The sequence below is a fragment of the Lagenorhynchus albirostris genome, chromosome 11 (genome assembly GCF_949774975.1).
Source record: "Lagenorhynchus albirostris chromosome 11, mLagAlb1.1, whole genome shotgun sequence".
NCBI lineage: Eukaryota > Metazoa > Chordata > Mammalia > Artiodactyla > Delphinidae > Lagenorhynchus > Lagenorhynchus albirostris.
In genome coordinates this window covers 9,444,617-9,584,171 of record NC_083105.1, presented here as the reverse complement: position 1 = coordinate 9,584,171, position 139,555 = coordinate 9,444,617, and the positions used below count along the sequence as shown (strand labels likewise).

The 139,555-nt window shown below is 52.5% G+C and overlaps 3 protein-coding genes, 1 long non-coding RNA gene and 5 other non-coding genes across 16 annotated transcripts; 2 read left to right on the top strand and 7 right to left on the bottom strand.

Annotated features, from left to right (window-relative positions):
• Positions 1 to 24,371: 24,371 nt before the first annotated feature.
• On the bottom strand, positions 24,372 to 24,501 carry LOC132530107 (small nucleolar RNA SNORA2/SNORA34 family). The gene has a single exon (XR_009543665.1). It is a non-coding gene; the product is annotated as a small nucleolar RNA SNORA2/SNORA34 family (small nucleolar RNA).
• Positions 24,502 to 27,129: 2,628 nt separating this feature from the next.
• RPL3 (ribosomal protein L3) lies at positions 27,130 to 34,362 on the bottom strand. 2 transcript variants are annotated; one of them, XM_060164906.1, is made up of 10 exons: positions 34,295 to 34,362; positions 32,617 to 32,809; positions 31,646 to 31,814; positions 30,950 to 31,085; positions 29,720 to 29,906; positions 29,056 to 29,216; positions 28,421 to 28,522; positions 27,909 to 28,004; positions 27,451 to 27,570; positions 27,130 to 27,230 (listed from the first exon to the last, which is right to left on the bottom strand). In XM_060164906.1, the coding sequence occupies exons 1-10, from the start codon at positions 34,295 to 34,297 to the stop codon at positions 27,186 to 27,188; spliced, it is 1,212 nt and encodes a 403-aa protein (XP_060020889.1). In that variant the 5' UTR covers positions 34,298 to 34,362; the 3' UTR covers positions 27,130 to 27,185. The 2 variants fall into 2 exon arrangements, with proteins under 2 accessions (XP_060020889.1, XP_060020890.1); XM_060164907.1 differs by lacking the exon at positions 34,295 to 34,362 and adding an exon at positions 34,155 to 34,280.
• LOC132530118 (small nucleolar RNA U83B) lies at positions 28,127 to 28,220 on the bottom strand. Its single transcript, XR_009543677.1, has one exon. It is a non-coding gene; the product is annotated as a small nucleolar RNA U83B (small nucleolar RNA).
• LOC132530120 (small nucleolar RNA U83B) lies at positions 29,567 to 29,660 on the bottom strand. Its single transcript, XR_009543678.1, has one exon. It is a non-coding gene; the product is annotated as a small nucleolar RNA U83B (small nucleolar RNA).
• Positions 31,086 to 31,140, bottom strand: LOC132530126 (small nucleolar RNA U82P). Its single transcript, XR_009543683.1, has one exon. It is a non-coding gene; the product is annotated as a small nucleolar RNA U82P (small nucleolar RNA).
• Positions 33,747 to 33,811, bottom strand: LOC132530099 (small nucleolar RNA SNORD43). Its single transcript, XR_009543657.1, has one exon. It is a non-coding gene; the product is annotated as a small nucleolar RNA SNORD43 (small nucleolar RNA).
• A 24,791-nt stretch (positions 34,363 to 59,153) lies between the features above and the next one.
• On the top strand, positions 59,154 to 88,263 carry SYNGR1 (synaptogyrin 1). Of its 4 annotated transcripts, none has more exons than XM_060166558.1 (4): positions 59,154 to 59,323; positions 78,377 to 78,614; positions 80,073 to 80,162; positions 84,209 to 88,263. In XM_060166558.1, the coding sequence occupies exons 1-4, from the start codon at positions 59,225 to 59,227 to the stop codon at positions 84,391 to 84,393; spliced, it is 612 nt and encodes a 203-aa protein (XP_060022541.1). In that variant the 5' UTR covers positions 59,154 to 59,224; the 3' UTR covers positions 84,394 to 88,263. The 4 variants fall into 4 exon arrangements, with proteins under 4 accessions (XP_060022541.1, XP_060022539.1, XP_060022538.1 ...); XM_060166556.1 differs by having other exon boundaries at positions 59,159 to 59,323; positions 80,023 to 80,162; positions 84,209 to 85,856; XM_060166555.1 differs by lacking the exon at positions 84,209 to 88,263 and adding an exon at positions 81,395 to 82,148 and having other exon boundaries at positions 59,163 to 59,323.
• A 10,231-nt stretch (positions 88,264 to 98,494) lies between these two features.
• LOC132529702 (uncharacterized) lies at positions 98,495 to 113,060 on the bottom strand. The gene is made up of 3 exons (XR_009543545.1): positions 112,977 to 113,060; positions 103,854 to 103,967; positions 98,495 to 99,646 (listed from the first exon to the last, which is right to left on the bottom strand). It is a non-coding gene; the product is annotated as an uncharacterized LOC132529702 (long non-coding RNA).
• Positions 113,061 to 113,209: 149 nt separating this feature from the next.
• TAB1 (TGF-beta activated kinase 1 (MAP3K7) binding protein 1) lies at positions 113,210 to 139,259 on the top strand. 4 transcript variants are annotated; one of them, XM_060166550.1, is made up of 11 exons: positions 113,210 to 113,281; positions 126,703 to 126,839; positions 127,211 to 127,364; positions 128,462 to 128,548; positions 129,047 to 129,185; positions 130,146 to 130,259; positions 130,886 to 130,997; positions 132,765 to 132,909; positions 134,444 to 134,666; positions 135,680 to 135,842; positions 137,423 to 139,259. In XM_060166550.1, exons 1-11 carry the CDS (start codon positions 113,249 to 113,251, stop codon positions 137,628 to 137,630), a joined length of 1,515 nt encoding a protein of 504 aa, XP_060022533.1. In that variant the 5' UTR covers positions 113,210 to 113,248; the 3' UTR covers positions 137,631 to 139,259. The 4 variants fall into 4 exon arrangements, with proteins under 4 accessions (XP_060022533.1, XP_060022536.1, XP_060022535.1 ...); XM_060166553.1 differs by having other exon boundaries at positions 137,427 to 137,576; XM_060166552.1 differs by having other exon boundaries at positions 137,319 to 137,566.
• Positions 139,260 to 139,555: the final 296 nt, after the last annotated feature.

The window sequence follows — 139,555 nt, the reverse complement described above, 5'->3', positions numbered from 1 at the left end:
CGGCACTTCCGCTTCCCTTCTGGTAGGGGAGACCCTCTGGAGCCTCTTGTTCAAGGCCCAGGTCCCCAGGCCTGGATTACTCACAGCTCTGGCTACCGAGTCCCAGACATCCCGAGAACCTGGCAAGAGGGTAAGGCTGAGCCTGCGCCGGGCACTGAGGACCGTGCCCTTGGGGAATTCCCAAAGCCCCCATTATGTCTGCATGACTCTAACCCCAGCATCAGAGACCCTCCCGTGGGTCAGATGGAGAGTTAGTGAGCGAAGCAGGACGGCGGGTCCTGCGGCTGAGTGGAGCTCCCTCGCCCTGTCCCAAGGGCGCAGCTGCTACTTGGCTGCAGGCGGCTGTTACCAGCCATTTTGTTTTTTTAAGAGAAGCCAGAAATCTGGATTTTCATGTGAAATCTGCAGATGTGGGGAAAATCGGGAGAGCAAAACACATCCATAAACAGAGACAGCCTGTGGGCCACCAGTTAGCGATGCTACCTCGTTGACGGAAGCAACCACCACCTTACAGGTGACGAAACCGAGGCTGAGGGAGAGGAAGTGAGACGTGCAAAGCCTCCACGTGGTGCAAAGCAGAGCTCAGGCCCAAACCCAGGTCTCCTGTTCCTGACTCGAGGGAGGACGCTTCCATTCCGCTGTACCCTTGCTGAAAGAAAGAAGGAAAGAAAGAAAGAAAGAAGGAAGGAAGGAAGCTTCTGTCTGTGGTCTGGTTAAACAAACAAGGGAACACCTGCAGGCCAGCCATAGAAAAGAACGAGGAAGCTCTGCAGGGACTGATAGGGGCCACTCTCCAAGGTGAGAAGGAGAGAGAGAGAGCTCTTCCATTTATGAGTATGTGTTTAAGGAGAGGAAAGAATATAAACTTTTCTTTGCATGTGTCTGCCTAGGCCACCCCTGGGAGAAGACTGGAGAAATGGACTAGGGGATGGGGTCGGAGCTTTTCACTCCACACCCTTTGATGTATTTTTCCCCCCTTTGGTGTATTTTGATTGTTGGACCTGTGAGCAACAATCTTCAACAAGTGTATTGCTTTTGGTTTGTTTTCATTGCCCCCTCTTCTTCCCCTCGTGTCAGTCTCTGAGCCTGGGACATGAAGGGGGATTTGCAGGTGTCCTGGGGTCTGGGGCCAGCTCCCTGGGAGCTAGAGAGGGTCGGGGAGGGGAGCTACCCCCATGAGGCCTGCTATGTGCCAAGGTCCTGTGCACTCGAGCCATTCAGTCCTCACAACTCTGGGAGGTGAGGCAGTTATGACCCCATTTTACAGAAGAGGAAACTGAGCCGCATGACCAGATGTTATGGAAGCTGGCTCAGAGTTCAGGGCCCAGGTTCCCAGGGTGTCCCTGCTCCTCCCTAGGCCTTTCCCTTTCTCCGCTGGAGATCCACAGCCTGAGGTCTGTCATGGCCCAGCCCAGGCCCCAGGCTCCTTCTTCAGACTCCTTCCTGAGAGTTAGTAGGGCAGTTCCTGGCCCCCCAGCCACACCCTCACGCTCCTGCCCATCAAGCTGGGCTCAGAGCAGCTAGTTTCCTTCCGAAATGGCTCAACCCCAGGTCTGGAGACCATCTGGGTTCCAGCCAGAAGCATTTCCAGCCCTGAACCTCCGGTCCAGCTGGGGGCTACACAGCCCCCAATGGAGCCTGTGTCTGGGATCCCCCATTACATCCTGCCCAGGGTGGGATTTGCAGGCAGGATACCTCAAGAACTCATGGTGTCCCTTAGACAAGACACAGGATCGCCAGGAGATTAGCGCCCCATTGATTCCTCTGATAAAGAGACCAGAGAGGTTAGGCCATTTAGCCTAAAGTCACACAGCAAATGGGGACTTTGGGCCAGTCACATCCTAGCCAGGTCTCGGCTTCCTATCCTGTAGAGGAGGATAGAATGACACCTCGTAGGCTGTGACGGGGAAGAAGTGAGGGTCCACATGTGAACACAGAGATGGAAAAGATATGCTTCCCTGCCCTTAGAAGCTCAGGTTCCAGAGACAAATAAACAGGTTTGACTTCGAGAAAGGGAGCCTGAGCCCAGAGGACACCCCAGGCCAGCCTGAGAGTCAGCGAGGACTTCCTGAGGAAGGGGCATATGGAAGGCCCGGGGACAGTGCAGTTAAACTGGGAAGCGTCCTTCTGCGGGGTGGGTGTAAGCCCTCAGGAGGCCAAGTGGATGACCAGACCAGGGCAGGAAGCCCCCAAGTGGGGCTTTCTGGGCGGAAGTGGAGGTGGGGTTCCTCAAGGTGGAGAATGAGGTCAGGGCTTGGCGATGCCAGCAGGTGATTCCTTCTGGCCAGTTCCTGCCCTGTCCAGGGAGGCCAGCCCCCCCCCCAGGGCCTTCCCCACCACCAGCAAGTGGTCAGGCCTGGGCTGCCCAATGCCCCCTGTGCTGACTCATGTCCGCCCGGTTGGCCCCGGCTGGAGGGAGGGGGCGGACCCCACTCCATGCTTGACCTTATCGGGCCTTGCTTGTGTCCAGCGCCTGGATGTGGGCAGGGCCTCGGCACCTCCCCACCCCCTCCCTGGCCTGGCTGAGCAGAGCCTGCATGAGCTCATGGGAGACCGAGGCGGGGACGGGCAGGCAGGGCAGTGGCCCAAGAAGGGAGGAGGGCAGTAAGCTGGCTGGGGTGCCCTGTGGGGCTGCCCGTCAGCCCCCTGCCTGCTGGGACAGGGTTGGGCACGGGCTATTTTTAGTTCCCAAATGAGGAACGGTGAGACCTGGATGAAGCAGCTGCTACAGGGAGGATTTTCACTGCCACAACCTGCCCCGGGAGCACGCGCATGCACACACACACGGACACACCCATACGCTCGGCACTCATGCAGATCCATGAGCACATGCGTACAAACATGCTCATGCACAGAGGTGTGCGCACGGGACGCGCCCACACGCATGCACAGAGACACACCCACGTATAAGTACAGACATGCGCACACGTATCCTCACGAGCACAGGTCTGCCAGAATGCAGAGGGCTGCGCCCAAGACCCCCCCCAGTGCACACTCGGGGTGCCCAGGCTGGCTGAGCCTCACACAGCTGTGCAATCACCCCCAGGGCCCCCACCTGTGTGCACACATGCCTTGTCCTCGCTCGGGACACCTCAACCCCTTGCCGGCCCATCTAGGCCATGACCACACAGTGGGACCCACATAGTGGCAGGGGGAAAGTAGGGGGCTGTAGGTGCACAAAGGAGGTGGCATCTCAGCCGGGGGTGGCCAGGGAAGGCTTCCTGGAGGAGGAGGCTCCTAAAGGAATGATCAGTGAAGGATTTGCCTGTTTTAATGAAGTCTGGAGAGGGTGATTTTCTGGTACCTATGAAAATAATAGCAACAGTCAACAGCCACGGCAGGCGCCAGGTGCCGTGGCTCTCCATGCCAGCCCCTCCACCCTCATCTCATTCCACCCTCTCAGCGCCTCGCGGGACAAGCGCTGTTATAAACACTATTTGCAGAGGAAGAAAGAGGCCGAGAGAGGTCTCGGCATACGGCTGGTGGGACTCACCCCAAAGCCCATGTTCAGGCCCTGGTGGTGACTTTCTTGGCCATCAGGGTGTCCAGTTATCTATCACCGTGTAACAAGGGACCCCAAAAGTTGGTGGCTTAAAACAAGAGCAAGCATTTGTCTTGCTCACAGATCTGCAAGTTAAGCAGAGCTCAGCGGGGAAGGCACATCCCTGCTCCAGATGGCATCAGCTGGGGCAACTCGACTGGGGGCTAGAGGACCCACTGGCTCTGTTGGGGTAGAGGCTGGGGGCCTCTGTTCCCCTCAACGTGGCCTTTGCATTGAGCTCTCGGGCTTCCTCACAGCATGGTGCCTGAGTTCTAAGAGTGAGCATCCTGGGAGATGGACCGTGGAAGCTGCTGTTCCTTACAGCCTGGGTCTGACACAGCATCACTTCCAGCATTTTGCCCAAGCACCCACAGAGCCCAGATTCAAGGGAAGGGGACCCAGACCTCCACCCTCTGTAAGAAGACTGTCAACTAGCAGGGGGCAGGGAATATTCTAAAACCACCAAAGTAAAGATGGAGGTGGCCCCAAAGCAGGCAACCTCTGTCTAGCCCAGATGCCCCTGCCCTGCTCCAGACCTCAGCCCTCCAGCCAGGGCTAGCAGATCAGTCCTAGAGCAGATGGTGTCGTTCCCTCCATCCTCACCCTGCCCTCTCCGTTCATGCCTCCTTTCGTGCCATGAACAGAGGGACCATTGTGGGTGGCTGCAGAGGCCCAACTGGCCTGGCACCTTGGCTGGAATGGGGCGGCCTCAGTGGCGCAGAGGAGCTGGGTGCCCAGGTTGGGGAGGTGCCTCTCTCCTGCCAGAGCTCTCCCAGGGCCCCGCAGGGTTCCCCCAGTTCTAGCTCCTCTGCTTTCTCCTTGCCCACCCCAGGGGGACACAGGGTTTGGGAGTGGTTGCTCCTGGGTCACCCCAAGGGAGACTCCAGTAGAGATGTCCTTTCCAAGGACCCCTCTCCCTATGCCCTAAAATTTCATGATTCTGGGGTTGGAAGTATTCAACACTATAACCCCCAAAAGTCTATTTCCATGCTTCTCTCCTTCTCAGGAATCTAAGTTTCTAATACATTTCGACTCAGTTTGATAAAACCAATTGAATTGTAAAGGAGCTCACACTCTGACCCAGTAATTCTCCTTCTAAGGAATCTTCTGTGCTCCAGAAATCCTTACGCATATGCAAAAGAGACAGTGCAAAGATGTTCATAGTAGCGTTGCATATCATCGCGAAAAGCTGGAAACTTCCTGCACGTCCATCCACGAGAGCTTGTTAAATAAGGGATATAGAGTCACACGGCGGACTACCTGCAACCACTAGAAAGGGTGAAGTCGCTGTAGGAGTAAAAACCTGGAGCCCTCTCCCAGCTACAGTGGGCAGGCAGTGATAGCCATTTACAGAACATTACGTGCGGTGCGTGCCTATTTAAGTTTGAAGGACTTCCCCGGTGGCGCAGTGGTTAAGAATCTGCCTGCCAATGCAGGTGACACGGGTGTGAGCCCTGGTCCGGGAAGATCCCACATGCCGCGGAGCAACTAAGCCCGTGCGCCACAACTACTGAGCCTGCGCTCTAGAGTCTGTGCTCCGCAACAAGAGAAGCCCCCGCAATGAGAAGCCCGCGCGCCACAACAAAGAGTAGCCCCCGCTCGTCACAACTAGAGAAAGCACGCACGCAGCAACGAAGACCCAATGCAGCCAAAAATTAATTAGTTAATTAATTTTAAAAAGTTTGTAAAGCACAGTCTCTTGTATATAAGAGAGTTCTGTGTGGGGGAATGGAGAGAAGCCGTGGAGGGACAGACAGGGAACTGGGAAGGGCCCTGCAATTGGAGTGTGTGTTGGTTTCCTGGGGCTGCTCTAACAAACAACCACAAACTGGGTGGCTAAAAGCAACAGACATCTATTCTCATAGTTCTGGAGGCCAGAAGTTGGAAGCTAGGTGTCAGGCTAGCTTCCAGGCTCCCTCCGAAGGCTTAGGGGAGAACCCTTCTCAGCCTCTTACAGCTTCCGGGGCTCCTGCCACCCTGGGCTTGTGACAACATCCCTCCTGCCTCTGCTCCGTCTCACGCTGTCTCTCTGCTTCCTGCCTCCATGTTTCCATTTTCAAATCCTTCTCCTTTCTCTTATAAGGACATTGTCCTTGGATTTAGGACCCACCCAATTCCAGGATGATCTTATTTTGAAATCCTTATTTTAATTACATCTGCCAAAGAAAAAAACAAAAAAAACCTTATTCCAAATAAGGTCACAGTTTGAGATTCTGGGTAGACATGAATTTGGGGGACACTATTCAACCCACTCAGGGGGACAGGTGAATGTGCTTTCCTATGATGAAGGTGTGTTTATGGACTTAGATTTTATGTGTGTTATTTCATTTTAATTAAAAAAATTCTAAAATCCCAGAAGACCAGATGTCTTCCAACATCCCCTGTCTCCCAGGGCCAGCATCTCAGGTTTCCTGGGAGGCCCAGTCCCCCCAGCAATGAGGTAAAAATGGTCACCGTGGACAGAACTGTGCTCTCCCACATCGGCCCCGGCTGACCAGGCTGGCAGTGGCCGGGGGTCCTCAGACCTCCAGACCATGAGCCTCCCGTGTTCCTGGAGAGATGGCCGCTGGTGTTCACAGCCCAGCACCTCCCGAGGGGATGAGCTGAGCACCCAGGGTGTGGTGGTGGCGGGGAGGGGAGTGGTGGGCTGGGGGCTCCGCATGGCACAAACAACCCACTCACCCATTGAAAGTCTCCCCAGGGTCATGGGCATTCATTGATCCCAGCCCCTCATTTTATACATGGGGAAACTGAGGCTGGAAAAGAAGGAAGGATTTGGCCAAGGTCATCTCCTGAACTAGAAGCCATGTGTCCCATCCCACTGCTTCTCAGCAAGGACCTGCCCCCAACTCTCCACGCCCGGCAGCTGCAGCCCCCAGGGTTTCCACTGCAGATTCATTCTTCCCAGTTGATCCTGTGAGGCAAGCAGGACAGTGAGGTAGGTGAGGGAATCCGAAGCTCAGACCAGTGAGGGGCAGAGGGAGAACCAGCTGGGCCCATCCTGTCCGGTCAGCAGACACTGACCGGGCTCACAGGGCCCTCGGAGCCAGCGCGGAGCTGGGCGCCAATGACACCCATCTCCCAGGGTGCACTGGGGCTCAAACAGACCCACACAGCAGAGGCCGGAAGGAGGCCCCAGCAGCCCTCTTCACCCTGCCTGGCCTCGTGGTCTGTCCTCCTTCCTCTGACAGCCCCTGCCGTGCCCCTTGCCCTGTCCCCTGCCGACTGCAGGCTGTGTGATGGCCAGGGCCCAGGACAGAGCAGGGTTTGCCAACAGTAAAGACAGTTACACCCCTACCTGTGTCTGGGACTCTGGCGGGCCCTGCCTGTGTGTCCCCCTGCTCACACTGGGGGCTGGGGTGCAAGGGCCGAGGAGACAGCTCCCCAGTCACAGGCTCCTGGTGCACTCGACCGAGCCCCTCTGAGTCTCGGTAGTTAATTAACCATCAGGCTGTTTAAAAGTTAACGACAGCAGAACGGGGTAGGGGGGGAAAGGCTTAACCCGTGATGGGAGCACAGAGGAGGATGTCACCCCTTCCCAGGAGACCCCTGGACCCTGTGATGCAGGTAGGGATGTGAAGGAGGCTGGCTCTGTACCCCCACCCCTCCCAGCCTCCCCTGGTCTCTAAGGAAGGGGGGCTGCACTCACAGGGAGGGCTGGGGGTGTAAGATGGGGTGAGAGGTTTCCTCCAAGGACAAGAGTCCCAGGCCTAGGCACTTCCCTGGCGGTCCAGTGGTTAAGACTCCGCACTTCCACTGCAGGGGCGTGGGTTCAACCCCTAGTTGGGGAGCTAAGATCCCGCATGCCTCACAGTGTGGCCAAAAAAAAAAAGAAGCCCGGGCTTAGGTCAGACCTCCACCCACAAGCACTTACCTGGGCAGTGTGACCTTAGGTGAGTCACCCCCCTGACCAGCCTCAGTTTCCTCATCTGCAAAACGAGGGCATGAACAGCAGGTTGGTTTGCAGATTCTCTGGGATGATGTGTGTCAAGTGGATGCCACGAGCTGGGCACCTAGTAGGTGCTCACGACATCCTCCTGGAGACCCGACACCCTAAGGCCTGGCACTGAGTCTCTCCACCCCCCACGGCAGGGTCGCTCTCTTCATAACAGTCAAGTTCGATTCCAACCCCCAGGGAAGAGAAAGTGGCCCTTCCTCTAGGGCCAGGTGGGGAAGGTGAATCAGCTCCCTCACCTGGGCTGATTCACACCTGTGCGGGGTGGGGAGGAGACAGGCAGACAGACAGACAGACAGGGACATATTCCTTCCTTCCTTCGCGCTGGTGCGGCCACATCCACGGTCCTAAACTGGCTGGTTCCGGCCTGCGCAGGCAGGAAGGGGGAATTCTCGATGACCCCCGCAGAGGGGATGGTGCATTCCCGAGCCCGGCGGCACTCTACCCTCTTTCTTCTATCTCCCCCTGCACCGTTAGGTAACAGAGCCCCGCCCTGCCCGCCAGCCCAGCCAGCCGCCTCCTCTCCCTCCAAAGGTGCCCAGGAGGCCAGTGAGTGAGGTGTGGGTGACTCAGGGGTGGGAAAGGCCCATGAAGTCATCCAGCAGTCCCGGCCACCTGCAGAGTTCAGGAGCCTGTCTGGCCCCTGGACTCACCGGCCAGCCGGGGACTTGCCCTGGGAGGGGGCTGTCTGCACCCCAGCCCTGCCCCCCACCCCGGCTGCAGGATGGAGACGGCCCTTACTACAAGCCTCTTCGCCCACCCAGCCTCCTTTCTTCACAGCCCCGCCAGGGAGAGGAGAGAAAAGGACTCTTCTAATGGGCCCAGGGCCCGGGGCTGTGCCGGAGAGTCAGGGAACAGGACTCTGATTCCTTTTATTAATTGCTGGGCATTCCACCTGAGCATTCTAAGCTTTTAGTCCTGTGATCATCAGAAAAGCTAAATAGAGTGTTGCCTGGGGCCAAAGTCCCAGACACTGGAGTAAGAGAGATGTGGGTTTAAATCCTGGCATGCCCTGGCCACAAGGCTTGGAGTCATTCATAGACCCTCTCTGGGCCTCAGTTTTCTCATCTGTAAAATGGGAGTCATGAAGCTACCTGGCCTGGTGGCTGGGAGGATAAAACGAGTGGACGTGTCAGAGTCCTGGCAAGAAACAGACATCAGGGATTTTAGAAGAAATCTTGGGGAAGGGACCACTCTGAGCTGTGGGCTGATGAGGTGTGAAGCACATGGAGAGAGATATCCAAGGAGCTATGAGCATCCCCAGAGCCGAGGAGGGGCAAGGAGGCGTAAGGGTCTGCAAGCCAGTGAAAGGAGAGGCAGGGCAGAAGGCCACACACAGAGGGGCTCCGGTGTGGCGGGCCCAGCAGGGACCAAGGAGGGAGCAGGGGACAAATACACCCTCCTCCCTCCTCCCACCCTCCCATCTGCCCGTGCCTCCCACTGGATGAAACCCACTGGAAGCTGCTGAGAACCCACTGCCCCGAGAACCCACTGGAGGGGGCAGCCGACGGGCAAGCCGAGATGAGCAGAGAGAGGGCCTGGGGGCAACAAGTAGAGAATAATCCAAATAATGTGAACATGGCTTCATTCAGCAAATGTTTACTGAGCACAGCCATGGCCAGGCTTAGTTCTGGGCCTGGGGGACAGAGTGGTGACCAAGACAGACCAAGTCCCCACTCCACGGAGGGGAGTGAGGCAGAGTAAGGGAGGTGATTGGACCACAGGAGATGTTTTAACCCAAGGAAGTCCCTACAGGGCAGTCAGAGACCATCAGCACAGATGGGGAAATGAGGCCTGGAGGGAGGCAAGGGCTTGCCCAAGGTCACCCAGCAAGTCAGTGGCACAGGGAAGCTCCCCCTCCCCGCCCCCATTCTTCCAAGGCCCAGGAGGTTGCGCCAGGGATTCCCAGGCTGCCAGCGCCTTGCCTGGCCTTCTGCTCCCTCTGGTCATTCTGGGCTCTAAACTGAGTGTAGCAGGGTGGGCACGGCCAGTGAGGGAGCCCCCCATTGGGGAGTGGGCCGTGTAGGGAGTGACGTGCTTGCATTCCCAGACAGGCCGGCACATTCCTGCTGAGGGACCACTGTGCCACCCACCCTGCCCTGCCCGCTCCTCCGCACACAGAACCATTGTCTGTCTGCCACAGACACTTTGAGCAGCCGCTGCCCCCAGCCTCCAACACCGCCCCACGCCCGCCGGTTGCCAGGTGAGGCTCCGCAAGCCGGAGCACCCCTGTCCTGGTCCCGGGCCCCAAAGGGCAGCCACATAATCTATCTTGGAACCAAGCAAGGATCAGAGAGGGGAGAATACTTGCCCCAAGTCACAGAGGCCAAAATCCAAATCCCTGGACCCCCAGTTAATTACACTTCCTTAAGAATTCTTCCCCCCTGGGCTTCCCTAGTGGCGCAGTGGTTGGGAGTCTGCCTGCCAATGCAGGGGACATGGGTTCGAGCCCTGGTCCGGGAAGATCCCACACACCATGGAGCAACTGAGCCTGTGTGCCACAACTGCTGAGCCTGCGCTCTAGAGCCCACGAGCCACAGCTACTGAGCCTGCGAGCCACAACTACTGAGGCCCAGGCGCCTGGAGCCCGTGCTCTGCAACAAGAGAAGCCACCGCAATGAGAAGCCCACGCGCCACCACAAAGAGTAGCCCCCACTCGCCACAACTAGAGAAAACCCGTGTGCAGCAGCGAAGACCCAATGCAGCTAAAAAATTAAATAAATGAATAAATAAAATTAAAAGAAAAAAAGGATTCCTCCCCTGGGACTTCCCTGGTGGCACAGTGATTAAGAATCTGCCTGCCAATGCAGGGGACATGGGTTCGAGCCCTGGTCCAGGAAGATCCCACGTGCCGCAGAGCAGCTAAGCCCGTGGACCACAGCTACTGAGCCTGAGCTCTAGAGCCCACGAGCCACAACTACTGAGACCATATGCCACAACTACTGAAGCCCACGTACCTACAGCCCATGCTCCACAAGAGAAGCCACTGCAAATGAGAAGTCCCTGCACCGCAACGACACTTGCCACGACTAGAGAAAAGCCCGCGTGCAGCAACAAAGACCCAACGCAGCCAAATAAATTAATTAATTAAAAAAAGAAAAAAAAAAGAATTCCTCCCTTTCTTAACCCCTGCACTGCTGGGCCACTGGACACCGCAGCTCACAGCTCCTCCCGTGGGCCAGGCCCGTGCTAGCTCTTGACGACTCCGGCTCACCTCACCCTCCAGAGTGTGAATATCCCCATTTTATAGTCCAGGAAGCCGACGCAGGGAGGAAGGAGCTTGCCAAGGCCATCCAGTGAGGAGTACCCGAGATGAGATCTAGCCCAGGTCGTGAGGCCCAACCCACGCTCTCCTCCTGCAGAAATAGCTCCGAGCCCCACCCAGGGGGAAAATGTTCACACACATCCTCACTGCGAGGATGTGTGCCTGTTACACAAAGGCAGGGCAGCCTATCAGAGATTGTTCACTCATCTGTCACATGTGTTCCCAGTCTACGTCCCAGGCAAGGCGCAGCTGGGAGCTGGGATGCAGGGTGAGGACTCAGGGCAGTCCTGGCCCTGGGGGAGATGGGAGCCCCTTGGAGAGAAAACAATGGATGCAGGGCTTCCCTGGTGGCGCGGTGGTTAAGAATCCGCCTGCCAATACAGGGCGCATGGGTTCGAGTCCTCTTCCAGGAAGATTCCACATGCCGCAGAGCAACTAAGCCCGTGTGCCACAACTACTGAATCTGCTCTCTGGAGCCCACGAGCCACAACTACTGAAGCCCGCGCACCTAGAGCCTGTGCTGCGCAACAAGAGAAGCCACCGCAATAAGAAGTCAGCTCACTGCAACGAAGAGTAGCCCCCACTCGCCGCAACTCGAGAAAGCCTGCGTGCAGCAACGAAGACCCAACGCAGCCAAAAGTAAAAATAAATAAATTTATAAAAAGAAAACAATAGATGCAGATGGGGGGGTCAGATAATAAATGTTCTATGGGCAGTAGGACTACCCTGTCTAAAATATCAACCCCTAGGGACTTCCCTGGTGGTCCACTGGTTAACACTCCGAGCTTCCACTGCAGGGGGCACAGGTTCGATCCCTGGTTTGGGAACTAAGAACCTGCATGCCTCGCAGCGTGGCCAAAAAGAAAAATCAATCCCTAAAATGACAACCTCCAATCCCCCTCCCCTGGTTTCTATTCCTCCTCAGCACTCAGAACGACCTCTTCTAACCCCTGCAGTGTCGATCAGGACACGTGTCCTTATTTCCCTCCTAAGAGGCTTTGCACGCGCTATCCTCCCGGGACCCCTCACAGAAGCCTCCAGCCCCTTTCCTCACTTCCTTCAGGGCTCATCTCCCCGACCCTGCGTCCATGGCTTCCCAGCTCTTCCCTTTCTGATTTATCACACATTTACTTCTCTTTCTTGTTTAATGGCTGCCCGCCCCTGCTAGACTGGAAGGTGTATGAGAGTTGGGATTTCACCTCCCGCTGTAATGAAGCAAATCAAAACCGACAATTAGATTTTTTAGCTCAACATACCCTCAAAACCGGCTCCGAGGTCAGGACACAGGTCACTTCCGGCCCCCAGGAGCATCCTTCTTCTCCCTCTGGTCAGTATGCAGTCCCTGCCCGAGGGCGACCATCCGCCTGCTCTTGACCGTCGCACGCGTGGAGCCGCAGCGTGTGCTCCCTCCACGCCCTGGCTTTTTGCCCGCCGAGTGAGATGCGTCCGTGTAGCTGTCTGTGGGCAGTAAGGGGGACCAGTGGGTTTTGGCTTAAGCAACTGGGTGGGCAATGGTGCCATTTGCTGAGCTGGAGATGGCTGGGGAGGAGCAGGTCTGGGGGTCCCAAGCTCTGTTTCGGGCCATGGGAGTAGAGGAGGCAGCCCGGCATGGGACTGGGTCAGACAACATCGGCTCATCGATGCCGTTAAAGCCTGAGAGTAGGGAATGTGCGAGTTGGCCCTGCTACTGAGGGAATCATCTCTTTCTGCCACACATTCAGGACCACCTGCTCTGGGTCGGGCCTTCGCAACCGCTCCCCACTGGGAGGCCCCCGAAGGACCCAGTTTGGAAACTGACTCCTATTTCAGGAGAGGAGTTGGGGCCCAGCAAGGGAGAGTGGCTCGCCCAAGATCGCACGGCTGGTTAGGGTTCAGCCGGAACTCCTTGCTCTGCCCTGCAGACCCCTGCCCAGCCTTCTACGTGTGCCGGATCGACTGGGAGCAGCCCGACTGGCACCAGGTGAGGGTCTAGCCCACAATGAGGGTCTGGGTTAGCTGGGAGGTATTCAGAGTAGCAGAGTAACCCATGAAGACTCCCTGTAGGAAGCAGGCCTGGTGCAGGGCCAGAGGAGCCGGGGGCAGGGTAACCCTCACCTGAGGTCATTTCTCCCCAGCACTGACATCGCAGCTCTGGGCCACACAGCTGGAGGACTAGGCAAGCCGAGGCGGAGCCAGGTAGGCGGCTGGAAATAGGTCACCAGCCCCAAGGCCAACCGCCTCCAGCAGCCAAAGGCCCCTGGAAAATGATTGGCTCCCGTGTGCCTTGGACACCGGAGTGAGAAGCCATCAGGGTGGGGAAGGTGACCATTGCTGACGGTCCAAGTGCCTCATTTTACAGATAGGGAAACTGAGGCCTGGAGAGGGCAACACCTCCCCCCAAGCTTACATAGCAGGTGAGGGGCAGATCCTGGGAGGAGCCCAGCCCTCTGAGTGTGTTCCCTGGGACACTATGCCCAGCCGAGGGCCACGGTCCCCAGTCCCCTGTCAGGTTATGGTGGTAAGGGAGGCATGAGGGATGGAGGAGGGCTGGGTTCAAGAGAGGGACCTGGAGGCTGCAAGGCCAGGCAGTCCAGGCTCCCAGGAACTCACAGTCTGGTGGGGGGTGGGGGTTGAGGGAGTACAACTCAGATTGTATCTGCATTTCTCATCTGTCCTCACACAGGATGTAAGCCCCCCGTGGGCAGGGTTTCACTTACGGCTGGAGCCCAGCACCTAGTACAATGTCTGGCACATAGTAGGTGCTCAGTAAATACTTGAATCAGTGACTGAATCCATAGAAGGGCAGAGCAGGACTCTAAAACTGTCCTCCTCTGTACACATGATGGCATTGAAGACCAGGGATGAGGGACTTGGTCAGAATCCACTCCCCATTCTTCTCCTACCCCCATCAGCCTGCCCTGCTTTGGGTGTCCCCAGACCAAGGCCCCTCCCAACTCAGTGCTGACTTCCAGCCTGTTCTCTGCCTCTTCCCACAGCTCTTCCTTCCCCGGGGGCTTTTTGGGAGCAAGCGGGAGGAATTCCTGGCCACAAGTCAGGGGAGGTGCGCCAGCAGGCGGAAGGCAGCGAGCACACGCCAGGGACCGCTCCAAATTCCAGCTCCCACGAGCCTCTGGGAGTGAGCTGAGCGGGGCTACGGCGGGGAGGCGGGGAGGCCCTCCCTACAGGAGACAGGAGGGCATAGGGGAGTCTGGGGGCTGCAGAAGCAGACGGTCAGAGTGAACGTGGTCAGGGTCCCACAGGAGGATAGCTCACCGCCTCCAATACCCTGATGGGAAGACTGAGGCTCCCTTTTATCAAACTCTGAGGTCCTGACCCAGGATGCTGTGGGGCAGGGGGTGGGGGAGATAGTCTATGACCAGACACCAAGCATCTGGGGGAGAAGAGGGGTGTCTAAGGGGCTGGATAACATGAGACCCCGTGGAAAGATCCGTGGACCGGGAAGCTGTGGGTGAAGTGTTCTTGGACTGCCCCTGTCCTCAGTGGGTCCAGGAAAGCCCTCCCTCCCTGGCTGCGCCCAGAGGCCCCACTTGTTCATGGGGCGGGGGGGTTGCCCTTGGTGGGCCCAGCAATGTCAGCCGCTGTGAGTTCCGTGGGCAACGGGGCATCCCAGGGAGGGAAGGGGGTGGCAGATTTTGTGGAAGGCTCTTAGCCTGGACTCTTCCGGGTCCCCCTCGCAGTCCCGGGTCAGAACCAGGTGCCATGAACTCAGACAGCGGCCCCTGCCCATCTGTCAGCACCAGAGCTGCCACCAACACACACACCAGCACACCCGGCCTGCTACCTGCTACGGCACTGCCCCCCCCCCAAGTGGCTCATCCTGCCCCACTCCCGGCTCCTGTGGCATCCTCAACACAAGGTGTGGCATCAGACCTACAGGCAACTGGATCCAGACTTCCAGGAACACAGCATCTTGGAACTAGAAAATTCTAGAACCATGGGTTCTTACAATCAGAAAGTTCCAGGACCATCAAATATCGGAACATTTTCATTCCAGGCCCCCAGGGCTCTTAGAACCAAATAATTTCAGAGATGCAGTATCTTGTAACCAAAGATCAGAACCACAGAATCTTGGATTTCCATGGTTTGGAGTTCTGGGAGCACGGGCTCTTAGAAGCAGAAAATTCCCAAACAACAATCTCATTATCCCAGAGGACACGAGCCCTGGGTTCTTCCCACCACCCAGACTAACAGACATCCAGGAACCAGCCAGGCCTTGGTGGGGTCGTTCCACAGTCCCCTGCCTTGGGGAGGTCTCTCTGCTCCTGGAACAGCAAAGGCAGGAAGGGAGACGGGGAAGAGAGGGGGCGCTTCTGAGCAAACCGAAGGAGAGAGGGTCTCTCCTCCAGGCCCTGGGTGGCTTCCTTTGCCAAGAGAGAAGCAGAAGAGAAAGAAAGCCCTTGATGCCACGGGTCTGGGCGGCGGGTGTGTGGTCACAGGGGGTGGCAGGATCTACCCCCTCCCTGGCTGCAGGAGCTTGGAATTTTCTCCTGGCAGGAAGGGCCCACCCTCCTAGGAATGGAAAACAATCCTTGGCATCTGGCCCCCGAGGCATACAAGATTTTGACAATCAAGCATTATTATCCTCCCTGCCTCACCCCAGCCCGGTGCAGAGGGGAAACCGAGGCAGGCGGGGTCTCTGTCTAAACCAAGAACCTGAATCTGCCCCTGGCAGATTCCAGCTGTCCCCTTTCCTGACCGTGGAATGTCAGAGCTGAGACAGCCACTGTGGAGAGGCCTGGGTCAGGGCACATGGGATCTGAGACCAGAGAGGGCAGCCATTTACCCAAAGTCACCCAACATGGTGCAGCAGAGTCCCTTATTGCTTCCACTAAGGCTCACTTCTAGGGCCTCCTCCTCCAGGAAGTCTTCCCAGATCATGTTCCCCTGGGCCTCTTTGCCCCTTGAGACTTTACTGTTCCACCAAGCAGAGTGCTCTTAATTACTCAGGCTTTGTTTTCTAAGTATTTTGTGCAAAAATGTCTCGTCTTCCCAGCCTATGCTGTGATGGTGTCTCCCCACTGGCCTGGAACCAGAAGCCTTGAGCTGAGGCCTCCACGGCCCCACTCAAACACCTCCATGGCTCCCCACTGCCCAGGGACAAAGTCTAAGGCAGGCTGGCACTCAGTTAGAGCTTTGTGGCTACACTCCAGCCTCATCCCTTGATCCCACCAGGCATGGGTCTCACTGAGCTCCAGGCAGCCCCCGCCAGGCCATCTCTCTGCAGCCCACTCCCCTCCCCACTCCGTCCCCAGCCAGAGCATCCTCATCTCTAAGGCTTCAGCAAGGCCACCTGCCTGGGGCCAGTGCCTCCTCTGTGCCACCTTGGGTTTCCCCTCTGCAGCTTCACTGCACTGCCAGTGGCAGCCTCTTCCCAGACACCCACTCCCCGAGGCTGGGGAGACTGGGCTGGGTCTCACCCAGTCTGGGTCTCAGGCCGACACCAATAGTGAGTCGTTACTGAGGGCCCACCGCTGGTCTCGGCCCCTCACATGCCTTTCCTCATCAAATCCCAGCAAGAGCCTAGGAATAGATTCTGGTCTGATCATGCCCATTTTTCAGATGGTGAGACCAAGGCACAGTGTGCCTGAATTGCTTCCTCAGAGTCACACAGTCAGTGGCAGAGCTGGGATAGGTGCCCTGAAAGCCCAGCTCCAGAGCCCACGCGCTGTCCCGTTAGGTTGCATTGTCCAGGGAGAGGGAAAGACAGAAGCGCTGGGTGCACAGCACTGGGGGGTCTCGGGGCACCCTGGAGCCAGAGACCACCTAGCTTGACCGCCTAAAGCTCCGAGAGGGCATGGCCCTCGATTCAGGATGCCCTCAGCCCACATAATTGTACACAGAGAGACACACAGAAAGTCACACATACGCACACAGACTTGGACGCAAGCCCCCGGCCCCTGGGACCGGCTGCAGGAAGTCCTCAGCTGCCCAAGCCTTTTTCACTTCAGCTTTTCCTAAATTTGCTTTGAGGAAGTTGCTGCTGCCTTGGAGTTCTCCCCTCTCTCTCACGCACTCCAGACCACATCCCTTCCCACCCTGACTTCTCTGGAAGCCAGGAGAACAGGGAGTGGAGAAAACAAACAGTAAATATGATGAATAATTCCATTCTACAGATGGCGGCAGGGAATAGGCAGTGGAGGAGAGAAAGTTGAGCCCAGAGGGGCATCAGGAGTGCTGGGGGAGCAGGTTGCAGGGGCAGTTAGGATGATCTCCTCACTGAGAAAGCGGCATCTCTGCAGATTTCTAGGCGAGGGGCATTCCAGGAAGAGGGGAGAGCCAGTGCAAAGGTCCTGAGGCAGGAGTGAGCCCGCCATGTTAGAGGAACAGAGAGGAAGCCAGTGTGGCTGTGGATGAGTATGAGTGAGGGAGCGGACGTTGGGGAGGTGAAGGGCCTGGCCCACTGTGGTGGCCTGGGCTTTCCCTCTGGTGACTGGGTATCTGATGGGAGCTATGCAGGGTTTGGAGCAGAGGAGGGATGCTGTGTGTGTGTGTGTGTGTGTGTGTGTGTGTGTGTGTGTGTGTGTGTATACATGTAACAGGGCTACCCTGGTGGTGCAGTGGTCAAGAATCCGCCTGCCAATGCAGGGGACATGGGTTCGATCCCTGGTCCGGGAAGATCCCACATGCCGCAGAGCAGCTAAGCCTGTGTGCCACAACTACCGAGCCTGCGCTCTAGAGCCCGCGAGCCACAACTACTGAGCCCACGTGCCGCAACTACTGAAGCCTGCGTGACTAGAGCCCATGCTCCACAACAAGAGAAGCCACCACAATGAGAAGCCCGCACACTGCAACCAAGAGTAGCCCTTGCTTGCCGCAACTAGAGAAAGCCTGCACACAGCAACGAAGACCCAACACAACCAAAAATAAATAAAATAAATAAATTAAAAATACATGTAAATACCAGCTTAACCTTTTGGGGTTTTTTTGGCTGCACCGCGCTGGATCTTAGTTCACCAACCGGGGATCGAGCCCTCCTCCCCTGCAGTAGAACTGTGGAGTCTTAACCACTGGGCCACCAGGGAAGTCCAACTTAACCTTTTTTTTTTTTTCAACTTAACCATTTTAAAGTACACAGTTCAGTGGTATGAAATACATTCACCTTGTCACGCAGCCATCACCACCATCCATCCCTGTCACTCATCTTGTAAAACTGAAACTCCATATGGAGGGATGCAGCCTGACTTGAGTTCTAACAGGGTCACTCTGGTTGCTGGGTGGAGACTAGACAAGGGCACCCAGACAGAAGCAGGGGAACCAGACAGAAGGCAAGAGGCAGGAGCCCTGGTTTCCACCAGGGCCACGCTTCACTGACCACCTGGATGACCTTGGGCAAATCACTTCACTCATTCTGAAGTTTGTTTTTTTTGTGTGTGTGTGGTACGCGGGCCTCTTATGGCCTCTCCCGTTGCGGAGCACAGGCTCCGGACGCGCAGGCTCAGCGGCCATGGCTCACGGGCCCAGCCGCTCCGCGGCATGTGGGATCTTCCCGGACCGGGGCACGAACCCGCGTCCCCTGCATCGGCAGGCGGACTCTCAACCACTGCACCACCAGGGAAGCCCCTGAAGTTTGTTTATTCATACCTTCGGTCAATTAGTCTTTCAACAAATATTTATTGAACATCTACTTCGTGTTCAGCACCGCGCTGGGTGCAGAGGGCACAAAATGAGCAGAGCAGACCCAGCCCCTGCCTCGAGGAGGGGCCGTGTGGCTGGGAAGATGGACAGCAGCAAAAATAATAATGCAGTGATAGTCCTGGTGGGGGTGGTGAGGGAGCAGCAGAGACAGCGAGCCTCAGAGGGAAAAGCATTCCCAGCAGGGGAAACGGCCTAGGCAGACGCTCTCAAGGGATCAGCCTACTGCTTCTAGGAAAGGCTTCCTCTCCTTTCCCTCCTCTAGACAAAAGAGGCCCAGAGGAGCCTGGGGGTCAAGCCCAGATCCCTCTTCTGTGAAATGGGGGTCCTCGTCGTACCTGCCGGCCCTAGATGTGAGGAGTAAATGAGCCAATGCACGGCAGGCTCCAGACACAGGGCACGGACAGGCCAAGAAGCCAACTGCCCCGCTCCCACCCACCCCACCCCGGTGTGGAGAAGCGGGTCCCCTGTGATGAGGTGTGATGGAGGGTCTCAGGGAAGACCTCCCACAACCCACCCCCAAATCTCTCCTCAATTTGCTTCCTGCTGTGCCTGAAATCCCTCTATTACAAACTCATTCCTTTGCACTGTGCTTTCCCACCCTTCCAGAGCCATCCATTCCTATTTGCCCCGGGCTGGGTGTTGCTCAGCCTTCACAGTTCAGGTCAAGCCTCCCTCTTTCAGAAAGTCTTCCCCGAGGGGCTTCCGTGGTGGCGCAGTGGTTGGGAGTCTGCCTGCCAATGCAGGGGACACGGGTTCAGGCCCTGGTCTGGGGGGATCCCACATGCCGCGGAGCGGCTGGGCCCATGAGCCGCAACTGCTGAGCCTGCACGTCGGGAGCTTGTGCTCCGCAACGGGAGAGGCCGTGACAGTGGGAGGCCTACGCACTGTGATGAAGAGTGGACCCCACTCGCCGCAACTAGAGAAAGCCCATGCACAGAAACGAAGACCTAACACAGCCAAAAATAAATAAATAAAATTTTAAAAAAAAAAAAAAAAAAAGAAAGTCTTCCCCGATTGCTGCTGCCCATGGAATTCTCTATCTTTCCCTCCTTTCCTTTCTCTCTCCCCTCACTCTGCACTGGCCTTTGGCTTTCACAGTCCCAGCCTCGGAGCTGAAAGGGCCCTGAGAAATTGCCCAACCCAGACCTCCCTGAGCCCCCATGCTTCAGATGAGGAAACTGAGGCCCATATACTGTGTTCTCAGGGCAGCTGGGATGAGGGCCAGGCCAACAGCACAGATCGGACTTACTTGTTTTTCAATGAAATGTAAAATATTTCACACGTACCAAAGGAACTGTGGAGGCCGCCGCAGCGTGCAGGGTCCCTCACGGAGGTTCACGTGCAGCTGGGGCTGCTTCGTCCGCCCGCCGAGAGGCACTCCCCAGGCTGTGGGAACCACTCTCCCTCAGCAGCTCTCAGATCATGGCTTCCGGGTCTGTGCTATTGATCAGGTTTTAAAGATAAAAGCCAAGCTATGAAGCTCGCTCTGAGGACCAGACTGAACATATCTGTGGGCTGATTTGGCCCTTGGGCTGCCAACTGCCACTTCTGTGGGCTCTGTGGACCTTGGTCAGCACCATGGGCTGGCTGTGCGAGCCTCGGCGAGGCAGCGGCCTTCTCTGAGCCCTGGTTTTGCCATCTGTGAAATGGAAGTAAAATACTGCCTCTTCAGGGGGCCGTCCACACATTCAGTATTTACTGATGGAGAGTGTGTGCTGGACATTGAGTGAAGACTACAGGGCAGGGGCACATCCCATGCAGGACCCCACTGAATCCTCCCTCCGGCCTCCAAGGGCTGTCGTGGTGCTGGGAAGAGACCGGGCCAGGATCCAGCCGTACTCAACACGCGGGTCATCGCAGCAGACCCAGGAGGCCTGGGCAGAATGACTCTGGTGGTCCCACGTGACCGAGGCACAGCAGCTTGTGACGAGCCGGTAGGTAGACTAGGGCTAAACTGCCACGCGTCTTGAACGTCACACCAAGGTGCCTGATGCGTAGGAGGTGCTCAGTACCTGTTTCCATTATATGAATGAATGAACGTGCAGCGGGGAGCCATGGGAAGCTCTTGAGCAGGGGAGGGCCCTGACTTTGATGGGATGTATCTGTGCAGTGCTTAGCTTAGTGGCTGGCCCTGACGAAGCAAGAGGGACTGGTGTCTCCATGGGCCTTCGTGTAGCCGTGCTGGGGAGTTCACAGGCCCCGGCCTGATGGAAACGGTGTGGCTGTGTCAGTGTGGAGGTGTGTTCATGGGCACTGCTGTGTGAATGGGAGCTGCTGCCCCCTTCTGCTTGGGCTCCCTGCCTATAAAACAGGGGTGAGGACGTCCTGGTGGCACACTGGTTAAGAATCCGCCTGCCAACGCAGGGGACACGGGTTCGAGCCCTGGTCCGGGAAGATCCCACATGCCGCAGAGTAGCTAAGCCCGTGCGCCACAACTACTGAAGCCCGCGTGCCTAGAGCTCGTGCTCCGCAACAAGAGAAGCCACCGCAATGAGAAGCCCAGGAAGAGCCCACATGCCGTGGAGCAACTAAGCCCGCGAGCCACAACTACTGAAGCCCGCGCGCGGAGCTCGTGCCCCACAAGAGAAGCCACCGCAATGAGAAGCCCGCGCACCCCAACGAAGAGTAGCCCCCGCTCGCCACAACTAGAGAAATCCGCGCACAGCAATAAAGACCCAATGCAGCCAAAAATAAATAAATAAATAAATAATGGGTGATAAAAATAAACAAATAAATAAATTTATTAAAAATAATAATAATAACAGGGGTGATAATAATGCTCCTTTCCTGTCGGGGGGTACTTCGAGAGTGGACGAGGCACATCCCTGCCCGGCCCGGTGCCCGGAGGGTGGGTAATCTTCACCTCAGGACCATTGCCTGGGTCCCTGTGTGGTGCCCCAGGCTGGGCAACCAGGCTCTGAGGAGTGGCTGCCATGGGGTGGGGACCCCCTGGAGGAGCCCACGGGGGACGAGGTGATGGCCAGTGAGGATGGGGAAGTCGGCGAGTCGGCTATCTTTAGCTCCTTCCCTCACCGCCCTTTTCCTCCGCCTGGCGGCGTGGGGCGGGGGCAGGCGCAGGCAGCGGCCGGGAGGGGCTACTTCTCCATAGTCACATGAGGCCCGGTGGCCCAGAGGCCAGCTGCGGGGCTGGGACAGGAGGAGGTGGGGCCGGCTGTGGTACCTGGCTCCCCCACCCCGACCTGTCCCCTGGTGCCCCCATCTCTCAAGCAAGCAGGGGCCCAGGGTGTGCGCCTACAAGAGGCGGCAGGCGAAGGAACATTGGTGCCGCGGTGGCTGCTGGGATGAGGTGTCCCTCCTGCTCCTCATTGGGAGCCTCCAGGCCCCAACTCGGTGGGGGAAGTGCGGTGCAGTGGTTAGCGCTGAGCTGCTGGTGCCTGGATTTGACTCTCTGCTTCAGCACTCCTGAGTGAGAGGCCGTTGCTTGGTCTCTCCATGCCTCCGTGTCCTCATTGTGCAAACAGGAGCGTCAGCAGGAACCTGGACTCACGACTCACAGGGCTGTCATGACCACTCAGTGAGACACAGCACCTAAGATGCCTGGCAGAGTATATTCTAGCTCTCTGACCTGGGAGGATTCTCTGTATCTCTCTGGGCCCCCATTTTCCCCATCTGTGAAATGGGAATAGTGATTGCAAGGATTAAATAAGATGGCTTTGAAAGGGTCCAACACAATGCTTGGCACACAGTAGGTACTCAACAAATAAGCACCCTTGGGGACTTTCCTGGCAGTCCTGTGATTAAGACCCCATACTTGCTCTGCAGGGGGCATGGGTTCAATCCCTGGTCGGCGAGCTAAGATCGCGCACGCTGCACACGCGGCCGAAGAAACCAAGACCAAATAAGCACCCGACTCTCTCCCTTGAGCCAAAATATCCTTTCCTGGCCCCTAGTACCATAGGTTCAGGGTGAAGTAACGCCCGGGCTCAACTCCCAGCCCTGCCAGTTATCACTGTGTGCCCTTGGGCAAGTGGCTCACTCTCTCTGAGCCTCAGTTTCTTGTTTATAAAATGGGGTAATAGTAGAAGCTGCCTCAAGGGGTGATCCTGAGTATTGAGTTTATATATATAAAGTACTTAGGACAGTACCCAATAGGTATAAGGTATTCACAATTACTACTACCTGTCAGCCTGGGCACCACCCTCCAGAGGCATTCAAAGTCAACATGAGCGCTTGTTATCAAGGGCCAGGGGCAGGTGAAGTTGGGCCCTGGGCAGCGTTGTGAGTCCAGGGGGCCGATGGATGCCAAGGACACAGGTCATTCAGACATTTAATAGTTCTGATGTATTAATAGGCCCTGGAAGTTTCCTGGATGCCACCTCTCTCATTCCTGGGCTCATGGATGTTGCTTTCTTGCCTCCAAGAGTTCGGGTCAGGCCCCTCTCCTCTCAGGGGTCCAGACCTGGCTTCAGAGCCTCTGCTGAAAGGACAGGGAGAGCTATTTGGGCTCCTGGGAGCAGCTCAGGAGTCCGGACCCCAGGAGGCACACGATACTTGGGAGGTCGGCAGGTCCCGAGCGCCAGCCTGAGTGCCAGAATGTCGCATGCAGGGCAGGGGCACCACAGAAGCTTCAGACAAGCAGCTTCCTGCCAAGAGCTGATGGGAGGAGGGTGAGGCCGCCGGAAGCCAGGGCTGGGCCCCCCCGCCGGGGTGGGGGGACAGGGCTGGAGGCTTTGGGGGATGAGGACTGAGGGGCGAACACGCAGCCCCCACTGGCAAGGCTGTCAGTGAGGATCGGGGGAGAGCACTTTGGGCTGAGCCCTCGAGGTGGCAGCAGCCTGTCCACCCCTCCATCCCCCAGGGCCATCCCAGGTAAGCTCCTCGAAGTCACTGGCTCTGCCTTTTACGGCAATGGTGGCTCCTGCCACCTCCCTGTTCCCACGTGCTCAGAAATTCCCAGCAGGTTTGTTTTTTTTTCCAGGAGGAATGTAATGAGGCTCCTTGTTCTGTCACCACAGGATCCCAGAGAGGTCTGTCTGGGGATTCTGGTGACAGGAAGCACACACCGCCATGCACTTGGAGATGCACTCTCTGTGACACACACAAACAAGGTCTACAGGAGGCCCAGACCGCTGCCCAGCCCACCACAGGCCCACGGAAATGCCTGGGGACCCCCTCATGGGACACCCAGACGTACACAAGAACGGGCGACTCCCAGAGACCCTGGGAACAACATTTACTGAGCACCTACTATATGCCAGGTCCTGGCTATGGAGGCGGGGCTGGGGGCAGAGCCGGCCCCACCTTCGTGGAACTCACTCAGCTGCCTCCCTCGGGAGTTCAGATCTGAGCCCCAAAGCCTCGTTCCCACCTCAGGGCCTTTGTGCCTACTGTTCCCTCCGCGTGGGGCGTTCTCCCCTTAGAGCTCCACCAGGCTGGATCCTTTACACCCTCAGGTCTCAGAAAGGACTCCTCTGCATCATCACTCGGCATCCCAATGTCCTGTCTTATTTCTTCACAGCATTCATCACTTTTTTTCTAAGTGCATTTAGGGAAATTCCCTGGCGGTCCAGTGGTTAGGACTCCGTGCTTTCACCGCCGTGGACCTGGGTTCAATCCCTGGTCAGGGAACCAATATCCCGCAAGCCATGCAGCGTGGGCAAAAAAAAATCTTTTTTTTTTTTTAAGTAAAAAATAAAGTGCATTTACTATGAAAGTAACTTTCTCAATGTCCATAATACAGATGCACTTTCACAATCCAATATACAACTCAAAAAGCTTTACAGCCCCAAACTTATATTTACTAAGTTTCCAATTTGAATGAAGTCTAAAATATACAAATCAGGGCCCTGACCATACAAAAGGATAATATTCAAAGAAAGCTCAGTTCAGAATCATTCTGTTTTTGGATCCACAGCAACTTTTGTAGTAACTAGACTTAACAGTAATGTAATTCTAATGAAGAAAGTTAAATCAGGGATCTCTAAATTCTGACCCACATCTATCACCAATGACTCAGATGTTTCTTTCTAATGAATTAACCATTTCATGCATAAAGTTCTGAAATGGCCAACAGACCACAGGAACTTTACGCTCCTGCTTAAAACCAAAAGCTTCAGCAAACTGCTGGCCTTAATTCAGGGCGAAAGCGTTATCATTTGTATTACCCAAATATTATCTTAGCAGACAAATGCTTTCTTTCTTACTTTAGGCCACAGGGCATGTGGGATCTTCAGGGATCGAACCCACACCCCCTGCAGTGGAAGAGCAGTCTTAACCACTGGACCGCCAGGGAAGTCCCTCATCACTTCTGAAACTGTCTTGTTTGCCTGTGTCTCCTGTCTGCCCTCCCCAACTAGAATAAAAGCTCCTTGAGAGATAGACCTTCGAGTTCAGCACTGCTTCCCCAGCACCTGGAGGAGTGCTCTGTCCACCGCGGGCGCTCAGGTTTCTTGAGAATGAAGCTGATCCCACACACGTGGCTGAGGTTCCCGCTGCCCCTGGAAGCCCAATTACTCGTCCTGACTAGTTCCAGGCATTCTGTGCACGCGCTGGGGCTGTCTTCCACACTGGGTCCCATAACCACCACCTCTGAGGTGGCCAGTCACCACCCAGATGAGGCTGAGGCTCAGATCTGTGACCTTGGGTGTGCCTCAAAGCACTCACTGGCCAGGGGCAGGGCGCGGGGATGGTCAACAGATAAGGGCTCAGCCCTTGTCAAGCAAGCCTGCCCCTGAAAAGGCTCTTTGCGCACATGTCACATGTGTGGGGACGTGAGCGTGTGCTCTACCTGTGCTGTTGGAGGCACATGTGCACACCCTCAACCTGTTCTCTGGACCCACGTCCCGAGTCATCCTGGCCGTACCTACAACTGGGCCGAGTCCTGAAAGGGAGTGAGGCCCAGCCAGGACGGCTCAAACCAGCAGCCTTTCGTACCTGGGCTGGGTGGGCAGCTGGGCTCCAGGGCTGGCCTAAGGGTCTGGGGAGGCCCACAGGCTAAGAGGCCAAGAGCAACCAGGATGAGCGAGGGGACGCTGTGGGGCCACTGCCCAGCTCAGCACCCTCCCCAGGATATGACTGAAGTTCCCCAGTGAATAGAACCCAAAGACCAGGAGCCCAGCTCCCACGCCTGGCTCTGCCGCAGGTGCCTGGTGGCCTTGAGGCAGGTCCTGACCCCCTCTGGCTGTGGGCTTGACTCCCAGGATTATGGGGCATCTGAAGAGACCCCGGTTGGGGAAGGGATTCTGCGCTCCCCACAAAGCCCAGAGGTCCTCCTGCAGGGCTGCCCCAACTGGGTGCTGCCCACTCTCGCCCCCTGGTGGCTCCAGCCTGAAATGCAGCTCTGGCCAGTCGAGGCCTGGATCCTGAGCAACGGGTGCTGCACAGGGTGGCAAATTGGCCCAGAAGTTGGCTTTGAGGCCCACTGCCCCACAGAGGTCAGAAGGGACTCCAGAGAAGTGGGCAGACAGACGTTGGGGAGGGGTCCCGCGCCAAGGGCTCTTGCTCAGCCCCTCCAGACCTCAGCCAGCCTCTGCCTCAGGGCCCACATGTAATTCCTGCAACCTCCTCTGTGCCTTGACTGGACATCTTAGGGCCTCACGCGAGTCATGGGGATACCATGCTCATTGGGAACCAGAGGTTCAACTCGGCCACCTCCAGTCATCTTGAGACAGCACCATAAGTATGGGACCTCCATCTAACCCCAGCTATCACTACCCCTCCCTTTTGAAGAGGAAACTAAGGCTCAGAAGATGCCAGAACCCAAGTGATTAACTGGTGGGCAACCAGCTGTCTGCCAGCAGACCGGGCAGGGCCGTCGGCGCTGCTGCAGCTGTGCTCTCTGCCCTCCACGTAGGTGGGGCTGAGGCACACACACCACACGGGCAGATGTGACGTGGGGAGCAGCTGCGGCCGGAAGGGGGATAAGCGGGGGCATTTTGTACACCTGGAACGCCAGGGGCTGGACTGGGGTTCAGTCACCCCACCAAAGGGTGGGCCAGACATCACAGGACTGGGTGCTGGGCTCTAGCAGCCAAGCTCTTACCAGCCTACATGATGCAGGTGCACAACATGGTCGGCACGGGACCGGGGGCTGAGCCAAGTTACCAAAGCAGACCTAGACCAGAATGGAAATTGGGGTTCAATGACCTCACCCAGCCAGGTGAGTCTGGTCAAGGCACTCGACCTCTGCCGGTCCACATTCTCACCTGTTTTAATGAAGTCCTGGTTAATCACCAGGGCTTTCCTCAAAGCAAGCATTCCAGTGTTTCCCGGAGTCCCAGGTGCCGTTCAGGGCTTCGACACGACACCCTCTCCCATGGCCAGAACTCTGCCGCTGGCTACAGAAGAACCTCCACAAGCCCTAACTGGAACCCCTGCTGCATGGACTAGTGACTAAATTAGGTACCTGCACTCAGCAGAGAGCCAGGTCCTGCCCTGCCCTGCCTGCCCTGCCCATGGGCAACAGCAACACCAGATCCTCACTGCCTCCTTCCAAGCTGCAGACACAACTTCTACAGCAGAGCCCCAGCTTCCTCGCCCTGTGACAAACATTTCACACAGAGCTCACTCCCCAGGCTGGCCATACAGTGCAGGGCAGACCAGGCTGGCTGGCTCTCGACCCCCGCTTCACCTAGTCTCCTCCAAGCATGGGGCGGCCCGGCAAGTGGCAGGGGAAAGGGGCAACCAAAGAGGTTGGGGGGACAGCACGCCCCTGGGAGCATGAGGGCCGAGGGAGGCAGCCAGGACCGGGAAGGTGAAGTACAGGCAGATGGATGTCACTGGAAAATAACTTTATTGAGATTCTACCAGCCGTATAATCTGTTCTGACGTTAGGCCCCTTCTTCCTTTGCAATTCGGTCCTTCTTAAGTGGTCCCTGTGGAGAGAAATGCAGCAGGCAAGGTTAGAGATAGAAGGCAGTTAAGAATAACCGCCAACCGCAGTGCCATCCGATTCCGGGCTGGTCTCCACAGCCCGGGGCACACACAGGCACAAGGTGGCCCCCTCTGCATCAGCACCAGATGGGCAGGCTGACAGGAGACAGCAGCTGAAAGCCACCCCCACCCCAGCCTGAGGGCAGAGAGGTAGGTGCTCACCATGAATGCTTTCTTCTCCTCCACAGTCTGGAAGCGGCCATGGCCAAATTTGGAGGTGGTGTCAATAAACTTGAGGTCGATCTTCTCCAGGGCCCGCCGTTTGGTCTGCACCAGCAAGGACTGTGGACCAAGAGAGCAAGGGTACAGAGCCACGCCTTTCTCTGTACCATCTTTGTTCACAGGTCCCTCATCTTAAGAGGGCAGAGGTCAACTCCATCTAAATCAGTCCTGGAATCAGGACACCCACCCAACCCAAACACCACCATCCAGCCACTACCAAGGGGCTTCCTCCTGCCACCAGGCGGATGAGAATACAATTAAGAACAAAAGCAAACAGCCGGGCCAGGCCAGACACGGAATTCCCTCCTCCCGGGCCTTCAAAGTCAGGAGTAGCATCCCTACCCCCCCTTCCCTCCCAACCCCGAAACAGAGCTCAACACCCCCTCCTCCAGCCTCACCTTGCGAAGGGTGAGCACGCGCTTCTTGGTTCCCACCACGCAGCCTTTGAGCATGACAAAGTCATTGGTCACTTCACCGTAGTGGACAAAGCCACCCTGGGACGGAGCAAGGCCATCAAAGGTCAGCACAGATCAAGTATGGGGCTGGAGACAGGTCTGACCGCGCACACAACACCCCCCGCCCCCGCAGGTCCTGGTGGTCCCACCACCTGACCAGAGCTGTTCTCAGAAGGAAGGCAGCGAGGAATACTTCCGCAGTCTGACTCGGGCGCCGCACCCAGCGCTCATTCCAGGGCATCATCACTGAACAGCTGGGCCTGCCACCCCACTCCTCACGAGCCAGTCTCCCCCCCCCCACCAATGACAAAGGGTGCACAGACAGCTGGATGCTGTACAGGGGTCCAGTTAACTGGCTGTAAAAATGGCCCCAGCCCCATAGGGGAGGCCTGGAACCGGAAATCCCCCCCAGACCAGATACCTGAGGCTTTGCATGGACAGCTCCCATTACTCACCAGAGGGTTGATGCTCTTGTCAGACAGATCGTAATCAGTAGAGGCATTGTTCTTGATCAGTTTGCCATCCTTGATGAGGTAGCCCTGGCCAATCTTGTAGATCTGAAGGAGGACATGAGCATAAATACTTGAGAACAAGAAAACTGGTCGGAGAGACAGCTCAGAGGCCTCTGGAGCTGGCTGGACGCAAGGACAGCCATTAGGGACAAATGATCCATCTTGGGGGTGGGCTAGCCTACAAAGGGCTCTGGGAAAGCAGCTATGACCTCGGCCCTAGTGAGGGGGCGTCCCAGGCTTTGAGCAAAGAAAAGGTGGCTGGGCCTGAACCGAAAACAATGCCATCCAGTGAGACAATGGATGAGGCTTCTCCAAACACTATGGAACAGGAGAGGGGAGACAAAGCTCACGTCCTCAGCCCCGCCAAGGGTCAGCTGCACCAGAAAGAACCACGTTCAAGGATGGCACTTTACTACCATGACACCCGAGAGTCAGAACTGTGCCACCAGACACGAGCAACTAAGTCCACGGGGTGCTCCGCCACAAATGGACCGATGGTGACGGGGACTGGAAACCCCAATTCCCGATATTGCCCTCCTAGGGTTAAAGTCTCCACAGGACCCCCTTGGGCACCTCACCTTCTTGTTGATCTCGGTGCGGTGATGGTAGCCTTTCTGCCCGGCCCGAGCCACAGAGAAGGCCACCCGTGCGGGATGCCACGCCCCAATACAGGCAACCTTTCGCAGCCCTCGGTGGGTCTTACGGGGCAGCTTCTTGGTGTGCCAACGGCTGGTGACCCCTGGAATAGACACATGCTATTACTGGGGTGCCTGGCACCCATGCCATTGGCCCTTTCTTGCTATGAATGCCCAACTTGAGTTTGTGGTACTCTGTCCACAGAACATGCAATGCAACATGATTGCCATGTCCTCTCCCTTCTTCTATCTCCATGCAAGCTTGAATACCAGCTGAGACACAACCCTTGAGTTATAATCAGCAAAGAACAGGCCTTGGAAAATCAGCCCTACTAGCACGTGATCATGCTCATTTGAGAGCATTCAGGAAGCCCCCAGCGCGTTTTGCAGTGTGCTCAAAGCGTATGTATGTCATGCCCGGTCCCACATGCTACCCCAGCCACCTGACCGCAGCACTGTCCTCAGAAGGCAGGCAGCGAGGAGTACTTCCGCAGCCTGACTCGGGCGCCGCACCCAGCACTCATTCCAGGGCCTCATCGCGGAACAGCTGGGCCCGCCACCCCTCTCCCAGGTTAGCCACAGCAACGTGGGCCACTGCGAAGCTCACCTTTGTAGCCTTTGCCCTTGGTCACTCCAATGACATCAATCATCTCATCCTGCCCAAACACCTGGTTCACAGGGACCTGCTGCTCCAGCCTCTCTCGGGCCCAGTCCAGTTTTTCGGCCACAGTGCCTCCGTTCACCTGGATCTCCATGAGGTGGGCCTTCTTCTGGCGTAGAGGAAGCAGGCGCATCTAAAAGGAACAGATGCTTCAAGGTGAGAGGAACTCAGGCTGGGCACGAGAGGCAACAGTTTTGCTTTCCAGTGTTACGACTCCCCACTGGGTACCATTCCCCTTTCAATTCTGGTGCCTGAATCAGGTCAGAATAAGCTGATCCTTGACAGACACACCAGGCCCACCTTAAGACAGGCTGATTTAACCAGACCCCGGGACCAACCAGCCCAATGTTCCTGCTGTCCTTTTGGCCAGTTCCCTTGGGGTACCTGCCCTGGTTTACCCTGGCCATCTACCTTGCTCTGTTAACTATCAGTAAGCCACTTATTTTGGGAGCAGGAGAACACTGTGAGAGTACAAGCTGTGATTAGGGAATGAATCTAAACAGATTTTAGAGCTGTCCAGTGTTATCCTACTGACCCGTCTTCAGTAATGGTCACACACCACAAATCTATGGTAATCTGGTCGCCACTAACCACACAGGACTACTGATCACTTAGAATCATGGGTATACACCCAGGATAATCGCCCAGACTGAACAAAGGCGGCACCCATTCCTACCCAGACAACCAAGAGCTAATTCAGCTCACATGTCAAGTCTGAAGTGCAAACAGCCAGCATCTCAACACTATTTTCAGTTAGGGGCTAGACAACGTTAGTTATGACTCACCGGTTCCTTCAACCAGTTCTCCTAAAATGGGATGTGGTTTTTCCTAATTAAGAACCATCGGGGACACAGTGCCCTCTGCTGGCAACAAAAAACCCAACCCTATGTGAGGAGACCTGGATGCCTTCTCAAGCAGACAACTGTCCTTGATATGGCCCCAGGAACCCAGGCCTCAAGGCAGGGCACTGGCTGGACTGTGTTGCTTTTAACAACCCCTTCCTCCTCCAGGAAATAAGTATAAGAACCTCGAAGTCTTACCATCCCTAAAATCCTGAGGCTTGACACAAAACCAGTGTGAGCTGAGGATCAACTCAGAAGGTAACTGAGTCCCCCAAAGGCCACAGGTGGTCATGTAGGTCATCACCTCCATTGACAATAAGCAGTGGGCGCTCACCTGGGTGTGGGCAATGACTCGGATGACCTGGCAGTACTTCTTCATGCTGCTGAAGTCCCTCTCCAGCTGCTTCTTGCCGTCTACATCCTGCCACTTCTTGCAGTATTTGGTGAAGGCCTTCTTCTTAGATTTATGCCTTCAGGAGCAGAGCAGAGTTGGGGAGGGGGCCAGGTGCCAGTCTTCATCACCCTCCAAGGGGTGAGCGGAAGACACGGGCACCGTGTGGGGACAGGGCTCATTGCCGGCTTCTAGGGAGCCCTTTCCACCGGCAAGCGGAGCCTGGATGGAGCTCATCGGGCAGAGCCGAGCGGAGCTGAGCAGAGGTCCACAAGATTAATGATGCAAGTCACATACATTCAGACACACAAGTTCTTGCTCCAGGTTATCCATTAACCAGACCACACACCGGGGCTAGTGGGGTCTGGGGGCATTATTGCTATCCCTCAGCTTCTAAGTAGACTCAACACTTGCCAGCAACTCAGGAAATACTGAACTGACTCCAGGTAGCACCCACTAAGGTGAGCACTGAAGGAAATGTCTCAAGATGCTGCTCCCAGCGCAGCAAAGAATTGTTCTGCTCTGTTCTGCAACTAAACCTGACACCAGAGCAGCTCCTCCCACCCCGGCTATGGAGCTGAGGCCCTGGCCCTCCTGGCCAGCCTAACCCAGGGCGAGGGCGGCATCGGGCTCCCTTACCAGTTCTTATAGAAGCGCCTTTTGCATTCATCACTGATATGCTCAGCAAAGATGGTCTTAAAGGTCCGGAGGCCTCGAGGTGTTTCCACGTAGCCCACAATGCCCACAATGACCATGGGCGGCGTCTCCACGATGGTCACAGCCTCCACAACTTCCTTCTTGTTCACCTCTGCAGACGAAGCAGGCAGTTAGACCTGAGTGGGCTGCCTCAAGTACCCGGCAGGAGGGCTGTCTTTTGGAAAAATGTCGCGTACCCTTCCAGGCCAGCAAAGCAAGTTGCTTCAGATGACAGGAAGGTTTGTGGGCAAGTCTGCACCGCAGCCCAAACTCCCTCACTGCTGAATGCTCAGTCTGTGTGCATTGACCTTTTCAGCACAAAACTATCTGGACCCTATGCAGCCAAGTAACAGCCTGATTTCGGTGGTTTATCATAACCATCTCCAGAGACAAACTCCTTATTACCTAGAAAATACAAGAGTACTAAGTATAGTGAGATAGTAATTCCTCAGCATAGACCATTTTAACTGTCTATTTACTGTGTTTCAATCACCAGCACCGTGTTCTACTTAGCCCCTTTTCTACTTCGAGCTTCACAACCCAGGAACATGGGTAGTATTCAGGCGTTCAGGTGAGGCTCACAGTTCAGGGCTGCCACTAAAATGTGAGTGGAGTCTCTATTTAACCCTCAGTGGTTGCCACCTCCCATGTTAGCAGACTTCTCTGTGCTGCAGCTCTTGACAGATTTCCCCATCACGCTCCCCTACACCATTGCATCCCTCTGCCTAATTCAAGCACTGCCAGCCACCTGAACCCGGGAAGCATTAATCGATCCTAAAATACATTTCCATTGTGATATCTAGAGGTTCTGTTGATCTCTCCAAAGCCTGCTCTCCTGAGAGCTTGGCCCCATCTAGTCAGTTCCCACCAACTCCTACCCTCCCATCAGCTAGGAAGATGCAGCATGTACTTACTGGAGCCTGGTCTATCGACCTCCCTCACAATGTGGGTCATGCCAGCCTTGTAGCCGAGGAAGGCTGTGAGGTGCACGGGCTTGCAAGAGTCATCCTTGGGGAAGCTCTTCACCTTCCCGCGGTGCCGGCTGCTGCGCTTCCGAGGCAGAAAGCCCAGGGACCCGTGCCTGGGAGCGGAGAACTTCCTGTGAGACTAGGAGAAGATGATCGATCAACGTTAGCACCTTCTAAGTAGCTCACACCTCTTCATCCCCAGAGGCCTAGGGTCTAAGATTCCCAGCAATGCTGGACCCACACCAGGAACCCAGGTCACAGGCTTCTGCGCTGGCTTTACTTTTTTCGGGATCACACATCTAAAAGGCATTATTCAGCCAAATAAGTTAAACATGCATCTCAAACCCTCACCCTATAATTTAAAGAACATGAACCCCCCACCTTTTCCTGTAGAGGACAAAGGCACACCAGGTAATGGCATTAAAAATCGCTTAACAAGCAGCCTTATGTGCGAGTCAGTTAAGATTCTGACCACGCATGTATATACAATGGAATGTTACTCAGCCATAAGGAACGAAACTGAGTTATTTGTAATGAGGTGGATGGACCTAGAGTCTGTCATACAGAATGAAGTCAGAAAAAGAAAAATACCGTATGCCAACACACGTCTATGGAATCTGAAAAGACAGTACTGATGAACCTAGTGGCAGGGCAGGAATAAAGACGCAGACGTAGAGAACAGACTTGACGACACGGGGGTGGGGAGAAGCTGGGACGAAGTGAGAGTAGCATGGACATACACACACTACCAAATGTAAAATGGACGGCTGGTGGGAAGCTGCTGCATAGCACGGGGAGATCAGCTCGGTGCTGTGTGACGACCTAGGATGGGATAGGGAGGGCGGGAGGGAGACGCAAGAGGGAGGGAATATGGGGATATACGTATACGTATAGCTGATTCACGTTGTGGTGCAGCAGAAACACAACATTGTAAAGCAACTGTACTCCAATAAACATTCTGTCCACGATAGGGACTCCTGGTCAAACGGCTGGGTGGCAGGTAATGGTAGTAAAGGTTCCTCATGCTCCCAACGGGAGCTAACTGGCAACTGGAGGCCACTAGAACTCGAAAGAACCAAATCAGAACATGACAATCAGCACGCAAGTCTCTGTCCGCCCGTCAATAAGTTCATCATCTCTGGTTTCTGATAACTCTAGAGGCCCAAGGAGTTGTACCAACCGTCCCAGACGTTTCAGAATGAGGATTCAACAACCCATACACAAAGCCTCCCCTGCCGCCTGCGGCCTGGATTTCTGCACCTCCCACTTTCACAACAGTGCCAAACGCTCCCACCCAAGGTCCTCCTGGCCAAAGTGCTCATGACTCGGATCTCGAATGCTGAGGCCGAGATCTAGGAATAATCCATGGCTTGAAGATTGTCGGGCCTGGGCCGCCCAACCCAGCTCCCGTGGCAAGGCCTCTCGCCAGCCGACCGGCAGGCCCAAAGCCAACCTCAGGCCTCGGACATTTTCAGAAAATACACCTGACTGCGGATTCTGCTGAGTGCCCCATGCTCCTAGAGCAGAACCCCGGCACCGGGTGAGGCGAGATGGCGGGGATGTGCCGCGGATTCACTCATGCCGCCGCGACAGACAAGTAGAAGTCCGCCATAACGTCCCTTACCATACTGCCGTCGGATGCTGCCAGTAGAGATCGTTCGACTCTCGGCGCGCGATATATAAATTCCAGTCTGGCTCCGCCCCTTCCGGCGTGCGAGCGCGCGCCCGCGGCAGACGTCGGGTCGGGGGGCGGGTACTGGGTGCCGTTTCCACCCACGCTCGTCCTCTCCTTGCTTACGTTCCGACCGGGACGTCAATTTCGTAGGCGGGACTTAGAGGCTCTACGGCGAGTGGCTGAGTTCAAACTTAGTGAAAAGCCTCGGACTCGCCGGCAGAGAGTTGTCCTGAGGCGTTGGGCAGCAGCTAAATTTGATGAAACGGCTGTTACGGTGAAGGAAAATGGCTACGTCGGTTCTTTTCATATGAAATGCAGGTTTCATATGAAACCTTTGGAATTGAGTAACCCTGTTGGGGCTTCAGTTCCAAGGCGCTTTCCCACGTGGTATCCCGCTTCCGTCCCACACAGCGTTGTTGCCATTTTGCAGGCACATAGAAGTGGGACGAGTCGCACCGCTTCCACCAGCTCGAAGTTGGACAGGAAAGACAGGAACCCTGGTTTCCTGGCTCCCAACCCAGAGCCGCTTCCCGGTACCAGCTTGTCTTTAATGCTTCCTGATTTCGGGTCCCCCTCCCTCAAGCTCCATCTCGGCTATTCCTCCGAGAATCTGGCTGGGGGGGCCCGTGCTTGGTTCTGAAGGTCTTAGGCGACGGAACCACCTCACCGTCTAGGGTCATGGGTCCAGCTGCCCGGCCTCACGGACCCTGGCCCTCCCTGCTTCCCAGACTCTGCATGAATCGCCCTTGCTGATGTCTGCTTGGGCTCGGGGTCACCTAGGTCCTAGGCGGCTCCTAGCGGCTCTCCCTGCCGCCAGGCTTGCCCCTCCAAATCTTTCTAAGAATCAAATCCCTTTTTGTTACTTCCCATGACCCTGCCCACGCCCACCCCCAACCCTTGTTGTTTCCCGTGGATTAAGCCTTAACTTCTGAGCCTGCCAGCCAAGAAGCTGCCCTAACTAGCTACTCCAGCCTCTTCGCTGCAGGCGAATACACACACTTTTTCATAGATCACCACCTTCCACATCCATCCTACCCCGTCCTGTTCTTGGATTCTGGGACTGACCATTGCTCACACCATTGTTAAAAAACATTCTCTCGGGCTTCCCTGGTGGCGCAGTGGTTGAGAGTCCTGCCAATGCAGGGGACGCGGGTTCGTGCCCCGGTCCGGGAAGATCCCACATGCCGCGGATCGGCTGGGCCCGTGAGCCATGGCCGCTGAGCCTGCGCGTCCGGAGCCTGTGCTTCGCAACGGGAGAGGCCACAACAGTGAGAGGCCCGCGTACCGCAAAAAAACAGAACAAACAAACATACAAAAAAACATTCTCTCATGTAACCCTCGCGCCATCCCCCAGGGGCAGTTCTGACAATCCTCAGCCCCTTACTGGAAATCTTTGGGGCCAGATATGTATCCAGATTCAGCATTCTTCATGCTTTAGATAATACCATGCAATATGGTGCACATACTATATATTATATAATCATCCCTAAGCTGTTGAATGAAACACGTTAATTCTTCTAAGAAACGTGAATATTCACATGGAGTGGGATAAGTATGAATAGCCTCACAGTTAAAGGCTAACTTAGTTACCTAAAAAATTCAGGTTAGGGCTTCCCTGGTGGTGCAGTGGTTGAGAGTCCGCCTCCCGATGCAGGGAACACAGGTTCGTGCCCCGGTCCGGGAAGATCCCACATGCCGTGGAGCGGCTGGGGCCGTGAGCCATGGCCGCTGAGCCTGCGCGTCCGGAGCCTGTGCTCCGCAACGGGAGAGGCCACAACAGTGAGAGGCCCGAGTACCGCAAAAAAAAAAAAAAAAATTCAGGTTAGTTTGGTTTTTGCCACCAAATGACTTAAGAAGATTTTTCTTAATGCCATTTACAGCAACATGGATTGACCTAGAGATTATCATACTGAGTGAAGTAAGTCAGAAAGAGAAAGACCAATACCGTGTGATATCACTTATATGTGGAATCTAAAATATGATACAGTTGAACTTATTTACAAAACAGAAACAGATTCACAGACATAGAAAACAAACTTACAGTTACCAAAGAGGAAAGGGGGAGGGATGGATTTGGCGTTTGGGATTAGCAGATACAAACTACTATACATAAAATAGACAAACAAGGTGCTACTGTATAGCACAGGGAACTATATTCAATATCCTGTAATAAACCGTAATGAAAAAGATATAACTGAGTCATTTTGCTATACACCAGAAGCTGACACAACACTGTAAATCAACTATACTTCAATTAAAAAAAAGTTTTTTCATTTCAGAATTGCAGACAAGGAATTATGGCCCACATGACACAGAAAACTAAGTTCAGGCCAAGAGGAAATAATTTGGCAAAAGTCATGCAATTAATAAAGGACAGAGCTCAAGTCTGACTGAGTCTAGGTTGGGTTTTCATGACATCAGACTCAGGGTTCAGTAGCCCTTTCACTGGAAAAGGAGCTCTGGGGTCCTGAGTCACTCATTCACTCAATAAGAAATTCTTCCTAAAGGCCTGCTCTGTGCCAGGTACTGCACCAGTCTGTGGAAATTTGTAAGAGAACAAGACAGCTACCATTGCAGACCAAATAAGACTGTTTAAAATTGTGATGAGGGTTGAAAAAGATTTAACAAACAATGTTACCAAAGGTCCTGGACAAACCATTCCCCCTAAAAGGAATTCCCTCTTTCCAGTCAGAGAAAAGAGTATCAACAGACCTGCACAGTCCTGCCAGTTGTGCACATAGCTCACTGGGTTATTGCCTTGGGCCTTATTTCCCCATCTGTCAAATGAGGGATTCATTCATTCACTCAGCAAATGTGTACTGAGCCTACTCTGCCTAAGAATGACATTAAAGGACCAACTACAGGTGAGAATAAGGTAGAAGGGCTTTCACTACTCTATGGAAGCTGTCAGGTGGGTGACCTGGAAAAGGACACTGAGGGTAGACATGAAGGAGCAGAATCAGGAGATATTTAGGATAGCAGGATCTGGAGACTATTTGTATGAGTCATTGTGGGTGGGGGCAGGGAGAGGAAGCAGAGATGGCAGGAGTCAGGATATCCGTTTTGGAATATTGGATAGATAACATTACTTTTAGAAAGGATAGATTAATTTATATATGTAGGTTTGGATTCAGTTATGGGGTTAACTGTATCTTTCCTTCTTCCAAGAACATGTCTAAGACTACAGAGTGAGGTGTATGCAAATCAACAAGAAAAAAATAAGGGACTTCCCTGGTGGTACAGTGGTTAGGAATCCGCCTGCCAATGCAGAGGACGCTGGTTCGATCCCTGGTCTGGGAAGATCCCACATACCTAGGAGCAACGAAGCCCGTGCACCACAACTTCTGAGCCTGTGCTCTAAAGCCCGCGAGCCACAACTACTGAAGCCGGCGCGCCTAGAGCCCATGCTCCGCAACAAGAGAATCCACCGCAATGAGAATCCCGCGCACCGCAACGAAGAGTAGCCCCCGCTCGCCGCAACTAGAGAAAGTCCACGCGCAGAAACGAAGACCCAACGCAGCCAAAAATTTTAAAAATATATTAAAAAATTATTTAAAAAGGAAAAGTCTAGGGCTTCCCTGGTGGCGCAGTGGTTGAGAGTCCACCTGCCGATGCAGGGGACGCGGGTTCGTGCCACGGTCCGGGAGGATCCCACATGCCGCGGAGCGGCTGGGCCCGTGAGCCATGGCCGCTGGGCCTGCGCGTCCGGAGCCTGTGCTCCGCAACGGGAGAGGCCACAGCAGTGAGAAGCCCGCGTACCGCAAAAAAAAAAAAAAAAAAAGGAAAAGTCTATTTAAAAGAAAAAAAAAAAGTAAGGACGTGAGTGAAGGGAAATAAGATGAAGCCAGAGAGGGATTGATGCCGAAAGCTCAGCCTCTCTGTACACCCATGCCGAGTCGAATCTTGGAGACAGTTATGGGTGAAGCAGAAAAGAATAGCTTTATTGCTTTGCCAGGCAAAAGGGGACACAGAGGGCTCCTGCCCTCGAAATCTATGTGTCCCAACCCAGGGTGGGGTTCTTAGTTGCTGCACGTGGGGTCTTCGTCGCGGCTGGCGTGTGGGATCTAGTTCCCTGACCAGAGATCAGAGCCGGGCCCCCTGCATTGAGAGGACGGAGTCTTAACCGCTGGACCACCAGGAAGTCCCTGGTCCCTTTAATCTTGCCTCAGGTGGTTTCTCGGCTGCTCCTCCCTTGATTAGCAACTGTTCGAATCTGCCCTTTGGAACTCAGGTCAGGAAGGCTGCAGTCTTGCCTACAAGAAATGGGGGGACAGGGCTTCCCTGGTGGCGCAGTGGTTGAGAGTCTGCCTGCCGATGCAGAGGACATGGGTTCGTGCCCCGGTCCGGGAAGATCCCACATGCCGCGGAGCGGCTGGGCCCGCGAGCCATGGCCACTGAGCCTGCGCAGCCAGAGCCTGTGCTCCGCAACGGGAGAGGCCACAACAGTGAGAGGCCCGCGTACCGAAAAAAAAAAAAAAAAAAAGAAATGGGGGGACAAAAAGGCCTCCGTGCCTGGGAGCCCCACAGGGCCCCGGTTTCACGATCACACCCAAAACAAACATTATAGAACTCTTGTTTGCACTAGAGTAGTCCTCCCATTAGGTTTCAAGCCTCTGTCCAGCTAAATAAGAAAGGTAAATATGATTAGTAACATGATTCACAATATCCACATGATAAAAACAAACCAGTGGCCAAAGGAACCACTGTGCCTAAAATAAGGCTTGAAAGAAATTTCTCTGGAGAGATGGGGTTCTCCTAAAGGAGCCAAAGTGGGATGCAGCTAATGACACCCTGAACTATCACCCCACAGCGAACACACAATGGTTGAGCATATTTGATGTGGACCAGTGAAATCAGGGTGACTCACCAAGCCCATGTGTGCGAGCTCTTTACAAAAGGCCAAAACAAGGGGGTTGGGTTACCCGATCCCGGATTGCTGGTTTAATCCAAAGGTAAAATCCGGAGTCTGGAAAGAAATGGATTAATTTGTTTACAAATGGTCCCCCATCGATACTGTTTTTCAAAATGGAACTTCTAGTAAGGAATGGAAAAGGGTCCAAGGTTTTGCTCACATCCCTGAAGGGCAGATGTTCTCTGCTGCCAGGGAAAACCAGAGACATGGACTAAACTCGGCAGAAGTTAGGGGGCTTGAGGAGCAGAATGGGGAAGCATGGGGGAATTCCCCGGTGGTCCAGCGGTTAGGAGTTGGCGGTTAGGAGTTGGCGCTTTCACTGCCACGGCATATGAAAGCACCAGGTTCATCCCAGGTTCAATCCCTTGTCAGGAACTAGGATCTTGCAAGCCACATGGTGTGGCCAAAAACAAAAGAATGGGGAAGCACGAGTGATGCAGTTTCGTCACGAGGGCGTTTCAATGTCCATCCCTCTTGCTGGACGGGAAGCTTTGTGGCGACAGAGATTGCAGGTCCTAGCCTAGAGAAGGCTCGGGCTCACATTTCGCGATGTGCGCATGAACTAGAACATCACAGTTTCCAAGGCTGCCTCCCTTGCCCATTGAAGCAATAACGCTCTCTCTTTTTTTTTTAAATTTATTTTATTTTTGGCTGCGTTGGGTCTTCGTTGCTGCGCGCGGGCTTTCTCTAGTTGTGGTGAGCAGGGGCTATTCTTCCTCGTGGTGTGTGGGCTTTGCATTGCGGTGGCTTCTCTTGCTGCAGAGCACGGGCTCTAGGTGCGCGGGCTTCAGTAGTTGTGGCACGCGAGCTCAGTAGTTGTGGCTCGCGGCTCTAGAGCACAGGCTCAGTAGTTGTGGCACACAGGCTTAATTGCTCCACAGCATGTGGGATCTTCCCGGACCAGGGCTCAAACCCATGTCCCCTGCATTGGCAGGCCGGTTCTTAACCACTGCACCACCAGGGAAGCCCAGCTCCCTCTTTGACAAGAGCTCACATCCTGATCTTTTGTGCTGTCATTGATTGTCGCAAAGCCACCTGGCTCAGATGACAGGGCATTTGGGCCAGGGGCTCAGTTAATGTGAGCTTGTGGCATGAGTGCAGCCCCTTGCCCCTGGAGCAGGAGGCTGGGCACAGAGCCTCTGGGTCATGAAGGCCCCCCTCCCTGCTCCTCCACCGCCAGCTGCCGAGGGGATGCCCCTCAGAAAGGCAGTCGGCTGGCCAGAGGCACCTGGCAGCTTCTGCTCCTGTGTGGGCCGGGCCTGGTGAAATTCTATGGAGCCCTGCTGGGGCTGCAGGCAACCATGGCAAACATGGCTTCTCACTGCCCTTCTGTTTCCATGCTGGGCCTCTGCATCCCATGCGGCAGGAGTCTGCAGCTGACTGGGGGGCTTGTCCTGGCCTGGAAGCTGTGTGTGGATGTGCTGCTGCCCATCCAGCAGGCCTGCGGCAGCTGCTGGCATGCAGGGCTAGGCCCTCAGCTGCTCGCCACACTGATGCGTCCTGTGGCCCCAGTGGCACTTGCGGTGGGAGCCCCCAGCCCTGCTCTCTGTGGCCCAGTGGGCCTACTATAGCCTGGTCGACTTCCACCATGAGAACTGCAAGGCCTTGGAGTTGCTGCTGAGGGCTGTGCTGCAGCAGGTGGCAGTGTCCCTGCTGCTCCGCTGCCAGGACAGGCTGTGGGTGATCATGGGACCGGTGGCTTAGGCCCTGCAGGGCAGTGGCCGGGCTGTGCGGGGCACCCTCCAAAGACCTGGATGCGGTCACCAGCGACCACCAGCGACCACCATCCCTTTTAGCCAGCACTTCCCTGGACCTGACCTGGCCACCCTGAGGTGGGTTCACGCCAGCCTCCATCAGCCTGTGCCTAGTGGCTGGGGACAAGGATGCCAGTGAGGGAGAGGGAGGCTGCAGACTGGGGGCCAGTAAGGTGCCTATTAGCACCCGTTTCCAGAGCAATAGTACAAGCAAGATAGCCTTCAGGTCTTCATCCAAGCAGGCCCTCGCACGACAAGTCAAGACGACCTGTATTCTCATCGTTCTTCTGTATATCTACGCCATGTGTCTCTTCGTGCAGATCTTAAAATAAATGACCAAGTGTGAGCCAGCCTCTGGTATGTCCATGACTTGCTTTGTCAAGAAGAGATTGAATGGCATCAGATCTGTCTACCCAAGCCTTTGCTGGGCTGGGGGCAAGGGTGGGTGGTAACCAGTATGCAAGCCACATTGCATAGCAGGGCCTGGGCTAGGAGACCTGGTCTCAGCTCTGTCACTTCTATGTGTCCCTGGGGAATTTCCTGGGCCTCAGTTTCCTTCTCTGTAAAATGTGGATAATAAGCCTCCAGGGAGAAGAGGTATATAAAATGGAACCACTTGTAAGTTACAGAGTGCTCTTCCCCCTCAGGTATCCTAACAGAGCGTACAAGGCCTCCTCGGAGAACACTTAGATTCTATTAAAGGACATAAAAAGGAGACCCGAATAAAGAGGGACATAATCAATTTACGGGTGAACTGGCCTAATGTCTTAAAAAAGTCAACTGTCTCCAAACTAATCTATAAAGTCATTAGGATTCCAACCAAAATCTCAAGGGAGGCTTCCCTGGTGGCGCAGTGGTTGGGAGTCCTCCTGCCGATGCAGGGGACACGGGTTCGTGCCCCGGTCCGGGAAGATCCCACATGCCGTGGAGCGGCTGGGCCCGTGAGCCATGGCCGCTGAGCCTGTGCATCCGGAGCCTGTGCTCCGCAACGGGAGAGGCCACAATAGTGAGAGGTCCGCGTACTACAAACAAACAAACAAACAAAAAAACTCAAGGTATTTGAGGGCGGAGAGGACTCATAAAGTGATTCTAAGATGTATATGGAAAGTCAAGGTCCTTAAAATTTTAAAGCATTTAAAAAAAAATGGAGCCAAGGTAGGAGACGTGCTCTACCAAATATTAAGACATAGTATGAAATCACAGTAGTAAAAACAATGTGGCAGAAAAAAACAGGCAGATGAGTGGAGCAGAATGCAGAGCCCAGACATAAGCTGGCTACAAATGGGAACTTGGTACATGGAAAAGGTGACATCACAAACCAGTGGGGAGAGCAGGAGCTATTTAGCAGATAGAGTTGGAGGAACTGGTTCACTCTATGAAAAAATAAATAAATATGCGTCTTCTAGTTGGTTGAATGGTGTTCCCCCAAAGATATGTCTATCTAGAACCTGTGAGTGTGGCCTTATTTGGGAAAAGGATCTTTGCAAAGGACACTTTGAACTAAGGATCTTGAGATTAGATCATCCTGGATTAGGATGGGGACCCAATGACACGTGTGTTTATAAGAGAAGCTAAAGGGAGGAGAAACACAGAAGAGAAGGCCATGTGAAGCGGGAAGCAGATTAGCCAAGGAATGCCAAGGGTTGCCAATAGCCACCGGAAGCTAGGAGAGAGGCATGAAACAGTTTTACCCTCAGCCCCAGGAGGAACGAACCCTGCCGACACCTGATTTCAGACTTCCTGTTTCCAGAACTGTGGCAGAGTGAGTTTCTGTTGTTTTAAGCCACCGAGTTTTTGGTGAGTTCTTACCGCAGCCACAGGAGACTAATACAGGTCCTTACCTTGTATCTCAACTCTATACCTAAGGTCCAAAAATATTTGCGGCAGTATACCAACGCAGAGGTTATTTTAATGTTCTTGAGGCATTTATTATTCTTGGGGAAATGATACTAGCTGCCATTTACTGAGGACAGAACAGTCTTTTATTTCATCGGATCATCCAATCAACCCTTTGAGGAAAGCACTCTTTCATGTCTCCATTTTATAGTTAAGGAAATTGTCTCAAAAGAATTAAGTAACTTCCTGAGATCATACAGCAGAGCTCACACCTTCAACCGCAAGCCTTCACCTCCTGCTCAGGTGTCATGTAGATGGGCTCTGCTGAGTTCCCTGCTAAAGGCCTAGAGCATTTATTCTATGAATGAAATCAGATGCAGGACTTCCCTGGTGGTCCAGTGGTTAAGAATCCACCTCCCAACGCAGAGGACGCGGGTTCAATCCCTGGTTGGGGAACTAAGATCCCACATCCCTCAGGGCAGCTAAGCCATGTGCCACAACTAGAGAGTCCACACAGCCAAAAATAAAAATAAATAAATATTAAAAAAAGAAAGAAAAGAAATCAGATGCAGTGTCCGCTTGTAGACTTTCGCCTGTGCCATCCCCATTTGTTTGTGGTTCAGCAGATACTCAACCCTCAATTCACCAAGTCCAGGTCACGGTCACCTCCCACCTGGATTGCTGAACCAATCTACGGGTGCATCCTCTTGGTCCCCCTCCTGCCCCTTCAAGCCGTTCTCCACTCAGTAGCTAGGTAGGTATTATACTGAGAATCAGACCATTTTTCCACTGATTAAGACCTCCAGTGGCTTTCCATATGAGGCCTCTGGGGACTGCCAGCTGGGTCCCAGCACATCCCTTGGTCCCAGGGTTTCCCCTCATGCTGACCTCCCCGCTTCCACATGCAGCCCTCCCCGCAGCAGAGTCTTTGGACCTGCTTCTCTTCCTGCCCGGAACATGGGCTGACTTCTATTCTTGTTAAAGCATAAATTGTAAAAGATGATAAAATCACGACACTTGTACAGATATAAAAGGAACATATGTGAAAGATTTTTATTTAGCTCATTAATTAACGAGGAAACCAGGCAGATGCTGCAAATGGTTCAAAGGAGAACACAGAGCCACGTAGTTATATGGAGCAAAGAAATGTTGAAATGAATTTACAAATAGACATAAAACTGGCTTTTTCCACTGGTGGGGGTGGGAGTGTCCTTCCACTGGACAGGATTTATTTGCATGTGTACAGATAAGGATTATGTGCATTGCTATCCTTTGTCTACAGTGTACAGAGATGCAAAATAGTTTAAGGGCAAAGAAGAACCTTTAAACTACAAAGAACTAGATAATCTCTGAGGCTCCAGCTTGTCCTTAAAAGGATAGCCAGTGACCTCTTTTGTTTATTCCAAAAATCTTTAAATATTCCTATACTCTTCACATCTTATCTTGTATGTTATCTCTTCGGGAGCCTTCCTCAGTCACCTGATCTTATAAACTGGCCTCTCTCCCTTCCTCAGATCTTTTTTGTTTTAATTTTATTTTTATTTTTGGCTGCGTTAGGTCTTCGTCGCTGCACGCGGCGGGGGGGCTTTCTCTAGTTGCGGCGAGTGGGGGCTACTCTTCTTTGCGGTGCGCAGGCTTCTCATTGCGGTGTCTTCTCTTGTTTCGGAGCACAGGTTCTAGGCACGCAGGTTCAGTAGTTGTGGCTCACGGGCTCTAGAGTGCAGGCTCAGTAGTTGTGGCGCACGGGCTTAGTTGCTCCGGGCATGTGGGTCTTCCCGGACCAGGGCTCAAACCCTTGTCCCCTGCATTGGCAGGCGGATTCTTAACCAGTGCGCCACCAGGGAAGTTCCCCCTTCTGAGATCTTATCCTGCATTGTGGATTCTATCTTATCAGCTTCTTCAGAGATGGGGCTATTTTCTGTTTTGTCCAGCAGCAAGCACAGAGCAGGGCTGCATAAATATTTGTGGGTAAATGCAATGGTGAGCCTGTTTGTTTTGGGGATATGTAAGTATTGTCAGTGGAGCCTCAAGCTTGGACATCCTGGGTCTCTCTAACAAAAAGTGTAGTGGTGTGTCCTGGCCTTCAAGTCTCTGGAAACTTCCCTTTTTGCCATCCCCCAAACACCATGCTCATCGCCCCCAGCATTTTACTAATTCGACCAGCTAACCTAATAGCCAACTAAACCATTGTTTCCTCAGCTGTAAAATGAGAACAATCACATCTAAATCAAGGGGTCATTTATTCATTCAACGAACACATAAGGAATGCCTGTTACCAGATTCTGTTATACTCGTTACATATAATTCATTATATAATTATAATATTCACTATCTCAGTGATTCTTCAAAATCTCCTGAAACAGTGCTTTTCAAACTTTAATATGCAAACAAATCAGGCAGCTTGTTAGAATGTGGGTTCCGATTCAGGAGGATTGGGATTCCGAGGCTGCTGGTCCATGGTACACACTTTAAATAGCAAGGCCCTAAGTACATCTTATTAATTATACCCATTTTACAGCCCATTCCTGAGGCTCAGAGTGGTTGAGGGTCCCACAGCTGGCAAAGGTGGAGAGGGGTTTCAGGGACAGAGTAAAGCAGAGATTCTTCAGCATTGGCTAAACATTAGAATCACCCAGGGAGGTTTTAGAAATTCTGAGTCCCAGGCTGAATGTCAGCACAACAAATTGTAGTTTCTTTTTTTTTTTTTTTTAAATATTTATTTATTTGGATGGTTGCACCAGGTCTTAGTTGTGGCATGTGAACTCTTAGCTGAGGCATGTGGGATCTAGTTCCCTGACCAGGGGTCGAACTTGGGCCCCCTGCATTGGGAGCATGGAGTCTTAACCATTGCGCCACCGGGAAAGTCCCCAAATTGTAGTTTCTGAGGGTGAGACTCAGGCATTAGACATTTTGAAAAGCTCTCCAGGTGATTCCAAGTATAGCCAAAACTGAGAACTACTGGGCTAGAGAATTCAGGAGGAGGATGAAGTTGTAGGTTTCAACGTTATCCATTCAACCAATCTTTTCTATTTTCTGAATGTGTGCTATGTTCTGCCCTGGGGGGTTGGGGATTTGGAGATGAATCCCTTTGGTGTTCATTCAATTTACCTGGATAGAGGTGGGGAAGGGCTGTAGGAGGGGAAGGATAGAGGGGGAGGAGGGGGGAAGGGGAGGGGGAGAGGGGGCCGCCTTTCAGAAGGAGGCAGATCTCCCCTGAGGCGAGAGCGTTTCTGTGTCCTGCCCTACAGGCTCCTGGGCTGAGTAACTTGTGCTGGGGTAAGTCTCCCAGGGACCTGAGGTGACCCTAGTGTGGTTCACGGGCACAGAATCCCCTGAAAGATAAAAAAATACATATCAGTCAGGGGTGGTGAAATAAATCACAGCTCACCTTACACGACATTAAGACATTTCACAAAGTCACTCATTCAGCACATAGTTTTTGTGCACCTGTTGTGTGCCAGGCACTGATTTAGGCATTTGGGAAAAATCAGTGATTAAAACAACGCTTCCTGGGCTTTCCTGGTGGCGCAGTGGTTGAGAGTCCGCCTGCTGATGCAGGGGAGACGGGTTCGTGCCCCGGTCCGGGAAGATCTCACATGCTGGGGAGCGGCTGGGCCCGTGAGCCATGGCCGCTGAGCCTGCGCGTCCGGAGCCTGTGCTCTGCAACGGGAGAGGCCACAACAATGAGAGGCCCCCGTACTGCAAAAAAACCCAAAAAAACACAACGCTTCCTGCCCTCTGGGTGCTCACATTCCAGCCTTAATGATAAAAAGAGCATGGAACCGGGACAGGTACAGACAAAGGAGTAAAGACAGAGCATGGCAGCAGATCTCCATGCACATTGGGACCGGACCCATGATTGATGAGCCACAGGCCATGGGGCACAGATGGACTGACAAGTGCTATGTATGGTGTGGGGAGAACCGATTCACTGGGGGGAGAAAAACTATGGCATCTTCTACATATGCCGTATATGAAGGCAAATTTTAGGTAGATTAAAGAAATGCACGACTATAAAGGTAGCTCTTTTTAAAATGGAAGAAAAATCTTTGTGACTTACGGATGCTGAAAGACTTCTTATATAAGGCCCCAGAGGGCTTCCCTGGTGGCACAGTGGTTAAGAACCCGCCTGCCAAAGCAGGGGACACGGGTGCACGGGCTTATTTGCTCTGTGGCATGAGGGATCTTCCCAGACCAGGGCTCGAACCCTTCTCCCCTGCACTGGCAGGCGGATTCTTAACCACTGTGCCACCAGGGAAGTCCCTAAGTGGATATATAAACCCTTATCTTCCTTTCTTTTTCTTTCTTTTTTTTTTGAAGTATAGTTGATTTACAATGTTGTGTTAGTTTCAGGTAGTACAGCAAAGCGATTCAACTATACACATATATTCTTTTCCAGATTCCTTTCCATTATAGGTTATTACAGATATTGAAGAGAGTTCCCTGTGCTATACAGTACGTCTTTCCTTTACTTTAATTCAGTAGTTCTTGAAGCAAATGTGAATAATGGAATTGAAGCAGGAGGTGGCTGCAGCCCCAGTGGCCACCACTGGGGGGATGGATGAATAAGATGTGGGGATGTACACAATAGGATGCTGGACCACATTTGGAATTGCCAAGTTCGATGCTCCTACTATAACGTGGAGAAGTCTTAAAACATAATGTGGAGTTGAAAAAGGGAAGAAACGGTAAGGTGTATAGCCCAATGCCATTAATACTATTTAAAAACACAAACACAAATGCATCCATACTTAATTTACAAGGGGGAACAAGGTAGAAACACAAAAGCCCAGGCCATACCTGTCAGCAAAGCTCGGGCTCCGTGTTCTTTCTTAGCTCTCCCGGGGAGGCTGATGCACTCCAGCGTTTGAGAACCTCTCTTTAGAAACTGTTGTGAGGAAGGGCCTGGGAGCGGAAAAGGCAAGAAATTAGAGGAGACAGGAGAGGGCTTTTGACCCAGTCTGGAGACCGAAATGTGTTGTGAGCTGAGGAGACCAATGAACCCGGCAGTTTGCACTTGAAGTGAACAAAGAACAATAATTATTATTATTACCATGATGCTTGTAGGGGAGGAAAAAATTATTTTTCCTTTTACGCTTCTAAGTTCTTGGCTGGGGCTCTATAACATATGACTGATTAACAAAAGAAAAACAAACAGAAGTTTATTAACATTTATATAGTATATACACATGGGAGAAACCCATGAGTAACTCAAAGCAGTGGCTAAACCTTGGGCTTATCTTGCAGCTGCAATAAGGAACCACACGATTATAGAAGAATGACGGGACAAAGGAAATGGGTTTAAGCTTCCAAGGGTGGCAAACTGTGGGGAAGTAAATACATGGGGGGGAAACGAATGGAATACAGTTTGTTTTCAGATTCCTCTGGTGCTGTCTCTGGGCTAATAAGAGTCTAGAGTTGTCTCCAGGAAAGGAAAATTTATACCCTAGAAAAGGGGAGGGGAAAGAGAGCTTTTCCTGTATTTGCTATTTATTAAAAAATTTTTTAATAGATTTATTTAATTAATTTATTTATTTATTTATTTTTGGCTGCGTTGAGTCTTCCGTTGCTGCGCGCGGGCTTCCTCTAGTTGCCACGAGCGGGGGCTACTCTTCGTTGCGGTGCGAGGGCTTCTCATTGCGGTGGCTTCTCTTGTTGCCGAGCACGGGCTCTAGGCGTGCGGGCTTCAGTAGTTGCGGCACGTGGGTTTCAGTAATTGTGACATGCGGGCTCAGTAGGTGTGGCTCACGGGCTCAGTAGTTGTGGCTCATGGGCTCTAGAGCGCAGGCTCAGTAGTTGTGGCGCACGGGCTTAGTTGCTCCGCAGCATGTGGGATCTTCCCGGACCAGGGCTCGAGCCCGTGTCCCCTGCATTGGCAGGAGGATTCTCAACCACTGCGCCACCAGGGAAGCCCCTGTATTTGCTACTTCTTAATTGCCTTCAGCTCAAAAGAATTCTTATGTCAAAGAGGCATATTTGGGGGTGACACATTCTGGTTTCCTTCAATGATATTTCTGTACAATGAAATAGTTTACAGCCTGTTAATCAGAATTAGGTAGATCTACATATAGTGACGTGAGAAGACTTTCGAAACACATCAAGTTAAAGAAAAAAAGCAATTCATGGAATAGTTCAAATGCTATAATCCTATTTATTTAAAAATTAGGGACTTCCCTGGTGGCACAGTCCACTCAGCTAGGGAAAGTTTGGGCAAATCATTTAAGCTTAAAATCCGAGGAATTGTATAAGTCTTTGCTGTGCACCAGAAAGCTCCTGTAGGACATTACAAAGCTCTTGTTGGGAGCCTTTGAGCAAATCCCTTCCCATCTCTGGAAAATGAGGGGGTTGGACCAGAATCTCTTTAATGGATGGTCCCAGGCCCCTTCCACTTAGCTTTAGGATTCTAGATGAGCTGTGTTTCTAATCCAACCAACCAAAATCTACTACTATGTTGTTAAAAAACAAAACACCAGATAACAGCTGTGCTAATAAATACAGAAAAATAATAGAAAAATCACCCCTTTGTAATCCCTAATTGAATCAAGCAAGGATCGTCAAGAGACGTTAAAACCGTTGGGTGAAACACGGCTGGGAAACGGGCTAGTTAGGCGAAGCATCAGCTACAGATTACTTATTAATAACCAAAGAAAAGTGCGCTTCAACATCAGGGAGACTGATGGTCACACTTTAAGCCAGCAGCACATAGTAGGACAACCTGGCATAATGTCCCTCCCAGTGGGGAGCACGGTGAAGTGCATGACATCATATGTGAACTACTAACGTCCAAATGTTTCACATAGGTGTTATCTTGAGGAAACAGACAAATCGTGCTGCTCTGGCCTCCACTTTCCCCCAGCCCCTTCTCAAGCTCTCCCCTTCAGCTCCTCTAAATTTATTGCAACTCCCACAGATGGGGTTTGCAGTGTATGTAGAGGTGACACATATGACAAGTACAACATAGAGCAGGGTGGGTAAAGGGACTTCTATGATGGCGAGATTTTTACAACCTACCTGTATGAGTTGAAGTTCTCCAGAGAAACAGAACCAACAGAACCAATAAAAATATATGTATGATTTATTTTAAGGAATTAGTTCATGTGATCATGGGAGCTGGCAAGTCTGAAATTTGTAGAGCTGGCCAGCAGCCTGGAAACTCAGAAAGGGGTTGATGTTGTAATCTGGAGTCTGAATTCCTTCCCCTCTGGGAAGCCTTCAGGCCTTTACCTGATGAGATGAAGCCCACCCATATTATTGAGGATAATCTTCTTTACTTAGTAAAATGATTATATGTTAATTACATCTACAAAATACTTGCACAGCAACAACTAGACTAGTGTGTGACCAAACAGCAGGGCGCTCTAGCCATCAGTAAACTGTACCAAGGCATTTAATCATCTCACTAATTCATTCTTCAGCTGTATCCATGCTGTGTCCTTTATTTCAACATTTATATTTTTCATTCAGTACTTCAAGGGACTTCCCCGGTGACTTAGTGGTTAGGATTCTGCGCTTTCACTGCCATAGCCCAGGTTCAATCTTGGTCAGGGAACTGAGATCCCACAAGCCATGCAGTGCGGCCAAAAAATAAAATAAAATGAAATACTTCTGCTGGATTCACTTTGATTATTTCTTGTTCCTCATTTATATCATTAATATCATCCCTTAGCTCTGTCAGGTCTATTTTATATTCTTGGTTTGTGTTTTCCAGTAGCCCGGCTTCAAATGGTATATGTCCTGCAGTTTACTGTGTTTATTTTCAGGGACTTGTCCTACTCAGACATTTAGTTATTTTAGCCTCTGAGCCCCACCCTCCCCCACAAGGATTTCAACTATTCAATCTGGTAATGTGTATTGGGAAAAGAAAAAGGGCAGTTTCAGGCTTCCCCAGTGTCGCAGTGGTTGAGAATCTGCCTGCCAATGCAGGGGACACAGGTTCGATCCCTGGCCAGGGAAGATCCCACATGCTGTGGAGTAACTAAGCCCGCGAGCCACAACTACCGAGCCCGCGTGCTACAACTACTGAAGCCCGCGCGCCTAGAGCCTGTGTTCCACAATGAGAGAAGACACTGCAATGAGAAGCCCGCGCACCACAACAAAGAGTAGCCCCCCGCTCGCCGCAACTAGAGAAAGCCCGCATGCAGCAATGAAGACCCAACACAGCCAAAAATAAATAAGTAAAATTTAAAAAAAAAAAAAAGAAAGAGGGCAGTTTCTAGTGTGTGTTTGTCCCAGGAAATTGAAGTAGAGGGGAGGGTGAGCCCTGGGGCAGTAGAGCTCCAGGCTCCACAAGACAGCCAAGCACCCCCTCTTGCTGACACTACCTCCCACTTTACCATGGTTTTACCTGAAAACACTTAGGGTGAAGGGGCTTTGGGAGGAGGCCGTCTCCCAGCTGTCATCCCTGAGCTGCTGATTTGGAGGGGAGGGGTGAGTAAGTGACTCCTGCGGCCAGTCCACACCTGTTTTCACAACTGCCACACCCGCTGGGGCTTTTGATTTGCGCTGATGGTACTTGAAACCAGCATGTGGAATTAACTTGTGTGAATGATGTGAGGTAGGAACCCAACCTCATTTTCCCCCCCATATGGATAGCCATTCTTCCCAGTTACTACTTACTTACTGAATGGCCCATCCTTCTGTTTGCAGTGTCACTTCTGCTGTATAACACACTTCCATATGTTCACTGTTCTGTTTCTGGGCTCTGTATTCTGTTCCATTGTTCTTTCTGTCTACCACCTTACGTTAGCTTTATAATCAACCTTCACAGCTGCCCTACCTGTCCAATAGGGCTTGCCCTGCTTCCTCAGACTGTTGTACCAATTCTTGGCCCTTTGTTTTTCCATAAAAATGTTAGAATCAGCGTATCAAGTTCCACTAAAAAGCTTATTGATATTTGAATCGGAATTACGCTGACTCTGTAGATCAATTTGGGAAGAATTGAGATCTTTATAATATTGAGTATTCATACCTGATTATCTTGGAATACATCTCCATTTTCTTAGGTCTTCTTTACAGTAAGACCCCTACATACGAATGAGGTCTGATCCGAGAGCGTGTTTGTAAGTCCAATTTGTTCGTAAGTCCAGCAAAGCTAGCCTAGGCATCCAACTAACACAATTGGCTATATAGTATTGTACTATAATAGGTTTATAATACTTTTCACACAAATAATACATAAAAAACAAACACAAAACATAAAGAAAACAATCTTAGTCTTACAGTCCAGTACCTTGAAAAGTACAGTGGTACCGCACAACAGCTAGCACACAGGGGCACGTTCGCATCTTTGAACGTTCACAACTTGAAGGTTTGTATGCAGGGATTACTCTGTTAGGGCTTAGGTTTTATTTTTACTTAAAAAATATTTATTTATTTATTTACTTATTTTGGCTGCGCTGGATCTTAGTTGCGGCACGTGGGATCATCGTTGTAGCACGCGGGATCTTCTAGTTGTGGCATGTGGACTTCTTAGTTGCGGCATGCGTACACGATCTAGTCCCCCAACCAGGGATCGAGCCTGGGCCCCCTGCATTGGGAGCACGGAGTCTTACCCACTGGACCACCAGGGAAGTCCCCACACACCCCCTTTTAAAATTACCCCTAGATTTTTAAAAAATGCATTATAAATGACTCCCTTTTAAATTTTACATTTTCTAACTATTGGCTGTGGGAATATAAAAATACGATTGCTTTTGGTATTTTGATTTTCTAGTCAGCATACTTATTAAACTCTAATCAATTCTAATAATTTGACTGTACATTCTTTAGAGTTTTCTATGTACAGTAATGATATCACCTGGAACTAATGAATATTTCTTTCTAATCTTTGTACCTTACATATGGTTTTTCCTTGTCTTACTGTGCTGGCTATGATCTCCAGAGCAATGTTGAATATAGTGATGGCTGGTATTCTTGTTTTTTCTCTAATTTTTAAAAGGAATGCTTTTAATGCTTCATCTATTAAGTATACTCATCCTGGGGCTTCCCTGGTGGCTCAGTGGTTAAGAATCCACCTGCCAATGCAGGGGACACGGGGTCGATCCTTGGTTCGGGAAGATCCCACATGCCGCGGAGCAACTAAGCCCGTGTACCACAACTGCTAAGCCTGTGCTCTAGAGCCTGCAAGCCACAACTACTGAGCCCGAGTGCCACAACTAATGAAGCCCACGTGCCTAGAGCCCATGCTCTGCAACAAGAGAAGCCACAACAATGAGAAGCCCGCGCACCACAATGAAAAGTAGCCCCCACTCGCCGCAACTAGAAAAAGCCTGCGCGCAGCCATGAAGACCCAACGCAGCCAAAAAAAATAAATAAATTTTTAAAAAAATTTAAAAAAAGTATACTCATCCTATAGGACTTTTTCAGATAATCTTAAGTTAAGGATGTTGTATTTTTAGTTCGGTAAGAGATTTTATATTGAATGGGCATTGGTTTTATCGAATAGTCTTAATGCATCTATTGAGATGATCATGTAGTTTTTACCTTTTAATCTGTTTATATGAAAAATGACATTTACTGATTCCCTAAAAATGAACCAAGTTTGCATTCCTAGGATAAAGTCAAGTTGCTCATGATGTATTATCATTTTATGCGTTGCAGGACTAGGTTTGCTAATATTTTCTCAGGACTCTTTGCAATGATATTCATGAATGAGATTGCCCTGAGCTTTTCCTTTCTAGTACTATCTTTCTCCGATTTTGATGTCAAAGTATTCTAACTTCATAGAATAAAATAAGTATACCCACTTTTTTTTTTTTTTTTTTTTTTTTTTTTGCGGTACGCGGGCCTCTCACTGTTGTGGCCTCTCCTGTTGCAGAGCACAGGCTCCGGACGCACAGGCTCAGCGGCCATGGCCCACGGGCCCAGCCGCTCCGCGTTATGTGGGATCCTCCCGGGCCGGGACACGAACCCCTGTCCCCTACATCGGCAGGTGGACCCTCAACCACTGTGCCACGAGGGAAGCCCAAGTATATCCACTTTTTCACTCTAAAAGAATTTGTGTGAAAATGAAATCATCTTTTTTGGGTGATTGTTAAAATACACTCATAAAATTATCTGGGCCTTGTATTTTATTTGTAACTAGATTTTTAGCCACTGTTTCAGCTTCTTTAATGGTTATAGGACTACATAGATTTTTCTATGTCTCGCTGCATCCGTTTTGGTAAGCTATATTTTTCTATAAAAACATAGGCAATTGTCCATTTTTCTTTATTTTCAAATTTTATTGGCATAAAGTTCACAATATTCTCTTGCTATATTGGTATTATTATTTTAAATCTCTGCAGCTCTCACAATGATGTGTTAGGGCTCTTTCCTATGGACATATCGGGGATGCCTTGTCTGGGGATGCAGTGGGAGCCTTGCTTCAGCATTCGGTGGCAAGCTAAATCTTTGTCCTCCCTTCCCGGACCCATCACTTTCTTAAGTCAGAGTCCCAGGCAAGAACCCCCTGCAGTTCTATTCTTTGCTTCCTTGCCCGGTGATGGAGTGCCACCCCTGTTGCTGCCTTCAGGCAAGAGCCTGGCTCAGGTTCCGTCTCTTCTGGAAAGTTTTAATCTCTGTTATCCTACAAAAGCCAAAGCTTCGGTGGCTGCTTGGATCCAGAGCTCGAGTATCCATGACTTCCGCCCTCTCCCCAGCTCGTATTTCTGCGCTGTGGTATTCAGCTGGTACGTGATCAGTCTGGAGGGTTCAGGACCGTGGTGGTGATGGCTGGAAGGATGGGCTCAGCTGGGAAAGTGCTGAGTCGTCACCACTGGACTGCCAGGGAATTCCCTCCGCTGGGATTCTTAACCTGAGTATGGACATGATGTCTCAGTGGTGTCAACATAGTCAGACTTCTTACATGACAGCTCAGGGCTGAGTGTTTCAAGAGGTGGAATGTGAAAGCTGATATGTTCTTAAGGCCTGGGCCAGGAAAAGGGCACAATGCCATCCTATTGATCAACGAATCACAAGCCTGCCCATATTCAAGGGGAGGAGACACAGACTCCACCTCTCTGTGGGAGGAGCATCAAAGAGACCACGTACTATGTCACTGTTGGAGGGTCTTCAACGACTTGGGGCACAGTGGTGTTAAAGATATATTGAACAAATGACTAGGCGAATGTGCAACCCAGTCTTAGAGCTAACTAGGTCTGTGTGTACTTCCTACATCCCTTCCTTGGGATTTCTGTATCAAATGGCACACTGCCAAGCAGCTCTCCAGAAACGTACCTTTGGCAAATTTTTAACGTTATCATTATGCTGTGGCTCATGCACTCAAATACAACGAATGCATTGCCCATTGGCCCAGGTAACTCCACACTCGCACAAAACAGACCAAACACCTTCCATACCAAAGCGGCCTCCAGGGGGCAGGAGAGAAGGAACAAAGGCGAGTTACAGCTCAGCCTGGGCTGGGAACTTGAAGGACCAGGCAGTACAAGGCATGATCCAGGCAGCTCTGGGTTTGCAAAAGCTTGACCTACGAAGGACAGCCTGGCCTTGCTGCTAATGCAGAACACATAAATACAGACAGTAGAAGAGGAGGATGTATCTATGACCTGCAATGATAGTTAAAAAGTAGAGGTTCCTGGGTGAGTCGGGAAGCTACCCACCATTTATAGCTTTGTGTTTCTAAGAAAGTGCCTGTATACCCTGCTGTACACAGCTACCCTGAAGACCAACGGGGATGGGTAGCTCACTAACGTTTACTGAGCTCATTCTTTGTATCAAGCGCTATTCTAGGCACATTTTGTGAGTTCTCTCCTTTAATCCTGTCAATAATCCTCAGAGGTAGGTACTATGCTTATTCCATTTTTCAGATGAGGAAACAGGCACAGAGAGGTGAAGCCATTTGCCCAAGGTCACACAGTGAGTGAAGGGTGGCAGGAGCCAGGACCACCCAAGAATATCTCAGTCTGAAGCTCAGGTTTCTGAACACTACCCTTTCTGAGATTTAATATATTAGTGTGATCAAACCTTAGTGCTGGAAGGTCTAGGGACAGTCTCTAAATTCTTCACTCTTATGGCCCTATGCGTAGCACAAAGCCTTATACATGGTGGGCTTCAAATAAATATTTATTGAATGAATAAATGAATGAACATGACTCACTGATCTGAATATCACTCACTGATTCAGCCCATCAGCCTTGCACACTTTTTTCTCCATTAAAAAAAAAAAATTAGGGGGGCTTCCCTGGTGGCACAGTGGTTGAGAGTCTGCCTGCCGATGCAGGGGACACGGATTCGTGCCCCGGTCTGGGAAGATCCCACATGCCGCAGAGCGGCTGGGCCCGTGAGCCATGGCCGCTGAGCCTGCGCGTCCGGAGCCTGTGCTCCGCAACGGGAGAAGCCACAACAGTGAGAGGCCCGCGTACCGCAAAAAAAAAAAAATTAGGTATAACTTCAATACAGTGAAAGTCACCCTTTAATGGACATTTTTGCAAGTTTTGACAAACATATATAGTCAATTGTATAACTATCACCACAAACAAGATATAGAATGATTCCATCATCCCCCCCAAATTTCCCTGTGCTTCTTAGTAGTAAATCCTACACACACACACACACACACACACACACCAACCTCACTCCTAGCCCCTGGCAACCACTGGTCTGTTTTTTGTTCCTATAGTTTTGCTTTTGTAAGAATGTCACGTAAAGGAAGTCATGCAGTCTGTAGTCTCTTGTGGTTGAGTGTATCAGTTGTTCATTCCTTTTGATTCCTGAGTAGTATTCCATTGTATGAATGTTCCACAATTTTTTTTATACAATCTACAGCTGAGGGACATTTGGGTGGTTTCCAGATTTCAGCTATTCCCAATGAAACTGCCGTAAAAATTCCTGTACAGGGTTTTGTGTGAATGTAACTTCTCGTTACTCTAGCGTCAATACCTAGGAGAGGGTTGCAAGGTCACATGGCAAATGTATAGTTACCGCCATAAGAAGCTGCTAGATTGTTTTCCTAAATGGCTGCACTATTTTGTATTTTCATCAGCAATGTACAAGAGTTCTAGTTGTTATAAATACTCATTAACACTCAAAACTGTCAAATTTTTAGTCAATTTAATTAATTAAGTTACTTATCATTTTTGGCTGCATTGAGTCTTCATTGCTGCGCGAGGGCTTTTCTCTAGTTGCGGCGAGTGGGGGCTACTCTTCGTTGCGGTGCGCGGGCTTCTCATTCTGGTGGCTTCTCTTGTTGCGGAGCATGGGCTCTATGCGCGTGGGCTTCGGTGGTTGTGGCACGCGGGCTCAGTAGTTGTGGCTCATGGGCCTGGTTGCTCTGTGGCATGTGGGATCTTTCCAGATCAGGGCTCGAACCCGTGTCCCCTGCATTGGCAGGCAGATTCTTAACCACTGCGCCACCAGGGGAGCCCTAAATTGTCAAAATTTTAAAACATTAACCATTTTCATAGGTGTGTGGAAATATCTCATTGATTTTAATTTGCATTTCCCTAATTACTAATGATGTTGAGCATCTTTTCATGTGCTTAGTTGCCATCTGTATATCTTCTCTGGTGAAGTGTGTCTGCTCCAATCTTTTGCCCATTTTTTAAAAAATGGCTTGTTTATCTTATTATTGACTTTTTAGAGTCCTTTATATATATTTGGGACGCAAATCCGTTGTCTGAAATGTGCTTTGCAAATATTTTCTCCCAGACTGTGGTTTGCCTTTTCATTCAGTCTTTTAACAAGGTCTTTGGATGAGTGTTTTTTTAAAAAATATTTATTTATTTATTTGGCTGTGCCAGGTCTTAGCTGTGGCACGTGGGATGTTTGTTGCCATGTACTGGATCTTTGTTGTGACATGTGGGATCTTTTAGTTGCAGCATGCAGGATCTTTTAGTTGCGGCATGAGGGATCTAGTTCCCTGACCAGGGATCGAACCCCAGCCCCCTGCATTGGGAGCGTGGAGCCTTAACCACTGGACCACCAGGGAAGTCCCCGGATGAGTGTTCCTAATTTTGACGAAGTCCCATTTATCGATTTTCTTTTATGGATCATGGTCTTGGTATCGTATCTAAGAACTCTTTGCCTAACCCAAAGTCACAAAAAATTTCTGTTTGCTTCTAGAAGTTTCATATAATCATAGAATATGATTGCTGTATTAAATGGGATAACGTATGTAAAGCCCTTAGCTCAGGCCCTGGTGCTGAGTTAACAGTCACTAAACAGAGCCTAAGATGGACATTTGTCTATGGAATGTTTATAAGGGGTGGCCTCACACCCACCACATTTCCTCTGCACGGATCTGGTGTCCTGTCATCACAGGATGCGGCATGTTCTGTTATCACCAGGACAGCAAAGGCCCCTGCAGATAGACATCCTTATCCAACAGCCTCCTGGAACCAGTGGAGACATGAGGCCCTGGGGACTACAGGTCATGCTAAGAGCCAGACCTGGAAGGCAGTCATTCTCACTGCAGCGAGCACTCCTCCATCCAGCCTCGGTTTCCATGAAAGCTGGAGCTCTAGGCCAAGCAGTGATGGGGTGATGGGGATCAGGGTCTGTTTACTGAGCACCTACTGTGTGCCAGGCCCTTGGCTACAGCAGTGAACAAGTCAGACAAAATTCGCAGACTAGCAGAGGAGCACAATGAACAAATAACTACATAATTAATTAGTGGATTAAGGAAAAGGGTAGCGTGCTGGTGGGGTGGGGGTGAGGGTGTCTCATAAAGAATTGATTGCCGTTCCTAGGTCTCTGCCTCTGAGCCAGGTACCTCGGACCCCTCCAGGCTGGGGGTGGGGTTGCGCAGACTCGGGGACTCACGTGACGTCAGCGTAAAAACAGGGTGGAAAGGTCCTCCGGGGAGGTGGGGCTGTGCTTAGGAAGGCTCTGAGAGAAGGGTAATTCATTCGTGAATCGAATTCATTCGTGGTTCATTCATTCGAGAAGTCCTGCGGCACCTACTGTGTCCCAAGCACCCCATGAGGAATACAAACGCGGCCCCTGTCCGCTCACTATATTGGGGGCAGACAGAGCGACAGGAAACCAGCAAAAAAGTCACGAAGGTGGTTTCATCCAGGGCCGTAGGCTCGGAGCGGGTAGGGCGGCCCGGCAGACCCGCCACCCGGGGGCGGGGACAAGTCCTGCATTTACTGCACCCCCCCACTCCTCGTCCCCACTACTCAGCAAAGAGGTCACCAAGCCAGCGACGAGCGCGCCCTCCGCCGTCTCCGCAGCACCCGCGTCCCCGCGATCGAGGGCGCGCGCGGCCCGCCCGCCGGCGCCGCGCCCGCCTGCCCGGCGCCCTCGGCTTACGGCGCCCCCTCGCGGGAGCCCTCGGCCTCGCCGGTCGCGCGAGCAGGGGAGCGGGCGGGGGCGCCACGCACGCGCACGGGCTGGCGGAGCGCGCCGAGCGGGGTGCACCGCGCGGGTGCAGCCACGATGGAAGGAGGTGCGTACGGAGCGGGCAAAGCCGGGGGCGCCTTCGACCCCTACACCCTGGTCCGGCAGCCGCACACCATCCTGCGCGTCGTGTCCTGGGTAAGGACGTCTGGGTGGCCCGGCCAAGCAGGGGGTGGGGCGGGGTGGGGGCGCGGGCGAGGGCGGCGCGCCCGGACGGACCCCAACCCCACCGGGCCTGCTGCCCGGGTGCGGCCGCGGGTGGGGAGCCGGCCGGCCGGCGTCCTGGCGCCCGCCCCTCCCTCCTTCCCGGGCTCCGGGCGGGGGTCCTGGCCCTCGCGGGGGCGCCTGCTCCCCGACCCCTGGCTTCCCGGTGTCCCCACTTCTTACTCTCCCCCCCGCCCCCCCGTCGCGGTGACCTCCAGACCGCGACCTGGCGCCTCGTGGGTCGGGTTGCGCGCGGCCGCCTGGGCGGACCGGCGACCGTGGGGACGGAACCCTGGTTTCAGGTGGCCTTTATTCGGGGGTGGATCGGGGCGTGGATCGTTTCGCGGGGTGCACGCGCTCTTGCCATGGACGTTCAAGGAGGAGAGGGCAGGAAACCGGGTTTTTGTGGCTTAGCTGGGCTCGTGTGGAGCGACGCGCCGGGAGCCGGATACCTGGGCTCTCTCCCCGGGAACCGTCTTTCTGCAGCGTGACCTTGGGCTGGAAGCCACCCTAGAAATGTTCACGGAAAGTGAGGAGTTAAATTCCGAGGTGGGCAGCGTCACCTCCTCTAGCTTGCCTCAGTTTCCCGATTTGTAGCGAGGTGGGAGGAGCCTCCTTGAGACCTCCTTGGGCTTGGATATTTCCTGAATTCGTGCAGACACCTGGATGCCTGAGGAGGGCCGTGGGCCGGCAGGGCGGGAGAGAGGTCCCCTGCCCACAGGGAAGAGCAGAGAAGCCCGTTCTGGACCTCCAGCCTGGCGAGGGCAGAATCCCTCAGGGCAGAGAGCTGAGTGGGGGTCCCTGTTCAAACCTGGGGTCGGGGAGAGGAGGATGGGACAGAGTCAGCACACGGGGAGGGGTTCACATGACCTGGCAGCACCCCAGGGAAAGGAGGCCTGCTGCTGTCTGGGGAGGGGTGTCTGGGGCTCCCTAGGGTTGCTGGCCATTGCCCAGACCCCCTCACTAGAGGGTCTTGCCTCTGCAGGCCCGGGGCCCCTTCCTGTGGGCCTAGATCAGAAAGGCCTGGATTGGGGACACTGGGCAGGGCCCCTGTCAGCCACCCCACCGGGCTAAGCCTAAAGCCAGCTGTGGGGTGCTCAAGCTCCCTCACTTCCTGGATTTTCAGGGCCATATAAGGGTGTGATGGGTGGGACAGCTGGGGTGTTTATCTCTGGCCTCCCAGAGGGAAAGGGATCTACCTTTCCTTTGTCTAAAAACGTTAAAACCGCCCTCTGGTGCCGCAGGAAGGGTGGCCACGTTTAAACCCCTTCTTCTCAAGTGCCCACCAGGTGGGGAGCTCTTGGAGGGCAGGGAAGCCCTGTTCTTTAGTCTTTGGGTCCCTGGTGCTGGCACATGGCCCGGCACCCTGGGTACATCCAGGAGGGTTTGTGGTGCTGAGTTCATTCATCCGTGTGTTGTCTCCAGCTCCCCAGAGACCCTGGCAGGTCCTTGGCAAAGGTAGAGCTCTGGGGGACACCTGCTTGATGAGGTGGGGTGGCTCTGTGCACCGCTCCCCTCCGCCGGCCCGAAGCGTGAAGTCACTGGCTTTGTGACGGGGTGTGGGCGTTTTGTCTGCTTGGGTCACTTCTGCTGGTGAAGGCTTCATTTAGCAAAGCTTTATTGAGTTGGCTAGGCTCCGAGGGAAGGCGGCGTGACTCAGACGCAGCCCTTAGTGCTCAGGGAGCCTACAGTCCCGCTGGGGAGTGAGCCAGGCACTCTCAGGCAGAGGCCAGCAAAACCAGGAGAGCAATCAGAGAAGCTTCCTGGAGGAGGCGATGTCAAATTGGGCCTGGAAGGATGAGGAGGGTTTACATGTGTGCACATCAAGGTGCCGGGAGGACATTCCAAGCAGAAGGGAGAAAAAGTCACTGAGCACCCACTATGCAGGGCTGTTCTCACGGTTACCTGGCTAGTTCCCCCCACAGTCTGTATCACACTTGAGGGAACTGAGGCTCAGAGAGGCCCAAGGTTACTGAGCGTGTAAGTAGCAGATGGAGGATTTGAACCCAGATCTTCCTGTCTCCAAAGCACAGTGCTTCCCCTGGATCAGGAAGAGTTTGAAGTCCTGGGATTTCAGGTTTGGAAAGGATAAGGGTCATCTGGGTCAACCTCCATCCAATGTCCAAATCCCCCCAGAGGCCCCCAACAGTCTCCCAGCCCTGCTCACTACCTTTGCGTGAGCAGAGGTATCTGATACAGGCTGATGAACTTTAAAAAAATATGTAGGTTTTTATCTGATCATAGAAGTAATACCTGCCGATTGTTGGAAAACATAAATCACTTGTGATGGTTGCACAACAATATATATGTGCTGAATACCACCGAACTGTACACTTAAAGATGGTTAAGATGGTAAATTTTATGTTGTGTGTATTTCACCAAAAAAAAAAAATTGGAAAAAGAAGCACATGTGATCCCACCACTTAGGGAGGGGCTGCTATCTCCTACCAGTCTTTTTCAAAAACACGTGATGCGCTGAGACATTTTAACACGTGGGGGCACGTGGTGGACGCACATGGCCACCTGCCCTCCTCCCTCGAGCTCCCCCTGCTTGCTCACCACAGGGTCTGGCAGGCAGGGTCTGGCTGGCGTTAAGCTTCACCTTCCAGCTAATGGAGCCTGAGCATTCAGCACCCGCTTGCCCTGGTTTGCCAGAACTTTCCTGGCTTCAGCACTGATAGTCCCATGACCTGGGAGCCCCCCTGTTCCAGACAGACGAGACGGTTGGTCACTCTATCCAGGACTCCTGTGCTCCCCAAGACCCCTTCTGCCGCCCTGTAGGGCCCTAACAGCGTGAGCACTTGGGCTTGCGATTTTGTAAAACTTGTAAGAGAAAGATCTTTTTTCTGTTATTTTTTTATTTGAAAGTGGGTCCCCAAACCATGTAAGCTTCAGGGAGTCACCAAACCTGGACCTACCCTGGAACCTGAGCCCCCAGGCCTGCAGGACCCCTTATCTCTTGACTGAGGCTTTCTCAACTCCTCTCTGCCCCTGTGTGCCCTACATCACCTCCCCCCACCCCACCCCCCACACACACACACACGTGGCCCGGGGGGGGGGGTGATTACTTACTTCGGGAATTGAGGAATGGACCCTGAGGGTTAAGGTGGGGAGGGAGCTGGTGAGCCCTCTGGCAGATCCCAACTTGGACCCTTCCTGCCCTGGGCGAGGAGGTGATGGCTAAGTTGGGACAGTGTCGGGGTGAGCTCAGAGCTGCCTCCTCTGACCTGGGTTGGCGGGGAGGTGGGCTGTGCTGGCCGGGGGCCAGGAGATCTGGCACCAGCTGTGACCACCCCCTCTGCCTCTGTCTCCCCATCGGAAAGCGGAGGCTGGGCTGGATCAGAGGTGCCCAATCCTGCCCCGATCCTGCAGCCTGTCAGTGACCCCTTTCTTTACCTGGAGCCAGGTGGGGGGAAGTGGAGTTTCAGCAGGGAGCTAGCTGATTTCATATAAAGGACTACCTTCTATTTGGAATTTACATCCTTTTAGAGTTTTGAAATGACCTATGGGAAAAGAATATTAGCACTGGTAGATGAGAGGTTTTCTTTTTCTTTCTTTCTTTTTTTTTTTTAAATTAATGCTCTGTTTTGGCAAAAATAAAACAATAAAATGTTGGAAATTTTGCCATTTTCAGGGTTGATCTCTTAAGGGCTTTGGCTGTAACACTCAGGATGTTGTAAGGAGGGTGGGTGTCATCCCTCGCATGACAGAAGTCAGGGGCAGGCTGGAGGTGACTTCTCTACTGACTAGAGACAGAGCTCCTGGGCCCAGGATTGTCAGAGCCGCAGTTTCAATCCAGTCCACTGGGTCCACATTCAGTGTACTCCCCGTGGCTTCCCTGTCTGAGTCGCAGTGGCACCAAGGAGTGGCTTGAGCGAGCGGTTTTATACCCTCATTTTTATCAGACCCCCTCAATCACTCCAAGCAGACACTGAGTACAAGAGCCGAGCTTGCGGGACTTCCCCGGCGGTCCAATGGTTAAGAGTCCGCGCTTGCACTGCGGGGAGCGCGGATTCAATCCCTGGTCGGGAATTCCCGACGCCGCGAGGCTCAGCCAAAAAATAAAAATAAAAAAGCTGAGTTTGCTTTGCAGACGCAGCAGCTTCGAAATGAGACCCCTTGTCTCCGTTCCCAGCCAGATTGCCACACTCTAGCTGTCCCACATAGAAATTCTAGAGCCTGCAGGGGCTGGGGTGAAATGGGTCCAGGGTGGAGACAGAGCCTCTGGCCAGCTCTGGCATTCATTCATTCATTCCACAAATACCAAGTCCCTGCTCGGTGCCAGCCTGTGTGTCCCACCGGAGATGCTCTAGGTCAGTGAGAACAGAATTGAGTCGACAGGCACCATCCAGAAGGCTTGGGATGCGATGAGAAGGAAATCCAGTGGGGAGTAGGTACCTCTGCCAGGGGGCGTGGAGGGCTTCCAGGGGGAGGTGACCCCTGTGTTGGTCCTAATAAAGAAGGTGGGGGTGGAGGTGCATTCCAGGTGGGAGGAACAACATGTATAAATAAATACTTGGGGGCACAAGGTCTGAGTGGGTTTTAGAAACGTTGCTGAGCTCCTGGGGACCCCGGGTGTGTGAGTGAGAGCAAGTCAAAGAGGTGTGGGGGGCAGGCAGGGTGGGCAACCCAGGGTCGGCCTTGGGCGCCAGTTTCACAAGCTGGGCTGCATCGGAGGGCCATGGACAGCCTCAGAGAGGGGTTTTAAGCAGAGAAGAGGTGTGTTTTCGGAAGTTCCCTGCAGAGCCATGTGGAGGTGTGGCTTGGGGAGGGCTCTGGGGACAGGAGGCCCAGCAGGAAATGTGTGGTGTGGTCTAGCCTGTCCTATCCCAGCACCAGGCAAGGCCCTGCCACTTACTCAGGGGGCTGGGTCCACGCAGGCATGTCCTGTGCTCCTTTGGTGTGTATCGCTGACAGCCTCAGAATCTTCTTGTCCTCTTCGCCTGCCTGTGACCGACCTTTGTCTGGTCCATCTCTCTCAGGCCTGGGAGAGAGTCAGGGCACGGAGGTCAACAGGAGACGTGGATGGTAGGTTTCTGCATGCGTCTTGGGCATTTCTTCGTGTCCTGGGGCAGTGTGGGAACTTGAGGAGTCTTGGGTTTGGCATCGAGACCAGGGCCGCCAGAGAGGGACCTTGGAAAATCCTCACCTGGAACGTGGGATTGGAGCGCCTGGGTTCAGGGCCGACTCGGTTTGTGAACATGGATGTATAAAGGGCCTGCCATCCAGTTCATTCCTCTAGGCACGTGACATCCCTGTCCAATGGGTTTCATGACCCCCGCTTTAGGTGAGATGCTGAGGCCCAGAGAGGTTAACTGGAGCTACTGGGATGGCAGCCCATGCCTGACTTCCAGGACGTGGCCCTTTCTTCCTGCTTTGGGGAGTCCCCAGCCACATGGGGAGTCCCACACGGCCACTTGTGCAGAGCTGTTAGGCAGGCTTGAGCCTGGGGAGAAAGAACAAAGGCTGGGGGAGGGAGGGCGGAGAGGAGGAAGAACCAAGGGGAGGAGGGAGGAAAGGGAGAGGGCAGATGGCAGAGCTGGCACGGAGCCACAGTTGGCACCGACACCGGAAGAACCAGCTGTCCGGTGGGAGGAGAGGCAGGGCAGAGCGTCAGGAAGTGCCTGGGGCCCGAGGCCTGAGTCCGTGTTCTGCGCCCACTCCGCCCCTGACAGGTGGTGTGACGTGAGCGTCTGCCAGTGCTCTCTGGGCCCATTTCCCCATCTATCAGATGCGGGGAGGACAGCCAGGTTGGGCTGGTGGTTCCCGGCCTTTCTACCCTCAGCAAATGCTACTCCTGCTCCTAGTGGGTTGTAGGTTGGGAACTTGGGGACTGGTCAGTATTTAAAGAAGTGATGTCAGGGACCAGCCTCCTGCACCCCTGATGCTTTGTGGGGGCCTGCAGGGGGAGCCTGGGCCCCAGATCCATACTGCAGGAGCAGAACAGTGTCAGCTGGAGCCGGCAGGGTGGCCCGTGCCCCTGTGATTCTGGGGAAGCCCTCCCTTCCTGGAGGGAGATGTGCTCACCCCACCTCTGCCTGGGAAGATGGTGTGGGGGGAGGGGGACCGCAGGGAAGGGGTGGCTGGGAGAGTCCCAGGCTGTCAGGCCCAGACTGTTCAGAAAGCCATCACCTGGGAACCCCAACCATCCCGGCTCCTCAAATGACTCAGGGTCCAGGGGTCAAGAGGACATGGTCTTCCCCAAATCTTGGGCCCCCCTCTGAGCATCCCTGATACCTTTTTTAAGTTGCACTGTAACCTGGACTCCCCCCCGCACCCAGACCCGGCTTCCCCAGCAGCCTTCTCAGTGGGGGCTGTTCTTTGCCTCATGCCCTCCCTCTGCCGGGCCTGGAGATGGGACACAGTCATCCCGGCTCCTGAGGCTGCTTCCAGACCATTCTCCCCCAGCTTTGAATCTCATCACAGCACTGGGCCAGCCACTCCCCTCATTGCAAGCCAGCCCCAGGTCACTTGCCCTGTCCCTCAGCACCGCCCCGCCTTCCATCCTGCTGACTGTAGCTCCCGCTTCCGTGATCCTTCTCACAGCCTGGCCTCTCACTTCCTTGGCCTCCAGCCTCCCACAGTCTTGTCCTCCCTGCCTCAGCCACTCTCACTGGGTGTACCCTGGGCCTGGCCCTTGTTCCTGGCGAGAACTCAGGTGTCCGCCTCTCCCCACCCCTCCTGTCGTTCCAGCGCTCTGCCTCGCGCGCGGTCCTTGGCCTGGGGCTCCCTCTGTACACCGGCCCTCACCCCCTCCTCCCCGCCCCCCTCGCCAGCTTGGGCTCCCTGGTGGTCTCACCCACCTGCTCCCGGCTCTGGCCCCACTGCGTCGCTGCGCTCACCTGGCAAAGCCCTGCTTGCATCCACCCTCGGCCTCCTCGCACCCGCCCCTCCCCCAGGCTCTCTCCTGTTCTGGTGGCCAGGCCAGCCTCGCAGGGTCCACCAGGTGCACCCTCTCACCTGCTGGAGGACTCAGATTCCCTCCTTCCCTCCCTCCCTCCGCCCTTGCCTCCATCCTCCACTCTGGCTCTTTCCCATCGGCTTACAAATGGGAGTTCTTCCCACGCCCTTGCCCATGCCTCTGGTCCTGCGGAAGATTCGTCTATGGTCTCCGTCTCTGGTGTTTCTCCCCTGGTTTTCTCTCACTTGCGCCCTGCTCAGGCTCTCGCCCTCACCTCTCCATCTCGTCAAGATCATCCGTGACCTTCACGTTGCCAAATCCTGTGGCCAGTTGTTATTAATGGCTTTCACGGCCGCATCTGGCGCAGTGAGGGGTTCGTACGTCCTCCCGTTGGTTCCGTTGGTTCCGACAGCCGCGGGACTGCCGCCTTCTCTTTAATGTGCCTGGTCTTTGCGAGACTCACAGTCTAGTGGTGGGAAATGTGGCTGAGGAACCACTTAAAGTATGGAGGTGAGCATAAGCCCTAGAGTGAGGGACGCTCCCTCAGGCTCCCTCGGCTCGGGACAGGTGGGAGGAATGAGGCCAGCCAGGCGGAGAGGGGGGACATTCCAAGCAGAAGGAGCAGCACGGGTGAAGGCGCGGCAGGGCGGTGATGAGAGGCTGCTGCCCCCCACCTCCACGCCCCATGGGCTGTAAGCTCTGGGGGGCAGGGACCGCGTCTGTCAGGTCACTGTCGTATCCCCAGTGCGAGACGGCACCTGGCATCTTGTCATGGCTCACACGTGGGTGAATGAGGCTGGGAATTGCCGTGCTCTGTCCTCCTCCGTCCACCCACCGTCCCCATTCAAGTCTGCAGTCTTCAGGGCTGGGTCTCAGTTTCCCCGTTTCTAAGGAGGCTCCCTGCTCTCCTGGTGTTTGTGCAGCCACAGGAGGGAGAAGACAGGGGAGCCTTCAGATCACCAGGTCCAGCGAGTCTCAGTGCCGCAGGGATAGGGGCCCTGCCCAGCAAGCCCACTCCCCACCCCCACTGCGGAGAGCACACGGAGACAGCTTACGGGAAGATTACTGCCTAATCCGCAGCAGGTCTCTGCTTCCAAGGCTGCAGAGGTGGTGGCCGGTCCGGGCCTGGGAGGAGAGAAGGGAGCCCGCCTGCCCCGCCCCCACCCTGCGGCTCTGCACGAGGCTCTTGAGGAAGCCGAGTGCCCCCCCACCCAGTGCCCATCACGCGCCCCTGCGTTGGCTTCGGCCCTTTCCCTCACGTGACCCGGGGGGAGGCAGGGCCTGTTCCCGTGAAGGGGGGCCCTTGCAGCCTGACTCATCCCTCAAACGCTCGGCTGCCCGTTTCTTTGTCCGCTCTTCCCGTGGGGCCCAGGAGGCAGGTTGAGGACTTCACGGGGATGCGGGCAGGAAGGCGGGCTCAGCTCGAGCTGAGGGAGAGGACGTGGCAGCCCTTTGTTACGGAGTGAGCTCCCTGTGGTCAGAGGTGTGCAAGCCAAGGATGCTGAGGAGAGAAGAGTCTTTCTCCCAACTCTCGTGCTGCCTGTGTCTCTGCCCATCTATCAGGCTTGCTGTTCACTCACCTTGAAGCCTTTCCTGACCCTCCCTCTGGGTCTGGAGTGGAGACATACACCCAACAACTGAACCAAAAAATAAGAAAAAAATATGTAATGAGGTTATCAAGAAAATAAATGGGGGTATTGGAGAATATTGGGAGTCAGGTCTGGAGAGCTTCTCTGAGGAGGTGGCTTGCATTGAGATTTGGACGTTGAGAAGGAACCAGCAGGAGCCAGCCTGGAAGATCTGGGGAACTCTAGGCATCCCAGGTAGAGGGAACAGCCAGTGCCAAGGTCCTGAGGCAGGAATGAGCTTAGGAGGGAGCAGAGGCAAGTGGCAGGAGAGGAGGCTGAGAGGAAGCTGGAACCCTGGGGGTTGGGGTGGGGAGGGGATTTCACCATGCGGCTGTTGGTGAGTGAGATGCAGCAGGGGTGACACGATCTGACTTAGGTTTAGAGAGATCTGGATGGTGCAGGGGCGCAGGAGTGGCGCACAGAGGCTGGGAAGCTGCCGTCATCGCTTAGCAAGAGGTGATGGTGGCCTGGACCGGCACAGGGGCGGGGGCCGGAGGCTGCATGGAGGAAATTGAGAGTTTGGGGAAGAATGAAGAAATAGACCCAAGTGCCAGGTTGGATGGGGTTCAAGGACACGCCCACTCTGGGGTCTGAGCAGCTGAGTGGGGACCAGTGTGCAGATGGATGAGGGGGCGGGGAGAGACCAGAGGTGAGACCAGCAGCCCGTCGGTGTCTTCTTCTTCGGGGCTGGACTTTATCCTCAGCCCCGGGAGGGACTGGTGAGAGTTGGGGGAGTGGTGAGCGCCCCCTGGCGCCCGTCTGGAGATGGGTTGGAGGAGGCGGGAGAGGAGGCTGTCCTGAGTCAGGCAAGCAACACTGTGGCCTGGAAGTGGACAGTAGCCGATGCCGCGAACTGGAGAGCCGGCGAGCGGGTCCGCTGGCTGCCTGCAGCGTGAGGCAGGGACCAGGGACTCCTCCCAGCCACCGGTCTGAGGAACAGATGTCTCTGTACAGGGTGAGGTAGATAGAAGGTACCATCCGGAGCTGGCAGGACCGGAGAGTCGTGGACTCCTGACCTCATCTCTTGACAGCTTGTCTGGGGGAAGACTCAGCAGGTGCCCAAGGATGTTTAAAGCCTGGCCTCTGGGAAGTTCCCTGAGAACAGCAGGGACCTCTGTCTCCACCTGCCCCTGATGCTGGCTGGGCCCAGCTGTCCCTGGAGCCCAAGTTAGCCTGATGCCCGGCACTGGCCCAGGCACAGCCTGCCAGCTCTCTGGGCGGATGTGGAGAAAAGTGGGCCGGGCCCCTCCTGCACTGTGGGGAGGTGACAGGCTCGGCACAGCAGCTGTCTCTCCTGGGTCTCGTGCTGGTCCTAGAGTCTGGGATCTGGAAGTCATTTCTTCATGGGGAGGCAGCTGAAGGTCGAGGTTTGGCACACGTTCTGGAATGGGGCTGGACCTGGGGCAGGCCTGGGCAGGAGGCCCGGCACCATGCTTACCTGCTCCGGGTCATCCGGCCGTGGGCTGGCCAGAGTCCAGGCCTCATGGAGCCTCAGCTGCCCTCTGCTGGAGTGCGCTAAGTAAGCCTGCTTTGTTGGGGTGGGTGCTTTGTTGTTGTTTATCTGTTGAAGTGTAGTTGATTTTTACAATGTTAGTTTCTGGTGTACAGCAAAGTGATTCAGTTATACATATAGGTGTATATATATATATATTTTTTTCAGATTCTTTTCCATTAGGTTATTACAAGATACTGAATATAGTTCCCTGTGCTCTACAGTAGGACCTTGTTTATCTGTTTTGTACATAGTAGTGTGTATCTCCTAATCTGTGGGGTGTTTTTAGGTTTATTTTTTTCCTTAGAGGTTTTGATGAGGATTAAATGAGATGATTTTTGGCAAGCCCTCCCAGTGGATGCAGGGCCCCTGCAGAGGCTGTGGGCTGGCTCAGGGTCGGGGGTGAGGGTGGGCCGGGGGAGACAGACCGCTAGATGAATCCCAAGCAGGAGTATGTGCAGGGTTAGGGTGGGTGAGAGTGACTGGGAAGGAGGGTGTCCCAGGAGGCAGCTGCAAGTCACCACCTCCCAGCAGCGTTTTGAAGGGTGCGAAGGAGTTCGTTCCTGTTTGAAAGATGAAGAAGGTGGGGAAGGGTGTTCTGGGAGGTGGGAACAGCCAGGGCGAAATTATCAAACAGCCTGTGGCTTTGCTAGTGCTGGCCCTCTAGGATGGTTGAGTCGTGGGGTGGGAGAGAGAGTGATGTGAGGCCAGGGCAGGGTCTGGCAGTTCTGGGGCGTCTGTTTCTGTGTGTCTCTGAGTCCGATTCCTTCGGTTTGCTTTTCTGAGTTGGAGATAGCTCTGCTCTAAGTGCCATCTGGAATCCGTTTTTTTAAGGCTCAGGATTGGATTATAAAGATGGTGAAAAAAACAGAGTCTTGCCCCAGTTTACCTTGGTGCTTTTTTTTTTTTTTTAAACATTTTTCTCTAGTGCAAGGGAGGGAGGTGGTTTTTCCTGTGCCTGCCTGTGCCCAGTGGCCCCCTGAGTACCTCCCGGGGCCCTCACCCTCCATCTTCTCCTGTTTCCTGGCTGCTGGTTCTGCCTCCGCAGCCCTGTCCTGGCCCCTGCAGCAGATCTGCTTGTTGGGGTGAGCTTCTCCCTCCCATGCCTCTGCCACCGTGGCCAGCGTAGAATTTCATTGTGGTTTAATTTCCGGTTCTCTGGTGGCTGCTCTGCGTGCTCCTTGCCACCCGGCCTTAGCGAGTCACCCCAGAGGCCGCCCGACACAGGGCACCGGCCTTGGATTTTTGTCAATACTCCATCCACCCTTAAACAGCCGTGGGACCTGGGCAGTTCCCTGGACGTGGGTAAAATGAGAATAAGGCCATGGACCTTGTGGAGTGAAGAGCATGTGTTTCAGTCACATCGTGGGTCTCGAGGGAGTCCCCGTTCCTCCTGCCTTGGACTGTGGAACAGAAACCTGGGGCCTGGGCCTGCTTTTGGGAGGCTCCCTCCCACTCGGGGTGGGGAGACTGCAGCTAAATGGAGGAGTTAAGCTGGGGCCCAGAGGGTCCTGCAGGGGGTGTGGTGAGACTGCAAGGGCCTTGTTGTGTGTCCTTGGCAATGCTGCTTCCCCTCCCCTCGGCTCAGTTTCTCCATCTGTAGACTCTCAGCCTGGTCCAGGGGTGGCTCCCTGCCCTGGCCCAGCCCTGCAGCCTGCGGGGGACCTGGCACGACACCTCTGTTCCCAATTCTCATCCAACCCAGCCCCTCCCCGACTGCCCTGCTCCCCGCAGCAGGCCAGTGTCTGCAGATTCTGGTGGCATTACCTCCAAAGGACATTCAGCCCCCACTACTTCACCCCATCCCACTGCCCATGCCAGCCCCGCCCGCTTGTCCCTCACCTGGGCGCTGATTAGCCCCTCTGGTCTCCCTGCTTTCACCCTCGCCCCACAGTCTTTTCTCCACCATGACCAGGGTGAGTCTTCTTTTCTTTTTGCGGTACGCGGGCCTCTCACTGTTGCGGCCTCTCCCGTTGCGGAGCACAGGCTCCGGACGCGCAGGCCCAGCGGCCATGGCTCACGGGCCCAGCCGCTCCGCGGCATGTGGGATCCTCCCGGACCGGGGCACGAACCCGCGTCCCCTGCATCGGCAGGCGGACTCTCAGCCACTGAGCCGCCAGGGAAGCCCCGGCAGGTGGATTCTTAACCACTGCGCCACCAGGGAAGCCCAGGGTGAGTCTTCTTAAACCTAAGTCAGATCAGTCACTCACCTGCTCTTAACCCCAAAGTGCCTCCTGAGCTCAGCCTTCCCCTGCAGGCCCTGGGGGCTGGCCCCTGCCGACCTCGGGACCTCCCCTCGCTCACTGTGCTCCAGCCACACCCTGTGCACCTCCTCGAGGCACCAAGCTTATGCGCGCCCCAGGGCCTTTGCACTTGCGGTTACTTCTCCCTGGAACGTCTCTCCCCAATATCTGCGTGGCTCTGCCTTTCTGCATATGGGCGTCCGCGCAAAGGTCACTACGTCAGTGACCCCCATCTGCCCAGTCTGTCTCCTCCTGCCTTGCTTGGCGCTTCTTCGGGACACTCGTCTGGACTCTTGTACATGTTTCTCAGCTGTTTGTCTCCCTGATGAGAACAGGGACCTTGCCCCCTCAGCCTCTCGCACAGGGCCTGGCACGTACTAGGTGCTTAGAAATACTTGAAAATGAATGAACAACCGATAGCAAGCCCCAGTTCTCTGGCCTCCGAGCTGCGCCTCCCAGGCCCCGGAGGCAGGGGGCCCTGGGGCTGCAGAGCGGTCATCTCCCTGGGGAGTGCAGGCCCAGCAGAGGGGCAGCTCGCCCCACCGCCACCCAGCATAATCGGAACAGTTAGTTACAGCCCAGCACCTACCACGTGGTAGAAAGAATATTACGGAAAGAAAACAGTGCAAGGGGCCGGGGGTTGTGAGGTGGGCAAGGAGGTGGCTGGTGGGAAGTGGAGGGAAGGGAGGCACCGGGGGAGGTGGGCAGAGCGGGTACTTAGAGGACCTTGACCACCAGCCCTAGAAGCTTGGATTGTGTCCAGAAGGCCCAGGGCCGGGGATTGGGGGCACTTAGGTGACCTTCGTTCTGCAGGGTGGGGACCATGATCCATAGACCCAGATCTCGTTGCTCCTGTGGCTTCTCACTGCATTTAATCCAATGTGCCCGTGGCCCACCAGGTCCTGCCCTCCCTGCCGCTTCCTGTCCCATTGCCTCCTCCAGCCCCAGCTCCCTGGTCCCTGCTCCAGCCGTGCTCCTTCCCTCACCTTCAGCCTTTGCCCCTTCTGTTCCTGTGCCTGAAACACGCTTCCCCTGATCTGTGCAGGGCTGGCTCCTTGGCCCAGCTCAGAGATCACTGCTCAGGGCTCCCTCCCCTGACCACTGCCACCTCTTCCCAGCACTTGCCACCGTGGGTCATTGCCTCAATTATCTTTTCCACTTGTTTAGTGTCAGTCTGGCATTTTTTGGTTGTTTACTCTGCATCACATGCTCTTCCTTACACGTAGGACCTCATTTATTCCTCACAAAATGTCAGTGGTTTAGGGGCTATTGTTGTTGGGAACTGAGACTCAGAGAGGTTAAGCCCAAGGTCACCCCGCTAGAGAAGGGGCCAGGCTCTCGCCCCCTCACTCCTGTAGCTCCAGATGGTCAGCTCCCCGACAGCAGGGGCTCCACGGACGTGGTCCCCCTTGACGCCCCCTCCCAGCACAGTGCAAGGCACTGAGAAGCCTGTGACCTGTGATGAATGCCTGACGGAGGCCCAAGTCTGCAGGAGGGAGCCGTGGGCGGAGAGGAGGGCGGGGAGCCCAGGGGCTGAAGGACCGGCTGCAGGGAGCTGGCAGGCCAGCTCTGCCAGTTCCGCCGGTCAGGTCCAGGAGACTGTTTAATCTTGCTCCTTCCCCTCTTGGGGACACGCCCTCACCAGCACTTTCCTCCTGGCGTCTCTGAGGACTCCCTGCTCCTCTCCCCCAAGAGGGCCCGTCTTAATGCTTCCTCCTCTGCTGTCCCCAAAGCCCGGACTTCCGCCCACCTGCTGCCCCCACCCCTCCACTCAGCCTGCTTTAGGGAAGGGGTCCACCCTTGTTCCAGCCCCCAGGGAGCGTGTCTTCTCTCCCAGGGCCTCTGGAGAAGGGAGTTAACCCTTAACGAAGTCCTGACTGCTGTGCTCTGTGTACTTGTGTATAATGCTTCCATCAGCCCTGGAGGGAAGGTTAATTTTTACAGAGGACCAATCTGAGGCTCAGAGAGGTTAAGTCGTTTGCCTGAGGCCACACAGCATGAGCAGCAGGCCTGGGATTTGAATCCAGCAGGTCTGTGTGACTCCTCAGCGTCTGAAGTCTCTGTCTAATCAAGAGACTTTTCCATTTTGCTGGATTGGTGATGTCTGATGACATTGGGACTGGGCCTCAGATTCCCAGCCTGGCAGTTTTCTGGTAGGAGCCTTGGACTTGTCTTGGTGCACAGGCCCAAGGGGCTGTGTGAGTGGTGGTCCCTGGAGTCATGCAGTGCACGGCCCAGGCAGCTGGCTGTCAGAGCCCGCCTTTGTCTCCCAGTGGCGTCTTCGTTGCTTGTCTGGGCTGTCAGTAGCCCAGGGGTCCCTTTCACAGTTGCTCTGAAGTCTGGACTTCGTGCCTCTCCCCTCCTGTGCCCCTGAACGCCAGACTTGCCATTCCAGTCCCACGGCCTGTTCCCATCACACTGATGCTTTCCTACTGATCCCCTGGGTCTCTGGAAATAAAGGGTCACGCCTGCTTCAGGGCCCACCTCCTGAGGCTGAGGGTCAGCTTGGTCAGGTGAAAGAGAGCGTAGGGCTGAGGTTCAAGAGACCTGGGTTCAAGTTCAGCCTGTACCCTGACAACAGTGTCACCTTCTCTTTCTGAGCCTCAGTTTTCCTTCTCTGTCAATTGGGGGCAGTACGCATTGCCCTTGCTGCTCCATGTGGAGATTGTGAAGATGCAGAACCTGTGGCCGGGCGGAGCTGTGTACCAGGAGGCCTGTACTGGTCTGCAGGTTGAGGTGACATGTGCGCTCCCAAATCAGGACTGGTACATGTGTGGCTCACAGGCCACCACTGCCCATTTCAGTGCCCGTGGCTGAACCAGGACACAGTACCCCCCGCATCCTTTCTTTTTTTTTTTGAATTGCAGAAAAATTCATATTACCCACAATAACCCATTTTAAAGTATACAGTTCAGTAGCATTTAGTGGATTCTCAATGTTGTGCAACTACCACCTGTCTAGTTTCAAAACTTTTTCATCACCCCATGAATACCCCCCATACCCATGAAGTAATCACTCCTCATTCTTCCCTCCCCCAGCCCCCGGTAACCTCTAGTCTGCTTTTTGTCTCTGTTTTGCCTATCCTGGGTATGATACGTAAAAGAAATCATAATACTGACCTTTGGTGTCTGGGCTTCTTTCACTTCTTTCTTCACCTGTTTTAAGGTTCATCCAGTTGCAGCATATATCAGAACTCTGTCCCTTTTTATGGCTGAATAATATTCCATTGTATGGATGTGCCATTCATCCATTCATGGACATTTGGGTCAGAATCCTTGTTAACACAAGTGTCATGAACCAGCGGTCTCCAAACCTTAGTTCGTGCCGTCCTTCAGGAAAAATTTTTGAATCAGTGCTCCCATTAAACGTAAATTTGAAACCCACGCACCTATGGTCAGTTAATCTATGACACAGGAGGCAAGAATATACAGTGGAGAAAAGACAGTCTCTTCAATAAGTAGTGCTGGAAAAACTGGAGAGCTACATGGAAAAGAATAAAATCAGAGTGTTCTCTAACACCATATACAAAAATAAACTTCAAAATGGATTAAAGACCTAAATGTAAGACTGGAAACCATAAAACTCCTAGAGGAAAACATAGGCAGAATACTCTTTGACATAAATCATAGCAGTATTTTTTTGGAATTATCTCCTAAAGCAAAGGAAATAAAGGCAAAAATAAACAAATGGGACCTAATTAAACCTAAAACCTTTTGCACAGCAAAGGAAACATGAACAAAACAAAAACACAACCCTACTGAACGGGAGAAAATATTTGCAAATGATATGACTGATAAGAGGTTAATATCCAACATATATAAACAGCTCATACAACTCAACATCAAAAAAACAACCTGATTAAAAAATGGACAGGAGACCTGAAGAGACATTTTTCCAGAGAGGAAATGCAGATGGCCAGCAGGCACATAAAAAATGCTCACCATCGCTAATCGTCAGGGAAATGCAAATCAAAACAAAAGTGAGATATCATATCACACCTGTCAGAATAGTTATCATCAAAAAGAACATAGGGACTTCCCTGGTGGTCCAGTGGGTAAGACTTCACACTTCCAATGCGGGGGGCCCGGGTTTTATCCCTGGTCAGGGAACTAGATCCTGCATGCTGCAACTAAGAGTCCAAATGCTGCAACTAAAGATCCCGCATGCTGCAATGAAGACCTGGTGCAGCCAAAATAAATAAATAAATAATAGATAGATAGATAAATAAATAAATATTTTTTTTAAAAGAACACAAATAACAAATGTTGACGAGGATGTGGAGAAAAGGGAACCCTCATACACTGTTGGTGGGAATGTAAATTGGTGCAGCCACTGTGGAAAACAGTATGGAGGTTTCTCAAAAAACTAAAAATAGAACTACCATATGAACCAGCAATTCCACTCCTGGACATATATCTGAAAAAAACAAAAACACCGACTTGAAAAGATACGTGCACCCCAATGTTCATGCGTTATTCACAGTTGCCAAGAAATGGAAGCAACCTAAGTGTCCATCAACAGATGAATGGATGAAGAAGATGTGGTACATGTTGTATATATATATAATGGAATACTACTCAGCCATAAAAAAGAATGAAATTTTGCCATTGCAGCAACATGGGTGGACTTGGAGGGTATTATGCTAAGTGAAATAAGTCAGAGAGAGACAAGTACTGTGTATCACTTATATGTGGAATCTAAAAAACACAACAAACTAGTGAATATAACAAAAAAGAAGCAGACTCACAGATATAGAGAACAAGCTAGTGGTTACTAGTGGGGATTAAGAGGTACAAACTATTACGTATAAAATAAGCTACAAGGATTTATTGTACAACAAGGGACTATAGCCAATATTTTATAATAACTATAAATGGAATATAACCTTTAAAAATTGTGAATCACTATATTGTATACTTGTAACTTATATAATATTGTACATCAACTATACTTCAATAAGAAATGTGGATTTGTTTTATATATATTACTGCTACACTAATATGTCCAGTACATTATAAAACCCATGTAAAGTGTAGACATCTTAAAAAGATACAATTTAAAAAATGATGCTTCTTATATTTTTTCTCACACCTGCGCTGGAGTCACTTCCCATCATAGGTGTTAGCTAAGGATGAAAATGTGTCTGGGTCATATTGAAATTCTAGTTCCTTATTATAGAAAAGTTGGAAAGCGAAGTGAAGTGGACAATGGACGATAAACGCTCTGCAGCCTGCACCTCAAGTTCACTGTAGGCCACATCTGATGTTCTGTTTTCCTGTTTGTGTGTTTGTCCGTTGGGTCTGGGCCTCCTCATAATCATAGTTTCTGGGGAGGCGAAAGGTAGGAGGAAAAAGCATGAACTTCAGAGTCAGGTCCCTGGGTTTGAACCAGCTCTGCCACGTACCAGCTGTGTGACTCTGGGCACATTAACCAATACCTATACCTTCCCTGCTTCATCTGCAAAATGCCGATATGCTGATTGTCCTCGTTAGCTGCTGCTGTGTAACAAGACACCCCAAAATGTAGTGGCTTAAAACAACAAACATTTGTTATCTCACAGTTTCTGTGGCCAGGAATCTGCTTAGCGAGGTGCCACTGCCTCTCACATCATGGTGTCAGCCAGGGCTGCGGTCTCATCTGAAGGCTGAGGGAGGATCCATTGTCAAGCTCACTTACATGGTGCTGGCCGGACTCGTTCCCTGTGGGCCACGGGGCTCAGTTCCCTGCTGGCTGTTGACTGGAGGCCTCTCAGTTCCATGCTGCGTGTGTTTCTCCATAAGGCAGCTCAAAACCTGGCAGCTGCTTCAATCAGAGCAAGCAAGTGAGAGGAGTCAGGAGGGGGTGAGCATGATGGAGGCCAGGTCTTTGTAACCTCCTCGCACAAGCGACATCCTGTCACTTTTTGACGTATTCTGTTTGTTTAGAAGCAAATCGCTAGGCTCAGCCCACAGTCTAGGGGAAGGAGATTGCACAAACGCGGAATACCAGGAGGTGGGGTCTTAGGGGACCACCTCTGCTGGCTGCCAGCCCAGCTGAAATAGACCTGTCTTGGAAGTTGTTGGGGAGCACTTAAGGAGGTAACACATGTTACACTTGGGGTCCTGCAAGTAATTGACCTGTTGCTCTGTAATTGACAGGATTGTGACTGTTGTATTTTTTTCATTTATCATTCTTTCCACTTGTCAGGGCCTGGGCAACAGGGAAGGGTGGGACCAAGGACAGGGCCTGAGACCCCAGAACAGCCCGTGGCTCTGCAGAGCAGAGGGGAGCACAGAATGGGGCTGGGCACGTGCCCACATCCGGGGGAATAAGCTGGGGGCTTGCTGGCTTGGCAGTTTACCACCCAGAGGGCTGAGACCTCTTCTCCTGGGAGGCCAGGTCCAGTCCTAGAGGAACTGTGGTATCAGGGCCCAGGAAGACCTCTCAGCACCTGGCTGGAAGGGGAGTGGGGCCACATCTGTGGTCAGAGGGTCCTCAGTGCCTGCAGCTGAAGAAGAAGGCGATTGACCCCGCCTGTGCTGTGTGACCCCAAGCAAGTTCCCCTCCCTCTCTGGGCCTGCCCTCTGAAATGCATGCTTAACACCGGCCCTGTGGCTGTTTGGGGTGAAGAGGGCTCACAGAGAGGCAGGCAGCGGGCCGAGGGGGTTGGCAGCCCTCCCCTCCCCTGGGGCTGGTACTGGGAGGGGTCTCACGCCTGCCCCTGCCCCTCCCCCGCCACCGCAGGTGTTCTCCATCGTGGTGTTCGGCTCCATCGTGAATGAGGGCTACCTCAATAGCCCCTCAGAGAGCAAGGAGTTTTGCATCTACAACCGCAACCCCAATGCCTGCGGCTACGGCGTGACCGTGGGCGTGCTTGCCTTCCTCACCTGCCTGCTCTACCTGGCCCTGGACGTGTACTTCCCGCAGATCAGCAGTGTCAAGGACCGTAAGAAGGCCGTCCTGTCTGACATCGGCGTCTCGGGTGAGCCCCCATCCCAGTGGGCACCCCCCAACCCCAGCGCAACAGAGTCCGCAGGGGGCTGTCCTGGCCGTGGTCCTCCTCAGCCTCACGCACACCTGGGAGGCGGCTGCCACCCTTCTCCCTATTTTCCAGATGGGGAAACTGAGGTACAGGCAGGTGAAGAGACAGACTTGGGGTCACAGGGCTGGCAGCAGGGAAGGGTGGGACCAGGGCTGGGCCTGAGACCCCAGAACAGCCCACAGCTCACGCGGGGAGGGGAGCACAACGACCAGAGGAGTTACCCCTTCTTTCAGTGGCCTCCTCTGGCCCCTTCCCTGGTGGAGCCCCGTGAGAAGTAAGCAAGGCGATGGCTGAAGGCCCTAGCACACAGTAGGTACCCCGGGAGGGTCAGGACCTGGAGCTGGGGAGCCACCGTGACCTGCCACCCTTGCCCTTCAGAAATGGCCTTTGGCAGAAGTACCCTGGTCTCTGTCCCCATGAGTTCCGAGAGACTGATTGGAGGGTGCTTGGATTTGGTGTCACTGGCCTGGGGTTGTGGTCTCAGGTGTCTGGCTGGGACCTCCCCCCACTTCCTGGCCCCAGGACTCTCAGGATGTGCCTGGCTTGCAGGCAGTGAGGCCCGGGGTCCCTTAGACTCGAAGGAACTAGAATGACATGAGTGGTTCTCAAACTTCGTTCCATGGAGCCCCTGGGTTCCCCAGCAGTGTCTCTGGGAGGGGCTGGGCTCTAGGCACCACCCCCGGCACACACGCTTTTTATCCTGAGCAGCTCTGGACTTCTATGGATAGACTGTGGGCATCTAGAGATCTTGTTGCCACAGGGCTCGCACCACTAAACTCCCCAGACCTCGGCTCTCCAAGGGCCCCTCACTAACCTCGGGGCCTTGTGAGGCTGCAGTCACACTAGTGGTTGAGACTCTGACCTGCTGGCCCCGGCGTCCCCTCATCCTCCCCTGCCCAGTTCTCTGGGAGGCTGCAGGGTTGGGTGGACGCTTCCCCCAGAGAGCTGCAGGTCTCAGGGTGGACCATGGGTCAGTCAGGGATTCAGCCAGGAAATGTGTGTTGGCTGAGGTTAGAGACACGCCGGCCGAGGCTGACTGACTTTTCTCTGTCTCTCCTCCCCTCTGTGTCTCCCTCCCTCTCACTGCCCGGCCCTCCCTGGATCTGCTCCCGGCCTGGCTGGTTCCTTTCTGTGGTCTCTCTCCCGCTCTGCATCTGACCGACCTCTCTGTTTCCGCCTGCACCTTGCCTGTGCTCTCCCCACTCTGACCCCCACCCCCTCTCCCTTTGGGGGTGGGGGAGCGTGGGAGACGTGCTCTTGAACGTCCCCCGTTCCTCGGTTTCCAATCGCCTCCCTCTTCGCCCCCTCTCCCCGCGCGGGCGTCTGCCTGGCCCCGCGCACACCCCAGCCTTCTGGGCCTTCCTGTGGTTCGTGGGCTTCTGCTACCTGGCCAACCAGTGGCAGGTCTCCAAGCACAGCCCGCTGAACGAAGGGACAGACGCGGCCCGAGCTGCCATCGCCTTCTCCTTCTTCTCCATCTTCACGTGGGTGAGTATACCGCCCACCCAGCCCACACTCGCCGGCCCCAGCCAGGCTCCTGGGCTGGTGGCCTTTGAGCATAGCCATGGACTCTGTTCTGCTTCCCTCCTAAACGCTCATGGCGGGGCTGCTCCCTGAGGAAGGAGACTGTCCAGCAAAGACAGTCAGGTGGTGGTGGCAGACCCTGGCTTTGGTGCAGAGCACCATTCCTGTGGTAATGGACTCCCCTCCCAGCCACTCCAATAGTTGGGTGGTAGGTAGTTACTGTCCCCTTTTACAGATGACAAAGCTGAGGCCTAGATGGGAAGATAAGGCCTTGAGGTTCAAGGCAGGGAAGGAGCCCAAGCAGAGAGTCAGGAGACCTGGGTCAAATCGTGGGGCTGCCTTTAATTTTCTGGGCCTCTGTCTTCCCATCTGTAAAGTGGGGAGATTGGATTTGCTGTGGGGGGTGTCACAAACGCAGATGGCCATGGGGCAGGCAGGATGTGAGAAGGTGTGAGTGGACCGGGTGGCATGTGCACACCGTCCTAAAAGGGTACCCTCTGCCCGGCCCCTGTTCTGAGCAGTAATGGGGACCCACAGAGGCCAGGTCTTCCTGTTTTCCCAGGGAGCCCAGAAGTCTGAATTTCTATGAGAAATCTGATCTTTATGTGTTAGCAATTTGTTCAAGTTTAAAAAAATATATTGTGTGGGTCCAAAAAAGCATGTCTCTGGGCCCCACTGGCCAGAGGTCACCCCTTTGCAGGCTCTAGACCACGTGGTGTTGAGCACCCATCAGCGTGACAGCAAGGCTGGTCCTTCTTTCCCACTGGTTCCAGGTCCTCTCGATTTACTTTTTCTTCTCTCGTCTCCCTCCTGCAGATATCTGGGGTTATGTAGGCTCCGTTGCCACATCCCAAGGGTTCTCACCTCCCCTCTGACAGTGCCCCCTTCCCTCCAGACCTTCCAGCTGTCCTGACCCCTCCTGTGAAGCCTTGCTGCAGCCAGCCTTCCCTGTCCCCCCTGCCCTCCTGGGCCTGTCCTAGACTTCTTCCTTTTTTGTGGGCTCCTGGCTATCCCTTTTCTCTTGGGGGCGGGGCTCGCAGAGGAGGAGTGGGTGATTGGACACCAGGACTTCCAGGGGTGGGTCTGAAAGCCTGACTGACAGGTGCCCACCAGCCCACTGCAGTCAGCCTCCCTGCCGGCACCTCTGCCTCTCCCTGTTCTTCCCCGCTGGCCTCACCCCTGCTGTCTCCTGGCAGAGCCTGACCGCAGCCTTGGCCGTGCGGAGATTCAAGGACCTTACCTTCCAGGAGGAATACAGCACGCTGTTTCCCAGCTCAGCACAGCCGTAGGCCCGCCCGGCTTCCAGAGGCAGGGAGCCCTAATCATGCCCAGTGGCAAGGTTGGGGGGCAGCCCACTTCCTGGACCGGCCAAGATGCCAGGGCGTGCAGGGCGGTGGAAAGCTGGCTAGAGGGGCCAGTTAAGACTCACCATTCGCTCATTGCCTCCTTTGTTTATTCTTCATGTGTCCGTTCATTCAGTAAACATTTATTGAGCAACTGTTATGTGCCTAGTGATGAATCAGATGTGGTCCCTGGCCCCAGGAGCCCACATCCTGGGGAGGCGAAGACAGACAAACCGAAACCTCCCCCAAATGTACTGCACAGGTTGTAGAAGGGCTGGAGGTGGCTCCACACATGGGCTGTCAGGGTGCCGAGCTGTGGGCTGAGAGCCCGTCCCGTGGCTGCAACATGAAGGCCGATTTTCCAGTCGCCATGGAGGCTGGCTGCCAAGGGGGGTCTGGCCCAGGACATCAGAAGACTCATGGTCTGCTCTGCTCTCGTGTGCTTTGTGACCCTGGGCAGGCCTTTGCACCTCTCTGAGCCTCAGTCTACTTCCCTGGACTGAGGAGTGATAATGGACCAGCCTCTCAGGGCTGTTGCACAGATGAAACAAAGCTTGGCACAGGGCTTGGCACAGAGATGCTCAATAAATGTAGGTTCTTTTGTTCATTCATTCATTCATTCATTCTCTCCAAGGAGTCAAGGACACCTTCATAATCTCTACTTTGGGAGTGATTCCCGTGTGGTGAATCCTTGTTCTTCCAAAGGACCTTGGCCCCCATTTCTACACAGGTTCCCTCTGCTGCCCTGCACTGCACGGTGGAAATGCCACAGAGAGTGCACCTGCTCTGAAGAAGCAGGGCCAGGTGGACCACCAGGTCCCTGGGCTCTGAACAGAACGCCCAGCCTCACCTCTGCACCCCAGTCCAGCAGGGGCCCACACCCCTCCTTGGCTCCTGTCTGTGGCTCTTTGAACTGGCTGGCTAAGGGAGGCCTTGACTCAGTGGGGATGGAGGAGTGACCACAGATATAGCACTAGGTGCCTGTAGCTAGAGGCCCCTTCCTGGAAGGGTCTGCAGAGGTCATCTGCTCCAGCCCTCTGCCTCCGTGCAGACCCCAGTGGAGCCAGGGAGCTGTGGGAGGACCAGGTCTGCAGAAGTTCCTCTCGGGGACTCATTCATTCATTCATTCATTCCCCTTGTGCTCTTGTGGGCTCACTGATGGCTCAAGGGAGCTGACAACGTTGCTGGTACCCTAGGGGGGACTTTCCACCTCCCTGCTTCTCCAGGCTCCTGCATCCGAGTGCCCCCACAGCCAGGACCTCTTACCAACATAGTGGAAAATACAGGAGGGCCACTCCTAACTTCCTCAGCCCACCTCCTTGAGGCCTGGTCTGCCTTTCCCAGGCCCCTGGCCCTTTGCCCCCTGCCTCTCACCCATTGACCCTTTTGGGTTCCTGGTTGACTCAGTGCCTTGTCAGCAGGCTGATCAAAAGGAAGGAGGTGGGGAGGGCCGTGGCCTGGGAAGGGGCAGGACCCCTGTGTTTAGGTCTGGGTTCTGGCACTGACTGCCATGAGGCCACCCTTTTCTAGGCCTCAGTCTTCCCAGACCCCAAACAAGGGTATGTAGAACATTAGCATTTTCCCATCACAGGCAGATTACCTGGATTGGGAAGGTCTCTGGAGAAGACTTTCAGTGCAAACCTATAAACACTGTCGTTTAATGACAGATTTAAGTTATTCCCTAGCTTGGTGTGATCAGTGTCATTGTCCTTCGTAACAATGTAACTGCTTTTACTGGAAAAGAACTTCCCGCCTATGCATCTATGCGGTAGACAAGTCTTTCCCAACTGCGTCCTGTGAAAAAAGGGCTTCAGTGGTCGGATAAGGTTGGCAAATGTTGCTTGCCATAGTTTTCCCCTTGGGGATCCCAGCATGTATTAGTCATTAGTCAAAGCTCTGACAAGTCCTATAGTCTTCTATTTAACTCAGTTTCCCAAACTTGTTTGGTGAAGCATTTCAGTTAGAATTAGGTTCAGTGACAAATGACAGAAATCACAAATGACAGTGGTTTAAACAAAGTCTAAGTCTGGGAAGACAGTCCAGGGCTGGCATAGTGGCTCCAGAAGTCTATAGTGACCCAGGCTTCGTCCATCCCTACAATTTGGCTCATGGACCTCATGGTCCATTATGACAACTAGAGCGCCCGCTATCACACCTGCATTCCAGGCATCAGGTCAAAGGGTGGGACAGAGAACCTGGGGGTGACCCATTGGCTAGAACTTAGTCATATGGCTGTGCCTAACTGCAAGGGAGACAGAATAGCTTTTAGGAGATGCCGACATTTCTCTGTCCCACCAAAACCTTTTTTCTCCATTCCATCTAACTCCCTAAGAACACATCTTGAGAAGGATGCTGTGGGCCTTGGGGGCATTTTAACACTCCAAAATGAAGAGTCTAGAATTTTTGTTGACCCAGAGTGACCTCTGGGATTAGGGGCCATAGGGCAGGTGATTTCTGAAGTTCTTTGTGGCTAGAGAGTGTGGTTCTGGGCTGGCTTCGAGGACGGCCTTCCCTCCTCCCCAGTCAAGCTTGTTTCATCTTCTGTGTTTTGAGGATATTTAACCCTCTATTGCCCGTGTCCTGTGGACTAACCTCTACTAACCCAGTGCTCTTGTCTGTCTTTCCCCTAACCCGCCTGTCCTTGTCCCCGCCGACCCCCGTCCCCAGGCGGGCCAGGCTGTGCTGGCCTTCCAGAGGTACCAGATTGGCGCAGACTCGGCCCTCTTCTCCCAGGACTACATGGACCCCAGCCAGGACTCCAGCATGCCTTACGCCCCCTACGTGGAGCCCAGCACCGGGCCAGACCCCGCCGGCATGGGTGGCACCTACCAGCAGCCGGCCAGCGCCTTTGAGCCCGAGCCCCAGGGCTACCAGTCACAGGGCTACTGAGCCACAGTGACCGCCTGCCCCCCGCCTGCCTGTGACCTGCCCCAGCTGCCCCCTGCTCCCCTTCACACCTGGCCCCCTTCTCCCTCCCAGGCTGCCCTACCCGGTCCCTCCAGGTGGTTCCACTGAGGTCCAGGGCAGCTCGGGTGGGATGGGGCAGTGAGGTGTTGGGGGGGTATCCACATGTGTGTGCAGGTGTGTCCAGCAGGGCCCTGGGGTGTTTGCATTCGTTCCTTGTGTCTTCGAGCGTTCGTTGAGCACCTACTGTATATCAGGCCTGTGCTTGGCATGAGTGCTGAAAGACAAATGGTCCCTGGAAATGGGGAAGAGGAGATGTGGAGGAGGCCCTACTGGTACCAGAAGTAGGAATGGAGAGAAAACTAGACCGGGAGGATGCTGGGAAGGTTTGGCTGCAGGGTGTGAGCACCCACAGGACACTGGGGGCTGTCACCCGCTAGGAGTGATACAACTGCCCTGCTAGGAGTGTTGGCCTGTCTCCATTTTATGGCTGAGGAAACTGAGGCCTGGAGAGGTCAAGGTCACTCACCCAGGGTCATTCAGGCAGCCAGTGATAGAGATGGGGCCAAGCCCAGGCCCCTGACTGCAGAGCACCTGCTGTCCCCTGGCCTTCCCACCATCCCCCCTCCCCGAGCTGGGGGCTCCACCGCTCAGTGCTACCGTCACTCTGGGAGGGCTTGGGGACCTCAGCCCATGAGACACCCTGATTCTGCTGCAAGCCAGGGGCCTGCTCTTCCCCGACTGTTCCCTCAAGTGGGACAGCCCTGCCTCCAGGCCCCTCTCCCCACATCCCGCCAGCCCCTCCCCTGGCCGCCTCCCAGGGCGGGAGAGCCAAGAGGGCGGGCCTGGCTCCCGTGTGCTGCTCCGTGCTGCGCGTATCCCGCCAGGAGCTCCAGCACGCCTTTGTGGCCTCCTGGCGACTGACCACTGTCCCTGACTCTCGGAGGGGCTCGCTATGTCCCTGCCCGGGGCCGAGTGGACAAGGAGGCCTGGATGGGGAGCACGTCGCCCAAGGTTACAGTGAGTGAGTGGCAGGGCTGGGCTTGCTACCTGGTCTCCTTGGTCCCAGCTACCCAGCAGGTGCCCCATTCCCTGCCCTTGTGACCTCCCAGGAAACAGAACTGATCTGGGACACTGTGTCATCTTCCCTCATTTGGGGTCAGCCAGGGTCCCAGGGGCTGGGACAGCCAAGCTAAAGCCTTCCAGAAGGCCTGCCAATGGCCGGTCTCCCTATGGGAAGACAGGGGCTCTACACCCAGCAAGGCCAGCCTGCAGTTGCTGTCGTGGGACAAACTGTCCTCAAGATGAACGGTGAGAGCCCCTGGGGCGTGGAAGGCTCCGGGAGGCCACAGGCTGTAGGGGAGAGGGTGGCAGGTGTCCTCAAAGGCACAGGGAGGGTTGTGGGGGACAGGGAGGGACTCTTACACAACGTGGGCTCTCCACTGAGCCTTAAGTGTTGGGGAGGCCTTGAAGAGGGGAGAGGTGTGGAGAGACCTGGGGCCCAGCATCCACCAGCCAGTGCCTCGGGAAGCAGGGCACTGGGATTGCAGGTCAGCACGGTGCTGGGTGTTCCCACCACCAGCCCCCACGAGAACCCTAAGGGGCAGGTAATATTTGTTCACTTGCCTGTTGATTCAGCAGTTATGGGGCATCTGTGCTGGGAATATAGAGGGTGGGGCCCCTGCCCTCAAGGAGCCGACAGTCGTCAGAGGTGAGCATTAAACCGACAGCTGTATCCAGGGTCCATTACAGGGGTGAGGCGCTATGCGAGTGCATGACGGGCTGCGGCTCCCCAAGGAGGGGCCCTGAGGATGGGCAGCAGTTAGCTTGGCAATGAGGGAAGGAGAGGAAATTTCCTAGGCAGAGAAGTAGCATCGTTGTCCCCACTTAAGGGGAAACTGAGGCTCAGCACGTGAATTAGCAGTGGAGCATGGATCAGGTCTGGTCAAGTCCTCCCAAGGGGCAGCGGTGACGGGAGAGGACCCCAGGCAGCCAAGTGACAGCTGCTTGTTGCTGACTTCAGTTTTCCACGTCTGGGGAAGGGGCTCTATCTATGGTTCTCTCCCCCTGGGTGGCCCAAGTGGGGACAGGATGGGGCTCTGGTATCTGCCAGGTTGAGCAGTGGAACCGGTACCAGAGCAGCGGTTTGCGAAAAAGGTAAGGGTGGGAGTGGGTGTGTTTCTGGCAGAGAGAAGCTCTGTGCCCACATAGGATTCTATGAGAAGTCCTCTCCCTCACCCACTCCCCACCAAAAACATCCCTTGCTGATGGGCACCAGGAGACCCCAGGGTGCTGCCCATCTCTTCCCCTGGGCACCGACCAGCTGCTGGTGATGCTGGGCTAGAGGGCAGGATACCATTTAAACTTTACCCGGTCGCTGGGTGTTTATTACAGACTCTACCTGCCACCCCAGAATGGGAAAATTTACAAGGCCCTGCCAGGATTGGGGGCTGCTGAATCCCCACTAGTCCTGGGGTGCTGCCCAGACAGGGTCCCGTGGTCAGGCTGTGCTGCGGCGGGGGTGAGAAACAGGAGCAGGGATTTGCAGGGCGGGAATTGATTGAGACCCAGGGCTCCTGACTCCCCTGCTGAGTGGTTGGTGGGGAAGCCCTGCTCCTTCTGTTGGCTGAGGACAGCCCCCGGGGACCCCAAGCTTAGAGCCTGTGCTCACAGGCCAGCGGTATCCCCTCTTCCCTCCCTGCTGCCCCCCCGCCTCCCCCTTGCTTCCAAGCCCTTCCTTGGAGAAGGGCATCCCTGCAGTCCGACCTTGCTGAGTTTGGGCTCCCTCCTCCTGTCAAGCGCAAGAGAGGGCCAAGGAAAACTGGGTTCCACACAAGTTTAGAGCTGCACGGACGCTTAGGGGTGGTAGAGTCTGGGCCAGGAAGACAGTGACTTGTCCAAAGTCAAGCACAGAGCCAGAGGTTCGGGATCCAGGTCTCCTGCCTCCGAGTTGACACTCATCCTGCTCCATCACAGGCATCTGGTCCACCCGGGTGTGTAACAATTGAGGGACTAACTCCCAGGGTGCTGGCATCTGCTCCCCACTCCACCCTTCCCTGGTGGTTCTTGATCTTCGAAGACTGTTGGGGGTCCCAGGCTTCCCCCCACGTTACCCCTCGGGAGCCCCCAACCTTGGCCCAAGACCCCTTTGATTCTCTAAGGAGCACAAAGGGGGAGCACCCCTCCCAAGAGTTTGTGGGAGGATGGACTTGTCCATCCGTCTCCCAGCGCTGCCCCTTGATGTGACGCTCGCCATCCCCTGGTGCCCACAACCCTTGTCTGGGTGCCCTGGCCCTTCCCGCAGCGTTACTGCCTGTGTATAGTATAAATATATATATTTTCTATATATAAGATGTATAATATAAGGCTCCACAAATATATCTCTGTGCGCGTGTGTGTGCAGTGAATGGCAGTCCCCATCCTGGGCCCCCACTCTGGACTCCCCCACCACCTGGTTAAGTCTCAAGAGTGAATCCGGTGGCCCCATGGCACCCTCCTCTATGACATCCGTCCATTTGTGGTGAACCAAGTGAAGGTGGTGACTTCTGGTGACATAGTAATAAAGTGAAGACTCCAAACCCACCAGTGGACTGCAGAGTGTCACGGTGTTTTTTTGGTTCTTGGTGAGTGTGGCTTGGCATTTGCCCATCCCCTCTGTCTCCCCTGACCTGGAACATGCTTTATTTGTTCATTAATGTTTAGTAAAAAGTAAAGTCATTACAGATGAAGCCAGTGCCCCTCACCTTCACATGTGTGCATGCACGCACACCCCATCGCCACTCCCTTTCCTGGTCCCTTCCCCAACCACCACAGGCAGCCAAGATTAGCTTGGCCTCATTCCTTCCGGACCATTCCCATGCTCTTACGTACACATGTTTGCAGGGCGCTGTTTTTAAAGTTAGTGGCCCTCAGCTGCCACAGGATTTATTCAGACTCTGTAAAGTGCCAGACACTGTGCTGGGCCCTAGGAGTTCAACACTGAACCAGGTAGACACCCCTGCCCTTGCAGAGGTGGTCTTCCAGCAGGGGAGATGGACGTTAAACCAACGTGCAAGCAAAAATCTCAACTGTGTGAAGTGCTGAGAGTGTCAGAAGATGCGGTTTAGACCTGGGCCCCTCTGAGCAGATGACCCTTAACCTGAGCTGTCTAGGATGAGCAGGGGTTCGCTGGCAAGAAGGTGGGCTGGTGAGCATTGTGGAGAGGAACTAAAGCGCTGTCCTGTCTGGGGAAGAGCTTGAGAGGGGGGGACACAGGAGAGAATGTGGAGGGTACTCGAGTTGCACGGCGCAGGGTCTTGAGGCCTGCATAGGCGTTTGGTTCAGAGCCAGTGTGTGGAACCCACTGAAGAGCGAGTGACCGTCCCAGTGTGTTCTTTAAAAAGACCACTCCGGTGGTGAGATGGCAGTCGAGGTTGCTGCCCAGTGTTCAGACAGGAAGGTCACCTTGGCGATGAGAAGAGTGGAAGAAGTTTGACGGAGGAGCAGATCAGTAAATAATGGACTGAGTAAAGAGGGGTGAGGTAGGTGTGAGAACACCTCCCAAGTACTGGAAGTGCTGGAGGTCAGGCTGGCGGGGAGGAGCAGGTGAGCTTGGCTCTCAGTATGCACCTGTCAGTTATGGTGCTGGCCACGCCCACTCCTCTGCTCTCTGCAAATTCCGCAGTAGTCCCGGCCTGGGAAATAGCCTCTAGGCCTCTGATTGGACAGAGGTGAACACCTGATCCACGGGCCGCCCCTTCACAGGCTGATGGGTCCCAGGGCCTTGGCGCCATGGCTGTTATAAAGCACCGCCCCCCCGTCCCACCCCACCCTATGACCAAGCCAATCAGGTTGCTTCCCTCGGCGATGGAGCAGAGGGACTGGTCAATCGGGTGGGCGGAGACTCAGGAAGAGGCGCGAGTCCCAGGAGAAAGTGGAGAACCGCAGGTTTCAGCCTATCCAGGTTCTGTCCTGCTTTGCTTTAAGGAGGCCTGAAGGCCGCAACTGCTCGCAATCAGAAGAGCCCCACCACCCGTGGAAGGCCCGCCCTTGAGGCTGCTGTCCCCCCACCCCCAGCCCGGCGTAAGGAAGCGTACCCCTGGGACACAGTGGGGCCGGGCTCCAGCCCGCTAGCTTCTGCTTGACCCCGGGGCTCACCTGTAACAGCCTTTCCCCTCAGTCTTCAAGAAGATTAATGGAATTGTGATCACTTCGTAGTCACACCGTCCTCTATTTGCACTTTCTGTCCTCGTCATCATTATTCCGGTATTCCCTCCACCCTTTACAGTTACCACTTGTCACATATTGCCAAAGGACTTCAAAAATTGACATCGAAGGACTCAGATCTGCCATCTGGGATGGGGGTGGGGGAGCGATTCAGAGGAAAGTGTCTCAGGTGGAGAAGACTGTGCCCCAAAGGGGATGAATAGGACATCACCGTGAAGAGCGTCAGCCTTCCAAGATGACCAGCGCTCCACACTGTGATGTGGGTTTTAGAAAGTTATCACGTGGTGGCCATTCATTGGACTGGAGGGAAGTCTGTAAAAGCCTGAGGCAGGACAATTCGCAGAAGTGTGAAAACCCTTGAAAAAAATACTAGTTTTCAGAATCAGGGCCGCTACATAATTTGCAGAGCCCAGTTCAAACTTAAACGCAGGGCCTCTTGTTCAAAAAGCAGTAAAAAAAAAAAAAAAAAAAAAAAAAAGTGCAGTTAAAGGTACTAAAATATAAAGATTTTTCCTTTCAAAATATTTTATTACTTTTTTTTTTTTTTTTTTTTGCGGTACGCGGGCCTCTCACTGTTGTGGCCTCTCCCGTTGCGGAGCACAGGCTCCGGACGCGCAGGCTCAGCGGCCATGGCTCACGGGCCCAGCCGCTCCGCGGCATGTGGGATCTTCCCAGACCAGGGCACGAACCCGTGTCCCCTGCATCGGCAGGCAGACTCTCAACCACTGCGATACCAGGGAAGCCCATTTTATTACTTATAATGATAAGTAAGAGGTAATAGTGATACATGAGTAACACCATAAACCTAAAATTGAAAAATAAATTTTTTATTGTCATAATTTTATATAATACAATAAATAATAATACCTTGTTAATATAATATCTGATCATTAAACTATTCTGGCTTACTTTTTTGTAAATTCATTTATTAAGTCATCAAAACATACTTTTGTCAACTTCATTTCCGTTGACATAATTAAAAGCTATGACAGTCATTCTTGGCAAATGCAAGATCACAAATAATTTTTTATAATTTTTAATTTTGAGGATCTTTCTGCTGATGCAGTTGTTACTGGAGTTGTTAAGAATATTTTATAGGCTGTCACATTAGGAGAAATTTCTGATAAACTACTTCAAAATATATCAACTATTAGTACATCTAGAACTGATGATTCTTGTGGAACGATTTTTCTAAAAAGACTTAACTCTTCATACAAACCAATTTCATATGTCTGAATTTAATTTTATATGTAAAGTTATACAGTGACATTTTAATGTTTCCCCTAACATTTTCTGTAACTTGTGGAAGTTGTATAAGAAACTGAGTGACTTCATGATTTGTATATAATTTTTTTTTTTTAATTTGGTTGCGCCAGGTCTCAGTTGAGGCAAGCGGGCTCCTTAGTTGCAGCTCACGGACTCCTTAGCTGTGGCATTAGAACTCTTAGTTGCAGCGTGCATGGGGGATCTAGTTCCCTGACCAGGGTTTGAACTCGGGCCCCCTGCATTGGGAGCATGGAGTCTTAACCACTGCGCCACCAGGGAAGTCCCTGTATATAATTTTAATAACCTGTTTATACATTTGCTTGCTCTATCTTCGATTACAAGGAAAAATTAATTTTAAATTGCCTTCTTCATTAATAATGAAACTTCAGTGAAAATAGAATTCTTTTCTGAAGAATATGATCTTTAAATTTGATTTGTATTTCTAAGCCTGTGAATACTTGTTTTGCAATGCTGCAGCGGTTTTTAAAACCAGAGGTTCTAGCTCTAATGAATTCTGATGACTCCCTGATATGCTTTATTGCAACATCCATGTGTATCCTTTAGTTTTGTGATAATTTGCTGACATCTTACTGTGTGAGTGCTGGCAGCTCCTGTCCCAGACTTAGGCCGCAGAGCTTATATTTGTGTAGATGCTACAGAACGGGCTCTTCCATATGGGGTTCCTTCTCTCACCACGGCCTTGGTGGACTGCTACCATCTTCTACTGCTGCCGATCTGGGCTCAGATCCTGGCCCCTTGCAGCCCCACGGTGTCCCACATTGCCCAGCCAAATGGGTGCACTGGGGTGGCCAGGCCAACTGCTCAGCACCCATACCGCCCACTGCCTGCTGTTCTTTTTTTTTTTTTTTTTCCTGCTGTTCTTGATGGCCAGAGCCTGCTTGCTGCCACCTGGTGTATCTTCTCCGCTCACACACATGCATCAGCGTCCCATTCGACTTCTCTTACAAAACGAGTTCAAGTAGGGCTTCCCTGGTGGCGCAGTGGTTGGGAGTCCGCCTGCCGATGCAGCTGACACGGGTTCGTTCCCCGGTCCAGGAAGATCCCACAGGCTGCGGAGCAGCTGGGCCCGTGAGCCATGGCTGCTGAGCCTGCGCGTCCGGAGACTGTGCTCCGCAATGGGAGAAGCCACAACAGTGAGAGGCCCGCATACCGCAAAAAAAAAAAGTTCAATTATTAAGAATTTCAAGATGGCGTATGCTGGCATTAAACCAAAAGCTGGGTCCATTCTGGGAGCAGGGCTCTGTGTGACTGCTCAGGTCACATGCCCATGAGTTCAGCCCTGCCCAGAATACTGATTCTGCCCCCCTCTCCATTTCCCCTTTATTCTATTCTGAATCTTTTTTTTCCTTCTCCTTTTACTCTCTTTGTCAAGTACATAGCTACACTTGACTGTGGGCCTGTAATATTGTGCTAAAAGAAGAAATACATATTTGGTCTTCATCCAGTCCCAGTTCCTGGCACAGAGCTCCTAAAATCCTTGGAATTTCTGAATGATATGGGTAAAAGAAATGTCTTTTATTATTCATAATAAGCCCCTTTCAACCACACCTGAGCAGATGTTAATGAGGTGACTTTTGGAAAGCCCCTAAGGATGGGGGATTAGTTCCAGGGGTACCAACCATGTGCTTAGAGGGTTGGAACTTTCAGCCCTACCCCCTGACTTCTGGAGAGATGGGAGGGGCTGCAGATTGAGTTCAATCACCAACAGTCAATGATTTAACCAATCATGCCTACATCATGAAGCCGCCATAAAACTCCTAACCAAAGGGGTTCCAAGAGCTTGTCGGTTGGTGCTGGGAGGATGGCAGGCCTGAAGAGGGTATGGAAGCCCGGTACCCACTTCCACATGCCTTGCCCTATTCATCTCTTCCAGCTGACTGTTCCTGAGATGTATCCTTTTATAATAAATAGGTAAAAATAAGTAAAGTACTTTCTGGAGTTCTGTGAGCCATTCTACCAAATTATTGAACACAAGGAGGGGGTCATGGGAACCTCTGATTTATATCTGGTAGGTCAGAAATAGTTTCTGAAGTGAGGGCAGTCTGTGGAACTGATCCCCTAACTTATGGGATGGGACCCTAACTCCAGGTGGATAGTGTCAGAACTGAATAAGGTTCGGTTAGGACACCCAGCTGGTGTCAGAGAATTGGTCAGTGTGGGAGAAACCCCACACTTTTAGTGTCACGAGTGGGAGTAGGTATAGAAGAAAACAGCGTTCACCTGCTGTATAGCCCAGGGAACTCTACGTCACTATGCTGTACAGTAGAAATGAACACATTGTAAAACAACTATACCCCGATTAAAAAAAAAAAAGGAAGAAAACTGTTTTTTTCTTTTAGGGCCAGCGCTATGCTAGGCACTTTGTACTATCTATTTCACTTCTTCAACGCCTATGGATAGAGGCACTAAGCTGATCCCATTCTACTGAGGAGGAGCTGGGTAGAGCCAGGGTCACACTGGGGCAGAGCCTGAAGCACCATAGTGCACCCAACTTCAAAACCCATGGCTCTGCTGCGCTCTAGAGCCCGCGAGCCACGACTACTGAGCCCACGTGCCTAGAGCCCGTTCTCCACAACAAGAGAAGCCGCTGCAATGAGAAGCCCACGCACCGCAACGCAGAGTAGCTCCCACTCGCTGCAACTAGAGAAAGCCCGCGCGCAGCAACGAAGACCCAGCGCAGCCGAAAATAAATAAATAAATTTATAAAAAACAAAAAATCCATGCTCTGGGACTTCCCTGGTGGTCCAGTGGTTAAGACTCCACACTTCTCCTGCAGGGGGCGCGAGTTTGATCCCTGGTTGGGGAACTAAGATCCCGCATGTTGGGCGGTGCGGCCAAAAAAAAAAAAATGCTCTTAGCCACTTTGCTGCTTTTTGTTGAAATATTTTTATACACTTTCAGTAGTTCACATGTCCTTAAAGGCTGTTTTATGCAACAATTCCCCGACTCTGAATATTTCTGGATCAGCAAAGGCTTCAGCTTTGGTACCCATCCATCCTCTGGGCTTACCCATCTCTGCTGTCTTCCCAAGCCTGTCCCAATACATGTCCTAGAAATGCTACTTCAAAGGTTTGAGAGAGCTCCGACAAAACCAAAAACCTTTTACTCAAGCTTTTTCCAAAGTCTGCAGGCTTTTCAAGTCACATCAATTGGGTGGTGGCATCGGCTGAGCCCTAGCGTCAACATGGCAGACTCCCAGACCCATCCTTGGCCCTTTTCTCAATCCATACTCGCTTCCTGGGTGAGCCCATCTGGTCTGTTGGCTTTAAACATCCACCGTATACTGACCACTCCCAAGGTGACACCCCCAGCTCAGGTCACTTGTAGATCCAAGTGCCTTTACACGGAGATACCTCGTCGACATCTCCCATTTAACATACTCAAAGCCCAAGTCCTGATGACGTTCCGCCCTGAAACCCAGACTCCCCAGCTCAGTGAACTCCGTCTTCCGCATGTTCAGGGTGGAATCCTTGGCGCGGTCCTTGGTTCCCCTTTCTGTCATATTTCACATCTGATCCATTGGCAAATGCTGTAAGCTCTTCCTAATTCTCCATTTCCACTGTGGCCTCTAGTCCAAGCCCTTCTCATCGTTCTCCTGGACCACGGCAGGAGCTGCCCAGATGGCATCCCTGCTTCCACCGTGGTCCCCTCCAGTCTGTTCTCAACGCCAGCAGCCAAGATACAACTATTCAATATTATCATAGTCACTGTAGTCACTGTAGTCACCACTACACGGTGCTATAATGTGCCAGAAACTGTTCTAAGTGCTTTCTTTATATTAACTTTATATAATCCTCACGATATCCATACAGAGTGAGTACTATTATTATCATCATTTTACAGATAATGAAACTGAGGCACAGAGAAATTAAATAACTTGTCCAAGACGGGAGGGATAAATTTGGAACATGGGGTTACTAGATACACACTACTAAATATAAAATAGATAAACAACAAGGACCTACTGTATAGCACAGGGAACTATATTCAACATTTTGTAGTAACCTATAATGGAAAAGAATCTGGAAAAGAATACACACATACATATACGTATATATACGTATATATATACATAAAACTTATCCAAGGTCACCCAGCTAGAAAATGGTGGAATTGGGAATCTAAAGACCAAAGAATTCTTAATCACTAAGCTTTTAAAATACAGGTTAGAGCTTCCCTGGTGGCACAGTGCTTAAGAATCTGCCTGCCAATGCAGGGGACACGGGTTCGATCCTCGGTCCGGGAAGACCCCACATGCCGCGGAGCAACTAAGCCCGTGCACCACAACTACTGAGCCTGCGCTCTAGAGCCCGTGAGCCACAACTACTGAGCCCGTGCACCACAACTACTGAGGCTGCGCTCTAAAGCCCGTGCTCTGCAGCAAGAGAAGCCACCACAATGAGAAGCCCACGCACCGCAACGAAGACCCAATGCAGCCAAAAATAAACAAATTAATTAAAAAATAAAAAAAGATAAAATACAGGTTAGCTCATGGTCCTCTTCTGCTTAAGACTCTCCAGAAAGTTTTCCTGTCCTTCTGAGCATAAAAGCCGGAGTCTTTACAATGACCCACATGGCCCCACAGGACCTGCCTCTGCCGCTTCTCCCATCACATGTTCTCCAGCCACACTGGCCTCCTCACTGTGTCTTGAACACACCCAGCACGTTCCTGCCTCAGGGCATTTGCACTTGCAGTTTCCTCTGCCTGGAATTCTCTTCCCCACTCCAAGTCTCTGCCCACATGACACCTTCTCAATGGCATCTTCCCTAGTCATGCCTTTAAAAACAGCAGTCCCCACCCCCACTTTATTTTCCTCCATAGCACTTTTTACCATTTAACATGTTTGCCTGTTTATTTCTTTACTGTCTGGCTCTCCTCACTGAATGTACATCTCACGAGAGCAGAGATCTTGTCTTTGCTCTATCCCAAATACAAAAGTACCTGGCATTAAAAAAAAAGAAAGAGAGTGGATATATGTATATATATGTATAACTGATTCACTTTGCTGTACACCTGAAACTGACACAACATTGTAAATCAACTATACTCCAATAAAAATTTAAGAAAAAAGGTACCTGGCATAGAGCAGTTAGGTGCTTAATTGGGACTTGTTGAGTTACTGAATTGATCTTCCCACCAAACCTCCACTTTTCTCTGTGTTCACCACCTCAGAAAAAGATGCCATCAGTCTCCAGTTCCCGCCGGGGGTCTTATCCGAGATTTATCCCTCTCTGCAGAAATCCACCCCCGGATCTTATTGACTCAACTTCCTAAAATTTTTTTTTGCGGTACGCGGGCCTCTCACTGTTGTGGCCTCTCCCGTTGCGGAGCACAGGCTCCGGAGGCACAGGCTCAGCGGCCATGGCTCACGGGCCCAGTCGCTCCGTGGCATGTGGGATCTTCCTGGACCGGGGCACGAACCCGTGTCCCCTGCATCGGCAGGCGGACTCTCAACCACTGCACCACCAGGGAAGCCCCCTAAGTATTTTTTAAACCATGCACTTCCCACCATCCCTTCTGCCACTTCCTTGGTTCTGCCCTTTCACAACAGATGCCAGGAATGCATACAGTAATACACTGAGTTTGCATATTTTGAATTTTTCTGTGTCTTCTCCACCCCTGCCTCTCCCCATCCATCCCCAAGTCCTCCCAACCCGGGCCCCAACCTGCTCCTCCTGTCTCAGGAAACCCTCCACCATTGGCCCAGCTGCCCGAGCCAGGCACCCGGGAGGCATCCTCAGCTCCCCTCTCTGCCAATCTAAGGCCATTCTTTCTATTTTACCTATTTGGATATTTAGGAAAACTGCCCATTTCCTTTCCTCCTCATGGCCACCATTCTAGTCCAGGCCACCACCCCTGGACTTTTATTTGGGTTTTCTTAGCAGCCTCTTAGTCCTGGTCTCCCTGCCTGCTGCCTGGCCTGGGGTGAGCTTCCAAAACCACAAGTACGATCACGTGACTCTCCCACTTAAATGAAGCCCTACTCTTTCCCGTGCACCCTCCCTGACTTGCCACCCCCAGCATCCTGCCACATTCAACTTCAGCCATTGCCCAACACCCCGCAACCCACCCCTTGGTCGTGCTGTTCCCTTGGCCTGAAATGCCTTCTCCCTTCTCTGCCTGCCCAATTCCTCTCCCCTCCTAGACCCAGCTCCGAGGTCACCTCCACTGTGAACTCTTCCCTGACCACCCCTTCCCACCTCCCCAGCACTGTGTAATTACCACCTTCCTCACCGGGGGCTCACTCATCCAGTTCTCACGAGCAAGGTCACCCTGGCTGAGATGATTAACAGGACAAAAAGCAGTTTGGGGGTCCCAAATGGCAAAGGCCTTAGTAAACACCTTCTGTGAATCTGGGACTGTTCCCAGAATCCCAAGGTCAAATGGTAGATGCATGTGGCATGAGAAGAGGGAAATGGGACTGGGAAAGAGAAGGAGAAGGGACGAGAACCAACATGTTTGGAGCAGATTCTATGTTCTCGTGCTAAAGGCTCTGAAGATGCTACTTCATTTAATCATCATCACATCGCTGGGAGGTAGTAGGGATTTTAAAAACAAAGGAACTGGTGTATAGGATTTCCAAAACTAATAAAGGTAGCATTTCAAAGCCGTGGGGGAAAGAAGAGACTATTCAATAGAAGACTTTAATGTGAAATTGGCTATATACTTGGAAACAATCAAGTTGGACCCCTTACACTGCATTAAAACTCCAAATGGAGTAAACACAACCATTTAAGTGATTATTTATGTGAATTTGGGGTAGGGGAGGTCTTTCTCAGCATAACGCAGAAGGCGGCCACCAGAAAGGAAAGTACTGAGACTTGACTACGTAAAAGTGTAAACGCTTTAGGTCAACAAATTAAGTTAAAAAGACAATGGAAAACTGGGAAAAATACTTCCTACATGTTACCAGAGAGAAATATAGGTTCCTAATCTAAACAGACAATTCACATAGGAAGAAATTTAAATGGGACAGAGTTCAATTTTTCTAGTAATCAGAGAAATATAAATTAAATCAAATTGAAGTACCATTTAAAATTTACCAAATTAGGGACTTCCCTGGTGGCGCAGTAGTTAAGAATCCACCTGCCAATGTAGGGGACACGGGTTCGAGCCCCAGTCTGGGAAGATCCCACATGCCGCGGAGCAACTAAGCCCGTGTGCCACAACTACTGAGCCTGTGCTCTAGAACCCGCGAGCCACAACTACTCAAGCCCGTGCACCTAAAGCCTGTGCTCCGCAACAAGAGAAGCCACTGCAATGAGAAGCCCACACACTGCAACGAAGAGTAGCCCCTGCTCGCTGCAACTAGAGAAAGCCCGTGTGCAGCAATGAAGACCCAATGCAGCCAAAATAAATAAATAAATTTAAAAAATAAATTTTACTAAATTATCAAACATTCATTTTAATGAAACGAGAGCGTCATGGGGCGCCATGGGAGAATGCATCATAAAGCTGCCGATGATAGAAACTGCGACAATCATAAAGGTTATAAACGTCTTTTGCATTCTAGGGCAGCAGAGGGGATCTGTTTACAGAGACGATCCTCCCTTTGTCCTGGGTTGTTTTGGAAAGACCACTTTCTTGAGCCCTCTTGGTCAGGCAGCTGTGAAGTAAGAGCTTCCTGCTGTTCTTGGGGACGCCCAAAGACAGCTGCTTTAGACTAAGATGTTAAGTATTCTATTCAGTTATATAAACTGGGTCAGCTAGTTAAAGAACTTTTTTTCCCCCCTTAATCTCGATTTTGGACTGCTCTGTGCAGGAGGGTGTAGGAGAAGGAGGTGAAGCAAGCTTTAGACGGGAGGCCAGGATTTCTTCTCCCCTGGGGTGGGGGGATGGGGAGGTCTACATGCTGGGCAACAGGGACCCAGTCAAGGGCACTGAGCCCCTGCACAGAGGCCAGTGGGGGCTAAGAAGAAAGCAGGCATGTGGCCCCCGTGAAGAATCCCAGACTTCCAGTTTATTTTTAATTTTTAAATATTTATTTATTTATTTGGCTGTGCTGGGTCTTTAGTTGCGGCCTGTGGACTCTTAGTTACGGCATGTGGGATCTAGTTCCCTGACCAGGGATCGAACCCAGGCCCCCCTGCATTGGCAGCACGGAGTCTTAACCACTGTAACACCAGGGAAGTCCTTGATCTCCGATTTAAATCTGCCTTTTGTTCTCCCCAAACCTGCAGCCAGGTTTTGTCAGGTTGATGGTAGCTGTGTTTTAGGGAATTCAGGGAGGGTGCTGAGCCCAGAGAAGCCATCCTGGGAGCTGAAGCCTGGAGATGTCACCAGATGGCAGGAGGTTACCCATTTCTGGGGAGAAGGGCAGTGGTCCAGAGGAAGGGAGGTGGCCGAGGTGACGAGTGGCAACCAGGTCAGAGCAGGAAACAGAAAGCATGGCTTGGAAGTCACTGGCAAAGTGAGCCTTGGAAGGCGTGGTCTCCCGGGCTGACGCTTAGGTGATTTTCACTTCAGTATTAAAGAGCAGAGTGGCCCAGGGGATGCAGAATCCCAGGACCCCTGGCTGCAGGTTGGAGGCAGGAGAACAAGCCCTTTTATATGCTGGGTGACTGGAAACTGCACCTGCAAACTGGAAGACAATTTTCCAATTGCAGCAAAACCTTTTAAAAATGTGCATCTTCTGACCCGACAAAACCATTTCCTGGAGTTTATCAGAAGGTCAAAGAAAGGTAACTGTACAGCAGGGATCTGTGAACCTGGATGGGGAACAAAAACATGACACCTTTATTTCCAGGAACGTCTCGATGAAATTTAGCACTTCCTTCACTTACAAATATAGGCAGCAAACCACAGTAGAATTAGCCATACCTGTGGCTTTGCTGTCAACAGAAATCACAGCGTTGCAGAAATCAGAGCGTCGGCCACTCATCACCATTTCAGAGTTCCATCATTATTAGCCCTGCTATGGGATCTTGCTATTAAATGCATTCATAAGAAGCACAGCCATAAGTACAACCCATTTTCTTTTGTTTCATAAGACTATTTTTTAGAGCAGGTTCAGGTTTACGTAAAAGTTGAGTGGTGATCATTTTGAAATGTACAGAAATATCGAATCACTCTGCTGTGCACCAAGAACTAACATAGTATTGTAGGCCATTATATTTCAAAAACAACTGAACAAACTCATAGAAAAAGAGATCAGATTTGTGGCAGGGGTGGGGGGGTGGGGAAAGGGGGAATTGGATGAAGGTGGTCAAAAGTACAAACTTCCAGTTATAAGATAAATAAGTACTAGGGATGTAATGCACAACCTGATAAATATAATGAATGCTGCTGTATGTTACATATGAAAAGTTTTTAAGGAAGTAAATCCTAAGAGTTCTCATCACAAGGAAAACAACTTTTTTCTGTTTTTTTAAATTTTGTATCTATATGAGACGATGGATATTCACTAAACTTACTGGGGTCATCATTTCATGATGTATGTTAGTCAAATCACTATGTTGTACACTTTAAACTTATACAGTGCTGTGCGTCAGTAATATCTCAGTAAAACCGACAGAAAATAAAATTGAGCAGGAGGGAATTCCCTGGTGACCCAGTGGTTAGGACTTGGCGCTTTCACTGCCAAGGGCCCGGGTTCAATCCCAGGTTGGGGAACTAAGATCCCACAAGCCACGCTGTGTGGCCAAAAAAAAAAAAAAAAAAAATTAAAATTGAGCAGGAAGGTGCAGTGGTTGTGGTGCAGTGGTTAAGAATCTGCCTGCCGATGCAGGGGACATGGGTTCGAGCCCTGGTCCGGGAAGATCCCACATGCCACGGAGCAACTAAGCCCATTAGCTGTAACTACCAAGCGTGTGCTCTAGAGCCTGTGAGCCACAACTACTGAGCCCGCGCGCCTCAACAAAGAGTAGCCCCTGCTCGCCACAACTAGAGAAAGCCCGTGTGCAGCAACAAATTCCCAACGCAGCCAAAAATAAATAAATTCATTTTTTAAAAAGTGTTAACAAAAATTGGGCTTCCCTGGTGGCACAGTGGTTGAGAGTCCGCCTGCCGATGCAGGGGACACGGGTTCGTGCCCCGGTCTGGGAAGATCTCACATGCCGCGGAGCGGCTGGGCCCGTGAGCCATGGCCGCTGAGCCTGCACGTCCGGAGCCTGTGCTCCGCAACGGGAGAGGCCACAACAGTGAGAGGCCCGCGTACCGGGAAAAAAAAAGAAAAAAAAAAAAAATTGAGCAGGAAATACAGAAAGTTCCCACATACTTCTCATCTCACTGCCCCCAGAGTTTACCCTATTATTAATGTCCTGCATTACTGATACATTTGTTACCATTGTTAAACCAATAATGATACATTATTATTACTACTTTGAAAAAATTTATTTTGTTGAAGTACAGTTGTGTTAATTTCTACTGTACAGCAAAGTGATTCAGTTATACATATATATATATTCTTTTTTATATTCTTTTCCATTATGGTTTATCACAGGATATCGAATATAGTTCCCTGCTCTGTACAGTAGGACCTTGTTGTTTACCCATTCTATATATAATAGTTTTCATCTGCTAACCCCAAACTCCCAATCCCTCCCTCCCCCATCCCCCTTCTCCCTTGGCAACCACAAGTCTGTTCTCTATGTCTGTGTGTCTGTTTCTGTTTCATAGATAAGTTCATTTGTGTTATATTTTAGATTCCACATATAAGTGATATAAAATGGTATTTATCTTTCTCTTCCTGACTTACTTCACTTAGTATGATAATCTCTAGGCCCATCCATGTTGCTGCAAATGGCATTATGTCAATCTTTTTTATGGCTGAGTAGTATTTCATTGTATATATGAATGATACATTATGCTTAACTAAAGTCCACAGTTTACATCAGGGTTCACTCTTTATGTTGCACATTCTATGGGTTTTGACAAATGCATAATGTCACGTATCCACCATTACAGTACCATATAGAATATTTGCATTGCCCTAGAAATGCCCTGTGCTTCACCTATTCCTCCCTTCCTCTCTCTTCCTGAACCCCTGGAACCACTGATTTTTTACTGTGTCTAGTTCTGCCTTTTCCAGAATGTCATATAGCTGGTATCATACAGTACGTGGCCTTTTCAGACTGGCTTCGTTACTTAACAATATGCAGTTAAGGTTACCCCACGTCTTTTCATGAAGCTTAATAGCTCTTTTTTTTTTTTTTTGGCCGTGCTGTGCGGCTTGCAGGATCTTAATTCCTTGACTGGGGATTGAACCCCCGGCCACAGCAGTGAAAAGTGCAGAGTCCTAACCACTGGAACGCCAGGGAAGTCCCAATAGCTCATTTCTTTTTATCTCTGATAATATTTCCTTGTCTGGATTCCCACAGTTCTTTATCCATTCATCTACTGAAGGATATCTCGGTTTTGGCAATCATGAATAAAGCTTCTATAAATATCCATGTGCAGGTTTTTGTGTGGATGTAATTTTCAACTCATTTAGATAAATACTAAGGTGCGCAATTACTGGATCATATTGTGAAACTATGTTTAACTCTGTAAGAAACCACCAAACTGTCTTCCAAAGTGTCTGTGCCGTTCTGCATTCCCACCAGCAATGAAGGAAAATTCCTCTTGTTCTACATCCTTGCGAGCATTTGGTGGTGTCAGTGTTTTGGATTTTAGACATTCTAATAAGTATGTAGTGGTAACTCATTGTTGTTTAATTTGCAGTTCCCCAAAGACATGTGGAGCATCTTTTCACATGCTTATTTGCCATTTCTGCTCCAGGTTTAATCATAAGCTTAGGTGATGCTTTCTGTAGGAAGACTATCCTCCCCCACTGTTATCAGTTAGCCTTTGCTGTGTAACACACTATTCCAAAACTCAATATTTATTTCTATTTATTTATTTGGTTGTGCCGGGTCTTAGTTGCGGCAGGCGGGCTGCTTAGTTGAGGCTCCAGGGCTCCTTAGTTGCAGCACGTGGGCTCCTTAGTTGTGGCATGCAAACTTTTAGTTGCAGCATGCATGCGGGACCTAGTTCCCTGACCAGGGATCGAACCCGGGCCCCCTGCCTTGGGAGTGCAGAGTCTTAGCCACTGCTCCACCAGGGAAGTCCCAAAACTCAGTGGTTTAAAATAAACTCACACATCTGTGGGTGTTACGGGGTTCAGCTGATCGTGGCTGGGCGGGGCTGGGTGGGGCTGGGTGCTTCAGGCCACAGCCAGCCTGAAGACCCGTGGGCTGCTCTGTTCCATGGGTCTCACACCTTCTTTGGACCGCTGTAGCCCAATTTTACAACATATTTTGATAAATGTGTTTCAGGATAATTGGTTTCCTTTGCAAACTTTGGTATATTATTTTATGCATTTTAAAATATTATTTTTGGGGGGTGGCAGGCTTCTTCTGGTGGCCAGGGGCTCTCTTGCACAGAGAAGGTTAAGAAATCTTGGTCTACAGGGATACACCATGCAACCTGGAGTTGAATCCTGAGGAGCAGGAAACAACCAAGACATCATGCAAGGGAAACTGGTTAATTAATCTTGGTTGTATCTTTACAATGGAATACCATGAGGGAAATAAGAACTTTATTGTAGAAGAATAATGAAATAAAACATTAAAATTATATTCAGTGGAAAAAACAGGTTATAAAATAATATGTACAGTGCTATCCAACTGCTTCCCTGCACCCCTGGTACCTACTGACCTGCTTTTGGTGACTACAGTTTTGCCTAAGAATTACTCATTAAAGAAAATAAACAATTGATGAGATGTTTAGAGAAGTTAGCTGAATTCCCTAAGGTTGGGCACCTCCTCCGGGAAGCCTTTCGGATTCTCCATCCTCTTTATTCCTCCCCGCCCCCACCCCATCCAGCGTGTCTGTCCTTCTACGCCAAACCCAGGGTGTGTTTTTACTAATCACTGATTCAGGTTCATCTCTCTCTCTCCATTTGCTTCTCAAGGGAAGGGGCTCCATGTTACTTACCTTTCAACCTCCAGCACCTTCTATAGCAGCAACAAGGCCATTTATGGAGTACTCATTGGGTGCCGGGTGCATGCAAAACTCCTCACCGATGTCTATTCTATCTTCCCAGCAATCCTGAAAAGAGGATGGTAAAATTCCTTCCATTTAACTGATGAGACAAAGAAAGCTCAGAGAGGTTAAGCAACTCATCTGAGGTCACACAGTAAAGGGCTGAGCTGGGACTTGAACCAGGTCTGTCTGAGTCCAGAGTCGTGCATATACCGCCCTCTCTAAAGGTCTGATGCACGGTAGGTGCTAGGTAGGTATTTGTTGAATGAGTGGCTGGATGGAGGGCCACGCAGCTAGCAGTGTTCTAGCTGAGACTCAAACACCGGTCCTGCTTTTTCCATAGCCCTCTGGATGCTCAGGAAAGACACCTTTTGCCCTTTTCTTTGTCAGTTCTGACCGTCTTCCAGCAAACTCCCCTTCCTTTGGGCTCCTGAAGCCTGGGGTGGGCACTGGGGGTCTGGGGTGCTCAGGGAGGGGTCTGGAGCACCGGAAAGGAGAGGTCTTGTCTCCAGGAGCTGCCAGGTGGGGAAACAGCCTGCCTGGCAGATGGGCAGCCTGGTGGCACTGGGCTGGACTCAAGGAGGACCTGCTTCCCTTGGATGGCTCGGAAGCCAGGAGTCTCCACAGACAGAGCTGAGGGGCAGATGCAGGAGGGAGGTCACGACTGGGCCCCGGGGGTGGCTGGCCAGAGGAGTCCCCCGCACAGATATCCTCCAGAGGGTTGAGCCACAGGAGGCAGGGACAGGAGCCACAGGACATGGTGTTGTCCGCGAGCACCCGGCCATGGTCAGGAGCTGGAACCGAGCTGGGGAAGGATCCCAGCCTCGGTCATGCTGCTGGCTGGGGGCCGGGGCACATTCCTGCCGGAGTCGGCTTCCTCTTGTCACGCTGGGCCATTTCCAGGGGTTGGCAGGGACCAGAGGAAGTCAGATCCACCCGGGGCTCCAAGGGGCCTGCGTTCACATCCTGGCTCTGCCACATTCTAGCTGCCACTTCAACTCCCCGGGCCTCAGTCTCCCTCTCTGTAATAAGAGCACCACCCTGCCTTTCCCAGTTTGGACATCTTTGCATACATTCCCCCACGTGTTGTGAACCCACGACAACATTGTGAAGTAGGTATTACGGCTCCACTTTAGAGAGGAATTCACACCGTCATATCGGATTAGAGGCCCACCTGACTCCAGTATGATCACATATTAACATATTACATCTGGGACTTCCCTGGCGGTCCAGTGGTTAAGACTTCGTGCTTCCACTGCAGGGGGCGTGGGTTCGATCCCTGATTGGGGAACTAAGATCCCACATGCCAGGCAGCACGGCCAAAACAAAACAAAACAAAACAAAACATATTACAGCTGCAACGACCTATTTTCAAATAAGGTCACATTCTGAGGTACTGGGGATTAGGACTTCATGAATCTGGGGGGACACGATTCAACCCATAACAACACTGTCATGAAGTAGGGGGTCACAAAGACAGCCCTTGAAGCAAAGGAGCTCCACTGCTTCCTAGCTGTGTGACCTTGGGCAAGTGACCTAACTTCTCTGGGCTTCATTTCTCATGACTGTAAAATAGGGATTGTGCATATCACTGACAGACGGCTCCAGCGGCTGCCTTTCCAGATCCGCCCTCATGTTCCTGCCAAGGTTGCAGGAATGGACTGCTCCTAACTAGTGACTGAGCAGAGGGGAGCTAACTCGGGCTGGTCCCCACGAGACACAGGACGCCTTTAACCAGGACTCTCCAGGTTAGTCTCCTGACACTTTCCTATGACTGCAATACCTACCATCTGAGACCCTTCTTACTCAACCCCCCGCCCCCCACCCCCACCCCCAGGAGTCAGACCTTCAGACCTGCATCATGGTCTGATGGCATATCCCAGACAGGGGTAATAGTAACACATTCCACGGGAGTGGTTATGACAACCCTGCACACGAAGTAATATGTGTAAAGCACTGAGAAAAGTGCTTGGCACTTGGTACGTGCTCAATAAAAGTTCATTCATTCACAAAGCATTTATTTAGTGTCTGCTATGTGCGAAACACTGGGGTTGCAGAGATGAGTAAAACCTAGTCCCGGCTTTCAAAGAGGTCACAGCATCTTTGAAGAGGTAAACCAAAGTGAAGATAGCAGTAGTGCACAGAGAAATTGAGAGCACGACGTGGGGGTGAGCATTCTGGAAATGATCGTAAAGGAGTAATTCAGGGGAAAGTAAAGCTGCGAACGTGAGGACGCCTGGGGCTTTCTCCACCACCCACAATCCACCCCGCGCCCAGGAATCACAGAGATCAGAACGATCAGCCTCAAATCCAGATCTGATCACATCCTTCCCCAGCTGCCAGGCACCTGGAGGCCCCCAGACACTTACGGATCACGAAGCACCGCTGGTCCTGCCCCTGCTTCTGCTCCAGCTTTGGCTCAGCCTCACCAACACTGAAGCCAGACAGACCATCGCTTCAGGCGTTAGCTGCCACCTTTCTTTCTCTACCAGTTGTATGCTCTTGCAGGTACCTCTGCCTGGAACACCCTTCCCTTCCATATCATTTGACCACCTCCTATGTATCCTTCAGGCCTCAGCTAAGATGTCACTTCCTCTGGGAAGCCTTCCCTGATTTCCTAAGTCAGAGGAGGTGGCCCTCTTCTGGGTCCCCAGCCCCATGCTAGCCCTGTCACACTGCTCTGCCAGGGTCTGGTTCCTTGTCTGTTTCCTTGCAGGACTGTGAGTTCCTTCAGGGCAGGAACTGTGTTTACATTTCTATTTTTAATTTTTTATGAAAAATTTCAAACATACACCAAAAAGGGAGAGAACAGCATCACAAAATCCCATTCACGCATCACCCCAGATTATACTGATTTTGTCCCACTGGTTCTATCTCTCTCCCCTTGTTTTCTTTTTTCCCCTTTGCTAAAATTGTAAAGCAAATCGTTCCCTCCCCCCCGCCATGTATTTCACTGTGCTTCTCTAAGAAATTGAATGAATGGTTTTCAATCACATGAATGACTGCTGCCAAGCTGTTTATAATAGCCCCCAGCTGGAAACACGCTTATCAGCTAACATTTGAAAATGAGGGGGTGCTCAGAGGACTCTGATGCATCCTTTCAGATGGTCAGTATGAAGACCACACAGCCCCATGGCAAAACGCCTGTGACCAAGAAAAGCCCAGAAAGGCAGAGAGCGCAGCCCAAGGTGGTCTCTGCATTCCCTTTTGGCAACCAGGCCAAAATATCTGCCTGGGTTCCCAGCCAGAATGGAGAAGGCAGAAAGGAAGGTGGGGATGAGGGTGGTGGGATGCGGGCGAATCTGCGATTCTCTCTTCCAAGTATTCTTCAGCGTCTTTAACAGCACCTTTCCAAGCTGTTACCTGCAAGCCAGATCTGCTGCAGGGCTGTGTGTGAGGCTGAACAAAGGACTGATGGCACCTGCTGGCTCCATGGGGAGCTTGCTGGAGCCAGGGAAAGCCTTGCTGAAGACCTCATGACAAAGGGCGGATCCAACCCCCAGGCACAGCCCTTCTCAGTTCCCAGAAGGTGGCCAACGAGCTGCACGGCTGTTTGTTCTGCATGGCTGTTTGTTCTTCTGCTGCTGGGGGTTTGGAAAGGCCACGGTGTGGTGGCATGGAGTTATCTGATGTCCTGGGCCATGTGTCTGCTTCACCGCGCATCGGGGCCCTTGTCCCTGCCGGGTGGCTTGCCCACCTGGGCACCTGGAGCTTGCTCTGGCCGTTTAAACAGTTATCAAGGTCAGCAGTTGTGACATCTTTGTTCCTTGGCAGAAGCATGACTTGGACTGCTGGCAAACCCTGACCCACAGGGTTGTCCTGGGGAAAACAGGATCCACTTTACAGCTTGGTTCCCAGGCACGGTGACCCCAGAGAAGGGGGCCTGTCCCAGCGGACTTCCTTGGATCCACCCCTACCCCTTGGGAGCTCAGTGTCCTGCAAACAGGAGGCGCTGACTTAATGCTTGTTCTCCCAGGTGCCATGCTGAGCCCGGCGTCTTTTTGCTCCCTGGAAGATCAGACTCGAGGGATTTTGGAAAAAGGACCCATCATAGTGCATTGGTTAGGGGGTCAGGGGTGGAAAGAGGCATTGGGGGGTTATCTAGAAGCCCCAAGTCTAGCCCCAGTTCCCCTGTAAGTCACTTGAGGACCTTGGGACTGCCTGTCCCCCACCTGCCTCATCTACCAACGTATCCATTCATCTCTGACTCTTCAATCAATTTGATGCCACACACGGTCACTGAGAAGCTTCCCCAGGGCCTACGAGGAGACCCAGAGCTGAAATGCCATAGTTCCTGTCCTCGGAAAGGTCACTCCAAACAATAACTGTGTTTTTTTTTTTTGCGGTACACGGGCCTCTCATTGCCGTGGCCTCTCCCGCCGCGGAGCACAGGCTCCGGACGCGCAGTCTCAGCAGTCATGGCTCATGGGCCCAGCCGCTCCGCGGCATGTGGGATCTTCCCGGACCTGGGCATGAACCCGTGTCCCCTGCATCGGCAGGTGGACTCTCAACCACTGCGCCACCAGGGAAGCCCTGTGGTTTTAAATGATCAAAAAATGACTGAGGGAGTGATTCTTGGTGAGGGAATTGATGGGGTTCAGGGCAGGCCGCCTCCAAACATGCCACTCTGGCATATTGATTATTTTGAATTAAAGTTTCTTGGGAAACAGCCAGTGCGAGAACATGCTTACCCTCCTTTGTCCCCCTGAAAAAGCAGGAAATAAAGCTCCCATGTGAAGATACCCTCTACCAGGAGGAGAGGAGGCATGCCTATCGCCAGAGATAGCGAATTCAAGGTCTCAAGGCCAAGAAGGCTGTATAAACAAACTTTGTTACTTCTTCATTAATTTGCTACCCCAAGCAAAAAGGCTTCCGTGTTGTCAAATCTTCACAAGTGATTGTTTCTTTGCCTACAAGGTATAAAAGCTGCCTGCTTTAGTCACTTCTTTGAGCTTCATATGTTTGGGGCTCCTGGACGTTCGAAATTAAATTTGATTGTTTTTCTCCTGTTGATCTGTCTTATGCCAATTTAATTATATTAGACCAGCCAAAGAGAACCTAGAAGGGCAGAGGGACATTTTTCCTCCCCTACAGGATCAAGAAAAATGTCAAGGGCTTTCATTTGCTAAGGGTCTTGAAGATGGAGCAGAAGTTCACCGGGCAGGCAAGTGTGGGAACCCCAGAGACAAAGACGGAGGCAGGAAACACGTGGTTGTCTGAGAAACTTGAAGAAGTTATGCCGAGGCTTAGCTGGGAAGGGCCTTGGCGGGTCTGCTTACTTCACTGGTTGCCAGGAAAGGCCTTGGTGTCTCCTACTAACGTGTTTTTACCCACAACAGCAGGACACTTTTTTTTTTTTTAATTTTGTTTATTTGTTTTTGGCTGTGTTGGGTCTTCGTTGCTGCGCACAGGCTTTCTCTAGTTGTGGCGAACAGGCGCTACTCTTTCTTGCGGTGCACAGGCTTCTCATTGCGGTGGCTTCTCTTGTTGCGGAGCACGGGTTCTAGGCGCACAGGCTTCGGTAGTTGTGGCACGTGGGCTCAGTAGTTGTGGCTTGCGGGCTCTAGAGCGCAGGCTCAGTAGCTGTGGCACACGGGCTTAATTGCTCCACGGCATGTGGGATCTTCTCAGACCAGGGCTCGAACCCGTGTCCCCTGCATTGGCAGGCGGATTCTTTTTTTTTTTTTTTGCGTTACGCGGGCCTGTCACTGCTGTGGTCTCTCCCATTGTGGAGCACAGGCTCCAGACGCGCAGGCTCAGCGGCCATGGCTCACCGGCCCAGCCGCTCCGCGGCATGTGGGATCTTCCCAGACCGGGGCACGAACCCATGTCCCCTGCATCGGCAGGCAGACTCTCAACCACTGCGCCACCAGGGAAGCCCTAGCAGGTGGATTCTTAACCACTGTGCCACCAGGGAAGTCCCAGCAGGACACTTCTGACACCAAGTGTGTGGTTCCCCCAGCCAGCAATTCTCCAGCTCTCTGCAGACACCAATGGGGTGCCCTGTAATTTAATTCATTCTAATGCTGAGTGCCTGGAGTCAGTGCAGACCCCACAGGTTAAGGGCCGAGTACACAAGACCGTCCCCCTCTTCAGTTGCAAGTAGAGATTCCTCAGGTTACCCACATTTCTGTACAATTTGGCTACAAATCAGGGATTCCCTCCACCCCCTCCTCACCTTTCATAATTTGCTATAACAGCTCACATAATTCAGGGAAACACCTTACTTCTGCCGGTTTATTACAAAGGATACAAACAGCTACATGAAGAGGTACATAGGGTAAGATCTGGTAGGGTCCACAGAGAACAGAGCTTCTGTCCCCATGGAGTTTGGGGTGTACCACGCTCCCAGGAAGTGCACGTACTCACAACTCAGAAGCTCTCCAAACCCCTTCATTTAGGGTTTTTATGGAGGTTCCATTACATAGGCATGAATGATGAAATCACTGGCCACTGGTGATTAACTCAATTTCCAGCCCCTCTCCCCTCCCTGGGGCAGGGGAGGGGGGACTGAAAGTTCCAATCCTCTAATCACAAGGTTGGTCCCTCTGCGATTAACCCCCAACCTGAAGTTATTTAGGGGCCTCCAGACACCAGTCATTCATTAACCGTAAACTCCAGTACAGTGGAAAGCTGCTTGTTATGAAAAACAAAAGATTCTCCTATCACCTCTGTCAGGAAATTTCAAAACCCTTTCAGAAGCTCTGCGCTAGGAACTGGGACGAAGACGAAATATACATGTCTTACTATATCACAACATTGCAGAGTCAGACCTGAGTTCAAAATCCTGACATTTCTATGTTGGATGACTTGCTGAATTGGAGTTTCCTGCTTTATAAATTAGGAGATTACAATACGTATCTCACCAGGTTGGAGTGAGAAGTAAATAAGTGTATGATGAAAAAACATCCAACAAGTTCCTGGCATCCAGTAGATGCTCAATGCGTGTTTATTCTCTTTTAAAAAATTAAAGTTTACTCTGAATGTAATAAACATCAGCACCTACCACAGGTCAGGTCTCCCCGTGGCATCTCATTTAATCCTTGCAGTCATTCTGTCAGGTAGATTATCACTCTCATTCTACAGAGGAGGATACTGAGGCTCAGAGAGGGCAGGTGGCTTGTTCAAGGTCACACAGGCGACAGGATATGGAGCCGGAATTAGAATGGAGTGGCCTGGACTCCAAATCTTAATTCTTTCCAGACTCTTCCTCAACAGACAAACCACCAGGCCTCAGCAACCCCGTTCATGGCAGAGACTGCACATAAGCTCCTGGTATCCATTTCCCAATCTTTTTTCAGTAACAGAAACTGTAGTTGGTCACTTTGTAGCTCAGTCCAAAGCCTTCATTTCCTGACCTCCCTTTCAGTGAGATATGGCCATGGGGCTAGGTTACTGCCATTCAGATGTAAGGAGAAGCATCATGAGGAACCTCTGAAGTCTCCTTAAAAGGGAAGGGAGATTGCTTGCAAGTAAATGTTGATTTGAAAAAAAAAAAAAAGGAGGAGGAAGCAAATGCCATCTTCCTACCTTTCTCTTTCCTTCCTGCTGGATGAACTCAGACTAAATGACTGGAGCTCAAGCAGTCATCTTGGGCCATGTGAAGCTGTGCTGGTAGGACAGCAAGATGGTGAATCACCGTCCCAGTCCTAGACTGCCTCCCTCTTCCCTCTTCTGAATATCAGCTCTTCTCTATTAAGCCTTTACTTCAGCATTTAAACAGGCTCAAGTTTCTCCCAACCTAAAAGAAAAAACTCTTCTCAAACCCATGTTCCCTCCCACCAACTGGGAAGAACCACCTATTCTCAAGGTTTTTGTGTCTCCATTTCCCAGCCATTCCTCAACTCACTGCATCTGGGTTTCTGTCCTACCATTCCATCCGAATTGCCTGGGCCAAGGGCCTCCGGACAGCTAAATCTAACAGGCTTTCTTCGGTTACCTTCTAACTGGATCTCTCAGAAGCATGTCATGTTGCTCCCCATGCCCCCCTCATCTTGGGTTCTGTGCCACCTCTGCTCCCCCTGCCTCTCTAGCTGCTCACTCTCTGTTGGCTTTGCTTACTAACCCGCTGCTCTGAGCTCTAGTCTTCTCTGTCTAAGGAATGATCTGACTTCTTTTCTTGCATGTCTCAAAAGCAACTCAAACTCAACATATCCAGGGAATTCCCTGGCGGTCCAGTGGTTAGGACTCCGCGCTTTCACTGCCGAGGGCCGGGGTTCAATCCCTGGTCGGGCAACTAAGATCCCACAAGCCACGCTGCGCAGCCAGAAAAACCCAACATGTCGAAAATCAACATTCTCCCTCTCCTCAGACCTAGCTGTTCTTGCCAGAAATCTGGGAGAATCTTTGACACATCTCTTCCCATCATCACCCACAACCAATCCGTGGTCAAGCCCTGACGATTTCATCTCCTAAATAAAGTTCACCGCCATCAGCTGACACAAACCACTCTAGGGACTGTTGCCTGGATCCAGTACAACATTCTCCTAATTGGTCTTTCTGTCTCCACGCCAATCCTCTTCTAAACACCAATTTTGTACACAGTAGTCAAAGGGATCTTTCTACCAACAGGGTCATGTCAATGGCTTGCTCAGAAGTCAACAACTTTCCTTTATCCTCCAGACAAATAGCCCAACTCCTGCCTGGGGCTAGCGAGGTCAGAGCCTGCCCCCTACCCCCTTCATCTCACTCCCCCTCCATCTCTGTTCCAGCCACAGCGGCCTTCGGTGACACCCATGCTTCCTGAACCCACCCGCTCCCTTTCCTCGTGCCTTGTGCACTAGCTGTCCCCTCCAGCCCTTCCTTGTCGCCAGTTACCTGCCACACTGCCACGCCTGCCACATGCATAAACTCCCTTCCCAGTAAGCAGCAGCATTCGAAATGACTTACGCATGTAAATGTTGTCCTTCCCAATTAACATGTTAGCTTTTGGAGGGCCTGTCTTGCTTGCTGCTTCACCCCAAAGGGCCAGGCACAGTCACCCAATGAATATTTATTGAGTGAATGAATAATTCGCCCTCTCCCGCCCCCATAGTGCTCATAAAGTACCCTAATCCAGGGTCTTAGGAGCCCCACCTGAAAGGGATCCTGAAGAAAGTTCTGTAAATAAAGATGAAGAGGGGCTACTACATAAGGAAGCCGTCCTTCCCTTTCTCTTACGGGAGAAAGGGTGGAAGAGCGCGCCTGCGCACTCGCTTCCCTACGGCCGCATCCTACTTCGGCCGTAGGGTGGCGCTGGGCTCAAGCTTCCCGATAGCGCGGTCCTCCTGGCCGGCTTTGGGTCGCTCTAGCCGCCTTTCTCGCCTGCTCTGGCGGGAGGCGGGCGCGCTCGCGGGGGTCCCTCCAAGATGGCGGCACAGAGGAGGAGCCTGCTACAGAATGTGAGGAACCCACTCGCTCTTCGGGATGGGGGTTGGGAGCCCGGGGGGACCTGTCGGGTGCAAGCGCGGCTCCTTCTCCGCCTTTGGTCGCCTCCCCGTCCCTGGCAGGGTGTGGCCGCCGCCCTCCCCTTTCCCGGGCCGGCCCCCCCCTCATTCCCGACCCCGGGTGCGTGCGGCCCCGCAAGGCCCGCGCGTGCGCGTTGCCGGCCGGGCCGTCGGGGGCTCGGATTCGCGGTCCAGCGGCCGCGAGCGTCAAGGGCGCGTGGAGGGTAGGAGCGTTCTGGAGCCTGCAGGGACAGTGGCGCGCGGCCGCCGAGAGAGCCGGGGTAGCGAGCCTACCCCGGGCCCTGGGCGGGTCGTGCGATAATAATCATCGTAGCAGCAGCAGCAGCCAGTTGTGTATCGCTTACTGTATCCCAGGCTTTGTGCCAATAGCTTTATATTTCTAAGTTTAATTTTTCATAACAGCCCCGTGAGACAAGTACTGTAATTCTCCCTGTTTTACAGATGAGGAAACTGAGGCACAGAGAGGTGGTCATTTGCCAAAGGCCACACAGCTGGTAAGTGGCAGAGGCAGGATTAAAATCAGGGATTCTGATTCCAGAAACCCTCTTAACCTCTAGGCTATACGGAGGGAATGACTGGGTTCTGGTCCTGGCTGTAACTCACTGTGCTTCCATCAGTCTCAGTTTCCTTATCCATTAGGTAAGAGCAGGCAGTGGGAGGATTGTCGTGAGGCTCCCCCCTCCCACCTGCCCCCAGTCTGGACCCTCATGGGATTGTCACTGGTGTCTTCCGGCACCTGCATCCTTTTGACACACATATACATAGATGCACATGCGTGTTGGCACCATGGACCGAGGGCAGGTTGCTTGTCCCCTGGGTCCTCCTCAGACATGGCAGTCTGTTGTACTTGGTCTGTGGACTTGTCTGCCTCCTGTACTGGAAAGTGAACTTGAAGAGAGGGGAACACTGAATAGTGTTACCAGCACCTCCCATCACTAGGTGCTGGGCATTCAATAAATTGTTTATAAAATAATGAGTAAAGCATTTGAGGCCAGGTCCAGTGCTCAGCCCTGACTTTACAGAAATGCAGCACATCTTGGCCCTACTGCCCTAAGGGGTCTTGAAGCATTGGAACCAGCGGGTAAGGGTGGCCTTCACTGCTGTAATCTAATGAGAGGCTTTGTGTAGACTCCCTTTGAAATTGCTCCTCCAGGACGGCGATTCCCAGCTTTTCCCAGTGGGGAATGCTCTCTTCCCCTCCACACCTGTGGCTGTCCCTTTATTTTACTACTGCCTGGCAGTTTGGCCTTATCCTTTTTTTTTTTTTTTTTGCGGTACGTGGGCCTCTCACTGTTGTGGCCTCTTCCATTGCGGAGCACAGGCTCCGGACGCACAGGCCCAGCGGCCATGGCTCACGGGCCCAGCCACTCCACGGCATGTGGGATCTTCCCGGACCGGGGCACGAACCCGTGTCCCCTGCATCGGCAGGCGGACTCCCAACCACTGCGCCACCAGGGAAGCCCTGGCCTTATCCTTGAGTAGGTTAGGTAGGCCTGGCCTTCTGCTTTGTAGGAGGGCAGGGCCCCTATGTAAATGTCCCCAGTGTAGTAAATAGTCCAGAAATACTGGGTGGATTGTGGCAGATGCTGGTGCGGTTAACTGTCATAGGCTGACGTGGCTTGCCGAGGAGAGTGGCTACCAGCTTCCCTCCCTTATCGGTGTGATGGAGCCCAGGGGACTCGGGTTAGACAGAGGCGAGCTTTGCTAGCTCCAGAACGTGTGCAGTCTTTTAAAGTTGGCTGGTTAGCTTTAAGCACATAGCACTGTGATGAAAGGCAAAGGGATGATAGGGATGTCCACACCAGACCCCTCCCACGCTAATGACAATCAAGACATCTCTGCTCACAGGGTATCCAAGGGTCCACACGGTGTGCTGGGCTTGGCCTGCCCTCCACTGTCCTGAGTCCGGTGAGAGTAGCTCAGACACCGTCATACAGCAGGTGGCTATGAGATCTGCTGGTCTGTAGTTACTGGGCCTGGGGGTACGAAGATAAATAAGGCAGGTGTCCACCCCCACTGCATTTGCAGTCCTGCATGGGAGAAGGAGCCTGTATCACTAATGTGATGTGTAAGGCACTCTAGTGTCAATGTGTTGAGGGGATGCAGATGGCCTAATTTGACCAGGTCAGTGGAGGCTTGCAGGAGGGGCTGGGGATCTGCTGTCATGGTGCTGGGAGGGAGTGCCAGGGACAAGATGGCAGAGCGCTTCGTGGAATGTCATCCTGAGGAGTTTCACCTTTGCTCCCCTGGTAGTGTAGTACCTTAAAAGGTCTTTTGAAGAAAAGATGAGCTTTTGAAGTAGCTTCAAAAGAACTTGGGCCCTTCACAGCCTGATAAAACAGCTCACGGGTCCTGTATGGCCTTGGGCAAGTCACTAACATCCCTAAACCTTGATTTTTCAGTTAACATCCCTGAACCTTGGTTTCCGCACCCGAGAGGACTCCCAGGAGTGTTGTTAGTATTAAATGAACATGTTACACTCCTGGCCTGGTGTGGTTACCTCCAGCCATGAAGCTCCACCTTCAGTCCTGATGTGAATGAAGGCCTACGGTTCATTCCCTTAAACGTCACTGAGTAGTCAGTATGTGGCAGGCACTGTGTAGTGCAGGGGACCCTGCCCTCGTGAAGCTTATGTTCTAGTGAGTGAGATAGGAAACAGAAAGAAGTACAGATTATATATGATATAATAATAGCCAGAATATAACATAGGGGTGCTGCGAGGAAGAATAGGCCGGATTCACAGACAGCGGGGTGAAGGGCCTGTTTTAGACAGAGTGGTCGGGGAAGACAGTTGAACGTTTGATGAGATGAGGTGGGCGATGTGGGAGGGAGTATTCCTGTGTGAGGGAACAGGGGTGCAAGACTCCCCTATTAGGGGAGCGTCAGGTTGGAGTGGAGTACGTTGGAGTAGTAGAAGCCGAGGTCCGAGGGAGCCTTGTGGATCCTGATGTGAGCTTTGGATTCTGTGCTAAGTGTGATGTGAAACTCTAGGGTGGGTTTGAGTAGGGGCGTGAAGTGATCTGATTCGTGGCTGGAGAAAGAGCCTTCTGTCGAGAGGCAGGCGTTTGAGCGGCGAGAGTGGAAGCTTGGGACCTGCTGCGTGGTGCTCCCCGTTGCCCAGGTGTGAGACGACAGAGGCTCGGTCAGAGTGATGGAAGAGGGGTGGTGAGAAGGACCCAGTTCTGGCTGTGTTTGGGGGGAAGAGCTGATACGGTTTGCTGACGGATCAAGTGTGAGGCGTGTGACAGAGGAAGAAAAGTCGAGAAGGACTACAGGGTTTCGGTTGGAACAACAGTGGTGCTGTTTACTGAGGTGGGGAGCCCTGGAGGAGGCGTGCCCTGGGGGCAGGGAGAATCAAGAGTTTAATTTTGCCTAAACTACTATTTACTTAATTATTTAAAAAGTCAACTTGAAATCAAATTTTTCCTGAGCAATTATATCTGTGAAATCACAGGTCCTAGCCATATATTTTTCTTCTAATGTATGTTAAAATAAACACATAGCCTTAAAATAAAAACATCCTTTAGACCATCACCTACAACTGTCTCATATGCCGTCAGAATGTGGTCCAGCTGCCCCAGCACACGGTAAGCTCCACAATTATTAGTAGCCCCTTTAAAATGTATTAGTGCTATATTTGTGATGAAAACATAGAGAACCTTTGATGGAAACCCTAGTGAAAGAGTTGGGGGCCAGGAGTGGGGTCGGTCCCAGAGAAGCAAGGAAGGAAAAGGGGGTCATTCTGAAAGATAGAGATGGCAGGAGGCATCGGGGTGTTTTAGGCTTTTTGGAGAGAAAGAACTGCTGCCCCCACCCAGAGTCATCTTGCTGAGGGCATGATTCTCCCTTTCTGCGCTTCCTTTTTGCTTCTAAGGAATCCGGGTGCTTCCGCCACAAAAACACTCGGCCTTTTCATACTATAATTTGATATTCAGGCTGTGGCCCGAACTTGGAATCATGCTTTTGTCTATTTCTGCTGCCCAGGAGTTTGAGATGAGTCTCTGGGGACTTTTATGGACTACTTTTTTTAAAAAATTAATTAATTAATTTTATTTTTGGCTGTGTTGGGTCTTCGTTGCTGTGCTCAGGCTTTCTCTAGTTGCGGTGAGTGGGGGTTACTCTTCGTCGCGGTGCGCGGGCTTCTCATTGCGGTGCCTTGTTTTGTTGCGGAGCACGGGCTCTAGGTGTGTGGGCTTCAGTAGTTGTGGCTCGCGGGCTCTAGAGCACAGGCTCAGTAGTTGTGGCGCACGGGCTTAGTTGCTCCGCGGCATGTGGGATCTTCCCAGGCCGGGGCTCGAACCTTTGTCCCCTGCATTGGTGCAACCACTGCGCCACCAGGGAAGCCCTTATGGACTATTTTTATGTGACATGGTCACATGTACATGAGGTGCTAATGCTGAAATATATGTGTGCAAGGTGTGACCCCCTTAATGGGTTAAATACAATTGAATAACTAGAGAAATTTATACCAAAATATGAATTTTGGAATCTCCCTCAGAAAATCAAGTTAAAATTAGGCTTTTCGAAACAGATTCTTTCTTGGTGAGAAATGAGCTTGTAACCCATCAGAGAGTTAAGTGAGCCATACTCACTGTTGTATGTGTTTATGAGGCTCTAAGCCTGAGACTCCCCTTTCTCAGCTTCTCACAACTCATGTTCAGGCGCTAAGCACCGCTTGCTGCTGGTGCTGTGGGCCTGGCATTTGCGGGCGTGGGAGAAAGTGTGCATCAGTGCGTGCAGGGGTGGAGGGGTGGGTGGTTTGTGTGAGTAGAAAATACATGACCTTTCCGAAAACTGTTCAGAAACGTGGAGGAAGGAAGCAAGAGTGTTGGCAGTCTGGTGGGTTTTAATAGAATCAGCAGTGAATGCTTGGTATGGATAATCCCCGATGGCGGTGGGCAGAAGGGGGAGAATACAATTGAAGCTTAGCCGGCCACAGCAGGGTGAGAATGATTTGAGGGCCACTGCTGAAATCAGGGAGGACCAGATACTCTCCCACTCCCACACGGGTAGCACCTCCTGGAATTCTCTGGCAGCTTGTTACTGAATGTTTGAGCTGCTGTGGGGACTGCACTCTATGCAGGGCCGTCGCTGAAGGAGCACTCATGAGTATCTGAGAAATTGCCCATATGTCATTGGGTCTAAGACACTATGGATTATAAGGGCACATCATTATTTTATATACTACTAAGAAAGAAAGTGCCCTGCTAATTAACTTGTAACACACTAACTTCAGCGATATTAAAAATGTTGAAAATACATGTCTTTGAATCGGTGAAATAAAGTAGCCAATTAACAATACCAGGCTATAACCTGAGAGTTGCCACAAGTTGCCAAATAGTTAATAGCCAGTGAGTAGGTACCCAGAATGCACGGTGAGGCCACGGGATGCATTTCTCAGGGAAGGGGCCCCATGGCCTTGGGCAGTATTTTCCCAGAACCTGGAACACATTCAGTGAGGTGGTTAGGTGTATGCCGATGTAAAACGCATCCTTACGTGTGGAGGTTATTTGCTCTTTAGTTCTCTTTGAAGCTTTCTGATGATATCAGGAGATAAACTTGGTTTGGTCCTAGTACGTATGTAACACCTTTCTGATTCTTGCTAATCTCCCTTTATTTCAACAGAGAGAACAGGGCTTCAGCTCAGAGTGCAGCGGCCCATGACTTAAGCTAGAATTTAATAACCTTGTTTTGTTTTCCTTTTTTATTACCATCAAGATTTGGCAGGTAATAATGGTTTTCCACTTATAATACTGAAGAGTTTATATTCAAAATGAAGTCATTTTAATAAAAGAAAAAATGGCAGATTAAAGAAAAAACATGAAATGGATAATTTGTTGAAGATGGTGAGTGGATGGTTGAGGTTTGGGAAACACGGGCCTCTGGCACCAGTGGGATTTGAGCCGGGCTTTTGTGGGTGGATAGGACTTGGAAAGACAGAAAGGGGGAGGCTCTGCCTTACCGTAGATACTATTTAATATGCTCTTTGGGTAATTTTTTTCTTATTTCTTCTTTCTTTATTTAAATAGCAAGGCAAGTTGGCTAGAAACTCATTGTTTAAAGAATGTCAGTGTGAAATAGGAGAACTTCACTCAGCAAGGTTCATATATAAATAGTTGGTTTGTTTTAAAGTATGTGCTTGTTTCTGTGACTGTACCTCTAGGGCCAGTAGCCTCTTTATTTGAGGTTCCAAAAATACATATGGCTTTTCAAGTATCATAAACCTTTGGCGGAGGTGTTACTTCCCTTCTGTGTTTGGTGCAGACACCTCCTGTCAGAAGCGGGTTAGCTTCCCACGCTTTTTCTTCTGGTCACAGTTTTTTAGAAGTCATTTGGAACACTCTGTAGCAGGCCTTATCTGTACAAGATAGATGGCTGAGTGAGATTGTTAATCTGTCAAAGGGTGAGGTTCAAAACTATGTCAACAGGCTGGATGGCTGAGATGAAAGCATTAAGATATAATCCAACCGATATAAATTTAAGTTTAAAAAACTCCTCTATAGGAGTGTAGTTTTGGGGAACTGACTCAAGAGGACTTCAGAGGAAAAAGGCTTTGTTATTCTAGTTGACAGTAAGTAGAGGCTAGATGCCCATCTTTTCTTTAAGTATATGAAGGCTGTTGATTTTTTGTGTTGATTTTGTATCCTGCCATCTTACTGATTTATTTCATTTGAGTTAGTTTTATTATTTATTCTTTAGGGTTTCCAAATACCATCACATCAACTGCAAATAGAGATGACTGTACGTCTTTTCCAAGTCGTATGCTCTCCTTCTTTTCTCTTGTCTAATTGCATGTGCTAACACCTCCAGTTCATTATTAAGTAATGGAGATTATAGGTATCCTTGCTTTGTTCCTGATCCTAATGCGAATGCCTTTTGTGTTTACCCACTAAGTAAGATGCTGGTATTAGGACTGACTGAAGTATATATATAATGGTACATTAAGAAAATATCCATCAGTGACTGTTTCCTTAAGTGTTTTTATCAGAAATGGACAAACACTGCCCTTAAGCCCTGGAGTACTTACCCACTGACCTAAACACTGATTGCCAATTACTAAAACAATGCATTTCCAAAATATTACTAGCTCAACATTATGAAAATCCAATTTCAGAAAAAGCACTTAACACTGTAGAAGTATCCAGACACTAAGCATAAATACTTTCTGAAGAATGAGGTGCTTGTTAAGTAGGTTGACCACTGTCAGACACACAGTCTTTCTGGTTTGGGGAGCTTGCTGCGCTCATGTCAGCTGGGCATGGCTGCAGCAGCCAGCGTGGCATCAGCCCGCTCCTGAGAGCAGCTTTGTGAGTTCCCATCGTGAAGTGCTTTTACATGAATTGTTCCTCTGCCACGACACGCTGACGTGGCAAGTTCCTCAGTCATCCATTTGAGTTTGTATCCTTCCTTGTGAAAGACTAATGTACTAGTCTTTTTCATAGTGTATTTCTCAATGCCGAGTGGGCCCATAAGTTGCTTGGGTAATATTTTTTTTTTCTGGAAAGTATGAATTTATTGGAAAGATTTAAGTCCCTGGAAGCCTGTCTCTGTCCCTTGTGGGAGTTAGATAATGGCAGAGGAAGCACTGTGATTGCAGCATCGATGACAGGTTTTGCATCGTGGGTGACACATTCATATTGTTCATCTCATATTAGAGGACGAGTTCAATCCATCTTAATCTCAGTTTTAATCACAGACAGGATTCTAGAAAGTATAAATGTCTTCTCCTCCCATGCTTTAAAACAGCTGGGACATTTTGGGGTGCCGAATACTGGCTTCTTGGCCCATCTTTTCAGTACAGGGGACACTCCTAGTTGGGGAGATGCTTTTGTGCCTCTGCCTTATCTTATGCTTAATTTCTTCCCAGTTGGAGGCAGGAGGCAGACCCTAGAAAAAGGGAGTTTTTTGGGAAATTTACTTGCGAGGTTGCCTGAGACCTTTGTGAGGTCCTTGGTGATGGAGGTATATTAATCAATCTAAGACATAGGGAATGATTGGCAATATCTGTTCCTTGAAATATAATTCCTTGGCAATGAACTCCTTTCTGTGGCCTAAAAGGCCTTACACTGTCCTTACTTGGGCACACACGTGCGTGCATGTGTGTGAACGCAGGAGCAAGCCACTTTCCCCGCTGCTCACTACAGAGGCCACGCCAGCCTCACACTTCCTTAAACCTAAGTCATTCTATTTTCTACCTCAGGGTCTTTGCATCTGCTTGGAAGGCTCTTTCCCCACTTTCTGAAATGGCCACTGCTCCATAGTCATTCAGGTCTGTCTCAGAGGTCACCTCCCCAGAGAGGCTTCTTCTGACCACCTCATCTGAAAGAGCCCTCCCCACCACTGTGTGTCCCCCTACCCTGATGTATTTTCTCCGTAGCACATTTCCTTGTCTAAAAGTGCCTTGTTTATTTATCGTATTACATGTTTGAAGTCTCTCTCCCTAGAAAGGAAGTTTCAAGCCAGGACCCTCGGTTGTTTTCTCCACTGTGTCCACAGCACCTGGAGTAATGCCAGCCTGTTGTAAATGTTCAGTAAACATTTGTTGAATGAATATATGTATTAATCAAATATACTCTCATTGCATAATGTCATATGTGAATTCCAAAGACTGAAGTTCACACTTATGTTAAGAGAGACATTTTTGTTGCTTTAAAGTGAGACAGGTCAGGATTAAAACTAGAAACAATTTTGTGTTACTGTGAAGCAGTTATTGTCTTGTTTTGTTTTATTTCCCTGTAGCTTGACCTGAAAGAGTTAAATGCTCAGCATCATCGGGAGCTGAGCAGAATTTCAGCTCTTGTTGCCGTTCCTTTTCCGTTAGTAGATTTTAGTCATATGTTCTGTTGTCAAAGACTGCTCGTAGGCATTGGCAGCTTTTTAGCCCTTGTGGTGAAGTTGTGTGAATTTTTAAAGTCCCATAAAGAAGACACAAGGACTTTTAAAGACATACCGTTTGATGAATTGCAAGATTCAATATAGTGAAGATGTCACATCTCAGATTGATCTATAGATTTGAAACAATTCCAATCAAAATCCCAGCAGGATTTTCTTGTAAATACAAGCTGATTCTAAAATTTATATGGAAAGGTAAAGGAACTAGAATAGCCAAAACAGTTTTGAAAAAGAATAAAGTTAGAGGCATCACACCAACTGACGTTATAATGTAGATTTTAAATACAGATTAATAAAGCTATGGTCATCAAGAGCTTTGAGTTGGTGGAAGGATAGACACATAGATCAAAAAAGGTAATTAAATGGAGAAAGGATAGCCTTTTTTTCTTTTTTTTAAAGTAACCAGAAGTATTTAAAATACTTTTTTTTTTTTTAATTTATTTTTGGCTGCGTTGGGTCTTTGTTGCGGCACACAGGCTTTCTCTAGTTGCGGCGACTGGGGGGGCTGCTCTTCATTGCGGTGCACGGGCTTCTCACTTTGGTGGCTTCTCTTGTTGCGGAGCACAGGCTGTAGGTGCACGGCCTTCAGTAGTTGTGGCGCATGGACTCTAGAGCACAGGCTCAGTAGTTGTGGCACACGGGCCTAGGTGCTCTGCGGCACGTGGGATCTTCCCAGACCAGGGCTTGAACCTGTGTACCCTGCATTGGCAGGCGGATTCTTAACCACAGCACCACCAGGGAAATCCAGAGAAAGGATGGTCTTTTCAACAAATAGTATTGGAAAAATTGGACATCCATTTGCCAAAAAAAAAAAAAAAAAATTTACCTAAATCTCCTGCCTTATATAGAAATTAACTCAAAATGGATCACAGGTCTAAATGTAAATCTATAACACTTTTATTTTTTATTTATTTATTTTAAAATTTATTTATTTGGCTGTGCCGGGTCTTAGTTGTGGCATGAGGGATCCTTTAGTTGAGGCATGCAGGCTCTTAGTTGCAGCGTGCATGTGGGATCTAATTTCCTGACCAGGGATCGATCCTGGGCCCCCTGCATTGAGAGCGTGGAGTCTTAACCACTGGACCACCAGGGAAGTCCCTATAACACTTTTAGAAGAAAACAGAAGATATCTTGACCTGGGACTGGGCAAAGAGTTCTTATAGATGACATCAAAAGCATGAACCATGAAAGAAAAAAAATGATTAAATGGATTTCATCAGGGTCCACAACTATTGAGCTCCCGTGCCTCAGTGAGAGAGCCCGCGTGCTGCAAACTACAGAGCCCACGTGCTCTGGAGCCCGTGTGCCACAACTAGAGAGAAGCCTGAGCACTGCAACGTAGAGACAGCTCACAGTAACGAAAGATCCCACATGCCTTAAAGATCCTGTGTGCTGCAACTAAGACCCGACACAGCCAAAAAAGTAAAGAAAATGAATAAATATTTTTTAAAAAAGGATTTCATCACAAGTAAAAACTTTTGCTTTACAAAAGACACTCACTGGTAAGTGAATGAAATAGCAGGTAGAGACTGGGAAAAATATTTGCAAATCACATATGCAAGAAAAGACTTTTATCCAAAATATATGAAGGACTCTCAAAATTCAGTAGTTAAGAAAACAAACAACACAATTAAAACATAGGTATGAGACTTTGTAAAGAGACACTTCACCAAAGAAGATATGTGAATGGCAAATAGGCACATGAAAAGATGCTCAACATCATTATTAGCTATTAGGGAAATGCAAATTAAAGCTGTGATGAGATATCATTATACACTTCTTAGAATGTCTTAAAAAAAAAATACTATGTGATGAGAATGCGGAGCAGCAAGAACGGTCGTGCGTTACCTGCGGGAGGCAAGTGGCGCGCCGCTCTGCAAAGCAGTTTGGCAGCTTCGTATGAAGTTAAACAGCAGTCTCACTCCTAGGTGTTTACCCTAGAGATATGAAAAGTTATGTTCACACAGAAACCTGCCCATGAGTGTTTATAACAGCTCTCTTCAGAATTGCCAGAAACTGGAAACAGCCCAGATGCCCTTAAGGGGATGAATGGATAAACTATACTATGTCCATGTGACGGAATACTGCTCTACAATAAAAAGGGACCAACTGCTGATGCACGCACCAGCTTGGATGAATCTCAAAGGCGTAATGCTGAGTGAGAGAAGCCAGTCTCGAAAGGTTATGTACTTAAAGACATAGAGTACAGTGGTGGTTGCCAGGGGCTGGAGGGAAGGGAGAATGGGGAGCTTTTGTTTACTGGGTATAGAGTTTCAGTTTTACAAGATGAAAAGAGTTACGGGGATGGATGGTGGTGATGGCTGCACAGCATTGTGAATATATTTAATACCAGGAAAATGTACACTTAAAGATGGCTTGAAAAATGGTTAAGATGATAAAGTTTATGTTATACGTGTTAACCACAATAAAAAGAGGAAGAAAAAAGTTCTGCATTGCATAATTTGATTTATGGCATTCTGGAAAAGACTGTAGAGTGATGGGGCACAGGTCACTGGTTGCCAGGAGTTAGGGGAGGGTGTGGCTTCAAAGGGGCAGCATGAGGGCGTGTTTGGGGAAGATGGGCTGTTCTGTATCTTTATTGTGGCGGTAGTTACATAAATCTCTACGAGTGTTAAAACTCATAGTCATAGATCTGGGGCTTCCCTGGTGGCGCCGTGGTTGAGAGTCTGCCTGCCGATGCAGGGGACACAGGTTCGTGCCCCGGTCCGGGAGGATCCCACATGCCGCGGAGCGGCTGGGCCTGTGAGCCATGGCCGCTGAGCCTGCGCGTCTGGAGCCTGTGCTTCGCAACGGAAGAGGCCACAACAGTGAGAGGCCCGCGTACCGGAAAAAAAAAACAAAAAACAAAAAAACAAACTCATAGACCTGCCCACCAGAAAGGCAATTTTACTATATGCTAATTTAAAAATAAAAACAAACTCCCACACCCTGCTGAAGTTGCTCCAGGGTGCAAAGCACAAAACTAAAGCGCTGGAATAAATGCAGCATAAAAGCAATTGAAATGAAAAAATAAATAAAAAAGCTATGAAGTCACTCCCTGTCAGTATGTAAATAAGCAAAAGATGAAATTTGCCACGAAAGCTAACCACAGGCTTTTTACATATCTGATTGCAAAAGCCTGTTGAAGTAGTTTTCACATCCTTTTTTGAAGTCTGTTACTGCTAACTTGTAAGAAGTTGTGCACAGTATTCGTGCTTTTTAAATTTTCAATAAAGCTTTCAATCCAAATTTTACTCTCCTTGCAGTTGAACTTTGATTTTCCCAGTTTTAGTTTGCTCTAGTTCAGCTTGGTGGGCACGGGAATGCCTTTGTGAACCAGGCAGGGCTCTCAAGTGGGGGCTGGGTGTAGGGGAGGCTTTCAGTGAGAGTTAGTGGATCCCACCTACGCCTTGTGTCAGGGTCGATTCTGGGGCTTAGAAAGTGCAGGTGCTCAGAGTGCCCCCCCAAGGAGATTTAGGAAATTCAGAGTCTGTGTTTGGGCTGCCTCCTAGACAGCTCTGTGTATATGTGCGTGTGTTTGTGTTTAAAGCTCTGTCGTGGTTATACTGAACAGCCTGCTTTGAGATCCATGGGGTAGAATGGGAGTCAGACACAGGCAAGAGTGGGGGGCCAAATGTAGTAGGGATACACAAGAGGGCTGGCAGCCAAGCCTGGGGAGGGGCGTCCTGAAGGAAGTCTTCCTGGAGGCGGTGACTCCCGAGCCAGAGTCCCGAAGGACATGGAGAATTATTAGACAAGGACAAGGAGGATGTTCCACGCAGAGGGAAGGAGCGGGATGTGGACAGGGTACTGCAAGCATTTGGTACTAGTGGAGAAGCATATGGCAGGGGGGCAGATGGGAGAGGACACCAGGGTGGAGTGGGGACCAGGGCGTGGAGACCCCAGTGCCAGGAAGAGTGACTGAGGCTGAGCTTCTAAGTCAGTTTCTCTAGGTGTGGATCTGTGTTGCTTGAATCAGTCCCCTGGGAGGAGCTGTCTACACTGCATATATCCTGAGCCCCGCCAGGATCAGACATTCTGTGGGCGGGGCCTGGAAATCTGCGGTTTTAACCAGTGCCCAAGGGATTGGAGTCAGAGCCATTGCAGTGCAAGGTGGGGACCACCAAAGAGTTTTTATACGAGGAATTTGCTTCACTTATGTGTGTGTGTTTCACTCATGCTCCACAGCGTAGCGCACTCCTGGAGATCCCTGCTGAGCCTTGCATATGGGAACTCTAGTCTTTTTCAGGTTTCCCGGGGAAGTTTGTGGATTAGCCCTAAACCACGCAAACCCTTCTGCAAGTGTTTGTTCATACACGCATCATTGTTTTCCAGGAGGAAGTGGAACCCTCTGGGTGGGGCTCCGGGCCTGCTAGGTTTTTGTTGGGGAAGAAAAAGCAGATGAGGTGGGATCTGCCCTGGGTGAGAAGGTAACGCACTTGGTTTCCTGGTGTCCTTCCCAGGAGCAGCAACCAAGCTGGACGGATGACCTGCCGCTCTGCCACCTCTCTGGAGTTGGCTCAGCCTCCAACCGCAGCTACTCTGCCGATGGCAAGGGCTCTGAGAGCCACCCACCAGAGGACAACTGGCTCAAGTTCAGGTGAGGGTGCTGGCAGCGCTCTCCTGGGCACCAGAAGTAGGTTTGCAAGCAAGAGAAAGCAGTTTTGCAGCTGTTTTCCGTGGGGCTTCCTAGTGCGATATGGCCCACGGGAGGTGGTGTCTGCTGCTGTCCCTTCCACATCTAGACCTCAGACCAGCTGAAGGCCTGCTACCGGGGGCAGGGGTATCCTAGAAAGTCACAGCCAGAGTGCAATGATAATCAAAGTGGGGGACCCACGTGGGCACCTGAAGCCACAGCTGCTGTGTCTTTTGTCTCCCCAATGCCTTTCCTTTCTCCCCCTAACTCTGGAGCTGGCATCACTTCTGTGAGCCCCTGGTCTCAGGCCACCTCCTGCCCTCTCCCTCTGTCAGGAGTGAGAACAACTGCTTCCTGTACGGGGTCTTCAACGGCTACGATGGCAACCGGGTAACCAACTTCGTGGCCCAGCGGCTGTCTGCGGAGCTCCTGCTGGGCCAGCTCAGCGCCGAGCACACTGAGGCCGACGTGCGGCGGGTCCTGCTGCAGGTACTGGGGCTCGGGCTGGCTGGCCGCGGCTGAGTTCCCTGGGCCTCGGCCCTGCGACAGCAGAGCGTGCGGTTAGCCCGGGGCTGGTCTGAAGACCCCGCTGGCTCCTTGTCTCTGCAGAAAAACCAGCTCTGGGAGCCTCTCCCAGCGGCAGGGGCACCCCGCTTCCCAGGTGCAGGGCCGGGCAGCCAGCAGCAGTCCTTCCCCACGCCTGGCAGGGTCGGCTCTGGACGAGGTGCTCCTGGGGAAGGGGATTCTGGACGTCACCTTGGACGTGGGGCATGGTGGCGGCTGCTGAGCCCTGGTGGAGACAAGGTCGTTGAGGGCGGCCCTCTCCCCCCGCGTGGCTCAGGCACTCAGGCACTGGGGGCTCCCCAGGCCTCCTCGCTCCCGCTGGGCTTGTGCTGGTTTTGCCACTTCTGCGTTTCTGCTCGCTGCTGTTCTGGAGTTTGTCCTCCTGGCATCGCCTTTTGGAAGCAAGTCCAGGGGCACTTAGTCTTAGATGAGAAGTGTGGATTCCTCTTCCTCGAAAACAGCGTTCCCAGCCATTTTCCTGCCTTGGCACCTGCGGGCCCGCGCGCCGGCCATGGCCTTAGGGCCCAGTGCCAGTGAGTCTCAGCTGGCGCCCTTGGGAAAGGCGGCAGCGTGAGCTGTGTTGAGGGGCCTTCAGGATGTGGCAGTGACACTAGCTGTCACTGACCTAGACTTAGTCTGAGCCGGGCGCTGGGTGCTCAGGGCGGACACCCTCAGTCACTGTCAGAACAGCACTTCCTCTGAGGAGGCTGCGCTGCCTGGCCGGCAGGTGCCAAGCTGGCCGTCACCCTCAGGCAGCCTGACTCTGAGCCTGTGCTCCCCACCTCTCTGCCGCGTCCCGCCTCTCTGGTCGCTCTGCACTGCCACCTGGAAGGCACCAGCCCCATGGGGCCATCTTCATCAGACCTTGTTCTGCGGGAGCAGCAGTGCCTGGTGGTGTGCTGTGCGAAGCCCCATCACATGGTAACCTGCAGTTGATGCAACTTGTTGCCGTTAATAGCATTTCAGCCTCAGATGACAGTGGTGTTTGAACTGGCCTTTGCCGCCTTGTCCTCTGCCTCCAGGCCTTCGATGTGGTGGAGAGGAGCTTCCTAGAGTCCATCGATGACGCGTTGGCAGAGAAGGCGAGCCTCCAGTCCCAGCTGCCTGAGGTAACGTCCCCAGCCTGTGCCCCACGAGCAGCAGATCAAGGTCCAGCTTTGCTAGGAGCAAGGACTCATCTGCCATGTCCCTCCCAGGCCATTGATACAACTGGGCCAGAGCGGCAGGCGTTAGGGGACAGTTTCTGATGGGATGCAGGTGGCAACGGGTCTGCCCTCCTAGGGCCCTCCTTGGCTGGCTACGAGCAGCCATACTCTGCGACTCCACTTGGGGTGGGCATAGGGTGTGCGAGAAGCTCCTTCCAGGTCGGTCCTCGGCCCGAATCTGTCCAGGCCTCGTCACCTGCCTGCTCACGTCATGCGCAGGTACCTTCAGGGCCGATGGGACGAGTTAGGTCACGCCTGGCTCTCCTGAAAGAAGCCTGCCCTGGGGCTGCAGCCAGCTTCCTTCCCGGCCGGGCCTCAGATGCTCTGTGTTTAAGGGAGGGGAGGTTGGTGAGATGCTCTCCAAGGCCCTGGCCTGCTCTGACCGCCGGTGATGGCTTCTAGGGCGCCCCTCAGCACCAGCTGCCCCCTCAGTATCAGAAGATCCTCGAAAGACTCAAGACGTTGGAGAAGGAGATTTCGGGAGGAGCCATGGCCGTGGTGGCGGTCCTTCTCAACAACAGGCTCTATGTCGCCAATGTCGGTGAGCCACCTGCCTGTCCCAAGGCGGGAGAGCAGGGGAGAAGGTCAGCCTCGGGATCCGTGTGTCCTTTGGGCGGTCTGCTTCCCAGACACGGAAGACCTCCACCTCGAGCGTCCTGAGACCACTAAGTGTTTCCCGTTAACTCCATAGGACGTCTCAGTCCCAGGCCGGGGCATTTGAAGTCCCTGCTGAGAGGCTGGTGTCCCGGCTTGAGTCCCCCCTGTGCCCCTAACTGGCTTGTGGCCTTGGGGAGTTGTGTCCCCTCTCTGGGCTACCTCAGTGGCTTCCTTGTCTAGAAGAAGTTGCCCGGCTGTGGAAGACCCACTTGGCATGAAGGGCGGCAAGATGGGCTGGCTGTGGGCTGGAGGGTGAGAGGTCACAGGGACGTTTGGATTTGTAGGTGAAGGGCCATGTTCGGCCTGAGAAGGCGGTGCCCTCAGGGTGCAGTTTACTGCAGGGGCTCTGGAGAGACCCCACTGATATGGTCCCTCTTCTCTTCCTCCTTTCCTTAAGATTTCGTTACGGAAAAAATTCAAAACTGTAATAAACAGCAGAGTGAAGAGCATTTAATGAACTGCTGTGTGCCCATCCCCCAGCCCCAGCATCCTCCCCCGGCCAGCCTCACTCATCTACAGCCCTCTGTCCCCGCGTTGTTGTTAAGCAAACCCAGACGCTGTGTCGTGCTATCTGTAAATACTGCAGCGTGGCTCCTTAGAGAAAAGGTCTCGTTAAAACCCTAATCATAATTGTCCTCGGATGTCACTGGAAAAGTTTAACCTAATTCCTTAATATTATCAGCTCTCCCTGACTGGTGACTGGCTCCAGTGGTCTGAGCCTATTTTCTTTGCTCATTTCAAGGATTTCCATGTGTGAGATGCTTGCCTTTTCTCTCTTTTCTCAACGTGTCCCGTTCTTCGCTGCGCTCTCAGTCTTTGCTCAGCTGCTCGAATTCTTCTGCAGGTACGAACCGTGCGCTTTTATGCAAATCCACGGGGGATGGTCTTCAGGTGACACAGTTGAACGTGGACCACACCACGGAGAATGAGGATGAGCTCTTCCGGCTCTCACAGCTGGGTGAGTGGGGGGGCGGGGCCTGGTGGCTCACCCTGTGCCTTCTGTTGGTCATGTAGAGAAAGGCATGAAGTGGACGGGCTGTGACCTTGAGCTTGGGACTAGCCTGCCTGGGGTTGAATCCCAGCTCTTCCACTTACTAGTTGGTGATTTTGGAACTTACTCAAGTTTTCTGTGCCTCAGTTTCCCCTTCTGTGTAATGAGGATAATAGTAACACTTAACCTCAGGGTGTTGTGAGGATTGAAAGAGTTATTCCATGTGAAATGCTTCCAGGAGTCTCTGGTATGCACTGTTATTGGTGGAGGCTGAGAGGCCAAAGAAGTCCTGGGGCTCCAGCTGCCGCCATGGCCACCGCCTGCCTTCCCTGTGAGCCCAGGCTGCAGAGGGGGCTGAGCCGGGCGGTGCTGGATCTGCTGTCCTGTAGGGGAGGACTCTGAGCCACGGGTGTTCTGATGGGGATGGGGGCTGAGGACACTGGGGGACTTTGGGCTAACTGCCCTCCAAGGTGCCAGCTATGATTCTACTTCCTGTTCAGTGCCTTGTTTTTGTGGATATGTCTGTATCCCCTTCTTTTGGTTCTTCTTGATGAACAAACTCTGAGGTTGTCGTGTTGTTCTTCCTCTGGTAGGTTTGGATGCAGGAAAGATCAAGCAAGTGGGCGTCATCTGTGGGCAGGAGAGCACCAGGCGCATTGGGGACTACAAGGTCAAATACGGCTACACTGACATCGACCTACTCAGGTGAGTGGCCGGCCCAGCTGCCCCCATTTGTAAGACCAGAGGCCTGGGGCAGATGCAGATTGTAGGCTCTAGGGACAAAAGGTACAGTTGAGGTAGTTTGGAGCCCAAGGAGATGCTTTCATTCTCCCAGAGAGGTTGGTGTGGGGCAGGCCCTGGACCCAGCAGGCAGCAGGCCAGGAGTTGGGGTCCTGTAGAGCTAGGCTGGCAAGGGGTTAGGTGGGGAGCTGGGCCAAAGCCAAGGGCAGCAACCAATGCCATAGGGCCTGGCAGGAGAGGCCAGAGTTGGCATGAGCTGCCTGGTGTGGATAGAGACAGACCGAAGGCCTGTTGGTCGGTATTGTCATGACTGGGGCCAGGGCGGGGCTGCCAGATGGGTTGTCCCTTCTGGATGCCACCCACTGCTCATAGCAAACAGACGATGATAATAACGTGAGCCTTCATCCAAGCCCATGCGCAGTTTTTTACATCCATTCTCTTATTCAGTCCTCAGGCCCTATGAAGTGGGTGCTTTTATTGCCCCAGAGGTATTTTCATATGAGGAAACTGACACATACACACACTAGGTAGCCTGCCTGGTCTCAGGGCTAATAGTGGGCTTAGGCAAGACTTGAAGCCAGGCAGGCTGAATTCAGAGCTTGTGTCCTGAACTACGGCGGCCCTGTATGCGACAACATTGTGTGTGTTTGTGTGTGTGTGTGTGTGTGTGTGAGATGCCCACCTTGTGTCTTAGAAAACATGTGTTACAGCTCCTTACCCTCACAAGGTTTAAATAATTACGTTTGGAACCTTTTGTCTCTAATTTGTCGGGTTCTGTTTGCTTTATGGAAAGGTCCATCTGTGGTTTAAAACAATTCAAACAGTGCCCAGGATATGCAGTGAAAAGTGAATCTTCCTCCCACCCCAAGCCCAGACTCCTTCCTCAGAAGCTGCTAGTTTCTGAGGTATCCTGCCCTGGAGTTTCTGTGTACGTGCGCGTGTGTGTGCGCGCCGCATGCACTGTGCATGGCGCGTGCTTGTTGGGGGTGGGGAGGGAGCAAGTTGCTTTTTCAAAACACCCACAAATGCTAGCATTCCGCGCCCAGTGTTGTGCACCTCACTTTTTTCAGTATAGGCACCCACTCCTTCATTCCTGCACACCTACAATTCAGGCTGGCAGCATTCTTGGTAACAGTTGCTAGGATTCCAGTGTGTAGCTGTCAGCACTCACCTAACCCGCCCCTACTGATGGACCGACCTTCAGGATGTTGCCAGACTCACTCTTTCAAATCCTGTTGCCGGGAACATCTTCTTATCGTTGCCCTGTGTGCATGTGTGCATGTTGGAGCTTCCCGACATTGACCAGCTCTGATGGTGCATCAGTTCATAGTCCCTCTGCAGCTAGAGTGTATGTGGGGCCTGGGTCAGCTTGGAGGAGCCCAAGAGGAGTGGGCTTTTAAAAGAGAACCCATCCCTCTGGCTGTCCCACCCTCCCCCTGCCACCCCCCAGCTCTGTGGACAGGAAATGCGGAGTGGGACCAGGATTGGGCATTTGACCTTGGCCGTTGTGACCCCAGCCTCGCCCTGGCTTTCCTGGCCCTCTGAGCTTTATTTTAAGAGCTGCCCTCAGAAGACAGGTCTGTTTTTCTGGTTTTCTCTCTCCTCTCTTTCTTTTCCTCTTGTCAGATGTGTGTTTTATTTTACATTCTGGATATAGATTCTTCTCACCAGAATAAATGTCCCCAGGGGGCCATTCCAAGCACAGCTGTGCCCTCTGCTCTCTTCCCACAGCGCTGCCAAGTCCAAGCCCATCATCGCAGAGCCTGAAATCCACGGTGCACAGCCCCTGGATGGGGTGACTGGCTTCCTGGTGCTGATGTCTGAGGGGCTGTACAAGGCCCTGGAGGCAGCCCACGGGCCTGGGCAGGCCAACCAGGTGAGCTGGGCCCGAGCAGAGCATGGCTGGCCAGCCTGCAGGGTGGCATGCTCCCCAGAGCTCTGATTCTCACATGCTCTCACCAGACATCTTCTCTGGGTTCAAAGTTGGGGGAAGAAAAAGCCCAGAGTTCCAAGAACACCCATCCTACCCAAAAGCTTTGCTCATCTGGGCTTGAAGCAGTGCCAGTCCCCAGGGTCCTGAGCAAAGCCTAAGGGAAGAGGGTGAGGGAAATGAATTTCCACAGGCACACGTGGCTCTGGAGACTGGGAAGGGCTCGGGTGGGCCGCGGAGGAAAGCCCAGCAGGGACGCGGCCTGGTACATAGAGCGCCGGCCCAGGGGTCCTGCGGCCCGCCCAGGTCCCGCTCCACTGCCTCCGTCGCTTCCCTCTTTGAGCTGCAGGTGATATACAGTTCATTCCTTGTTTCTGAGATGGGGATGATGACTTCTGCCTTTGTGGGGTCGTGATGAAGGCTGGGCGTGGTAGACATAGGTTCTCAGCCAGGGGGAGCTGCTGCTTTTTCCTACACCTTGGGATGCACGTGTCAGACAGTCGTCAGTAAAGCGGGACTTGGAGGCAGTCACACTGAGGATGACCTTGAAGGGAAGCTGCCTTTACCTGACCTGGGCTTGCTGGGTCAGTCAGAGAAGTTCAGCTTGTGTTTCTCCTTCCATCTGTGATTCTGGTGAGAAGGTAACCTTTTCTGCTCTGTCCTAATTAAAAATAATGAGGGCAAGTCTTAGGCGCCTCACTGTCTCCTAATACCTGTGTTCAAGGTTTTTCATCCATTTTATCTCATTCCTTCCAGTAGCCTTATAACATGGTAGGGGCAGGGGCTCCCTGCCATGTCAAGCTAGGGAACTTGGGGCTCGCAGAGTTCAGGGTCTTGCCTGAGGTGACAAAGCTGGTCAGTGCTGGAGCTGAGCCCCCCGGACCGGGCCCAGGTCATTTCCCGTTACCTGCCCCTGCCCTCCTACCTCCAAGAGACTGCAGCCAGCCATCACGTAGAGGATTTTGTGTTTATATTTTTTATCTTACCATAAATGTGATCTTTTTTTCCTTTCTTTGCTCTTCGTGATAAGACTATCCAGTGGCTTCTACTGGGTTCTAGAATACACGGGACAGTGGACTTCTCTGAGGGCAGGGACCCTCTCTTCATCCTGACATAACTCCTACAATAAGTTTGTTCCAGGAAAGAAAGCTGACAGTTTGTACTGAGCTTGAAGTGCCCTCACGTCCATTATGTTGTTTAATCCTCACTGCAACGCAGTGAGGTGGATATTATCCCCCATTTCTTTGGTGTGTGGAAGCCAAAAATCAGAGAAATCACAAGGTCACACCTTTTCTAATGAGAAAGTTCCAAAAGAATTATCCTGAATACCTTGAGAAGCTCAGGTTGCAGGCTTGGCCGGTGGGGACGTCCACTTGCTTGGCTGGTGACCCCTAAGTGTCCTGATTCGGCTGTGAAGGTGTGGCCTACACTCCCTGGGCCCCCTCGTTCCTCACCAGGTTTGTGCTCCCGTCGCCCCCAGGAGATCGCCGCAATGATCGACACGGAGTTCGCCAAGCAGACGTCCCTGGATGCAGTGGCCCAGGCCGTGGTGGACCGGGTGAAGCGCATCCACAGTGACACCTTCGCCAGTGGCGGGGAGCGTGCCAAGTTCTGCCCAAGGCACGAGGACATGACCCTGCTGGTGCGGAACTTTGGGTACCCCCTGGGAGAGATGAGCCAGGCCGCACCCACCCCAGCCCCAGGTATGTGTGCCGCAAGCCCGTGCCCGAGGCCGTCTGCGGCTGGGGTCGGGGCAGAGCGGCGAGGCCACGGCCTTGCTGCCTGGGGCGGAGTGGAGTCGGGAGGCCTGGCTTTGAGCAGTTCCAGGCCGGGCCCTGACTTTAAAGCTGTCTGAGCTGTGCTTATTTTTCCCCTTTTGTCTGTGAAATGAGGACAGTACCACCTGCCCTGGCCTCCTTTGAAAGACCTGAGTGCACGGGAAGCACTTCGCAGCACCGCGGGCCACATCGCGGGCCACATCGCGGGGACAGCGGCAGCTGCGGGCTCAGTGCCTGCTGTGCGCCAGCCACCTCGCCCGCATATTTCCTTTCGTCCTCGTTAACAACCCTTTTACAGAAAGGAAACTGAGACCCTAGAAGGAAGGGACCTAGCCGAGGTTGGGCATGTCAGAGGTGAGGGAGAGACGCTTTACTCTCCACCTTTTTAATTCTAAATCATGTTGCCCAGGAGGAATTACTCTTTTGTTCTCCCTCCCAGTGCTGCTTTAGTGTCAAGACCATCAGTTCCTGGGGCTGCATTTCTTTTTCTTTTTTTCAAACACGCAAGCCCTAGCACTCAAGCATCAGATGGATTTGTTCTCCCACGGACACCGGCGGACACCGGGGTTACTGGAGTTTCTCTAGCTTGTTATTGCAGCCGTATTTTTGTTGGGCCAACCTCAACTAGGAGCATACTTAGCCCTTGGGTTAAAGCACCGTGGGAAGCCAGGCAGTAACCCTTTCGTTGAGGCAGCTCAGCACTTCTCTTCCTGCTTTGAGCACTAGCAGTGCTTGGCTGCTGAGCGGAGGCCCCTGCCTGGCCCGGAGGAGTCTCTGCCACGGGTACTCCTTCGCTGCCCTAAGGGGCAGAGGGTCAAGCTAGGGGATCCGAGCCGGGCCACCGCCTACCTTCTCAGGCCCTGGAGCGGCCCTGTTGCTGCCACCCCAGGGTCCCCCCGAGCCACACCCTGTAGCCCACCACTCTCTTCCTCCCACAGCTGCAGGAGGACGCGTGTACCCCGTATCAGTGCCTTACTCAAGCGCCCAGAGCACCAGCAAAACCAGCGTGACCCTGTCCCTCGTCATGCCCTCCCAGGGCCAGCTAGTCAACGGGGCCCACAGCGCCTCCACCCTGGACGAAGCCACTCCCACCCTCACCAAGTAAGCGGCCACCCCCAGCCCCAACCATCTCAGGCCTGCTTCCTGGGCACAGCCCTGGGTCCCTGGACAGGAGTGGCCGTAGGGCCACGTCCTGTGCCTGAGGAACCTTGGATGAGACGCCCTGAGATGTGCTGGGGTCTTGTTCCTCTCAAATCCCCCAGTTCCATCCCTGGGGAGGCCTCCGTAGCCTCCCAGGCGGGACTGCAGGTTCCAGCAGCTCCTCGAAGCCGGAAGGGAGGGGGTGGAGACAGGCAGCTCATGCTGACAGCCTGCTGCTCGTTTCTTCTTGCAGGTGCCATGTATTCGTTTTCATTTAATGGGAAGGTTGTCCTCTTGTTCTTTTCTCTTCTCCCGTCTTGGAGTGTGTGATTTGGGGGGCCTCCCCCATGGTATCTGTGCTTGTGGGACATTGTTTGGCCTGTGCCGGCTTATGAGAGCCAGTGCTCTCTGACTGAAGCGTCCGATTTTAGCTTTGAAGCGAGTTCTCTAGTTTCAGGCTGGGGGAGGGGTGGAGGCAGCAGGGGGTCTGGAGCCTGGGGGTGTGGTGGGCGGGCCCCCTCCTCACTCCTGGCAGACCTGCCTGACAGGTCGGGTGTCTGCCTCGCCCCCTCCACGTCTGGGGAATGTACCCCCACCTGCCACACCAGGGGGCTGGGCTCTGGTTTCCACATTCCAGCCCTGCACAGAATAATAGAGGTGCCCCACCCGGCCCACTCAGGATCTGGCCGGTTGGAAGGGCCACCGGGAAGGTTTCCCTGTGCCTCGCAGGGGCCTTTCCTGCTCCCTGCCCCCAGGCTGCTGCCGCCACCCCTGTGGGCTGGAGGGGCCTGCCGGGCAGCTGAGGGATGGGCATCCTAAGCATTGTACGGTGGCCTCCCCACCCCTGCAGGGCTGCTCAGAGGAGCCACCAGCTGTGTCCACAAAGGCAGGGCGTGTAGCAGCCATCCCAGACCAGGCAGGAGAACCAGCCATTCTTCTGTGCCTCCAGCTCCCTGGGCCCCTCCACCCTGCGTCAGCGCTTAGTTGCCCCCACCCCCACCCCGCTGCCGGGCTGGCCCAGCTCTGAGTGCTGGGAGTGTGCAGGACAGTGGGTTAGCAGGTAATTCCCAGATGTTACGGGCTGTGTGGCAGAGGGTGGGTGCCCGGGGAGCTCTAGGAACATGGGGGGCCCGTCCCCACCCAGCTTGCGAGAGAAACGAGGAGGAGGGAGTAGGGAGGTTTTCCGGGAGAAGAGCCCTGGCCTGCCTGTGACCAGTGGGGTTTGGTCTGGGATGGATTTGGAGAGGTGGAGTGGATGGCGCCCAGCTCGGCGCCGCTCCGCGGGTGGCAAGTTCTGCATCCTACGCAGTAGCCGCTAGCCACGCGGATTATTGAGCACTGAAGTGAGGGTTCCATTTTATTTCATTCTAGTTAATTTAAAGAGCTGCATGTGGTTAGAGCTTCAAAAATACATTTGACTTTTCCTCTGCCCCGAAGGACATCTGGCCGGCTGGCCCTCGTGGTTGCCTTTGTGGCCTGTGCCCTGAGGGGCTGGCCAGACGCCACGGCCCATCACTGATTTGCCCCTGTTGTGCTCCCAGCCAGAGCCCGACCCTGACCCTGCAGTCCACCAACACGCACACCCAGAGCAGCAGCTCCAGCTCTGACGGGGGCCTTTTCCGCTCCCGGCCCGCCCACTCGCTCCCGCCCGGCGAGGATGGCCGCGTCGAGCCTTACGTGGACTTTGCGGAGTTCTACCGCCTCTGGAGCGTGGACCATGGCGAGCAGAGTGTGGTGATGGCGCCGTAGCCCAGCCGCGGAGTGCAGCCCGAGCAGGACCTTGCCTGGGGACGGGGCCCAGCTCCGGCAGGACGGGCCTTTTCCTGCCATTTGCCTGTGCCCCAGGGGCCAGCAGGGCCTGGTACTCAGCCTGCATCGTACTCTCACTCCACAGCCTGTGGTGCTGTAGAGAATGTTCTCTCAGTGCACCAACGCAGACCGGACCCCTTGCCACGGCGGCAGCACAGGGGCCGGAGGCTCAGTCCCCCGGCAGCCTCAGCCACGACTATGGCTGTTTCTCAGAACAAGGGGCACAAGGGCGGCAGCCCACAAGCCCCGCGAGTGGCAGCCACTGCTTTCCCAAGGCCACCCCCTTCCCGACACCATCTCCCCTGGAGGAGCCTGTGGCCACTGCTAGCACCCCCTCGCCCCTGGGGGGTGGTTCTCGCCTTCTCCAGCCGGCCTCCAGAGTGGAACCCCAGTTGGCGTCTGCACCTTCGAGGCCTGCACCCGTCCCTGGGCCCCGTCCCTAGGCCTCTTTGGGCTCAGGGGCACTGGGATGGCTGCAGAGAGGGCAGTCAGGTGGAAAGGAACCGGAGAGAACTGGTCCAAGAGGAGCACTGGTCCTGGAGCCCACCAGAGTGGGCAGGCTGGGCAGGGCTGGCTCCCCAGGGCCGGGTGAAGAGGGGAGGTGTGCCCGGCCTGAGTGGGGGCAGGGGCCGCCCTTGTCAGGCCCCTCCGGGAGTGGCGAGGCCCTGAATCGGGGTGAGCCAGTTCTGCTCTGCTTTTCCCCGCTGGAGCTGGGGAGGGCCCCAGGGTGGGAGCTGCTAAGACTGCAGTCTTAACCACTGACTGTGAGTCTCTGCCAGCTCTACGGTAACAGACAGGTCTTAGGCCAGGCCTCGGGGCTCACTGGAAACAGAGAACAGTGGAGAATGGTTCCAAAAGGTCCTGGAGACCTGCTGCTCTGGGTGGTCGAGGGCTTTGGAGACGTGCACTGTTTTTACAGACACTTAGGGTCGGGATCAGGCCAGCCCAGGCCCTCAGTGAGACCATTTCATGCATGTTCTCTGCGTTCAGTGGGGAAGGGGTACCACCAGGGCTGTCAGCTGGAATTGCCCTTCCTATTTTCAGAGGAGGAAGCAGGCTCAGGAGACTCACACCTTGTCCAAGTCACGCAGTCAGTGGTGGAGCAGAACTCAAACTTTCTTGTCAGTCTCTGAGGCCCCCCTGGGTTCTTGCCAACACCCCCCCACCTGGTGCCCAGCCTCCTGCCCCATGATGCCCCAGACACAGCTCACCAGGGACTGGCTGCTGTGCACGGCCTCCAGTGTGCTTGGACTCTGAAAAGTCGAAGGCCAGTTCCAAGGTCCCATGTGGTCCAGGAACATGTTTTCCTGTGGCAGGGCAGGGCCCATTGTGCCGGTTTCCGAGGGGAGCCGCGGCATGAGCAGAGGAAAAGCGGATCTCGGCAGAGGGCCCTGACCCCCCTCCACTACGAAGCCATCTCGGTTGTGCAGGTGAGCAGATTCAAAATCAGTCACAGAGGCTTGGGCACAAAGGGATCCTCTTCCGAGAACGTCTCTCTATGCTGTTTGGTCTCTAGAGATAGAATCACTTTTTTACGGCAGTAAAGAGATAACAAAGGGTGGTATAATGTGTCATGCTGTTAATAGTCTTCAGGTGTCTCGTGTAGCTCGCGGCAGCCCTGGGAGGTGGCCGTCGCCTCCTGCCCTGCTCAGCATCTGGAAGCACCAGCTCACCAGGCCTGGGAGTGGCAGAGCCGGGATGCGAACCCGGCCTCCGGACCGGACCGGTGCTGCCACCTCACAGCCTGAGGGGAGGGCGCTGGGTTGCTCAGCATCCCCCGAGGTCCCTGCACACCTGGAGAGGGTGACAGTCCTCCCCTGCTGTGCGCCAGCTCCTCCTCTTCCTGAAGGCAAGGCCGGTTCTCG

Excerpts from the sequence above, each read along its gene's own strand:
- RPL3 (XM_060164906.1), bottom strand. Across the intron at positions 29,217-29,719 it reads CAAGGGCAAAGGCTACAAAG|GGGTCACCAGCCGTTGGCAC; the intron begins GTGAGCTTCGCA and ends TGTCTATTCCAG. Across the intron at positions 27,571-27,908 it reads GCGTGCTCACCCTTCGCAAG|TCCTTGCTGGTGCAGACCAA; the intron begins GTGAGGCTGGAG and ends CTTGGTCCACAG.
- SYNGR1 (XM_060166555.1), top strand. The coding sequence starts at position 59,225 with ATGGAAGGAGGTGCGTACGGAGCGGGCAAAGCCGGGGGCGCCTTCGAC. Across the intron at positions 78,615-80,072 it reads GTCTGACATCGGCGTCTCGG|TGGCAGGTCTCCAAGCACAG; the intron begins GTGAGCCCCCAT and ends CTGGCCAACCAG. Across the intron at positions 80,163-81,394 it reads TCTTCTCCATCTTCACGTGG|AGCCTGACCGCAGCCTTGGC; the intron begins GTGAGTATACCG and ends GTCTCCTGGCAG.
- TAB1 (XM_060166550.1), top strand. The coding sequence starts at position 113,249 with ATGGCGGCACAGAGGAGGAGCCTGCTACAGAAT. Across the intron at positions 113,282-126,702 it reads GGAGGAGCCTGCTACAGAAT|GAGCAGCAACCAAGCTGGAC; the intron begins GTGAGGAACCCA and ends TGTCCTTCCCAG. Across the intron at positions 130,998-132,764 it reads ACTGACATCGACCTACTCAG|CGCTGCCAAGTCCAAGCCCA; the intron begins GTGAGTGGCCGG and ends CTCTTCCCACAG.